Raw genomic sequence first — 144,179 nt, 5'->3', positions numbered from 1 at the left:
TTTGAAAATGTTGTTAAATGATACCAGACAGGCTGGCTGGAAACTCATTTAAAAAATGGATAACAGCACATATTATCAACACAAGCAGAAGGGTGCTGGACTGACACACCATTTGTGTTCAGTTCACAGCAGAAGTATTGCCTAGTTGTACATGAGTACATACTGTACTTACACAAACTTCGTACTTCGTAATTACACAAAGGAAATGTATTAAGTTTTTTTTTCTTCCATTTTTATTCCTTGGTTTAATCACACGTTATTTTCAGTAATTAAGGCAAATCAGCTCAATTCATTAATTTATTTATAGAGACTATAAAACGTGTTTAATTAGAAAAACCACAATCTTTACTTTTTGCTTTTTCATTAGCAAAGACACATGTCAGATAATTCTTTTCTGATACAGTGAATTTATAGCAGACAAATGTAAATAAATGACAAATTCAAATCAATACTCGGTTAGAAGTGCATCTGTTACAAAAAGTACCAGACAGTACACAGCGTGAACACTAATCTACACAGTGAACTATAGACTTTATAGGTACAGAAAACAAACAGAGTTTTCAAGTTCCATTTTCCCCATCTGTTTCAGACCATGGTTTGCAGGCTCCAATATTTTTTTCTCCAGGTTCTTAATTAAAAGAAAAAAAAATCCAGCATTTTATTATTTATCCCTTTTGCTTCCATATGGAAGTGACTCACTACATTTTTTGCACATGAGCAACTGTCCAGATGGCAAACAAAAAGGAACGGTTTTGCTTAATTGGTAGAGAGAAAAAATTCAAAATGTACCAATGTGAATGGGTAAACAATTAATGGGTAAAAATGTATGGCAAAAAGTCTCACTTTCCACTAACACCTCTACAATGAAAATCAACCTATATAACCAGTTCACAGGTTGAACAGGGTGGTTCCTACAATACCTTATTGATGTAAATAAGCTGCACCTCCAAATCCTGTTCATGGATCAGTTTTTGGGACAAACTAACCACTACCTGTAAAAGCCAGGGCATCTCTTCCAAATGATAGCTTTCCTCACCAACCAAGGCAGTCACTCTGACATTTCATTTTTTAATCCAATCACTAGTAACTCTTTTTCGGGAACCAGGAGGTGACTTGAAACTGCACACAGTTAAACTGAATCGGCACATTTTGTACACAATATTCCATCCATCATCATGCCAGAAAAGCTGTCCGATTTTCATGAACCGTTTAACACACATTTGAAACTGAACTTAACGCTACTGGATATACAGAGAAACATACTGTAGCACAAAAACCAAGACCACGATGCTAACATTATTAAACCAGTGAAAGGAAAGCTGTGGATTGGTGTCCCATGCCCAGTCAAGACAGAGGAGAAAGTTCATAATGACCCCAGATCAAAGTGCCCTCAGCCTCAAAATAAATAGACACAGCGTGTTCCTACATACCATAAAGGCATTTTTGGGAGCTGCAACAATGTGCAGGTTCTACTTCTTTATCATTTAGGATGAGTGCCCACTGTGTAAACCAGTCTGGTAACAGTAGACGTGTATATTTATATATTTAGGTATTTTTCACATACACACATCTTGTTTATTTGTGCTGCTCCCTACTCTGGCGGCTCTGCGCCCGGAAGAGCTTCTGCCATCTGGTCTGTCCCCTCTGTGAGAGGGACAGGGGGCCAGGGGCCCCTTGGGGAATGGGGGTGTCGCAGGAGCAGTGGGAACATGGATTCTCCACCCTGGGATGCTGCTCTGAGTAACACGCTAGGAAAACTCAGCTGAGGCCCAGAGCAGTCTGGCACTATGAGCTTTTGGCTGTCACTCAACTCACCCGGCCCGCCTCCAACATGCAACCGCCAATCAGCTGGTGACTGAGGGTCGGTCAGCGAGGACTTGGGAGAAAGCCCACCTGGACCGCCCATCAGCTGTTGTGGCCTAAAGAGGTGACATAATTCCAGTCCCTTTGATTTGTCTTACAGTTAAAACTGAAGGATTTCCCTGATCTTGATCCCAACGGCCACATTTTTTGTTGGTTTGTGTTCATTTTCCAAACCGCAACAAAGCTGAACAAAGTCTGGGTTTTTGGACGTATTGCCGAGCTGCCCCATAAATGGATAATGCATGGAAATGTAAGCCATGTCAGTTTGCCCGGGATAAGAGCCAAGCAAATAAATAGTGATTGTACTGCAGTAATGTGTGGGGTGTCATGTCCCATGGGGCGTCTGCACAGTGCGTCAGAGCAGAGGCCTGGGAGTGCATGGAGCTGAGTGGCAGGAAACTGATGGATATGCTGCGCGCACACACACACACACACACACACACACACACGCACACACACACGCACGCACGCACGCACGCACGCACGCACACACACGCTCACACACACACACGCACGCACGCACGTACACACACATCCAGACATACTTACCACAAACGAGTATGCATGTACAAACATACTCACCCCTCATGCATACACACAAACATAATGTGCAGGGTTTATATACTGTAAACATCCTCCCCCATTGTTTTGCTATGCGTTGCTTTCATAACATACTGTATTAGCTCCTTCCTCCCTGGTCATCCACAAGTTGTGCAGGGTGCACTGTGTGAGTGTTCTTGATTGGGATGCAGAGGGTGCATTCTCAGTTTTCCATTGCTTTATTTTGTTTTGTGTTTTTTTGAGCAGCTAGCTATGTAGACTAGGAACAAACTTCTAAATATAGAACGATTACCAGTATCTTAAAGAAGGCTAACAAGCTGAACCTGAGGTTCAGAAAAAAAGGAAAATATAGGTAAAAATAAGGTGGGTAACAAGGAGGTGAGATGTGGTGACATTCTGCAGATGTGACACAGAGAGACTGGACCTGGTCCAGCTATTGCTTTTGAGACTGATAGAAAGAAGAAAGGGACTGTGGAGGGGTGAAAGGGGGTGCAGGCGTGAATCTGCTGGGGAAAGGGGGGATGTAATAGGGTGTTATAAAGTAACCCTGGGCTGGGGGGTATGGTTATGAAGGTGCAGGGACGGGGGTGGGGAGCATAACCTATTGGGGGGGGGGGGACAGTAGAGGCTGGAGTCCTTGGCCAAGGGAACATGGTGTACAACAGAGGGCATGGAGTAATAATAGCTCTCATACACATTCTGCAGTGGGGCCACTCCATGCCTCTCTTGTCAACAGCAAGCCTTTGAAGTCTAATGTTTCAAGAGAGGGAAAACAGAGTGGGGGCAAGTAGCACAGAATAGCACTGTTCAGGGCTGTGGCAGCACGTCTTCTGTTCACTGCAAAGAAAACACCACTGCTTATCTTTTTTTCCTCAAATACACAAGGGAGGGAAATTGATTGTACTGGACATTCAACTACTTTTAATATTATTGTACTGTACTTAGACAGGCACACTGATTACAGGAAAGACCTAATATTTTATTCACCTGTCCTCAGTATCAGGATGTGCTGTAATAGCACAGAAATTCAGATTTCCCCTCAACAAAGAAGAGCATGTTAGCAATGCGCTGCCACAAGCTTGAGCCAGTAGGCTGTAACGACAGCTCCACTCTGCTGAAAGGTTCATTTTTTGCTTTGATGAATACCTCTGCATGCAGTTGTATACCTTTGACCAGATCAGCTCAGCAGTATCCTTCTACAATAAGAGCTTAAAGAGACAGCGGCTAGAAATCACCAGCAAATGTACAAAACTCCCGGCTCTACATCAGCCTCAAACTCAGTTCTGCTGAGGCTTGGCTTATGAAATCAAGCCTCATTATGTTTGAGGAGGGGCTTCTGGAATAAAAAGTCACCAGAGGTTTCTATTGTGCACTTATCCAAGATGAGTCACAGCGTTTTAAACTAGCAGCATTGTTCAGCCAAATGCATTATCTACCTCAGAGTCAACCTTTGTACTTTTTGTAAAAAGTGGGAAAAGTAAGGTTTTTTATTCTGATACACATTTCATGTACCTCTCTGATGGGATTATTATGACAGTGATAATACGAAAGATAGTAATGATCAATAACAATAACAAAATTCATTGGTCAACTACATGTAAATTCCCTGTCAAAGATTCCCTGTAGATCACAACAGCACATTTGGGTGAGGCTTTTGTAAAAGAAAAATGAACAATTGTTTTTATTACACTATTATTCTCTTACAAATCAAATATGATTACATTGCAGTGCTGTGTTAATTTCGAACTGAAAGCACAAGCTATACAGGAAACAAGCCAAGATAGTGTTAAGATTAAAGACAAACTTCAGTAAAAATAAATATGCAATTTTCCACATTTAATTGTAGTAACAAATCTAAACACAATTTTAACTCAAGTATCAGTGTTTAATTTTTCTAAAACAGTTTAATGTTTATTACGATTTAATGCAACTGCATTGATCAAGCTTTTCCTGACTTCCACACACAGAACCCGGGAACAACTCACAGACACTCACACATGCACACAAACACACACATGTAGACACACACCCTTGGACTAAATCAATGAAATGTCCTGAACATAAACTCATTAATAAAGGCAAGTCAAGTGTAACTCTTTTTAAAATGCAAACACAATTCTTCCCAGACTCATGTTCATCAAGCTAGTTGCGGAAAATCATTTAATTTTAAGTCACAGTGGTATTAATGTTGGAGAAATGCTTAATGATGCCTGGAATGACACAGGATAAATGCTGCATGAATTCGGGGGACAGCACCTCTGAGTGCTGCAGCGGCAGAACAAGCTGCTCAGACTGGGGAGGGCACGCTGTGTGGGGCTCACGAGCGCGGCAGCTCCTGTGAGAAGGGGTGTCGGAACCAGAAGGCGCGACGGGAAACCAGATCAGGTGTTTATGAAGCTCCAAGCAGACGTTCCCCAAAACCCTGCTTAAGTGCAGAAAGCGAAAATGCGATTAGATTGGAGGTGCATTCCCGGACAGGTTTTAGTGGTTGGAGGCGAGGGTTGCTGGCAACGACTGCCACCCGAGACAGCTGTGAGATGTGCCGGCTGGTGCAGCAGCATTGTCAGCGCCTTGTTGTGGGCAGAATCAGGCCCTGGGAGCAGGAGCTGGCCAGAATAAAAAGATGAACACGCTGATGGAAAGGGCTGCACACTCGTAAATACTTACACACATTCCCTGTGGCAAGAGGACCTTGAGTCTGAGTACCACACATGCATCTGACTCTAAATGGTGAAGAAAAAACACATGAGCACAGTGTTCACGTGAGAAGGACCAGGGGGGTGGAGTCACACAATATTGTCTCTGGCCTGGGGTCTAAACGCATGGGTGGAAAACTGTCCCAAAAATAGTGTGACCCTCCCTCTCGTCGTGCGTCCCATAAGGTCACAGCTCTGCCTCTGACATTCCGCAGTGATCCTTCCTAGAAAACTTCCCTCTTGCCACCACATGAGCAAGGATGGGCTGCAGACGAGCTGGAATCTCAACCTGACCCGCGCTGCGGCCAGCGTGCCTCTTCCTGACTGCCACCAGGCCTGTAAGCGGGCATGCGAACACGGCTCACCTCCTGTTACCCGCGGCCGAGGCCAGGATAGCGTCCTCCTTACTTTCACTAACAGACCTGTGTGGGTTCAGATCCTAGACTGAATACCGCAACTTTTTTTTTTTTACAGTATTTCCCTTAGCAGACATCTTTAGCCAGAGCAACATACAGATGACAGATCCATCGATTCGAATAGGTGGACACTTATTTAAGAGTTGTTGGTTAAAACAATTGCTTAACTGTACAACATCAGTGCCCCATCGGAGAATTGAACTGACTACCCTTGGGAAGGCCTGCCCCTGTGACCACAAGGGTAAACCCTGGAACTGACCTGCAGGGTGCTGTGCTCAAACCACCTTCAAATTCAAGGCCCAAACCATCTTCATAACAGTACATCAGAGTCATTAAAGCAGGGATGGGCATCATTTTTACTACTGTTGGTTTTCACATGAACCATCACAGAGATCTGTCGACAACACAGATGGGAGTTATTCATACCAATCAAGCACAGTTGCAACACCAATGTCAAGTGCCTCACAAGCACACACATTAACGCCTCTTCCTATTATTAGCATTCCTAAGCACAGTATCCACCATTATCCAAATCACAAAGGCACTTCTGCTGTCCAAGAGTAGAAGTGGCAGCTCTGCACCATTCTGTGCTGCTGCAGTACTGCGCTGAAACACAGGGTGGCGGTAGCGAGTCAAACCTGTCTTACTAAAGGTGACTGCAGCAGAATATGGCATCAAAAGGCACCACTGCAGTCTGTCTGTGCTGCTGGACCTGAAGGTGAGTTGAAACGCCTTTATGTATCATTAGCACTGCTATCTGGTCTCTTTTTCCACTGGTGGTGAACTTTCTGTATAGACCTTAGGGTGTCATGGAATCTTGCAGTATGGCTCCCTAAATCTATTACAGACCCATGCGGAAAGAGCTGTATGCATGACCCTTGCTTAGCTCCAGATGTACTATCAGGACAGATAGTGACATCAAAAGATGCTCGCAGCATGAATGGCTTATGGTGTTCCATCTACCGATTCAGCGAAAAATATCAGAAATGAGTTTAAAATAATGTAAATGGCGCTTTCAGCACAACGCTGGTGATCAGAATGCTGTGCTTTAAGGCTATTCTGTTATTCAGTGCTGCATTTCTTTTTGCAATTTATCTGCATTTTTTTCTTTCACTTGTAAGTTCAACACTGCCACCTTGTGGGCTCTTCGAACACACCTCACCTCTGTGTGCACAGATAAAACGGCGGATGCCACTGCATGGTCTTCACGTCCATATTATGGGAGGAGCTTTCACTCTGCGTTCAGAAATTACTGACCCAGACCTTTTTCTCTTTTTTAAATCAAATGTATTCACACAGATTCATCCATTGCATCGACTCTATACTAATAATACCTCGTCCCCTAGAGTTTGCATAACGCCCACCTAGGTACCTGACAAATAATCAGCTGAAAAGGACAACGGATGTTCCAAACTCATCCCATCACTCTGCTTTGCTCGCTCTCTGCTCTTTAGGTATTTTGGAAAGACTCCCTTGTAGCCTCTCCTCTATGTGTGACTGTTCTGCCCATAAAACAACAACAGGAGTGGGGGTCGGGGTGGGGGTGGGGGGATGGGAGGGAGAGCTCCCACAGTCACCAGGCAATAGACAGAATATTGATACACTCCACAGAGAGCAATTCAGAACTGGCTCCCTCTGTCTAATGTGTCAACCAAAGGCAGAAGAGTCATTCAGTCCATAAACACAGATTGAGAGAATCAGTCTGTGGAGAATCAATGCCAGTGTACACATGGCAGCCAGCCTTTGTTTGTATTGAGCCTGAGTTTGGGGAAGGATCGAGCCTGCAATACAACATGGGCATTCATAAAAAAAATCTCTCATTCAAAATGATCTGGAAATATGTGACTGTACACTATCTATTTATTTTTCTTTTTCCAACTGTGAGGGACACAGGCTAATTCTTATAAGGGCTCCATTTTTCTCCAGTAAACTTTGTATAATCTGTACTTTTAACATTATGTAAATTACTGATTTACATGTGTTTTTCACAACTGTGTTATTACACACACTGTGAGGTGCTGAATTGCAAAAGAGTTTGACACAGGGATAAATGTACTGTTTGTTAAATGACGTTATGAGCAGAATGTTGGCTGGCATCTGATTGGATGATGCACTGTATCTAGATCATCCTCCATTTACAGTCTTTTGGGTAATCAAGCCTGACTTGAAATTATTATCCATTATTATCCGATCTGAAGATGAGAAGAGAAAGTGGGGACATCTCTGTGACCCTGTGTGTGAGGCCAGCTCTCTCATCCTGAATCAATCGTTCTTTCATCTGGTCATATGGATGGCAGAGACAATTGGAAAAGAGTTCAAACTCATACAAGCATGCTTCCCTTCCAGTACCTTTTCTACAACCTCTTCCTGTCTCCTCTCTCTCTGCCTCGTCCATTCCCTGCCTCAGTTATCTGGCCTCACAGTGAGTGCTCCCTGCCTCAGTTATCCGGCCTCACAGTGAGTGCTCCCCGCCTCAGTTATCCGGCCTCACAGTGAGTGCTCCCCGCCTCAGTTATCTGGCCTCACAGTGAGTGCTCCCTGCCTCAGTTATCTGGCCTCACAGTGAGTGCTCCCTGTCTCAGTTATCTGGCCTCACAGTGAGTGCTCCCTGCCTCAGTTATCTGGCCTCACAGTGAGTGCTCCCTGCCTCAGTTATCTGGCCTCACAGTGAGTGCTCCCTGTCTCAGTTATCTGGCCTCACAGTGAGTGCTCCCTGCCTCAGTTATCTGGCCTCACAGTGAGTGCTCCCTGCCTCAGTTATCCGGCCTCACAGTGAGTGCTCCCTGCCTCAGTTATCTGGCCTCACAGTGAGTGCTCCCTGCCTCAGTTATCTGGCCTCACAGTGAGTGCTCCCTGTCTCAGTTATCTGGCCTCACAGTGAGTGCTCCCTGTCTCAGTTATCCGGCCTCACAGTGAGTGCTCCCTGTCTCAGTTATCCGGCCTCACAGTGAGTGCTCCCTGCCTCAGTTATCTGGCCTCACAGTGAGTGCTCCCTGCCTCAGTTATCTGGCCTCACAGTGAGTGCTCCCTGCCTCAGTTATCCGGCCTCACAGTGAGTGCTCCCCGCCTCAGTTATCTGGCCTCACAGTGAGTGCTCCCTGTCTCAGTTATCCGGCCTCACAGTGAGTGCTCCCTGTCTCAGTTATCTGGCCTCACAGTGAGTGCTCCCTGCCTCAGTTATCTGGCCTCACAGTGAGTGCTCCCTGCCTCAGTTATCCGGCCTCACAGTGAGTGCTCCCTGCCTCAGTTATCTGGCCTCACAGTGAGTGCTCCCTGCCTCAGTTATCTGGCCTCACAGTGAGTGCTCCCTGTCTCAGTTATCTGGCCTCACAGTGAGTGCTCCCTGTCTCAGTTATCCGGCCTCACAGTGAGTGCTCCCTGTCTCAGTTATCTGGCCTCACAGTGAGTGCTCCCTGCCTCAGTTATCTGGCCTCACAGTGAGTGCTCCCTGCCTCAGTTATCTGGCCTCACAGTGAGTGCTCCCTGCCTCAGTTATCTGGCCTCACAGTGAGTGCTCCCTGCCTCAGTTATCTGGCCTCACAGTGAGTGCTCCCTGCCTCAGTTATCCGGCCTCACAGTGAGTGCTCCCTGCCTCAGTTATCTGGCCTCACAGTGAGTGCTCCCTGCCTCAGTTATCTGGCCTCACAGTGAGTGCTCCCTGTCTCAGTTATCTGGCCTCACAGTGAGTGCTCCCTGTCTCAGTTATCCGGCCTCACAGTGAGTGCTCCCTGTCTCAGTTATCTGGCCTCACAGTGAGTGCTCCCTGCCTCAGTTATCTGGCCTCACAGTGAGTGCTCCCTGCCTCAGTTATCTGGCCTCACAGTGAGTGCTCCCTGTCTCAGTTATCTGGCCTCACAGTGAGTGCTCCCTGCCTCAGTTATCTGGCCTCACAGTGAGTGCTCTCTGCCTCAGTTATCTGGCCTCACAGTGAGTGCTCCCTGCCTCAGTTATCTGGCCTCACAGTGAGTGCTCCCTGCCTCCTCTCACATGTTACTGACACATTATACATTGATTACCTCCTTCTTTCTCAGAGAGGAACACACCAGCAATGAATTAATGAGTAATTTAGGGATTTTCAGAGTTGTTAATGAAAAGCACCTTTGCTTGGGCTTGGGACAAGAGGGTATCAGCTTTAAACCCCAGGCAGGACACCAGCATCATGTCCTTGAGCAATGTACTTCACCTAAACAGCTTCAGCAAACAGCCAGCTGTACACCTGAAGTGTGCAAATACAGACTCTAAGTCCTGCCTCATAAGTGCTCAGCAAACAGATGATGTAATGTGATGTCATCAGTGACACGGGGAGCTTTAAATAGATGACGCACGTGACCCAATTGTCCTTGATTTCCCCATTTGCAGTTGCTGTCTCATTTCCTCTGATTACTCTGGCATTAGCTGTCAAGACTTTTTTAACTCAAGTGACTTATCCTCCCTCCCTATCCTTCCCTGACTGAGAGCTCAGAGCATCTTATTTTCCCATGCGCACATTGCAGCGCTCGTCATCCGGTGTGCCTCCTTCAGGTAATGTTACAGGCCTAGTTTGTCAGTAACACAGGACGGTCAACTAACCCCAAGCAGTGTGTGCACTAGATGCTGTTCATAGGAATAAAAAAAGATTATTCCCAGTACTGCAGGGTTTTTTTTAAATATAAAAGTGTGCAAGGAGAAGAATTTGCATGGAAAACACACTGAGCTTGCACTTGGCAAATCAGAATCTCTCTTGACAAATATCAGGTGAAAGGTCACATATGGATATGTGCTCAGTACTGAGAGGCCCATTCACCTTACTTAACATTAACCTCTTGGTGCAGTTTTACTCATCAGTGAAACAAAACTCAATCCCCCACAAGCGCTGCCAGGACTGTGCTGCCCTTTTAGTTCTGAAAGAGAACAAAAACCAATTACAAAATGTGCAGAGTTAACAAAGGAATATACAACACAGGACAGCAGAGAGGAAGATGAATATGCACCCCTGCAACACCCAGCACAGACACAACAGCATAGGCATAACACCAAATCCCACAAAATCTGCAATTGTGCAAAATTTAAATAGACTTCAGCATTTCTCTAACAATTTTGTTCAAAAAATGACCTAAGTGGAAGTTTTTTCCCCCTGGGTATGTAAATGATAAAAGAATGCTAGTCATTATCACTACAGCTGTACACACTTTATTGAACTGAAAGTCAGGATGTTTATTCCCTGAGCCCGAACTGACGAGAAACCATAAATATAGTGTGCGCTTGATGAAGATACACTCTGTCCCAACTTCAGACCCTGGATCACTAAGAGTTTTTCCATTACTGTACAAACTGTAAGTTATAGTGCAAGGGTGGCCAAACCTCTCCTAGAGAGCCACTTCTCCTGCATGTTTTAGATCTCTCCCTGCTCCAACACAGAGGTTTGGCCACCCCTGTTATAGTGGGTCACAACTGGGTATATTGATCCTGGATGAGTTTCTGGAAACAGAAGGCATCTCTAGTGTCTGAGCACTGAGAGATAATGGAGCTGTCTGTAGAAAACTGTGGCATTAAGTGCTGTTATTTAGAGTTCCATCCACAATGCAAAATGTATGATAATCATGCAGGTGCGTTAGAAGCGTTAGAAGCAAAGTATGTTTGTTTTGTATTTTGTGCTGCAGAATGTATTCATTCTTCAAATGAGACTGTGTAGAGGAAGTAAAAAAGGACTGGAAAGGCTGGTCAAAGGCCACTGGGAGGATATGTGACTCCCCAGGACTGGACGTTACATTCCTACCCCCCCCACAGAAGCCGGTCCCAGCAGTGTCTGACCCAACATGTAAATCCCACACTCACAGCCTTACACTTAGTGATTTAAGAGCAGGGTTAAACCAAAACGTTCTCCCACCTGCTACAGTCAAATACTATAATTAGCAAACAGAAGGTAGGTCAAATTTTCAACACTATCTCAGCCAAAATCTTCCTCACAGGGACAACAGTCACCCCATTGCTTGTAGGCAGAATGAATCTGTCCCATGCTGAATGAATCTGTCCCACTATAATCACCATCATTGATATTCGTACCCAGTAGCCTCTTTCTATGGGGGATTTAATACTGACGTCGTGTGTTATGCGCCTGGGCTTTCCTGATACACCTCTGGATTAACAGTGATTCAATAAACAAATGAATACATGGATTATAATATAGAAGGATGACAACATCTGTCAATTGTGAACAGTTCCGTATATATGATATGATATGATATATGTCTTGCAATTTGAAGCAGCTTGGAACAGTGAATTAAGCTCGAATAATGCGCCACATTTCAATGAACAAATATCATCATCACTTTCATGAATCTATTTGGGAAAATAAAGTTTTTCTGAAAAACAGCTCAAAGCAATGATGCATGAGGTATGGGGCATTTGAACTAATATTGGATCAATATCAGTCATTTAACTGTGTAAAAGAGGGGGTCAGTTTCAGTCTCAAGAAAATTTCAAATGAAAGATCAATCTTATCAATGACCTATTAACATCCCTAAGCCGAAAGGTACAGCCTGTGGTTGTGGCAACAGCTGGCATCATTCCACACTATACATCATTGAATCTGCCAGACTCCTAGGCATCTATATGCCTTCAGTGTATCACAACCATTGTTCACCACGTTCATTGTTTATCGCTGGGCCAGAGAGTGAGGATCTGAGCATAGAATTCTTCCACTGTAATTAGGAGGTCTAATTTAAATGTCATCATAATGCCGGTTGTTACTGGTTACCTGTTGTTATGGTAACAGTTTCCTTCTGTGACTGGCAACGGAACTCGAGGCACTGAGCGACCGGCGTCACAGACCAGAGACGGCAGACATTAGCATTCTCACGCTCAGCAGAGCCAGAGTGGCCATGCGCCTCAGCCTGGAGCCTGCACACAGACCAAAAACACCAGCCCTCCTCCATCCCCTGTAACACCACATCACCCTGGTTTGTTTTGCATACTGAAAATTGTGTGAAGAAGACAGGCCTAGCATTACGTACACGATACACGATACATCATTTTCAATCAAGACTATCATGAAAACAGACAAGAGAAAAAAGGAAGGACTTATCTATATGGCTTTTGGACCCCATTTAAACCCCAAGGATGGGATGTTGACTGTTGGCATAATATTTGCGGCATCAAACAAATAAATTGCTAAATAATATTACTCTGAATATAACATAATGTTTAATATTTAGTTTTTTGTGAAGACAAATCACCATGTGTACAGCTAGAAAAGACTTACAATGCTGATATTTAATTGATATTTATATGAGACTCATGAGAAATAAAACATGTATGGCAGTGATAAAAAAAACAAAAATAACAGAGAAAGAGAAAACTAAGCATCTCCTAACATCAAAGCATACAGTCATGGGATTGCCATGGGCCAATTACTCTTAGCAGACAGTGAATGCGTCCTTGTTTAATTCCGATCTGATTATATTCTAATCCAGGGAAAATAAGACACCAATCAGGCCTAAGCATTATGTGACGAAACGGATGAATTTAGCTGCTTTGTTCCTAATCCGGAAGGGCTAAGAAAGTAACCTTTTTAAATAGGTCACGTTTGCGTCTTTTGTAAGAGCCTTTTCTGGATGGTACCCGCTCTGTGCGGGCGGGTTTCTCCTGCACTCGTTTACACGCGACGTCCCTTCACTTCACACTCCAGAGGCAGCGCAAACGGGAGAGGAGCCGGTGCGCCTCCGCAGGGCTTTCCCTCTCGACAACCAGGTGCAGCAGCCAATCACAAACACTGCCGCGGCACCACTGCTCACACCTGTGCACGGCGCACAAACGACACTCGGGGGACACGCTCCTCGGATCTCGTACTCGGCTTCACTGTGAGATGAAAATGTACAGCTCACGAATGCATGTGTGTGTATGTGTGTGTGCAGATGTGTGTGTGTCACAGCAGTCTTCACTCCTGGCACTGGAGATGTACCAACTGTTTGTTTTCCATATCATTATATTTGTTTGGCAGACGCGCTTATCCAGAGAGTTACACAGTTTGGAATTTTGAAGTGCTGTCAACTTGTACAGATGGGTATATACCGAGACAATCAAGGATGAGTAAGGCGCACAAGGGCACAGCAGCAGTGGCCCAGCTGGGAACTGAACCGGCAAATGTTGGGTTCCAAGCCCTGTTGCCACAGTGCCACACAACTGCCTAAACCACCCTTTTCTGCCAGTGGTGCAGTGACATGATAATTTAACAAGCTGCTTGTTTACGGAGTCAGACATACTACGACAATGATGACTAAACTGCTGAACTCACTCTTTATATAAACCTCACTGTAAATGCAGCAGACTCTTCTGGTGCTGTCCAGACAGAATGAACATAGATACTTTCAGGTAGCTGTACTACAAAGACTGTAGCTGACTCGACAAGCCTTGTCTGCCACAAAACAATCAGCACCTACTATTAATTAAACTGGATGATTTGTTAGCAGCTTATTTTGATTTTGAATTCATTTTTCATCTGTCTGTATTATCCATACACAACAACTCCCGGAAACTGGCTTCATCATATTTATCAGCCGATAACTACATGTATCACATTGGATCTGAAGTTAATATAATTCAACATGTGGCAACAATCTGACTTTGTGCAATGTCATTGAGATTACATGTTAAAATATAAAAATAAAATTCAGCCAAAAACAATATGTATATTATATAATGTTTTATTTCTACTTAGCCATGGATATGATTAAATATGCAGAACACTGAAATCTGTATTTTCAAAGCATTTGCGTGCATGCTGTTAATGAAAGACAAATGGTCCCTCTCTACTTCATTTACTTACAGTTAATTTTTTATGAATTTACTTTCATAATTCAGGCTTCTGTTCTTATATAACATAACTTATTTATACACTCATAAACATTTCTGGCATATAGAAGAATAATGCAGTTACCAAAGCAGCATAGTATCTCCTATTATATGGACGCTAAAATCAGCACGTGTGTGTTTGTGTATGTGTGTGCCTGTGAGCATTTATTGTGATTACATAACACATCTATGATCTTTAAAGGGTCAGAGTGCCTGATTCATAGCGCTATGGCACCTCAGGAATCTGGAACGGAACAGATGGTGAAAAACAGATGCCAGTCATCGCCTGGTCATTATTTCACTCAAATAGCTCAGCACAAAAGAACAAAAGCAGAAGTCCCTTGGTTGCTAGGACACAGAGGGTGGCATAGCATCGCAGTGGGTATGGCATCTACAGCAGAAACATCCTCACTCACAGCACCAGGGCATTCGGCTTTTCGTTTAATGGCCTGACTCTTCGTTTTGCTTTTTACCCAGAGATGCTGTGTACCTCTCTGGTCTTTCCTTCTCCTCTTCTTTTCTTAAAAAGCATGCTACTGCTACTTTCAAACTGGTGGAAATTGGGGAGCCCGTGTTAGGGTAACCACAACGAGGAACGAGAGCTCAAAGGCTGTGTGCTACACACCCCATCACTGCCACACCCCCACCCTCCCCATTCACTGATTGGCCGAAATGAACTGATCTGTGTGTTTTGGTGTCTCTCATCCGGAAAGGAGAAGCGTGAGCAGAGAGCAGGGAGGGGGCATCATGTGTGATGCAGAGCTGGGGGGTGAGAGTGTGGGTGAACCCCCGTCTGGGCTGAAGCAGACCTCAGAGGGTTAACCCAGAAAGCTCTCCCGGATATAATCCCTGCACAGCGTGCGAGCCATCTTCTAACGAAAGCAATCAGCAGCACCCGGCCATGCTGCCGACAGCTTGCCACTCTCGGGTAGATGGAGCTGTCTTTGACGCTCTAATTCACTGCTGGGATTAGGGAGGCGTGTCACAGAGGTGTTCATACTGACCCTCACTTACTCCATTCTGGGCAGAAGTAGTGGAGGATCTGGCCTCGCAAGGCTGCACGTTAACTTCCATGGCAGGGCACTACAGTGGAGCCCCTGTGCAAGGTAGCCCAGCTGATTTGCTTCAGTAAATATCCAGCTGTACAAGTGGATAATGTGTAAAATATAGCTTATTTTAACTCTCTCTTGATATCTGTGTTCGCTCATTCAATAAGAAATATAATATAATGGTATTTTACAGCACCTGATCCGTGGTGTAGTGTTTCTGTGAATGGCCATTGGGTACACTGCAAAACCCAAAAAGTCAAAGGTTATGTCTAGTGCTCTGACCTCCCACAGCTAAGAAGCTTAAACACTGGAGCTAAGCACTCACCCCTGCCTTCTTTGACAATTTGACCCATTGTGTCCTAATCAGGGTTTGACCACGAAGCACTGAAGTGGGCCAAACAACTAGAGGACTAAAAGGTCTAGAACTGACTAGCAGCACCCAGCGCTGATCCAGTAGCACTGAGCATCTTTCAGGATCTCAATGGCTCACAATCAACAGATACAACAGGAGATCTGCGCAAATATCTGTCTATCTACCTTTTCTTAACCACTCTTATCCTTAAGGGCATTTGAAGGATGTTGAAGGCTTTCCTGTTGTTTCTTCTGCACAGAATTCAGCAAAGGGATTAAGATTACAACATGAAAAGGCAAATATTTATACTCAATAAGAGTGTATAAAGCCCACGTCTTAGTGTCTTCAAAATACATCCTCTTTCACGTATTTAGTCCTTTGGCCTCTGAGTGCAGGAAAGCTGCTCTTTAATGAAGTCCACTGTGGCTGCATTACTGCTCTGTGTGTGTGTGTGTGTGTGTGTGTTTCTAGGGGCGACAACAACATTTTAAATGGATTTTGCTCTGGTGGATCAGGAAAGAATGGACTATAAACATAGGGAATGAGCCAAGGGCTACCAGGATTCCTGAACTGAGTGACATCTGTGGGGGCATCTAGACATCAGACTCAAAAGCTCAAAACCTTGGTGCTACCATTTATGCAACAATACATTGAAAACGTTCACTGCATTGACCCTGGCTTTCTTATCACGGCAAATATCAATGGTAGAAACGAAGCAACAAGGAGCACTTTTTACACTCTGTCATCACAATGACAATTTATAACGCACTGTACTGCAACGCAAAAATATCGCGATCCTGTCAACTCATAAGTGGTCTTACAAGCAGCGTAGTTTTCATACTATTGCGTGGGTTTCATACTATTGCGTCAGTGCTGAAACACAGCACATAAAACACAATTCCCATCTGCCGTTTCCCGAAATATACGAAACAATTTGCAGAATGGCACTAAAGATAGAGGAACATACGCATTTCTAAGGTAGACTGCATATGCTGGTTTCTTTACCCCTGAAGAAAACAAGCAACAAATTGTCTATCAATCTGGCAAAACACTTCAGACATGCTTTATTGTTAAAAGAAACACAGTAGCCAAGCACATGAAATCTAACATTTCTATCGTCAGTCTTGTGAAAAAAAAACTTCAGAAGCAATTTTTGTTTGCCCATAAATATATTTAAAATATTAGTAAAAAATAATGAAAAAAATTGCAACAGAAACTCTTCCACAGATCTGAATGTGTTTAAAGCCGAGGGTATTTTGAGAGGCGTAAAAACGCACGGACTCGGATCACTTCGCAGCTGAAGCCCTCCTCTTTTTCTCCCACCCCCCTCCCTCTTGGTTCGAAATGACAGATTGCCTGACACCGAGAAACATTTTCAAAGGATTCCCTGACAGCAGTGGCAGAACAGCTCTTTTGACGTCAGGAACAATCATTACTTTCTCATCCGGGTCCCCACCCCCCTCTTATGGTATTATTTACTTTACCAAGACCACGGAGCTCGCGCTGGCTTAGTCGTTTTTATTCATACATATATGTATTATTATTACGGGGGAGGAGGGCGTTTTGGATTATATCCAGTTTAATCTGGAGCTGATCTGTTTAGCTGGGGGAGCGTGTGCACAGCGAGGGAATATTCTGGCCCGACTATCCAAGTCTTTACAGATGAATATTTAATGGATCCGGAATGGAGATAGCCTTGGTAAGTTTTGAGAACGGTGGGGCCAAGGGGAGCGGAGGCAGCGCAAGCGAAGCCTGCTCGAACGCGCTGAATCTCCCCCAAGCGCCTTTCGCGCAAACCGGGCTCAACGAGGGCTACGGTAATGAGCTGAACACCCTCGGCAGCCTGCAGCCGGGATCGTGGAAAATAAACGACATGAACAACACCTTCAGCAGCAGCGAAAACGCCATGGACGCGCTTCTGCGGGCGGATCATAGCCCCCATCTCTTTGACGAAGACATGCTGGACATGGATTTAGAACACGAGAGCAATGAAAGGGTGCTGATCAACATTGCTGGTTTGAGATTCGAGACTCAACTTGGGACCCTAAATCAGTTCCCGGACACTTTACTGGGAGACCCCGACAAAAGGATAAAGTACTTTGATCCACTTCGAAATGAGTACTTTTTCGACCGCAACCGACCAAGTTTTGACGGAATACTTTATTTTTATCAGTCAGGGGGAAAAATCCGGAGACCTGTCAATGTGTCCATCGATGTGTTCGCAGACGAAATTCGGTTTTACCAGCTGGGGGAAGAAGCGATGGAGAGGTTCCGAGAGGATGAAGGTTTCATTAAAGAGGAGGAAAAGCCCTTGCCACAGAATGAATTCCAGAAACAGGTATGGCTCATTTTTGAGTACCCGGAGAGCTCCAGCCCAGCGAGGGGCATCGCTATCGTCTCCGTGCTGGTCATCACCATATCAATCATCACTTTCTGCATGGAGACGCTGCCCGAGTTCCGAGACGAGAGGGAACTGCCAGCCACCAGCAGAGCAGACAACGCCACTGAGACTCGGCCGTCTCACACTTTCTCCGACCCCTTCTTCATCATAGAGACTACATGCGTGATATGGTTCACTTTCGAGTTAATCGTGAGATTCTTCGCGTGCCCAAGTAAGTCCGAGTTCTCCAAAACGATCATGAACATCATAGACATCATGGCTATAATGCCTTACTTCATAACGCTGGGCACAGAACTGGCGGAGCAACAGGGGCAAGGCAACAACAATGGGCAGCAGGCCATGTCCCTGGCCATTCTGAGGGTGATTCGACTGGTTCGAGTGTTCCGAATATTCAAGCTATCCAGACATTCGAAGGGATTGCAGATTCTGGGGCAGACTCTGAAGGCCAGTATGAGAGAGCTCGGACTTTTAATCTTCTTTCTCTTCATTGGGGTCATCCTGTTCTCTAGCGCCGTTTACTTCGCGGAGGCAGATGAGCCCGAGTCCCATTTCTCCAGCATCCCCGATGCCTTCTGGTGGGCTGTGGTAACCATGACAACTGTTGGCTATGGAGATATGAGGCCCGTGACTGTAGGGGGCAAAATTGTCGGCTCGTTGTGTGCCATAGCAGGGGTTTTGACCATCGCTTTGCCGGTGCCTGTAATCGTGTCCAACTTCAATTACTTTTATCACCGGGAAACTGACCAAGATCAATCGTCTCTAAAAGACGAGCCCAACAGTGGCCGCACGAGCCCCTGTGACGAACTGAAACGGAGCCGCAGCAAATCTTCCCTGAAATCCACGGGGGACGTGGAAAACAATGATGAGGCTAATACACCAGTCGAAAAGGCGAACATTAAAGCAAACAGCAACATGGACATCAAAAGATCCCTTTATGCTCTTTGCTTAGACGCAAGAGAAACAGACTTATAGCTTAATGGGAGTGTTCGGTTAGTCAGTGATTCATTTAGACGGAGTTTTCGTTCGGAGAGTTTTTATTGTAGGCTTTCACTTTGGTGTAGAAAATACCCAGAGCGTAAACTCCAACCTTCATGTTTAGTTGTTCCGCAGATGATCAACACGCTGTTGCGACAGGGGCAATTTGAAGAGATGATTGCAATTTTACTACACAAGAATCCGATGATCTGATTATCACGTTTCAAAACGTAAATATTTGGAATTATTTCATCAACACCAGCTACACAAACATACAGTATTTGCACATCTGAGGATCATATCGCATTTGAAAATAATGTTAACTTGAAACGCACGGCCTCTTTGCAGAGGGAAAGTCGAGTGGTGATAGATTACAGCATGACTAGAAATAATTACTTGTGCGCTTAGTTTGTTGTCGAGGGATTAGGGTGTTGGGAGGCAGGAGTCTAATCGATCTGTCGGGTAGGCCTTAACCGAGATGCAATGACTAACGAAAATAACGGCGTGTAGAATAAGTGATTTGTTTGATTTCGAAAAAATCAAATGGGTATTTTCGTCTCAGTGTACTGTCTTTTATTAATCATCTGTTTACTGTCAGATGAGTTGTTGCATTATTGAAGACATGTACATATTTTTCATAAATAATTTATTTAAGGGTTTAACGTACTTACAGTTTGAAAGTGCATCCCATCTGAGATACAATTTATTTCCATATGTAGCTGAATATCCCCATGAAGCAGTTTGTTGTGGTGACATCTACTCTACCCTTGTTTCCTCGCATATTTTTAATATCCGTGGACATATATACGCATATTTTTTACAATCATACAAAAAGTGTCAACTGTTGCTTTTTTGTTGGAAACTTCGTGACTCTTTCTGTGGTTGCCAATAGGACTCCAAGGAGTTTTATTTATCTATTAAAAACATGACGTTAGGACGGACTGCCTCGAAGCCTAGCCTACCGGAGGTCAACAGCAAGATAATATCTATGTCAAAAAGAACACAAGAACGTGAAGGGACAAGGGAATACCAGTAGCATTTAGAGACTTTTATGTCGAAGATCCGGGAGGAGCCACTGGCCCACTCATACGGACAGAAGGTTAGTTCCAAAATAGCTGATTACCTTGAAATTGTTTTCATTAACGTTCTCAAGTTATTGTGTTTGGTGTGCGTTTTATCTAACGGCGGATTCACAAAAGTTGCAATGTTTCCGAAAAGTTTTCATATTCCATGTAATTACGTGCCCACCACTGGGTTATAATAAAAATACACACGATTTCATTCATAAACCATGTTACGCTAACCAGGGAAATCACGATGTGAAACGATGCGAGAGGGTAAACCCGATGACCGCATTGTGGAAGGTTCTGCTTTGCATGCAGGTAAAGGCGTCAGGAGCTGTCCGTTCAGCACCACGCGGAATTCGAGGTGGAATGGCACTGGTAGAAAGTCCAAAAGCTCGTAAAATCGCAACAGCATATACAATATATGAAACACACATTTTTAATGGCTTATATGCAGAGAGACAATGGTTAAAATGCAGAAACCCCAAAATGAATAATAATTTAATTACCTTCGTTTTTTTTACAACTGGTATACAGGCAGGTGTGAAATAACATTAAAACATTGCCACTAAGAATAAAACCATATTTTCCATCTTAGAGGTCAGGAGTCAGTATCCTGTCTCCATTGGTATAAAATTCCAGCTACACAATACATTACTTGCCAATAAGTACTGATCAGACTGATAATAAATTCTTATGATCATAATTCTGGTACACAACAACTACTTAATCACTTTCATTGCAATACGAACAATTACATATAATACTATGATACCTGCACCTAACTACTGACACATAAAATAAGGATATGGCTACTTCCTGGCACATTTTAAAATTCGATGAATAACCCACAACTAGAAACTATGCCGTGCATTAGTAATGCATGGCAGATTTAGATAACAATTAATAATCATTCTACTCATGGCTGGTAAAGGGCACAGAAGTTATGGAAGCGCAAAGAGATGACACAACTTGTGACCATTTGGGAGTAGATTACTGTAAGTTAACAATAAGTGATTACAGTGGACTGTGCTTAATGGCCACATGTAGCAGGCCACAACATCATTATGCCTTAAAAGTACAATGGAAAAAAATGAGAAGCTAAAAAGACATGCTTGGCCTACAGGACAGTGGTAGACACAGGAGTGGTGAGTGATGGCAAAGAGCTACTGAGCTGAGATCAGTCTGGTGGGCTCGGCCCATCACAGCATGGAATGGGAGGCCTTCCCAAGCAGCCACATCCAAAAACGGCTGTCTAGAACTGGTCAGAATGTGACTGTAAAGAACCAGTGTTACACCCAGTCGTCCACCCCCTCCCCCTCCCCCTCCCCCTCTGGGGGCAACAGGGGTGTGATCGCCTCCAAGAGTGTGTGTTCTAAACTGAAATCACAAATGTATTCTCTCTTGCCGTGACAGTCTCCACCTCACGCTTGTCCGACTGCATCCTGTTACTCTTGGAGCGTGTTATTGTACTTGTGTCACTTCAGATTCTGTACCTGAAAAGCTAAGGTTCCCCCTGCTCAGGAAAACATCTGTTTGCAGTATTCCAATATAGCTCTCTCTCACTGAGGGTGGTTACACATTAACGTGAGTGCTGAAGACACCCAGCAAGCCAGCTGACCTTGGATTACAGCTTTCAGAGTGGCAAACATTCTTTATCCATTTCTCACTTTTATAATGATTCACCATGGAAACTACGAGAGAGAAAAAAAAATCAAATTGATTTCAGCTTCTGATTCTGTAGATCATCTTCCCTCTTGTGCAATGTAGAAATTTCCCTGTACAATGACAGGGATACTGTGCTGTAAGAAGTGCCATTTTTATGGGTGGTACGTCTTCTTCAAAAGGGTGCAGTCACCTCATTTGAAAAATTGTTTCCATTAAAATACATAAAATACCACAACAACTGACCTATCTATATTGTAAATATACAGACTGATTAATTTAATCAGTGGCCTTCAATCTAGCTTCAGAATTAATGACAAGTTATGATAATGTTACAATGTATATATTATTGTTTTTAGTGTTCTGCAACATTACACTTGGTCTCTACTTTAATCGATGAAATTAATAATGAATGAAATACATCATGTTACTTTTTTGTTATGTAAACAACATGAGTTTGACGGTGTGTATAAGTACAAATGGCTTAATACTGTTGAGCCACTTTATGGGCAAACCACAGTCACGCCAGCCTGAATTGAGGCAATATTGTTACTGAGGATTCTAAACTTGAGCTGCAGCAATAGCCATCATTGCGAAATCATTGCAGAGCAGCACGTTAATATTGTACCGCAGCCCTTTTTTAAACATGTTCCCAAAATCCTCTGGGAAGGATAAAAAGCGTGTGTTGATATTAAAACATGACAAACTTCTATGACTGTGCTGGGGTTAAAATGAGAGCACAGATTGTCAGGGCGCCTGTCCCCAGTGACAAATCCACTTAGGCTCTCAAGTGCACCTGTTTGTTTTGCGTGTGTGTATCTGTGTGTGTGGTGTAGTTTTTTTTCCCCAGTCAGGCACTCTGTTGGACATGCTTAAATGCACTATGCCCTTAGTTTGTTCTCACGAGGGGGGTCGCTGGGGGTGCGCTGCCTAATATGTAAGGTGTAAGCGAAACCAAGAGGGTGACAAAGGCTTGGAAAAGGTCAGAGGAAAGCACATGCGGAGCAGGGGAGCAGGGAAACAGTCTGTTGGAATGTGGACGGGGCTCTCTAGGAATAAGGCTTGTCATGGGTGTTGTCTTTCACTCGTCCCCGTGCGCGCTGCTCCGGCTGCGACGATGGCGCTGGCTGTCGTGAGCCCCTGGCACCGGGCGCCGTCGCCATGTCTCCCGTTTCGTGGCCACGCCTGCTGTTAGCATCTGAGGATTGGAAACCCACCCCCCACCCCGCATTTTGTACACTTCGCCATGTTAGCGGAAGCTCATTCGGTGGGTGCTCACCTTTCGGTAGAGAATGCAATTTTTAATGAGACAGGGGCATAGACGCAGCAGCACAGCAAACAGTCCCCAGCCGCCCCGGACAGCATGTTATTATGACAGTGACAGGGGAGTCCACTCCAAGGTCAGACAGAGCAAACAGTGTTCTAGCATTACACATGCAGCACAGAGCAGCAGGGTGACTGCCATCAGTTTCACAGAATTATGTATCTGCCATATCATGTCTCCTTTCGCTGTCAAACGGGATGAAGGAATATGAATGGAGAGCAACCTAAATCATGGAAAAACTGTGACTGATTTTAGTGATTTAGGAGAAGCTCTTTTCTCGCCGAAATACCAGAAACAATATTTACCAAGAAACGGCTTTTGGCTACAGTTAGGCTTAGTGTACAGCGTGTATTCCCATTTTCCATATTCAAACAGTTTGCACAACTGTTATTCTATCTGTCTGTGAAGCTGTGTGTAATCTGCTGCTGGGATGTAACTGGCTACCTGCCAGCCCGGTCGGGAGCTGATGTCTGTGAAAACGCGAAGCTGGAGCATTGCTCTGCTGGGGAATATCAGACCCGCACAGACAGACCGCTTTCGCTAAAGAAGTTGTGAGCGCAGCTCAGAGGGAGAGGGCTGAGAGGGGGCTGATCACATGGGAGAGGTCTCAGTTTATGATAATGCTGATGTCTAATAATGCAGAAATGTAGTGATCAGGCATATTCCTCAGATATAAGATCACTGCAGGTTGTACTGGTTGACTGAACCATCTATTGTATTAAACCACTTTTCCTTTCAATTGATTAACAATAGGCAGCCCTGCTTCTACAATTCTTCTGTGGAGGGGCCTTAATGGCTACCTGGCCCCTTCAAGCATTTCAACCCATGGGAATCATTTCTGACTGACCATGCTCCTTAATGGTAATCCACCCTGACACTCCTATCCCCCCAAATATATCAGCTGGCTCCCTCTAATTAAGAGAGCTGGAGCAGGCCCTAATTAGACAGTACATTTCGCAAGGCTTGTCCTTCATTCATGCACCAATACCAGCTAATATTCTGCAGCAAGATCACCGTGGGGTCATACTGAATGTGGTCAGATAGGTTGAAAAGGGGTGAAATATTGTTCTCACCCATCGGTCCCACTCCAGGTGCCGTAACACCGTATTTTGGAAAAGCATCAGCAGGTTACCTTACAGTGGTTATATAACAAGCATATATAACAGGAGCCTGAAATTAGTTCTCACTTTCATGGAAAGAGTGAGCACCAATTTGCGAATGAAAATGAACACGAGGGAATTCTCCCAATCATCTATTTGCACATAGTGTTAACACGGACCTAACAGAGATCTCCAGGGATCGCTGTCCGTGTTGATGCGATGTGCAAATAAAACCACCGGGGAATATTACAGTAATGTGCAGACTCAGTTTCTTAACTCTTGAGGATGCTCAGAAAAACAAACACATCATCTGTTTCTGTCAGGCGCTGGGCAAGAGAGAAAGGCATCAGAAATTGAGCAAAAGCTCAGTCAGTCTCTAGAAAGTCAACAAGGTACATTTTGCACAATAAAGGACCGTTGCAATCAAATGTGGAGGCGTCCTCTCCGCTCAAATCGTGAGCCATCATCTCACCCCAAGGTTAATCATTTCGCTGGCTGCTTTGTTGACTTTACAGTTTAGCTGCAGCTGATCCCTGCTTGGTCTCGTTTACTGCCTGTGCCAAGCTACATTACATAATGCACTATTTTATTGTTCTTTATCAAGAAAACCACCCCCCTCCGCTCCAAGACATACATTTAAACAGCCAGCTAACTATCATTAACCTTGACACGTAAGGAAAGATTCAAAACGACACGTGTCATTTTTCCATACCTCAGCTCTTTGCTTATCACCACCAGAGCAGCTTTTGTTATTATGCTTTCGCTCATAAAATGTTGCCTGAATTGTTAATTATATTTGTATTGTTGCCCATAATTAGTGCTGAAAACTAATAATTAATTAAATGTCCCGGGACTGATTGCTTAGCAGAATCCACAGATCTCCTTATGACTGTGCCCATACCCCACACCTCCCCCCGGGTGTGGAGGAGGGCTCCATGCCCCGGCGGCCTGAGGTTGTCTAGGTCCTCCATCCCTGTCATCAGCAGCCCCCTTTGTGACCTCAGCCATAGCTCTTTCTTCCCTGTGTTTCATGCATGTTTTGACCATTCATACAACCCCCCCACCCCGTTGTTTGCGAGGCTTGCGCACGTTACATTGCGATTATCTGCTGAGCACACTAATTAGGCAGATGAAACAGGATTTCCACTTGCACCGGGATCAGGTCCAACAGTCACAAATTCCCGTCGGTGCTGAGAGGCAGCAGGAAAGAAGGATAGCGAGAGAGCAAGACAGGGAGAGAAGGACAGAGAGAGACGGAGAGAGAGAGAGAGAGAGAGAGAGAGAGAGAGAGAGAGAGAGAGAGAGAGAGAGAGAGAGAGAGAAAGACAGGGAAAGTGAGTGGTGGAGCTGCTGCGCTCAACACCGTTGCTCATCATCTGTTAATTAAGGTACCATCTTTCAGGAAGTTAGCAGCACTTGAAAGGCATTAATATCATTTGTAGGTCTTTAAAGGCCAAAGCGTATGGACGGCTTGTAATGTTTCAAGCACAGCACCACCATAGGGATAATTAAATCCGATTAAAAGGACCCGACATCTGTAGGTCTGGCCCGGTCCAGCTTTTCACAGCTGTGGTGAGTGATTGTAGTTTCCGTACTGAAACCCTGTGCTGGCCTCATTTTCCACTTTTGCACTGACAAATGGGAGGAATGGGAATAGCTCCAGCGCCTGGTGTGGCAGGCGGGTTCAAGCTATGACATCACACAGCTGAGAAGGAGGGGCTTCGCTGATTGGCATCAAGACACCTAAGGTGTCATCTATGGGTCTCACTGACCGCTCCATTCAGGTCAGCAGAACCAGCAAGCCGAACACATCGGAGCCACAACCACACACCAAATAGCATTATGGTACTGTCTTAAAGGCCTTAATTCAGTCATCAACATGTCTTTAAAACTTAAATTAAAAACACTTTCTGTGACAAACACAAGATCTTTTTCATTAGTTTCAGTGACAGTTGAACTTGCCAGAAAAAAGACTCACATTTAGTTGCGAGTCAAAATTAATACTCTTTCAGCCACGGCCATCCTGTGGAATTCAGACTCAACTTCTTCATGAACCCTATAAAGGGTGGAACTCTCATTTGCTGTCAATCACTGACTCACACAAACCATCAACCTATTCAAAGGACTTTGTTGTTCATAGCAAAGCCAACTAGACTGATTCAGTTGGACTGGGGGAGGGTGTCAAAGCGTAAAAACAGAAGCTCTGAAGTACACAGAAGTTCTGAAGACTCAACAATGACAGTATGTTCTACCCAGTGTACTCATCTGCTCATTTTACCTATGAATGAGACGAACCACATCAAACTTTTTTTTTTGCAAAACACATGACTGTTAAACAGCATTCTGGCAAGACAATAAGCAGTTTGGGGGCGTGTTAAAATCAGGGTTGATTCATAATGGCTGGACCTGCGAGGACCTGCGTAGGCCACTGCACCGCAGCAAGATGACCTATGACCTGCTAGAGGTACCTGTGGGCTCTAGGTGCGGCTGCCTGACCCCTGTGCGGCTGATCAGGGTGGATGTGTGGGGAGCGTGGAGGAAGCAGAGCAAGGGCTCTTATGTAAGTGTCCTCAGCTCATCCCACTACTGAGGCCTCAGACAAGCACCCACAGCAGCGCCGCGCGCGCACACGCACGCACGCACACACACACACACACACACACACACACACACACACACACACACACAGCCCTGACTTTTCATCTCTATTCCAAATCTTATTTTCACTCTGATGGAATATTCTCTCTGGTCTAGATTTGTTTGAGATCAGATCTCTTTTTGTTAATCGTGTCATGCGATGTCGCTCCCTTACTTTTTGAAATAGGAAAATGGCACCAGTTGCCAAAGTCATTGTTACATTATAAAAGGATATTTAACAATTTTAAAACATTAGAGAATACTAAAAAATGCAGTGTCTCCTCACTTCAATACCTTCTTGAACCAGCTGACAGGTAAAATGCAGCAAAACAACCTTTTAAATTCTCATCAGAAAGAAATCTGATAAATGTGCCAAGCTGAGAAAAAAATCTTATCCACTCTTCTTAGGCTCGACAAGTGTTTGTGGGCTGCTGAAAATATGGCTATGGTAACAACCACAGAGTCACAGCAATCTTGATGTCTCAACTCCTGTCACAGCAGCTCTTTTCAGGTCATGCTCGTTTGACACTGTAGATGCTGAATGGTCCACTTCTGCCTTTTGGTGGTAGAGTGTGGAGGCATGAGGATGTGGTAGGACATGGAAGCGCACAAATGCTGCAGCATGTCCTAACACATGACCGACTGACCAAAAAACCCTGAAACAACATTAGAGTCTTTGATGGAAACGACTGCAAAACCGTACAGGGCACAACTGAGCACACTGCATCTTTGAACCGAGTGCCATTTCACAGACTCCCCCCACAGCTCTGGCACATCTTGGCTGCGCACCTAGTCACGTGACATTCGCTGAGCATAATGCACTCTGACAACAAGACTTACCAGGGGGATTAATGGTGTTTGTCATATTTATTATTTCCTTTTCTCCTACTATGTTTGAGAGCGTGCTGCGGCCTTTGCCGGTTGAAACCTTTATCTTTCCTTGTGCACTGACAGCATTCAGTCAAGTTTGCCTCCGGTACCTCTAGGACCGCTGCATCAACTAACACTGCCATTCTGAAAATGCATTAGGGTTTTGATGAGTGACTTACATCCATAGGTCTCTCTCTCTCTCACACACACACACACCCCACTCAGCTCGTCTCAGTCACAGTGGGACCAATGGCAGGCCAACGCTTCCCGAGCTGTAGCACCAGAATGGGGACACCCCCACCCTTTTTAAGTCCCGCTGAGACAGTTCCTAAAAAGGCCTGCTTGTTTCCACACATGGGGCGACACCTTACTGTTTACTGTCCCAAATAGCCTGGTGCATGAAAAGAATAAACTGAAAGATTTCAATGATTCATGCTGCAAATATGCAAAAGTAGAGCATGTCAAAGTGGAACAAACGCACAGCTCTGTGATTTGATTTTACTAGGAAGATAAGACTGTAATATTTAAACTTTAAACCAGGTGGTTACAAAGGCAAAGCTACCACAAATGGCAAACAGCTATGAGCAAAAAATAAGATGATTACCTCTAAGGACACAAGGAAGGAGTTAGAAAGGTAGGGCTTTAAGTCATGTTTTAATGTAGCACAGCTTGACACGAAGAGGCTAACCTGCTTACATCCCTAGCTTGTTAAAAGCTCCAAACTCATAAGTAAGCACTGCATGATCCCATCCTGCATGATCTCAAACAACAGTACAGTAGTAGTACTGTTCTGTAGGCATGTATCTTACATTACATCACTACTGTATCATTATTCATTACCATTATCCTACATTAATCTACATTCTGTCACATACTGGTCAAGTCCATTCCCAAAAACTCAGTAAAATATACCCCATGTTTAAAATGCTGCAACAGGAACAATTCCTTTCAACATCTGAAGTCAACAAGATTTACATCTGCTTAATTCCAGGGAAAAACAAACCGTGATGCAATTTATCATGGTCAAATCAAGGTCAACTAAGCACAGAGGAGATTACAGGAGATATAGGATACACTGAAGAATAGAATAGTTAGTTTCCCTGCGGTGAAACAAACTAATCTGGGTATAGTTCACACAAGGATCTTCTTTTCATCCTCTGTGGTCAAAAGGAGTCCCATCTACTTTCAAAACCACCAGCCAATTAAAACAGGTCCTCACAATCACAATGTAATTTCTCAACTTTGGCTTTGAGTCTTTCCATTTCCTTCAATGATGATATTTGACATTTTTAAATTCCTAGGGCTGAACACCATCCCCCTGTCTGGTGTCATGCGATCAGAACCCCTCTTGCCCCATCAGAACTGCTTGTGATGCACCTTCCAGCCACCTGCCTCGAGCCTTCTGCCTCGCAGGTGGTCCACCTGGGTGTTTGAACTGCAGCCTGTGCGGGCTGTAATCTCCCACAGCGGATATGTTCAGCAGCGGGATTTAAGCTGCTGTGCTTGCGTAAGCATCGGTCTAAGGGCTGTAGTACAGTGGCAGGGGAAAGAGCACTGCAGCTGCTCTTTGATTTTCCATTTTTGGTTCTGCGGGAGGCCTCGCCTTCTCTGCGCAAGGCGCCTTGTGCTGAGTAGCTGAAGTTAAGTGGCTCTGTGTGTGGCAAGTCCTCAGGAGGCCAGGCTACTGCTGGAAGTGGTTTTGCTGAGACAGCCGGGGGCGCTCTCCCCTCTGGACCAAGCAGGAAACCAGTGTCCCGCTGCAGTGGCAGGGACACTGTGCAGTAGGTGATGTTGTCACTGGCTAGATCAAGATTCTGATTCACTGCGGTCACTAAACATCCCATGGCAAATATCAAAAGATTAGGGCCCTTAACCTTGTGTGTCCTCATAAATTTTTCTGATCCCCCAAATAAAATGTAATTTGATAATTATATTTTCCTAATGTCTGTATTTTTACAGCTGGGTCTTAAGTGAAGCGATTCCTACAAGTTGCAGCCTCGCTAATCAGTGTTTGCAGATCATGCCAACGGATTAGTGTTGGCTTTGTTTAGTCCCAGCACACTGCTCTACAGCGCAGGGTCAAGAACAGGAAACAGCACGTCATCACCGCTATTACAACTATGCACAAATAATGAATATTAAAAACTCCCCTCCGGCTGTAACGTGAAACAGAGATTAAAAAAAAATGTAGGTCGCATATGCTAGTCTAGCGCAACCTTTTCGCCGGCACCTCCTCTGAATTTCAAACCGTGCATCTGCTTGAGGCAATCCTGCCCAATCCCTAAAACTGGGGCAAATTAGTTGGCATTTGTGAGAAACATATTGGCGTATGTTTCCCCCTGTCCCTCCCCCCTCCCCTCCGTGGCTATTTTAAACCAGCGCTGCACCGTGTCATTAATAGACACATTCGCACGGATTTAAGTTTACTTCCAAACAGAAATGATAGCTCTGTGGATTTGTGCTGTGTGCAGAATAATTAAGGGATTTGAGTGGAGCTACTCAGCTGGCTTGAGTTCTGTGCCATGTTAATGCCTCATACTCTCAGATGTGATTACATAACGTAACTGCTCTTCTCCGAGGCAAAACAATTATCTTAAAACGGCAAGCTTCGCAAAGGCCTAAATTAATCAAATAAATGCAAACTTCTAAGTGTGTTCATTAATCCACCCTGCCCTCTTTCTCCCACTATCTTGTTCTGCATATTGTGTGTTAACATGTTTGGCATTTGTGTTTACTGCCCGTTAATGCAGGGAAGGGATTTTTTTTTTCTTCACTTTGATGCCTTTACTTAAAAGACCAATGAAAAGACAAAATGGAGTCATCTTTGCACATCTGTCACTCCCTAATGCCAGCTCTTATGTGAAGTTTGCACACAGACTCTGTTTCTGTCTTCTGCTCTGCCTTTCTGTTCCTCTCTGTAGTTATGAAAAAGATCTAAAATGACAGAACTGAGTAAACATATGTGACATTATTTCACATTCTGGGAATGCCAGGATATGCGCTTTACAAAAACAGCAGGACATTTTTACATATTCAACACGGCCTATACGGTGGGTTGTCATAGAGACGACATGCAATTTATTCATTTATTTATTTAAACGTAGCTATGGCAGCAACATGACATGCTGCGACTTAAAAGCCCTGAAATTCAAACTCCATTTGATTTAGGGGTCATGCAGTGCCCCACGCTATCAGTCCTGCAGTAAGAATTAAGTGGAGATTAATTGGAGCTGGCCTACCCGTCCCTCAGGATTTATCGTCCTTTTCAGACCTTCCCTAGAGCTCACAGACTCCTGATACAGATCTCGTTGCTATGGGAATACTGAAGGTGTGCGCGAAGTGGGACATTCAAGAGGCACAATGTATAACAGAAAGCTCTGCACAAACACAGCTATGTACAGCCTCACACATACAGTCCATTTAAAACAGTTTGCATTTGTCCTTTTCTAAGCAGATGTGTTACAGGGTCAGAAAACTAAAATTCAGTGTATTTAACAGATGATGTTCCACTGACAACACAGACACAGTACACACCAAAATTAGTCCTGCTGGCAATGAGTATACCTTAATGAGTATACCTAACTGTTCACCCCATTCAAATGATCACACACTTGCATTTAGTATATAAGAATGTGTATTGTTAGGGGTACACAGGTGAATCTGAAAATAAAAAGCTCAATGAAAAATCAGCAAACCTGAAGTATAGAATGCTGAAACAGTCTGATGTGGCTCTCACACATTCATTACCTCCTTCAAACACCTGGGGCTCTTTTGCAGTAGCTCACCTTGCAATTACTCCTTAGTAAGTAATTGGAGCTCAAAATTAAAAAAGGTCTGAAATTATTGACAAAGTCCGTGGGTATTTGAAAAGGCCTTGCATATGTATATTCATACGATCAAAGTATATATCAAATCAAACAAGCAGGCCAAACAAGACAGGTAATAGTTGCTTGGCATGTCCAACTGTGGAAGAATAATGTGAGTGTGAATGTTATTCATGGAAATCTACTGCACACCCTGTGCAGTTTCCCTGGAGTTATATGTTCTTACAGCTCAACCCTTGATTTGTACCTCAAGATCTGCACTCAGCGGAAAGGGCCTGTTCTTCACACAGTGCAATCTGCAGGCCGTGTCTCCTCTGTTCCCTTTTTAATTGAAGATACCTGTGAAATACATATAATCAATGCTACAGATGTTCCTGCGCATTACATGGTAAATTCACATCTGGAATTTCTCTTTTAACACTTTTGTCTCAAAGGTTATTCTTTTCAATTGTGATACCCCCATACCCTGAGATCCCCAACAAAAAAAAAGCCTTGACTGTACTCCATTTTCAATTTAGGATTGTTCTTCCGTGGACTTACATGAAGAAACAGTATAAAACCTTAAACTCTTAATATATTTCTCGTCATCTCAAATTATAGTCAGACAGGCCTTCCTCCAAAGTCATCCAATGCAAAGAGACTTGTAAAACAGAGCCCTCTGGTTGCAAGGGCATTTAACCTAGCCGGCTGTTGTTGGGCTGGGGATTTTTCTGCACCCTGTTGTTAGCCAAGCAAGTGTCAGAGGCTTTGCGTCCAGATACAGTCACATTAGAAACCAATGATTTACCAGCCAGATCTCTGACTCTCCATAGAGGCAGTACTTTACACTAACTTTACACCTCTAATTTTAATGCTAAATTTACACTGCAACCTTTATACTAACTTTACACTGCAGGCTTGATCCTGATTTTATTCATTGCTGGTAGCAGTGGGGCCCACTGTCACCAGCAGCAAGGCCCTTACCTGCACAGTTCAAATTTTATTCGTTTTCAGTAATATTCTAACCTCAATGGTTCTGATTTGAGCTGTTGATATGTTGTATATGTGGTCACCTTAAACCCCATTCATTCAGAACTGAATGAACCAGAACTGGGAACTATGACAGGCCTGGCTCATGAATATTCTGGAGTGCAGTCTTCACTGGTGCACTTTAGTAAGGGACCGGAAGGAATGCAGGGTGCTTGTTCTTGCTGTAGAGTCTTTGATCGTGCCTCAAAGGTTCGGATGTGCTCACGCCAGAGACTCGCATGGAAACAGTCTGTCACAATAATGCCTCAAGCGGCAAAGAAATGAAGGCTCTTATGTAAGCCATCTATCTGTAAATACACTGGATTCAGCGCTGCAAGTAAAGGCCAGGGTTTCTGAAGTCAAGGCGCTCCCACTGAAGCAAGACAGGGCGGGCCAGTGTATGGAGAAGTTTACCAGAAAGACAAAAAGAGTGAAGGGACTGAGAAACAGGCAGAAAAGAGAGAGAGTGAGACAGAGAGAGAATACATTATACAAGTATATATTATGTACTTGATGTATTAAAAATCCCCCCTCATGGATCTTCATTTAGAACTTCAGTTACACTGAAAATTGAAACTGAAAGACAGAGAAAGAGGGGTGCTCTGTTCTTCCAGAAAGGCTTACCATCTCCTTCCAGGCTGGCTGTCAGCTGGTTTGGGCTGGTCATCATTTTAGCCTGCATACTCTGCTTGCAAGTCTGCTCTGTTCTGAGAAAGGAGAAACACAGTGGAATGATGACATGTCTTCAGTTGGCCCTGGGGCTTGTTCTTTGCCCATGAGGGTGTGCAGTCCATGCGCGATCCGTTTTTCAAAGGCTGGAGTTAGACCATACGCCAAGGCTAGGTGACAAATTCACTTCACCCAAGGACAAATCGCTTAGGTCTTTCTCCACTTCAGCTACACCATAGTGGCTAAAGTCACATACTGTCGTCATAACAGTGGTGGTGAATTATGCGCTGTGGAAGGATAATTCAGTATTACACAAATATTAGTATTACACCATGTTCACATTTCATAAGAATAACTAATATCAGCAAGGAATAATTTATTAAGCTTTATTAGTCAAGTTAATGGTGTTTGTATTATGAACAGTGTATATTCATGTGCAAGACACTGGCACCATCACTAAAACAGATAAGCGCTTCAGTTTCCATGTATGCAATAACTAAAAATTCTGATGATGCTGTGAGAATTCTCTCAACACAGAACATTAAAAAGTACTTAGTGGAACAATTATTCTTTCATGCAGCGTGGCATAAATTCTGTAACACATTTCCAAACAGAGCACCAGCTGCTGGTTCACAAGCTACCCCACAGCGGATACCACAGCACGACAGCATCACAGCACAGATTCTACGGCTCTCTGCGTGTCTCTTCATGAGGTATTGAGCTAAGCTATTCTGGCAATCGAGACGTTTTCGGATTTTCCACTACACTGACTCAGGTCATCTGAGAGACGGGCGAGAGCCAAGGCTCGTGGGTAGCGGGGTGGGGAAACGGGAGGTTTGGGGTATTTTTAGGGCTGGGAAGGAAAGTCCTGCTTAGAGCCTCATTATCTCTGGGCGAAGGGGCACTGCTGCGTCACGTAGCCCTCGTCCCCCAGTGAGCAGCATCGGGAGCACGTTTTTATGCATGGCGTTAGTCGCGCATGAGGGGGCTGATTTAATTACAGCCCCATGCGTCTTACCCTCCACGACTTCGTGCACTGAGACCGATTTCGCGTGCGACCTGAAGGAAAACTGGAGCGCTGAAGTCGTGCCTATGGTTTGGGTCAGCTTTCCTTAGCCATCACCCCTGGAGAAGAAGGCTAGTAACACCACTCCTTCAGTGTTGCTTTTTGTGTGGCGCTACAGGCGCATTAAATATTTCACAGTAAACGCAGGGATCCTCATGGACATGAGTGAAAGCACCAGACAGATCAACCGCATGCCACAGTAAATAAAGTCTGGCAGGGTTCACGACCCGATTCCCTTTACTCAGCCGTGCTCATTAATGAGTCCAGGCAAAAATCTATAACATGAGATGCTGTCAAATATGTGTTTAAATATAAAACAGCCATGCACCAACTGTACTTTCTGTTCACTATGCTCACACTCATTACAGGTATACTACAGGTACAGTACAGGCTTATATCTCTCTCCCCCTCACACACACACACACACACACACACACACACACACACACACACATACACACACCAAGGATGAGGACTGGGGTTGCCACTCCACATAGCCACACATCCATGAAGCGGCTGAGCACACCTGTTAGGTCAAGCTGGGAATGAGTGAAGCTGAAGGCCACACAACCCGGTCACCGCTCCCTCCCCATCCCTCCCTCTCTCTCTCACAGACAGTGAACAAACCAGAGCAGTGGTTTGCGCACTGGAGCTGAAATCCTTAATGGGACTCCGTCCTTGTTCCCTGGAGCAAACGGAGCACTTCACCTAAAAAGATTCAGCCATGTGCGGAACAAGCACAAACACTGTGTAAAGCCAGCGCTTAGCCATGTGATCTCTAAGATACGTCACCCTGGATTAGCGCCCAATAGCAAATGATGCAACAGGATGTATAAAAAAAAAAAAAGACGATTCCTGTTCTCATGGAGGTCATTAAGAGTGTTTATAAAACATAGCCCACTTTGTGAAAATTTCCTGTGGGGGGTGCGTCATGCAGGCATGCAGGGTCGGATTCCATTCTGCTGACCAGGTGACATTAGGCGACATGAAGTGAAAAAATACGAAAGGTCGGAAACCGTGTTGTGCCAGGGAGGGAGAGAGGGGGCTTTTAGCAGCTGCCCTTGTTGTGTTGTGGAACGCAGCTGAGCATTACAATGCCCCCCTCCCCGCCAGCGAAAAACTCAAGACCACACCATTCATCTCTGGCATCAGCATGTGGTTGCTTCAGGGCTTGTGCCCCCTCCTGATGCTCTAGAATAAACCTTATACTGTATCATACTGTCAGGCTCTCATTCCACACAATTATTACACTCAGTGCCTGCCTATGAGGATTTACACATTCAGCACCCTTGGATCAAGAACATTCTCTAAGTGAGACTTCAGATACAAAAATCACACATTCATGAGATCACAGCTCCTTCAGTGGAAGTATTTTGTACAAATTATAGCCTGTGCTCGTTTCTGCCCCCTGCAGCCTGCTATTTCGAGCTTGCTTTAAATGCTCACTGGCATTGTTTTACAGGAAGTTTCCACAAGCCGCGGTTGTTTTACTGCCACCGGATGACCTCTGGAACACAAAGGTGTCACATTTTTCCCTGGGTTCAGGTCAGGGTCTGGTTTATATATAGATTTATTTCAGCTTGGGTCGGACTGAGGTAGTGATCATCAGTTACCCGAGGCCAGTTTGATTCATTGGATCTGCAAAGCGCAAGTGATCTCTGCTGCCCCCTACCTTTCTTGTGGCTGTATTGCATCATACTGTGAGGCTCTAGCCCTTTACCCTCTCTCAGAAGACGCTCTGTTCTGTTTGCACTACATGGCTTTGTCACTCAAATCACATTACACCGGCGGAGCATCCTCTCAAGCCAAACAGAAAAGGACTCTGCGCTCGGATGGGAATAACGTCCGCATCATTGCCGCATGTGCAGAAAGGAATCCTCCCTACTTCCATGCAAATACCACAGCAAGCTGGATACACAGCATAAAGAGGAGGCTAAGCTGCTTTGCCTACATTAAATGGATGATACATTAAGGCTAAAAATAGTCCTGAAGAAGTAAGACTGCTTTTACAGAGCATCTAAATGCTGCCGTGTCACCCTCATATAAACCATAGCTGTATCCTTTGCGAAACGCAATACAGCTCCAACAATTCCAATTACTCCACACACAGCGGTGGCTCGGCCCAGCTGATGCGACTATAGTACACCAAAAAAAGTGCGTTGAAAACCTTCCTCTTCCCACTTGGGTGCTCTCTGTACACACAGAGGTCATCATATGTGCCTCCTGCTCCCTGATCCCTATGCCCGGCAGAGAAAACACTGATCAGCTCCATTAAAACCTTAGCCTTCATAATATGTCTGTCTTCTCACAATACTAATGTCTCCATATAATACATTTCTTGCTGTAACAATTGATCATCCACTCCTTAATATCAATATTCAGTTTGGGAAAAGCTGCCTTAGAGTGCATTAATATCTCAGTTTTTTATTCAAAAAACTAAAACAGAAAAAAGATGCATGCAGAATACAATGAATTATCAATTGTTGTTATATTAAAAAAGAATAAATAAATACATCACAAGAAAAACCATTTTTTCAGTGGTTACAAAAGCATGGAGCAAATGTGAACAGTCACAACCTCTGTTGCCATGGGTTGTCATGGAGCACTACAGCCCTCTAGTGGTCCTCAAAATCCTTGCACCATAACACAGGTATTCTGGCATGCTGGGGACCTCGCTGGCAGAAAGTATTTAAATCAATACTAATAGCATTATGAGGATTTCAAATGAATGGAACAAAATGCCAGTTGGTCCGAATTAACTGATCAATACAGTACAAACCTGTGGTTCACATGTAACCAAATCTGTGGAAAATGGCCTGAATCATTCATTTTAATATTGGAAATAAAGAGTCGAACAAAATCCCTCAAAGCCTGCTGTTAAACACATTTCAGAAGCATACAGTCCCATTTAAACACCCTCCACTGTCATTAATTAAATGAGATTTCTTGTGGTTAGCTATTAAAAGCACAGCAGACACTCAGAAAGGCAACTCTGTCAAAAGACATTTTGACAGAGTTGAGGTTCAACCCAGAAGCTCTTATCCAGTGCAACGTAGCGTCCAAGGCTACCATGGTGTAACACATTTAAACCACAAGACAGGGGCAACAAGAATGACAATATCGCAGGTACAATGCAGCCTGAATTAGTCACTGGGCAGCAAGCTGATAAAAAAGTGCTCAAATAAAAGCATGTGGCATTAAAAGACAGTGCCCTGCAGTTATTACTGTACACCAAATACAAATGTAAGCAAGCAAAGGAAGTCAAAACAGAATTCAAGAGTCAAGGTCATACTAATGATTGAAAAGGAAACCATACACAAGCTCCTCTGGCTCGTGTTTGCGTGTACAGTCCATCTGGTCATGTAGCGCACCTTGCATGTGTAGTGACACCTGAACCGCCGACCATCCGTGTTCCAAGATTCCCCGCTCTCCTCGGCAGGGCGTAGTGCTTCCTGTCTCTGAGAGGGACAGCTTGTCTCAGCCGGTGAGGCAGGGCAAACCGGGCCGAGATCTGCTTTCAGCCAGACTCCCAGGCCGGGAGGTCCGCAGAGAGAAAAGCGCAAAAAGCAGGAAAAGCACTGGCTGTGACAACAGGGCGGCTCAGGCACGCGTGGGGCTTTGGGAGATCCTCTGCGTGCCCCGGCATTCAGTTTGAAATGACCCCTACTTTCTCAAGGGGGCCACCCTTCATTTCCGTTTCGTGAGCTACCTCCCTGGCAGGACCAAATATCATTCAGGTTTAATTTAACTGCTCCAGACTACACGCCTGAAGATACATTTTTAGACATGATGGTAGATTCACACGTTATTCTCCAAACCAGGGTGTTTAGGACAGTACCTCCAGTCAGAATTGCAGTCTATCAGGCTCTCGGTGTTTCTTTAAGGCCAGGCTGTGGGCTGCATGTTTTCAGGCAGTCGTCACACCCTGTCTGCAGTGCTAATTACGCCACCCTGCCTGGATAGTGAAGGCTCTGGCCTGAGTGGCATATGGCCGTGGTGGGTTCCTGCGGCTCAGTCTCCAGCATATATGGGTCGGAGCTCCTCCAGTCCCCCTCTTCAGCAGGGTACACCTGGCCCTGCCTCTTCCTGGCTGGGTGCAGGTACGACAGATGGGGGTCCCTTGGGGAAAGGGCACGCGCAGCCATCGCAAGCTGCCATGCTTCACCACTGAGCTTCGTGCAACATGGAGTATTAAAAGAGGGAGCTTACTGCCCCTTGAACAGAAAAGAGAAAGAGAGGCAGAGCAGCAGTGTGGCGTGGCGGTTAAGGGCTTGGACCTTTAACCCCAAAGCTTGCAGGTTCAATGTGGGCCACAGCTGTTGTACCCTGGAGCAAAGGTGCTTAACCTGAATTGCTTCAGAGAGAATGGATAATATGTTAAAGAAGTAAAAGCTATGCAATTAGATAACGGCATCTGTTCTGCATCTGCATGAGCCCTATGCTTCAGGGGGATGCACCTGTGAAGCACCATTCAGACCAAGATCAGTAAGACCATCCTGACTGTTGTCCAGCACTGGCCAATTAAGGCCTCCTTCAGTCATCAGTCAGCTACATCATTCAGCTACTTGGATTAAAGCAAATGAACTGGACGTCTCAATTTAACAGTGATTGACCCAACATTTTTGAGAAGCAACTGGCATTAGCTATTTAGCACAGGTATAGTTTGTTTGACACCATATATAGATGTCTGTGTGTGTGCGTGTGTGCCTGATGGCTTGCTAATGTTGTTTATGCTTTTTTCCCCTCCCTAAAGAGCCTGCACTCGTGTTGAGAGGTTGATTTAGCACACTGCTTACCAAACCCCAGACAGAGTGCTACATTACCCTGTGAGCTTCACTTAATCTCACAGCCCTTTCCGTCCTGCTGCGTCCCCTGGGGACGCTGAGTCCATCAGCTCTGACTCCGCTCACACTGGCTGGGAAGGTACACAGCCACTTGCAGCTGCTCACTGAGGGTTAGTGCAGGAGGCTGGCCCAAATTCTTAAAGCCCCCTGACCACAGTGGAAAGGACAGCCGTTAGCACCACCCTGCCGCTCCACCGCAAAGTTTACTGCAACCCTTCACACCGTGCACCAGCCAGCCTCATAACCACAGCCCCATAGTCTCACACACAGCCACTGACACACCTCTGCTGCCCCAAACACTTCAGTTAGGTAAATAAGGTAAAACTGCTGAGCACAAAGCAATCATTTATAAAACCACAAACACTGCAAAGTGCACTCAAAATGGCATGGATTCTGCATAACTGCTGAAATGGTGAGAAAAAGGATTTAAAAATCCTAAGCAAGAGAGACAATATCTATCTATCTATCTACATGTACTATAACAACATCCCTCCATTTGTTCATCTGTATATTTATGCCTATAGAAACAAATACTTGAGATTACAGCACTTTCGTTTTTTTTATTTCAGTACAAACCTGATCATGTAAAATATGTTTGTGTAACATTATTTTTAAATAAGTGATATAATGTTTCACAAGAAAATCTACCAATTTTTTTCAATCAATCATTTTTGTTGCTGTGGCATTGTTTCTAGTTGCAAATCTAATGCTTTACTTGTAAAAAGTAAATGACAGTCAAAGTATCATTTTCAAGTATCTAGGTTTTTTTTGAAACATTTTTTCCTTATTGAGATTGTCTTAATAAAATTAGTTTAAGACTTTTTGTGCTGATTAAGATGAGTTTCACCCCTGACCATCTACAATAACTCTCTATCCCAAGAGCACACTGTTTTCTGGAATGGACAGACCCTCTTATCTGAAGCTGCTTCCCTATGTTCTTGCATTGGGCAGAGAGGGAAACAGGGAAGGGAGGAGAGGAGGGGAGAGAGGAAAATGACACTGGGGAAGCACTCTCCTCCTGGACGGATTTGGCCTGGGGCCGGTGCATATGTTGCGGTGGATTATGCTGATCCAACTTAATGCCTAAGACGACGCAATCATTCATAACTACCGGAGTCGTGCGATTTCTGGTGCGCTGCGGGCGCCTGGCCTGTCACCATCTGTGCTTGTGGGATGGATTAACTTCTAGGAAGATGACAGGGGGGGATCTCACGTCTCTGATGGATCCAGTGTTGCACCCCAGCCTCACACACTCAGGCCCTGATTTAATTATTCAAACTCCAGCCGGTTGCCTGTTAACTGGGACCCTGACCCCTATGTTGATTCTCTATCGGCTTCAGGGGTAGGAGGTTGAGGAGCTTAGCTGTCTTTTTAAGGAGGAAATGATTCGCTTTTTGGATTGCAGCAGGAGACCTCTATTGAGTGCTGCTCTAGTTACTATGATTGCATTTTCAATACCATTTATACACAGATAGTTAACAAGGGGTAGAAACATAATATTCTTTGTTGCTTGTGATTGGTTGTTTAATTCTCGTGATTGCTGAACTTGCTAAACGGCGTTTCTGAAGAAAAATCAATTAATCAATATCAATTAAATCAATATCAATTGCATTTAATTGTTCATCAATTGTTTCACTTCAGGCCATACTGTCCTTCTACCTATAAATTTAAGAGTTTTAAGTGCTGCTTTCACTAATTTAGTATTAAACCACAGGATCAATGCTAGATGTGGAGAAGCCAATGCATTCGTTCAGTCAACAACTGATCTGGGATCAGTTTACAATTTCCATGCCCAGTCCTGGCTCAAACAATATAAAAGGCTAAAAATCAGTCCATTTTGGAATAAGTGCATAATGGCATAATGTATCTTCCAGCAAAGAGCCAGAGAATCTCTGGTGCGATTAGTACTGCCTGCTGCCCCTTTTGGGATGACATCATAGTGCCGACTGGCCCCAGCTCAGCACCTCCACGCTAAGAGTGCCCCTGGAGGCTACAGCCAATGTCCGGCAGTGCTGGAGCTGCCAGAGAAGACTGATGCTGATGTTGCTCGAAACTACTGCCTCGCTGATGGGAGAGTGAGGCCTCATCAACACTGTAATGGCCTGTAGCTGACACATACCATCAAGAATAGATGGATATGAACCACTCAAAACACTTCTCTTTCAACAGTTGAGGCCTCTGATTGGTTGATATCACAGAGAGCACATGGCAACCCCAGCTGTTACAGGGTGTACTACGGGAGCTCTGTCAGCAAAGCTGTGCTCCTCCATACCCATTCTAACAGCATGTTGACAGGACATAATTTTGCCTCTTCATTTAAAATGTTTTTATAGTTTCCTTGTTGCATTAAAAAAAATTAAATGATTCCTTAGATATGTCTAAATATGTATGTGTGTGTGTATGTGAGAGTACATGTGCATGCATATGCATTGGAGGGATGGGGTCTAATTCGCCTGTGCAGCTCTCTGTCTCAAAACCGTCATAGTGGGAGAGAATGGGCTGCAAAAGAGCTGGCATTATTGTTAAGGTACGCTACAGCATACCACATTCACGAGGGAGCCGCGCTATCGATCGGGCACTTAGAGAGAGCAGGAGAGCACTTTTAATGAAGCCGCCCGTGCTCGGCTCAGCAGTCCTGCCGGCTGCTAAGACGGAAATGCAAAAACTCTTTCTGGGAAACGACTCCTCAGGCGCGGCCTCTGACCAGACCCAGCGCTTAATAACGGCTCTGAATGGGAAATCTACCAATGATGTGCAATAACATTGCATCACGTTCTGTGCAGGAATGATGATGACAGCAAATGCTCAGCCCACAGCAGAGCTACACAGGGCTACAGTGCAAACCTTCCCCAAATGTACAGCACTGAATAAAGCAAGTGGTAAAAGCAAGGGTTCCCACTGCTTTAACAGCTGCAGGCAACAATGACAGCACTGCAAAAACTGCTCAGAAATGATTTTATATTCGAAAATGTTTGCCATCACAAGACAGTTTGAGGTTCATTTTCTTATGTTTTCTCATTCTATGAAAAGCAGGATTCTTCTGTCTCCTGTTTTCTCCTTACAGTAGTCCTAACATTTTGTATTTTTCATATTATACTTCTCAAAAAGTGAAAAATGGAAGATACCTCAACCTAAATTCAACTTAATTACTTTTAAATGATTTATTTGATGTTGTTAAGAATGGTCAGGAAACACAGTCAAGCATATACCATGGTACTCAAAGTTAGCAAATGCTTTCAATGCATCTGTAAGGTTACATGGTATTTGAAAGTGGGTATAGCAATTCTGTATCCTTCTGCCTGCCTGTACCTAGTCTAACCCTTCACAATGTCTCTCTCTCTGCAGATCCCACTGCAGATGCACCAACGTGAATCATCCGCATCAGGAAACAGACCCAGGCGAATACAACCTGCTCCAAACCTGTGCCTTCAACCACTTCACCACTGCTCTGTTTGACTATTCCCTTTTCATCATCTACAGTACAGCATGTACTGACTGCCAAGAAAATGGCTGACAGACTCTGTACATCAGTCAGAGGGGACTGCACCCACTTTCACTGGGCAAAAATGGGTGTCTTCTGTGACATATGACATTCTGGAGTCCTGATTGGAAACAAAACTGTGCTAGTGCTTACTACATACTGGCAGAAATCCATCTCTGTGCAATATCAGTCAATTTTAGTGTGACAATGTCATGTGGAAGTAGACTTTGGATGACTTTAACTCAGTTCAACTATTTTTGTAAAATGTACTGTATCCTTGACTTATATTTTTCTAAACTGATAAAAAAGAATTCCCCAAGAAAGGAAAATGAGCGTGTATGAACAGACAAACTCCCAAACTCCAAACTATTTTGACTCAAAGTGAGAGAATGCACATGTTCTTCTTTCATTAACTACTGTAACAGGCTCCTTTCCTGACCTGGGACAAATCCCCATGCAGCGTGAGCTAGCGGTGAAGGAGTATCAGCTGGTCACCAACACAAAGATGTGGCAGCAGACAGAGGGATTTGCTCATTCTCCATCACACACCTTTGACTTCTTTAGCCCACTGGAGGACATAAGCGGGCAATGTGCAAAGCCTCTTGGCCAAATTGTACCTTTTCCTACCAGGCTAAAGGTTAAATAAAGAGTTTTTAAAAATGGTTTAGTTTATATATGAAATACAAGGAACTACTAAGTCGGTCAGCCATTTTGAATGGCTGAAATCTTCTCTACGTTAATGTGGCCTGTTCTTCTTGCCGAACGGCATGGTTGTTTGTAACTTTTCCTACATATCAAGCATTACTGTGTGCAGGTGAGTGTGAGTGCATGTGAACAGGTTTGTGTTTGAGAGGACATTACCATGCATAGTTCACCACTTCATGTTTTGCTCCCTCGCTTGCAACTGGGAATGAAAGTAAACCATATCCTTTCAGCTGCTGTCCTTACACAGTGACAACACATGACATCCATATCTGGAGAGTTGTGATTTGATTTCCCGCTATGAGTCTCTCAAAAACAGTTATTGAACACCTTCCACACAATGTCATGTTGAGGTTGCTTGTTAATGGTACGGATGAATTGTGGACAGGGTTGTGTTCTTTAGCTGCGGTCTGTCTGACTCTCTGCATTGCTGCTGGTCTGAGTCACATGACGTCCTGCTCTTTGTTCACTGGCCAGATGTGATGTGAAATTTAAGAGGGGGAAGGGAAGAGAGCTCACCTCACAGGTTCCTGTACAACAGTGATGCCCAAACACTACTGTGACCCTCACCATGAAACATCAATATGAAATTAAAACAATGACCTAACTAACCAATGAAACATGTGCAGAGTTTGATGAAGCACTGCACAGCAAGTGCATGCCAGGGTTTCTTTTCATGTATGTGTCTGGCCTCTCATTGGTTACTTTTCCCTCATTCACTAGTTTTCTATTCTTCTTGTCCCAAAATCTCCCATCAGAAAATCAGAGAAGTAAATTACAAAACAAGTTAAGTCTGAATAAAATCGGCCATCGCACATCCAACATACCCATCCCGAGGCATCCTGAGAAGCCCTATATGTCTGGCAGTCAGCAGGCAGTGCAGTACTGAGGACTGAGAGGCGTCACTTCAGGAAATGGGGCATATATCAACAGCTGTGTAATAGGGGGACGTCCTTTGGGGAGCTGTCATTTAACTAATGAGAGTACAGAGCAGAAGAATTATGTCCATCCATTATGTTTTCCTATTTGTCCTCACTCACCCCCCCCTCCCCACCCCAAACCCCCAAGCAAAGTTGCCAAATTGGTCTGACGCCAAACTAATGATGTTCTTTTTCATGTAACTGGTTTAGGTGTTTCAGATGTTAAGCCTCGTCCCTTTAATGTAACATTGTGATTTTTTTAAAAGCGAACAAACAAAAAATAATGTTATTAACTGTTGATATTTGCAGAAATGCATTTAAAATTCTGGAAATTAAAAATAAAAATGAAATTAAAATAAAGCCTGTTTGGTTGTTTCTAACATCATTCTACAGTGCTCATGCATTCATCTATTTCAACACAGTCTTTCTAAGGACGAAAACTCTACGGAAATATTATTGTACTTTTGACGGCAGAAAAGAGGCTATTTTTATTCATCAGCTCATTAAAAAGACAGCTCATAATATTACACCACGGAAAAGGTCGAGTTTGGACAGAATCTACAGATTTTACATTCTACCACTAGATGGCAATATTGAATTGCCTGAAATACTGCATGATATACGGATAAGAGACCATTTCATCAGCCGTTTATTTGTAAAAAGAAACGACAGCATGCGTGCAGCATCAGTCCATCTGCTATTAATTTCAGAGCCATTTCCTTTCTCTGGAAGAAGCAAATCACGTTATCACAAACATTATCACCACGTTATCTCAGTGGTGAAAAACAGCTGCACTCAATTGCCAAGGGTGAACATTAAGAATGATTCGCATGTACTGAATTAATGATTGATGTGCATCAGCTCTCTAGCTGCAATGGGGTACCAATCCATTCCCTGTAGTTCTGTTCCACATTGGAACACCGGCATCTACACGCAATTGCTAAATCACAGTCATTGAATTTTACACCATTTCAGTCACATACAGTAGATGGTACATAGAAACTTGTCAAAAGCAGCTGGACCACACAGATGTTTGGCATCTGGACTGACACACCAGTGCACCATACGACGACCAAGTGCGCAGTTATCACGCAATCCCTGGTACACACAGCAGCAGATTCTGCTCCACAATCCCCAAATCAGTTTCATCTTTTGACTCTTTCTCTGGATTCATATCTAGTTACTTCAGCGGGCGGACAGGTTTTATTTCAGTTATTGTTATCACCAGGTATTACTGTTCCGGGAATGGCTTCAATACGACACCCGTCATGAACAGAAGCGGACCGAAGGGAACAGCAGCTGTCTTTATTGTGACATGTGGATTTTAGGATGCTTTTGTTTTCAGACCATGGGGGCTTGACGCCCTTTAATAAACACTGAAGCGACGAAAGATCGTTGAATTTTGTTCTGCGTTAAGAGATGCACAGAGAACATTAATTTTATAAGCCCTGTTATTTACAAGTACTTACACGGCTAATGCTTCCACAGAGCTCCGCAATAATTGTTGGTTGCATTACATGACTTGCATAAAATGCTACAAAATATTCCATCTTTGACACTACTCACGCAACAGCTTATCTAAGTATCTGACAGCAGTAGAACCATTTTACCCTTGCAGACTAGTAATGTTAGCTATCGTTGGATTCAACATTAAACGTATTAAATATGTTTCTTCATGAGAAACCAGTCAGTCCCTGTGCTGCACATGTGGACACGAGGTGCCCTCTAGTGGCCAATATTGAGACATTAACTGTCGAAAGACTTTTAGCGCCTCAGCGCGTGAAAACTTATTTTACTGCTACTCGCCTGTAACAACTGTATAGTTATATCATGTAACTGCTAGTTAAAACACTAAATACTGAGCTACCTGAGCAAAATGTGAGAACTAAAATGCTGACAATAGCTACTGGTGTAACACTATCTACCGAGCTAGCTAACTGTCATGAGTAATTACCGTTAGCTATAGCTCAGTATAGCCAACTTTACAGTTTACACATTTCATTTACAAATTAGTAAACACAGTGAACGATAACAGGTTAATGCTATAATTTACGTTACTAAATTTACCAAAATAATGTTTTCGCCAGAACAGTTCCTTACCAGAGCAAGGTAAAACGAACGTCGCCGCCAAACTTTCCTTCGAGCCGCCATTTTTTCCTCACTCCTCCAAACAAAACTGCGGAGCCTCAGATGACATTAAGGTGCTAATGAGTTCATGTCACCAAGTGTTATTCAAATTGTAACGTTACTTCTCACGAATGTTCCCTAACATTGCTGTTTCCATATTTCCATAAAACTTTCATGAACGTTGGTTGTCATATCTGCGTTTTCTATGGCTCCTGCTAGCGTCTGGTAATATTCGGTTGAGGTAGAACACCTGGTTCGAATTTTTCGGACTTCGCGCCAGAAGAGGTGCCCTTGACCCCTGTAGCCAATTGGCATTAAAAAGCTGTTTGTTCTGGTATGGCGCTCTGCCATTGGCTGGCGTCTTTCGAGATCTCATGAAAATCGCGTAATTCTCACCCATTACGCCGTCAGTTGGGGAAAAAGAATATTTTGACGAAAGCAATATATTCAGAATTATTCTTAATTATAACACTGACGTAAGTGGCTCACCTAAGTGGCGCTTGCTGTTTACTTCAATGTGTAATTGTTAACGAAAAAGAATGCCACCTTACAGCTTGCTTGTGGCAGGTTTTTGTTAGCTACTGTGGCTAAAGTTATCGGAAATTATTTTGGCCTGGTCTGACACTGTTTCTCATTTAACTTGAATGGATACACTTATGTTGTGTTACACTTGTATTGTTCTGGAAGTCGCTCTGGATAAGAGAGTCTGCTAAATGCATGTGATGTAATGTAATGTAACGGGAAACAGCTAAATTGGCTAGCTCGCTTGTTGAAAATGAATTATACGTTTGGCTAGTAATTGGACCGCTGACTCGCTACATGTCTCTAAAGTGTCTTTTTTGGCTCTGGTTGTTTATGCTATCTGTTTCAGGAATAGAGAGGATGTTACAGGCTGTATCAATGGACATATTACATGTGCGTGTTAGCTTTACATAATTGAATTTATAGATCATGGCGAGCAGGAGTAACGGCAGTGCAAGACGGAAGAAGAACATTGCTGAGCACCAGAAGGAGCGAAGACGGGCCCTTCAGGCACGCCACCGTGCCACTTTGGCAGGCCTCTTTGACAGCTTGAGGAACGTGGTGTGCCCTTCTTCCAAAAAGACTCCCGCCAAGGTAGAGACGTGTCTCCTTGGTGAGAATTAGCATAGTTTGTACAGTAATATTCCTAAATGATCTGTCACGCCGATGTATTAAGTGGCCCAGTCAAAAGTTAAAATAGAACATTACAGCTCGCTGTCTAGCTAATTGGCTGGATTTGATTTGATCTGGAAGTCTAGCACAACGTCGATGCTCTATACCCGTAATATTTTTCAGTCTTTATTCTATCACGACCTTTCATTGTCAGTTCTGCCTCATAATGCAACTTGACTCTTTACATGAATGAAAAAGCTACGTAATATTGTGTTGATTCTCAAATCAAATCAATAGTTTGTTTGTTCTCCAGTGGAAGATCTTGCACCATGCCAAGAGCTATCTTCAAAAACAGGAGGCCCGTTTCGTCAGGCTCCTGCCGTTGAAGGGTGAGGAGCCGTTTAGCTGCACCGACTGACAGTGTTGTCGTATGTTTTCTGTGTTCGTTCGTTCAAGACACAAAGGAAGAGACAGAACTGTTCCATTTGTCAATCAAAGCATCCAATGTGCCACTTAATTACATAATGGCGTAGCTCCTTTGTACTATGCTCGGGCAACCGTGGTAGATACCTTGTTTATCCAAAGTAAACGAATATGGGAAAATTGTATTTTAGAGATGTTCCTGCTGGAAGATGACGGCCCCTGCAGTTTAAAAGAAGTCAGAGAGGAGTATCGGCATCTGTATTGTCAGTGCAGGTATCGGTACATGGAAGGTAGTACTGCTCTGGCAGATAGATGCCACTAGAGGGTGCCATCTATCTGCCAGAGCAGTTGCGACAGCATGAGGTCCAGTGCCGTGAAGTTCAAACAATCATGCAGCTGAAAGCTATGATTCACTGTGCAATCGCGTGTGTGTGTAATGTGTCCTCATCTTATAGCGTCCCTGTGAGCTCAGAGAAAGACAGAGAGGCACTGCTTAGCTTGTCCAAGGTCAATGAGTCTGAAGAATAAAGTACTCCTACCTTCAGCACATCTGCTGAAATAAGTGTTATAACAGTCATTTTGACATGATGCATAACCACCACACACTTTGCTAAATCATTTGAAGTTAACCCAATCATTATTCATGGCATGCACTGTGAAACAGCTTGTAATCAGCAATGACTACTTCATGTGGGCATTCTGTGCATTTATGAATAAGTTATGCACACATTTATAAAGCTGCAGTTCATGTAATGCACTGCCTATCTTTGCAGTGTGTATTTACCTTCCCCAAAAACGTGCTTGTTCATCCTAGCTGGAACCCCCCTGGGAAGCTGGGTCAGAGGGGTTCCGGTCCTGTCATGGGTGATGATTCAGAGAGCAGCAGCGATGAGGACCCCACAGATGACCCAGGCCTGTCCCAGTCCTCCGCCGTCTCCGTGTCCGGCATCCAGGAGTTCGAGGGGTGGGTGTCGGCATTGTTCTCTACACGCTCCTGTGCTGTTGGGCCAGAAGGGCGGGGTGTTTCTGATGTCATTTCAATGCCTAACGCTGAGTCCACCCAGAATGAATGAATTATCGTGGCTACTTTAGGGAGTAATTTAGGGATGCCGTTCCACTGCCTGGGTTAGGCTCAAAACAATAATTCAGAGGAAAAAAAATGCGCCTGAAAATAAGAAATTCATTTTCTTATTTTGAGAAGTGGTAGTGCTCCTCTGAAACTGAGGGAGACTGTGCTAAAGGCTTTTTCAAAGGCTAGCCCATAGAAATGTCAGTCAATGAAGTACCACCCACAAAGGACGCAGAACTCAGATAGTAAGTTGAAAGTGGTTGTGTAGGGGGAGAATGCTTCTCGAGCACCATCCTTCTGAGAGGTTTTTTTTTGGTAGCAGGATTGATTTATTCCGTTGTCGACTGTGGAGAGACCACAAGAAAGCTGTTTGTTTCTGTTGCATTCTCTATGCAAATATGTGTTTGCTTTTTTCTCTCTGCATCAATGTTACCCAGGCGAAGTAATCACGGAGCAGTACAGAATCCGAATGTAATTTAATTCTCTGTATTTCTGCTTATATTTTTCTTAATGGTGTTATTTGTATCTTAGCTGAAAAAATTCCCACCAGGAACAGTAAAGATTTACTGAATTGGCTTTAAAAGGACCATATCAGACTGTTTCCACAGAGGAAGATGCTAAGGACAGCTCATTAGCTAGCTAGCCACTGTGGCAACCCAAAATAAGACCGTCGGTAAATTATGTTATAACTACATTATGACTGCAACAACCATGTGCAGAATGCCAATTATGACATTTTGAACTTAAAAACAGTTATATTTTCTTGTTAATGTCAGCTTGGTCTTATCAGCTCCATAAATAAATTATCCAGTCAACGCTCATTTTGGTTTGGAATTTATCTGTCGTAATGTAATAATAAGACGACCAGATGACCTCTATTCCAAATTCAGTAAAGTATACATCTTACTAATGATCACAGAGCATAAACCACAGAATCATGCTGTCAGAGAGTGATCCTCCCTCCCAAATCCCAGTGTAACCCTGCCACTAACTGCCATGCCGTGACATTGAACTCCAGCAATCTGTTTATGTTGTCTGACACAAATTTAGCATGTGAAAGGCTCAAAAGTGAAATGAAATTTAGATTGTGGTACTTAACTCACCCATTAAAAAGCAATGCATAATTCACAAGAATTAACACAGTTGACTGTGGGAATATTCAGTCCCTAAGAAGACTTTCCTTCCATCATTGTTTGTCATTATCATTAGTGTGCTGTTTTGTTTTGTATTTTTTTCTGTCCCGTGAGTGTTAAGTGGTTTGTTATGCACTTTGTTGTTTTACTTGCTTTGTGTGTGTGTTGCTTTGTTGTAGATCTTGTCTTTGTCTCATACTTGTAATGTTGCACACAGCACACCACAGCCATGGGGAGTCCCTGCCACCGGAGGGCTAAAGGTTCCTATTTTTACACAGCTCTTATTTAATTACAAGGCTGAAGTGCATTCACATTTGAGGTTAAATAATCTCCCATTGGAGGTACTGGAAAGATGTCAGTTGAAAGACATCCATAGCGTGCAGTACTTCAGCCCTCAGTGGTCACACCTGCCTCCACTTGAATACTCTCTCAGACCTCTAAGCTTTAATGGCTGCGTGCTTTGAAGAACAGCCTTCAGCAACTTTAGTAGACCTGTAGACCTCCCTTGTAGAAAAATAGTAGTCTCCAGGCAGGCCATAGCAAAAGGAGTGAAAGGCAAATATGACGCATGTATTTTTATTAACATGTTCTGAATTTACAGTAATCCAATTACATTTACAAGTAGGCGATGGCTTAGGGCAGTGACAAACGATGACAATCCCTGCAGCTCTTACAGGGGATTCACAGCTATCTTGGAGGCATCATTTAATGCCCATTTTGAATAAATACTGAATTGACCTACTATTCAGTTAATTCAATAATTAAATTAGTTAGCATTGAGGAGCCATTGAGGACTGTAAAGCCCAAACTCGGATTGTCCAATCTTGATAGCTAGAAACTCGGTGGCCCTCCAGGACTAGAATTAGCCATGCAGCAGTGTCAGTCATTCTGAAATGACATTCTAGAATGTTTGCAAACAGAGGGCTTCTGCAGAGTGTATGATCGTGAAGTGCATGTTGACAGGCTCTGTTTTACCACATAACCCCCTCCCCCAATCCCCCACTCTCTCCACACAGGTACCTGTTCTTCTATAGGCAGACAGTGGAGCTGTTGCTAGGCAGCGGGGTGCTGTCCCCAGAGCAGACAGGCCTGCCCGTGGTGTCTGAGGCCATCTCAGGTCTGTGGAGGAGCCTGTCGCCTGAGCATCGGGCTGCCATGCAGAGCTGCAGCCAGGGGCAGGGAACCCTCCTCTGGACCGGTCAGGCCGAAGAGCCCCCTCTCCCAGACACGCCCATCTGGTCCTCCCAGACTAACAGCCAGGGAGCGTCCACATCCTCTGGCTCCACCTACGAGGAGGTAACTGTGATGCGCCACACCGGTTACTTCCTCAGCAGTCCTGTGGTGCTGAGCAGAGCACTGCATCACCTGTGTGTATGGCCACATCATCACTGGAGCAGCTGAGGTCAAGTGCTCTGGCCAAAGCCACAACAACAGAGTCGGCCCACAGCCATTAGTCACTGCAGCACCTGCAGCACTCATCTATGGGGAACCGCAGATACAAGATAATGCTCTTTCACTTTAAATGTTTAAAGGTAACTGACTGGCAGCACACCTACACAGTGACTAGCAGCAGGTAACTCAGAGGTGGGAACTAGCCAATCCAAACTCATTAAGCAGGAGCATTCACAATTGTGTTAAGAAAGATATTCAATTAGGCTCACCCGATGTGACGACTGTGTGTCTACCTACAGTATACACCAGTAGGCCATGGCAGCACTTCTGCGACAGGTTAATTACTGACTGTCCGGAAAGCGTGGATAAAACTTTGACTGATGCCCATCAGTGGCCATGTTTTGGCACCAGATGTTTGCCGCTTTTTTTGTGCGATGCCCCCTGATGCAGGGACATTGGGAAGTCTGTGCAACAGCTGAGACCCGTTCGCCATGCCAGACTCTTTCGTCCCAAGCCAATCGGAGCGCCGATTATCTTTTGTCTTCGGGCGGGTTTTATCTTCCAGCAGCAGAAGGGTTGAGCCGGTGGACAAGTGTTTTTCAGTGCGAGCCATCTGTCCCAAGGACAGACTTCATCACTTAATCCAACTCTTGAGAAGGGGAGAAATATGTGCCCTAAAACATCTCTGAATTACTCTGTGGGGAAAAAAAAACAGTTTTTATGCAAGAGATTGGCAGTGGCACCAGCTTTAGTTTAAACAACTTTTAAGAATCAAGTCAAGTCATACTCCAATTCTTGTGTGTGGAATGGAACAGATTAATACAAAGGATTTTATTTAGGGGGGTCGTTTTGACCTAACAGTAAATGACATAATCTTGAAGCTAAGGAGATTACCCATGGCCTTACTGCCATTCATCAAGTTGGCTAACACTCTTAACTCAAGTGATTGGTTATTTCCGATCTGCAGTTTGCCACAGCCTCCTAGATACGACTACATGGGATCTGAATTCGGTGCCACCTGGTTCAAAGCCCTCACCTTACATCCCTCTTCCATTTCAATGCAGAAGTGCCGCCAATGCAAAAGCACCTCCTCCCTCACACTTGAAATTTTTCTTGGTCGTTAAACAAAGTAGGATGGAAAAACGACACAGTGTACCTCACTCAAGTGACAAACGCTTGAGAAAGAGTTGCGTCTTTCAGCGCCAGAGCCAAGAAGTCAAATCATGAGCAGCAGCATGTTAGATATGAGTAGGAGGAGCCGGTCTTCAAAGGCAGCTCCGGGACGTGGCATCTGTCACTCAAGGAGTGTGCGGTGGCATCTGGGGTCTTTCCACAGGAACAAGGGCTCAGGCCCCCTGTTGCAGAACACTGGACTGACAGGTCTCTGGCAGTTGTCAGGTGACGGGGGACAGATGTCAGGTGGCAAGGACCTACCGCTACTGGGAGCCTCGTCTTCCTGTCAGTCTGTGGAGTTGGGACCCCGCCATTCCCCACCCCCAACCCGCAAGCTGCTTGCATGTGTGCAGAGAAAAATGCATAGCTAATAGAAATATGTCTGTCACTGGCCTTTCCCCAGCCCTTGCAGCTGCCTGTTTATGACACTTCATCTGCAAAGCAGTTGTGGGAATTAGAAAAAAAGGACCGGCGGCGGCAGTGTGCTGCCGAGCTGAGAAACGCCTGACAAAAACTCCCGCCTGCACCATTTCACTGATGAAGGCAGCCCGCGTAAAAACGCCTGTGAATGTCCCGGCCTCATCTTTATGAAAAGAGCTCTTTTTACGGATGCAGTTACTGATATCCTTTTGATCGGTGCGTCCTTTAGGCTGAAATCAGAGCTCAATCCACTTCTATTAAAACTTTTACAAAATAATTGAAAAAGTGAGTGTGACAGTGCGTCTGTGAGTGAAAGGCTGGCTGTGTGAAAAAGGCTGGTGGAACGCAGCGAAAGGCGCGACAGCGATGGAGAGGCTGGCGTCACTGTGTGAGGTGTGAATGAAGCTGAGGATGGCTGTTTGCTCTCTGCTGCTTGCAGGACCTCCAGGATGCTTATGACGTGGTTCAGAAGGAACTGGACTTGACTGCAGCTGACAGGTGCTCTCATATTACCTCCCGTCTGTTGCACTGACAGAAAAGAAAACAGGCAAAAAAGTGGAGCGTTAGGCTCATGGACAGCAGTTGGGGTGAAAACAGAACACTGACCTTTTCAAGGTCAGCAACAACTGCCAATTAGTCAGTATTACTTTCTTTCTCGTTGTACACAGTTTCCTTTGCCAAATCAACAGTGACCACTTTCAAACTGCCACTTGTGTTCATTTTTTTTTTCTCCCAAGACATCACACTATGAAATCGGGGAAAATATATACATAATAAGGCTCTTACAATACACTGAGCATCACGGATTTGTTAGACTCTTTCAGAACTTAGATGACATAACAAGATTTGTCTCGGCAGCTTTGCTTTCTGAGAGGAATAGAAGGTGTAGTGACAGAAGACATTTGGTTAAAATGACAAAAAAAAAACTACAGCCCAATCAGTATCTCTGATTTCCTGAGGCAAGAACAGTCTCCTGTTGTAACCCCCTCTCGCTGGAGTGTCTGGAACATCCCAACCAAAGCAATCAATCACAGAACACGCCATTCCGCTGCAGGACAGGGGAGCCCAGGGTCTGATCACAGCTCCAGAAAAAAAACCTGACACTCCTGCACAGATCTATATTGCCAGCCAGCAAAGGACAACATATCCTCTTCCTTTGTAAACTTCATTCACCCTCTGGTCAAGACTCAAAACTCACTTTAAAGTTGCCTTCAGTTTTTTGTGGCATTATTTCATACTTAGTAGTGTAATTCCCACTCCCTTAATTGTTCTTTTACAGTCACTTAAACGTATTACCTGCAATCACACTCCCTAATGCAATACATAACATAGTGTATATAATATATACAATTCATACCCATCCTCACTCCCTCTGCTGTAAAGAGCTTTGAGATGCATGTTATCTTTTAAAGAACAGAATTATGTAAACCTATTTAGCAGTGCTTAGAAAAAATTGTACTGTATTTATGTGAAACAGTCACTGAAATCTTTTTAAACTGATTGTGTCAAAGATAAATTAGAATTTAGGTAATGCTCTAATTGTGAAGTCACAAACATTCAAAATTGATTGTAGCACTTGAGAGGACAAATCAACCTGTATTTTTTGAGTAAAACACAGCACTGACATTCACCTGTAAATTCAGGATTAGCTATATATCACATATTGTAATATTTCTTCTTAGTTCCAGGTATGTCCGTAGATGACTGGCTGCCCTATTAGAGGCATATTTTAGATATATCATCATTCAAAAGTCTAAGCCATATCTGCACATGTAAGTTATTGCAGTGACAAGGTTGAGAAAAGTGAGAGGGGGGAAAGGTCCTTTCATTACAGCCGAACTATGTCTCATTTATAATTAATTCCATTTTAATTGGCCCTCTCAAAGAACAGCTAGGGACCTTCAGCAAGATCCAACTCAGGCATTCATTTGCCCCCGGCTATGTATATTAACATGCCACAAGGCGATCGATAAGTTTGTTTGCAGTCCATGCTCGTGCAGCGCACCGAATCTCGCGCCCCAAACCCACAGCGCTATATGGTAATGAGGAACTACTCGTATCCCACGTGTGCTAGGATTGCTAACCCACAGCCCTACTGATCCCCCCCCCACCCACCGAATCCCACCCCTCAAACACTGCTTCTTCTCGCCGTCAATCAGGAGACCCGCGGCAGGTGCAGCCTGTAACCTGAAGAGCCTGCGTAGCAAATCGAACATCCGGAATAATCCTGCAGTCGCACACAGTTCCGCAGAGAGACAGGGATATTTCACTATGCAGGAGAAAAAACTCCTTAAGATAAGGAAATGAACACTGGGGGCCAAGCACGCCAAGCTGCATTTATAATCACCCCCCCCTCCCCCCAAACCCCAACACTTTTGCTGCACATAGGATGCAAGGGGACTGCTTTCACACAGTAAATGTATCACTGCGGCCAGCTCCGCAAAGAGCCCCCGAGTACAGAAGCATCATACCCACGCTGTCCCCCTCCTTCCCCTGCCTGCCTGCAGCTCGACGCCAGATTCCGTAGACGTGGAGAAGATGCGGGAGATCTACAGGAACATCATGTGCTTTGTGAGGACCCAGATGTCAGAGGAGCCTGAGCCCACACAGGTAGGAGGAACGGGGTCTTTGTCACCGTGATCCAGCGTTGGTGTTACATTGTCAGGGCGGGGAAACTGTTTTTGACAGCTGTGAAACACCATCATCTGACACAAAAGTTGCAGATGTCATTCCTGTCAAGACAAGGCATAGCTTAGTGCCCCCGTGGGTGTCCAGGTCTGGGAAAGCCCTTTGGCCACTGCCGACTTGGCTGAGTTCCAGCAAAGCGCTAACTGACTTCATTGGAAATGTAGTTACAGCATGTTATAGCCAAATGAGACCTCTTTAACCCCTGTCTGCTGCTAAATGATTGAGGAGGATTTACTCAGATGAGTATGTTTAGGTGTCTTTCAAGACTGTGGCTGACACCGTGTCAATTTACTCCACAGTCCAGAGCAGTCCATCTTTTTCACAGTACTGAAATATTCTGCGGTAAACTTAACCACTGTTTTAAAAAGCGCACACAGTTGACTGAAGCTGTAATCTATAAAGTACTCCCTGGAGCTTCTATAACCGGTAACTAATGTAATTCATGGCTTCTGCATGTCCACCAAACATTACACAGGATTCACAGTACATGAAATAATGCACCCCCTAATTCTTGTGCTCCTCCAGGACCTGTGTCCAGACTACGAGGCGGATTTCCTGAGGTGCACCGAAACATTTGATGAAGACTTGTAAAATGCACCCCCCTGCCCTGACGCCAGCTGTTTGTTTGTATTTTTTTGGTTAGCATTCATGTTGTGTTACAATCAGCAAACGACAAGCACAAACGGAACAGGTTTAAAATCATTCAAATCATTCCAAGGTTCGGAACCTCTGAACACATTATGAACACCTCGAAGATGATTGGTCAACAGTGTGCCATGAGAAATTTGTATAAATAAAGACCCTGTTGAAACTGCCTGTCGGCCTGCTGCGCGTGTGTCTTCAGTGTTCATTATAGGCCCTGACAGGATAACTAATGCGGCACGGCCGATGACTAAAGATGGCCGTCACCCCCACACTGATACATCAAGGCCTGATGAACTTTGCACATTTATTATGCAGCAGGACTGCATTAATACATTAAATTTTAATTGAATTAATTATCTTCCCTTTAAAACTTTTAATAACCTCTCTGATATGCGAAACGCTGGCCTGGGACCAGATTTTATAAAAACTATTATTTATGGCATGTCCAAAGACAGGTTTAAGGCAACAGATAAAATGTCGGGGAGGCAATAATGCAAACCGGCACCTCTGCTTTTTATAGACCAATAGTCATTATTCACTGTACAGTTTTTTATACATCAGGATACAATACCTGTTGTACTGCATTGAATGTGTATGCGTGATCAAGTTCCATGACCAGAGTATGGGAAGACAGGCATGCGCTGGGCAGGTTGTCCGTCCACATGCCCGGGTCTGCTGGCAGAGAAATAACTGGGCTTCATGATTTCACTCATTTTTGCTTTAATTTAGGTAGCAGCACAGCCATCATCACTGACCTAAGCACAGACACGCCTGGGCCACCACCCTGCCCGCTCTCACACAGCCACACACACTGGGGTACGCGTGCGCCCATGTTCACTAAGGCAATCACACCCTTACCACACGCAGAGTTGGCAGTACCAGCCTGTTTCAGTCACCACACCCCCCCCCACCCCCTCCAAGTCCCCCTCCTTTTTCAACTGACGGTAACTACCAGTCATTTACGACCTGCAGGAGACGAGGGCAGCACAGGAGGCGCGAGTCAGTCGAGCTGAAAATTGTCCGCTAATCAGTTATTAACACAGCCGGAAGCATTAGTGACTGCTTTCCATTTTAACGGCTGCCCCGGTCTTCGTTAAGTGTGTTTGCGGGCACAACAGCTGCAGAGATCCCACTGATGTTCACATTCCTGAGCATGCCCTGTGCTTGCTTCCTGCTCATCACCACGTCCACACAACACGAGGACCAGTGCACCACATCAGCCGTATTCCCACTGGACACGCCCTGTCCGCTGCAGACCCTCCCCTCCCCTCCATCACAGCATGTGGGTAGTGTATTTTATGTTTGCTCGCTTGTTTTAGACACTGAAATTGTAAAACACATACAGATACATAATACTGACAAATAATAATTAACAAAAAAACATTGATGTCCTCCTTTCATTCCATGGGAAGTCCTTCTCAACATGAAGCACTGTGCAGTCTCTGGTATGGTAGGTCTGTAAGACAGGGAGGGTGTGGCACTGTGTGGACAAAGGGGCAGTTGGGGCAGTCAGTCTGCTTGTGGCCACGTGGCGAGCTTCAGCATCCGGCCATGACGTTCTGATTTTTCGAACGCTCCCTTGGAGTTCACCCTGTGGACCCACCCACATCAGCAACCAATCACATGACTTGCCACACTGGCTCCAACCAATTGTCTTGATTGGGGCATATAAAGGCTCAGCCCATACATCTTCTACACAGGTCACAGTCTTGGCGACCAGGGCCCAAACTGTCTTATAGTGTCTCTTCCGACTACACAGAATGACCCTTTATTTTAAATGTGTGGAGCTGCTGTACAAATACCCTGAAAACAAGTTTCTCCGAATAAGCGCAAAGCAAAGACGTTGTCATTGTAGTTCCCTTTTTAATCTGAGTCAGGAGATTCATTCTGATCAATACCAACCCTTGATTGTGAAGTAAATTCAGTGTTAGGGGTCAAAATATTGAAGATTGCTATCAGTGTGTTGATTCTTTTTGTACAGATGAATTCTATAGGGGACTTTTTATTGGAATCCTATGATGCTGTCAATCAAAATGGCAGACTAAGGCTGCTATTGACTGGTGTACGCATAGCGTTCAGACTTCTCCCACTACATGGAAAACACACTGATGTACATTCTGTAGCTTTGCAGTGTGCAGTAAATATACTGGCAAGTGTACCTGGAAGATGGAGCCTTGTAGTGTGCAAGACTCCAAGGCCACATGTTCATTCCACTGAAGGCGGATCTCTGTCCAGCCATTTTTCTGATTGGCACCCTCAGCATACAGCCACGACATTAAATGAAAACAAAAAAGGCTGGGCAGAGAGGAGCGCTTGCCCTTCTGTTGTGACAAAAAGGGTACTAAGGATAACAGTGCAACACTGTGTCACTTATTAAGTGCATGTTGTACTGTTGGGGCACCAGGCTGGATGAAAAACATATAGGCTATATTTTTTAATTGGTGTGTGTGTGTGTGTGTGCGTGTGTGTGTGCGTGTGTTGTGTGTTACTTTTGAAAATTGAATAAAATTGGAGCAGTAGGATGTGGAGACTCTCTCCTGGGACCCATAAGGCTGATAAATCCGACAAGCCACCCAGGCCAGAGTCCCCACGGTTTCTGTCAGTGACTGTTCCCTCCATTATGACGCAGAGACACCTATAGCTGTATGTCCTCAGTTCTCGCAGCAATGCAGACTCCCCCTCATCCCCAGACAGCCTCTTCAGCCCATACACAGTAAGTTCAAATACAGAGAAGAGGTCCGGGGGAAACTCTTGAGATGTGGCGAAAGTTTCCCCGAGAGGCCCGGCAGCTTTGCGGAGGAGCTGCGGCCTTCTCTCTCCGTCCTCTCCACCGAGGGTGAAACGGGCGATCCCTGAAGAGGGGCGAGGCCTAGCTGTTGTTTTCGGCGGTCATGTACTTGAGTGCGGCGAAGCCGTAGCGGCGGGACATGTTCTGCTGGAACTCCTCCTTCAGGGTCTTGAGGCAGACGCGGTACTGCTTGTTGGAGCGGAACTTGGTGATGTCGAAGCTGGGAGCATGTGGCATATGGATCATGTAGGCGTTTGGCAGGACCACAAACTCATACTCCTGCAGGAGAAGAAACAAGTTAGGAGGTAAAAAACCACCACTACCAAGAGCCTAATTGTGCTAATGAGACAGAGCATCCGTTAATGACACCATCCCCAAACCTCTGAACACATTATCATACCTAACAAAACAAAGAACTTCAGGAACATCAAGGAAATTAATTAATTTAACTCTTACTACTTCACTAATTGAATAAAGGAACTTTGTTTTAATTGTACCATTCCAGGCTATAACTGGGATGGACTTGTCCGTAACAAGCAATATTGTTTTTTATCACCTCCCAGTATTTACTGAGCTGCAGTTTGCTTCATATTATAGTAAATAAATTTACCAAACTCAAAATAAATTTAATGGTCAGTCTATTACTATTACCATGTTACCTTTAAAATCAAACATTCAAAAATCAGATCAAACTGTTTGTAAGCTGACCTTGGGAATTTGTGCAAGTCAGCAGTGCTTATTCTGGTCCAAGGGAACTAACTGTTGCAGGAAGCCATGTGGATTGTATATGTAGAGGCAGGGCAGTACCTGTGCATCCAGCTCCATGACGTGAGCCACTTTGTTCCAGCCGAAGCCCACGAACCTGCGGTCGTACTCTGGGCTGTCCCTCCGCACCATCACATAGGGCTCAAAGTCCGCCTCCCACTGCACCCGGTAGGGCGTGGTCGCAGTCCTCCACTTGGCGAAATTGGTGGGGGCGTGGCCTTTCGTCCACACATGGTACCTGTGGGAGATTGAGGACCAATGACTGGAGAGTGCTCGTATTATATCAAATTTATAGGGTGGGGTAAAGGTACACTGTAGAGCTGAACGTAGTCGTATGACTTAACTCTTGCAGAGTGGTGTCAGACAGTCCACCATGCATTTGCTGTGGCCCTAAGGCCACCTGTCGTCTCTCACCTTCACTGCATTTCATAAGAGATACTCAGCAGTGACGAGTCTTTACCATTAGTTATCAATCAGATTGTTTGAACCAATGCGGTCACTTTGCTCTCCACTGTAGAAATAACATGAATTGATAAAATCAATGAGCCACTAATGATATATGATTTCAGCCTATTTCAGGGGTCATGAACCCTCAATTCTCCACGCTTTATCACTCAGTGAAGGCCAGTCTGTGACAGCTGTCTGATATACAGTATTCTATAGCCGTTGCCCACAAGAAATAATTGTTCACTTGACAGAGAAATGTATCATCATAGAAAATGCTATTATAATATCGTACATGGTCCCATACATACAATTCATTAATCATCTGATAATTTCCCTTTTGCTGAATTGTGTTTTTCTGTGAACTGCAGAATTTGTCACTGAAAGAGCCCATGATAGTGATCCCCAGCCTGGGGTTCACTGAGATACTGCAAGGATTCCATAGCAACAGGAAAATAATTTATATGTGATAGCCCGTAAAGTACAAGATCACACATCCAATCATCAAAATGGAGTTGGCAGCTGATATTTCTGATAGCACCATGTCTGCAGTTTAATTTTCAAAGAGACATGTGACCTGGTTTCAGTATTTTCTCCATATATTTTTTTCTCCTAGTTTCTGCAATTCTTAATTTACTGGATGGAGGATCTGAATATTTGTTTCGATAATCCAAAAATGTTATTTCATTCACATAAGAAAAGCAGAAGTAAAATGCCTGCAGACAAACTTCAAAGAATGCTCGATTTCAAGTGCTGTATTTGAGTAAGATGCTTTTGGTGGGTCACTCAAAATACAGCCAGATAATCAATTCCAGCCATTCAGGATCTACAATAACACTGAGAATTCTCCGGATTTCAGCTTGAACAAGAGAACTGCTCAGTGATCTTCCATATTACACTGCGCCAGATGAAAGACAAAAGGGAATCATTCTGGTGTTTTACAATTTATTGAGCTGTTGAAAGTCAATCAGAAGATTAATCATAACTAATTTATATGCTCCTTCTATCTCGATTGATATAAAATATATTTGTGAATTAATTAGCAAATCCAAGGAGAACAGAGAATAATTATTGCATGAAATCTCAATAAACTGATTTAACATTAGGCATTACAGATTTGCACATTAATTTTAAACTTCATCATTCATCCAAACCACTGATCTGGAAGCCAGGGGGAAGGACTGAGGGTTCAAACAAAGTTTTCAGCATGAAAAGGAGTCTACATACTCTGAGAGGCTTGTACCTCAATGTATGATATATGGCATGACTGTACAACATGACAGCCGTGCTGTCAAAAACAGGTTACCAATTCAATTCTGATAATTGAACCTGTGATCTTACATGTTATTGGTTTCATGGATTTTTCTAAGTCATATAGAAATTATTTTCCTGTTGCCACAGATCTCCTTCGGTGCCTTATTTAACCCCAGGCTGGGAACCACTATCATAGGCTGTTTCAACGACGAAGTTTTCAGTTTAGAGATGCATAAAACAATTAAGCAGAAACAAAATTACAAGATGCATGCAATAGTAAAATGCAACTGTGACAGCTCCGTGAAACAAGCTGAGCATTCATTCAATTTTCTTCCCTGGTTCATTTCTGTCTTGTGCTGAGCCAGCTGACGTAGGATGAAGCGCCCCTCCTACCGTACCACTCAGCACACTGCACCATCGGTTTTTGCTGTAGATTCACTGTTGGGATGCTGTCACGCTGAGGTTTCTGTCAGTTTCCATTCCGGCCAGGCTGCTGGTGGACAGCAGGCGGCCCGTGTTTACCTGAAGGTGAAGAGTGTGCCCATGTCCAGCTGGGACAGCAGCTCGGCCTTGGACTTGGGGTAGGACAGGCGGTAGCGCAGTGTCTCAAATGCAGGCACCACCAGGGCCTTCTTGGTGTTGGCCATGTCGAGCTGCACCACGGACTTCCTGTGTGAGAGGAACACGAGCGCACCACGGTAACCACAGCCACACACAGCAGTGCTTAAGCCCTTACAATACGAACAGCAGGAGTATCGGCCGTGACCGCAGTTACTGTCTGACTGGCAGGGAGAATACAGCAGCTAAAGTCTGTTGCGATCAATCAGCTAAAGCAATTCACTAAAGTGTGAAGTGAATCCACTAGTGTGGAGCACATCAGAGCGAAAAACTAAATGCATACTCCCAGACTTCCAGAGAAGATTTGCTTTTTCTCAAATAACATTTGCTATGGTTACATCTATGAAAGGGTGAAGTACAGGTCATTTTAACATGCTGATAAAAGAGTTGGAACTATCACCTTTCGTATTTAGTATCAAGGTTAAGCTCTGGTCAAGGGCAGAGATCTGCCTCCAGGCTGCTATGAGAACTGCATTCGGGTTTACTCCTTGAGAATCCCGCCACCCCTTCTTCAGACATCACAGTGTGACACAGATGATCCTGATGTACTTTAACAGCAGGGCATTCCCGCGCCTCCCTCACCTGAGGTACTCGTAGAGGCCGTACATGGGCAGGAAGTCGATGTCGGACAGGAACATGTAGGGCGTGTTGACCTGCTTCATGGCCACGTTGCGCAGCAGGTTGACGGGGTAGAACTGGCCCTCCTTGTAGACGATGTGGTAGCCCACGTTGCCACGGCCCATCAGCACCTCGGAGCCCTGGGCATAGCGCAGGAACTGCTGGGCCTCGGCGTCCGACAGGTACAAGGCCAGGCTGATGGGGCCCTCCCAGTGCTTACAGATGGCCTCCAGCATCTGCAGCCTGAAACACACAGTTTGTGTGGCAATCTCACCCTGCTTTTATTTGTATCATCTTTCTTTAAACAGGAAATCCACTCTTGTCTGCTGTGACACTGTGGGTAATAAAGGCGGAGTAGGGAGTGCAAAAGGGGAGTGATGAGGTGGCCAGATACAAAGATTACATTACATTACATTATTGTCATTTAGCAGACACTCTTATCCAGAGCAACTTACATAAGCTACAATTTTTACATGTTCTCATTTATACAGCTAGATATTTACTGAGCCAATTCAGGGTGAAATACCTTGCCCAACGAACCAGCAGCAGTGCCCCAGCGGGGAATCGAACCAGCAGCCTTTTTAGGCTAGGATCCCTGCTTCTTACCACTATGCCACACTGCCGGACGATGCAGAGAGCCAGTTTGGAAATTCGACTGCAACACCCTAACACTCTTACTCTTTTACATCAGTGCCACAGAATCCCTAATGACCAATTAACATCGCACTCTTTCCCTAAGAGCCATGAAATCTTTGAAGAGCAGCAAGTCAGAATTGGTTGTCATGTCTCATCCAAATGACATCCACAGTATCTCCTACAGCACAGTGCTCCCATCACTCCACTGGGGCACTGGAATTGCTTGGCTCGGCATTGGTAGCAGTTCTGTTGCGACTTGAAGCAGCATGACCAAATGCAGTTGTGCGAGTATTTGCGTATGCTTACTACTCGCACATCTAGGCTCACATGTTTGTGTGCCAGAGTGCCTGTGTTCAAGGTTTGCTAAAGCAGCGCAGGAGTCAAAATGAGCAGTCTCAAGTAACCTTTTGAGCAATCAAACATAACATGAACTTGTGGCCTGTGGCAAATATTAATTCCTTTTCCCCAATTTACCAATTAGCACAAGCTTCTGATATGGTGGCACTTAGCTGCAGATAACAGAGTGCAGTCAGGGCCAAAGGAGAGGACACTCCAGCAAAGACAAGGTCTTTCACCGCTTTTAGTTACGATGAAAGCAGCGGAAGATATGACTGCTGCACTGAATTAACAGTTCTCTTATGCGCTAACTTTGACCATTTCAAAAATTCCTCCAATTAAAAATGTCGCCGAGGCTTGTTTTCCAAGTCAAACTTGTTTGCAGAACAGCCACAGTTATTCTATTTACCGACCAAATGTTCAGCCTGGTGTGCATAACATTAAAAATTATGTCACTGCCACTGTTGAAATGAAAGATTAGCAGGTTCCTCATGAATATTCATGACAGGGTGTGGATACGGGTAGGACATCCATACCGAGCATAGTAATACCACCTGCACCAGAACATCCTGTTACCAGCTAAAACCTCCTAGAACATCACGCACGGACAACAAAAGGAATGCACGTGATGAATATCTGATCAGTGCGCAGAACATCTGTGGAGCAGCCTTGACTCACACAGGGGCTGTAAGTGAAGGCAAGCTATCCAGAACGCATGCCACTGTTGATGTTTTCACTAAACCACCTTTGAGATTATTCCCCCTTCCAACTCCACTCAAGAGTAGAGTATACGTAACCCCCGATATCTTGCAGTTTGTGAACCTGCTTCACATTTCACCAAAGAGCGGCTGTTTGTGCTCTTGAATTTGATATATATATATATAAAAAAAGTGAACAGGATTAGCATGCAAAGCACAGCGGAGCGCATTACAAAGCGGCCTCTCGTTTATCTCAGCGGCGTACTCCGCCCATGCGCTCTTATGATCGTGGGTAAATCTGATCAAGGGGGAACAATACTGTAATCCCCAAAAAACATAATTTAATATGCCTTATCGAATGAGTATCAAGGTGGATATCTCTGGATAAGCAACTATCTCCCACAGAATGATGTGTTTTTTAACCCACGGGACAATGTGGTACCGAGGCACAGAGAGGCTTGTCCTAGCTTTGAAGCCCTGCTCGGACACTTCAAGCTCTCTGAAAGCAGGGGAGGCTATGCACTTCAGGGTTACTGGATTCCCAGCACTACAGCTAGATTTCCTGAGTGCCGGTTCACTGAATAACAGCGCTCAGCTGAGTGTTCGGCCTGTACCAGGCAGACTTCGGGGCAGCCATCGATCACGCTGTCCTCGGCTGAACTATCAAAGCCTCGGAAATGTAATGAGAGCAATCCATGACTACAGTATAATGACAAATGCGCTACTAATGCTCCATTAGAATCAGGAACCACAGAGTTCACTCGACAAACAGAGGCAGTCACAACGGTGGTTTGCTATGCATCGTGTTTTTGGACGTTTTGCACTAAAACAATCTTTTTTTAGGTGGAGAAGGGAGGTTATGTATAAATTGATCCCAAAGGCAAACTATGCTGTTTTCTGTCATTAGGAATCCAAAGACTGTCACGACTGATTAGCAGGTTGTCTCATTTTTAATTGAATCTGGTGTTCCAAAATTTGCATATCATTGCATTTCACTGAGTTAAGATCATTACTTTCCCAAGTAACTGTCTGAGTGGCTTAATCACCACTATAATTACTAATACTGCCAACTGAAAAGCACTAAGTACCAAATTAGATTAAAAAAAATGTTTACCCATCAGCTAAACTTTAATTGACCAGAGCTGAACAGGCCCTGCAACTACTCCTCTGGCGACAAAAGGCAGAATTCACTCCTTCAGTGAATCCATCATTCAGTGAGTCTGTCAGTCTGCAAAGAGCTGACACTACTCTTTCTACGGCTGCTGCTTCCAGTTGCAGCTAAAAATTTGATACTGTATTAATGCTAGCTTTCCTGTAGGATACCTACAATACAAGCCATTTCAGAGATGGATCCCTCAATCTTGTCAGTTGTTCCATGAAATAATCATCTGGATTTACTTTCTTCGATCAGACGGAGGGGTTTTGAGTTTGTCTATTACAGGGGCATCGAATTTCCTGGAGGGCTTTGGATTTCATTCCAGCCCATTTCTAAAGAAGATGACTTTGTCAAATTATTCAATTAAAGATGCATTTAAATACCTAATCAGGCTGCAGACTGGGAGGACAAACTACTTCTTGAGTGTCTTTTGGAGTTTGTTTTTTGTGTCATTAATGCATAAATCTTACATTAGACTTTGGCCCAACGGCTAATCACTAAAAACAATTTTAAGGGGGGGAGGGGCGATTTCTGATTTGATCCCAGAGGCATATTTCCATGTTATATCATTAGGATCTCAGGAAACATCATTTGTGATTACCAGGTTGTCTCAGTTTTAATAGAGTTTGTCTATCACTGCATTTTATTGAGTTAAGATCATTATTTTTCAAAGTAACTGTCTCAGTGCCTTATTCCCACACTAATTACTAATGCTGCCAGCTGACAAACAGTATAATAGTAAAGAAAATTAAAAACACTTCATGGTGTATTTCATATCACAGTTTAGTTTTTTAGTATACATGTAAACAGCTCTGTGGTGTTAGTGTGGTTGAGTCTTAGGAGATGAATTTGAGTCGTCGTTATGGAAAACAGTCACACAGAAGGTGAAGAGCCTCATCAGAAAAAAAGGGAACACATCAGAGAACTAGGTCACCAAATCATCAAACCGCACCAACCAAACAGGAGAAATACGATGATGCCTGTGCCGCGATCCGCCTCTGTGGGGGTTCTGGGGCCCATCAGTGATATCAAAGCAAAAATTCCCCATCCTCACAGCTACAGTCATTCAGATTTAACTCCTGAGGTCACAGAGACACACATACACACACACACACACACACACAAACACACTCCCACTCACACACAAACTCACACACACACACACACACACACAAACTCACACACACACACACAAACTCACACACACACACACACACACACACACACACACTCGTACTCACACTCACACGTACGCACCCACACAGACACACTCACACACATACTCACACACGCACACACACAAACTCACTTGCACACACACATATGAGCACACCCAGACACACAGATATACATACAGACACACACACACATACAGCAATCACCCACAAAGGTGTCTCCAGCAGAAATGGGGGGAGAATGTCAGCCATCACTTCAAACCAGGGAACGTGCTTTTTGTCGCTCGTCTTGCCTGTCTGCCTGGGAGTGACGAGCATCAGAGACAAATGGAGTAATAAATAAACATAACTCTGGGGGCGTTCTCTTCCCCCCGTTTGCTCTGGAATCTCTTTTTAAGGATAACATAGAAAAGAAATACTTTACCATTGAAATGGGGCAAATAAAAAATGTATTTTCCCACATCTTGCATTGACAGCTTTGCATTGTAAGAGAGAGAAACATGCCTACTTCAAATCCATACAAATGCAAAACCTGTCTTCATGCTTGCAGTGATGAGATAAACTACAAAAAAAATTCAAATTCCTTTGTGTAGAAAGAATGCCATGAGTCTTTATAAACTGGTGCTGTCTCAGGAACATTGGAAACCTTCCAGACGATTGGGACAGTGCTGGGAGCTTCTACTGTGGTTTATTGCAACTGTACCACCTGCCGGTGAGGAAAGGCTGCGCTTTACCTGTCCATGGAGAGCTGCGCCACAAGCGTGACATCGGTGTGGTCGTCCGCGGGCTCGTACTCGTAGTGCAGGAAGTACAGGTGCGTCCGGTGAACGGTGAAGCGCTCCCGCCGGAACTCGTAGCAGGGGTCGTCCTCGTCCAGCTCCGATAGTGTTTTCTGGAGCTGCGCATAAGGCATGAGACCACCCATCACAAACTGCTTCATTCACAAAAACACTGGCTCACACAAGTGGTGTTTTAAATGGATTGATTCCAGTATGGTATTATAAGTCAGTCTCCAGTTGCGGATTCAATCCTGCAAACCCCTGATCCGGTGCTAATGCAGTATCCACCATATCTAATCCTGACTGTGATCAGATTGAAATGCGGGCACAGCTTCACAGAACTGGGGAACTGCTGAAGGTTTACAAAGTAGGAGCTGCTGGTTTGGCTTTACTCCTATTGACAGAGAATGAAAGTGAAGTGAGGACACATTCCTTATAAACAACTCTGCCTGATATTTTAACAATCAGTGAATAATTAGATCAATGGAGTAACTGAGAGCTGAATTTGGAGCAAAGCCAGTTAGCGATCCCATTGCGAGATGGAGCAAAGAAGCTCGTTGAGCTTGTGCTCCAAAACATAAATAAGACACCAATGGGAACATGAATTAATCCATGACTAATTAAGCTGGTTTTTGCTTCCCACGGGCTACTGAAAATAAGTACCAGATTAGAGAAAGTGTTGACCTATCAGCTAAACTTTAATTAACCAGAATTGAACAGGCAAAGCTGAATGACTGCGACATTTTCACGCTTCACTCGTGCTGAAAATGCCAATGGGCTCCCAAGTTGCTCAGTGGCTAAGGTGCAAGCTGAGCTCTATGGCCCGGGTTCGATCCCAGCCGTGTCATCAGCCAGAAATGACCAGGAGCAAACCGCAGTGGAACAAATTGGTCTTGTTGCCCACGGAGAGTGGTGGCTGGTTGGCTGGCCAGGGTCCCCTCATCTCACCGCACCCAGACCCTGAGTGTGAGCCACTCAGACTCAGTGGAGTGACATAGCAGAGTAGCACCTACACTATATGGACGAAAGTATTTGGACACCTGACCATTACATTGTAATGACATTGTATTCAAATACATATACTTTAATATGGAGTTGGTCCCCCTTTTGCAGCTATAACAGCTTCCACTCTTCTTGGAAGGCTTTCCACAAGATTTTGGAGTGTTTCTGTGGGAATTTGTGCCCATTCATTCTGTAGAGCATTTATGAGGTCAGGCACTGATGTTGGATGAGAAGGCCTGGCTCGCAATCTCCGTTCCAATTCATCCCAAAGGTGCTCAATGGGGTTGAGGTCAGGGCTCTGTGCGGGCCAGTCAAGTGCTTCCACACCGAACTCATCAAACCATGTCTTTATAGTCCTTGCTTTGTGCACTGGGGCACAGTCATGTTGGAATAGAAAAGGGCCTTCCTCAAACTGTTTTGTCAAAAAGTTGGAAGCATAGCATTGTCCAAAATGTCTTAGTATGCTGAAGCATTAAGACTGCCCTTCACTGAAGATAAGGGGCCTAGCCCAAACCATGAAAAACAGGTGTGGCCAAATACTTTTGTCCATATAGTGTATTTTCCAATAAGCATCAGCTCCACTGTGGCGCAGTATGCGGAGAAACCACTCTAGCAACACACTGCATCAGAGGATTGCTTCTGTCTCGCCTCAGCGCTGACAGCAGATGTTGTCGTGGTGGGACAAGCCTAACACACAACTGGCAATTCCAAAATAAAAAATGCAATCCAGGAGCCACTCAGTCAGGCAGTCAGTCAGTAGGTGATTCTGTAGTTGAGTGATTGGGTGAGAGATATCACAGATTTCAAGGCTCCTTCCGGTTGCCGCCAATAACCTGATATTAACGCTTGGTTCCCTCCAAAGAGCAACCAGACTTATCCAAGAAGGATGTTTGTGAATGAAGATTCAGCCTATGTGTTTCAGTCTATTGATCACGCGGATTTCATTTCCCTGATCAGAGAGATTAGTTTCGAGCATCACTGTACTGCAGTGGCATCGTGTTTACAGGAGGCATGCAGACTGCATTGGTATGCCTCTCAGCCCATACCTAGGTGGCTCGATGAATGTAATGCATTCAAATACCTAATCAGACTCCAAAATTAGGACAAAATAAGACAAAAGATTTCTGAAGGACATGTTTAAAATGATCAGTTTCAAAAGGTTTTTTTTTTTTCCAACAAGTAATTTGGTGCCAGCTTGAGTGGACATTTAGATAAAAATAAAACAGACATCACTGAGTTTGCCATGGTTCCTGTAACAGATGCCATTGGTGATGTCACAGCTATGATATCTGGAGAGTAACAGCTGTAATGTTCACTCATGCAAAGAGAGCTGCAGTACCCAAAGGGACAGTGTTGCTCGATAGGGCAACATCACTTTGGAGAGATGACACCGCAAAGCACACACAGTGATGTCCACTTCTCAGCCAGCTACAGCCATGTAACACTTTCCTCTCCTGAAGTCATTTTCTCTATAATGTTCACTCATGCAGAGAAAGCTGCAGTACCCAAAGGGACAGCCTTGCTCAACAGGGGGCCGCCACTTTGGAGAGATGACACCACAAAGGACATACAGTCGTGTCCGTTTCTCAGCCAGCTGATGCCATGTAAGGGTTTCCTCTCCTCACGGCATCTACTCCATTTTCACATCAGCTAACATGTTACTTTTTACTCTGTCAAAAGGTCCCTTTACTCAGGGCAGCTGTGACTGCACAGAAAATGCATCTGTCCACATGCATTGTGGGTTGCATCTGGACACATTTACGCTTTTTTAATGAAGTGATCCAGCTTTAAGCTGTGAGACCTGTTGAATGCATTTGCATATGCTCATTTTTTTTCCATGCAGTGAAAAAATCTGAGAGTCCTGTTTAGCAGCCCCAGGGATCTGACCCTGTGACCCTCTCTCGGTGGATCTTTGTTCCCTGTCACCACTAACCCATGGCGCGGCTCCACGCTCGGAGCTCTCGCTGCATCTGCTGGGCACGGCCTCCTCGTTTCTGAGCCAGGCCGGATCCGACCCGCCGAATCGCTTCTGCGGCTCCCGCGCGGCACAGACAGAACGCCTCCTGATCTGTGGCTGCGTGGCGCAGACGGCACAGGCCGGCCGCCTGCTCACTCAGGAAGAGACCGGCTCATTACGCAGCCCCCCCGCGGCTCGCGGTAATTGCCCGCGTTTCTGAGGAGCGTTGGGAAGGAATCCGCCGACTTGAAAGCGACCTGACACTGCTGCTTTCACACTTTCATCAAGATAATGGGGGGTGGGGGGAGAGAAACTTCTTGCAAGTTGGTTTGCTTTAACAAACTTCGGCAAAGTCCCCCCCGCCACCCCCCTACTTAGCCCAACCCCTGAGGCAAGCAGCTACTCACAAGCAGTGAGAAGTTGTCTTACTGCGCTAATTACTGCACAATCGAACCACACCTGGATACCTGTCACCTCTAAATTTACTCTCGTTTACTCCCATGACATGTGCCGTGACAAAAAACCTTACTGTGTGGAAGATCATTAAAATAATGACAGAGACTGCCTGCTGAATTAATTGCACTACAATAATAGTATCATGATTAAAGTACAGTTAACCAGCAGTATGACTTGTAGAAGCCGAGAGCACTATTGCAAACAAAATGAGAATGGTGTTGCAGCCAGATTATGCTCACTAAAGGCTATATTTCCTGGGCAGTCTATTGATCACTGGAGCTAACTGGCAGTATGTGTACGGTGGCATTAAGACAGTGGGTAGAACATATGTAGGCTAGAAGCTAGAATTTTTTTTTCTAGCTTTCTTTTTCCCAAATCTGACAATGTCACTGGAGTTGTGACAAACTAGCAGCTATTCAGTGTCCTGGATGCTTCTTGCCATTCACTAGGAGTCTTTTCTTTCTGCTTTTTATTTTCTTAACAGGTTAATAAACTAAAGATATTCTTGACCTTGCAACTTGCATTTGTTATAGTCTTATTTTAGGTATTATTATTACTCTACAACTTTTCCCACCTTTTCTCTACCTTTTCCCTCTGGTTTAGTGTTTTCAGTATAATAAAACTAACTGATTTATGCTTGATTGATTGGTGCAGGAAAAATACACAACAGAAGAGGTAATATCACAGTGCAAGGCTACAACCCCTACATGGTATGCTTCAGTACTCCCCTGAATTATTGATTTGAGCCAATTTAGCAGCCCAACCCAATCATAAGACAAAGATTTAAAGTTAGCTTCAAAGCCTGCTGCAATGTGCCCATTTAAGACCAGAAATTGCACCCTGATCATACACATACATCCATGTTTCAACATGGACTGTGTGTTCTTAAAATGCCCTTTGCCAGCTCTCCCTTAAAAACAAAAGAAATGTCCAAACATAGAAAGGGTTCATGTAACAGTAAAACCCTTCTACTAGAGTGTGGCATTGTTTCAACAGTACAGCCAATGAGAAGAAGACAAGAGAGGTACTGAAGTGGGCCAATAATGGACAAAATGGTGCTAACAAGCTCCGCCCACCGAACATTTAGGAAGCACTGCACTTTGCTCTCATAGACACTACATCTTGGGCCAGGAGCGAGCCTGGACACAGATCTGCAAACAGAACCTCCAAACAGAAGCTCCAAGTCTGGGCAAACCCACAGGAGACTTCATTTGTGGATGAGTACGAAAGCTGACTGCCTACCCCAAGGCCCTCCTCCAATTAGAAACAAGTAATGTCAAAATGTTGACCTACCCGCTGCACAGATGACCATGGGCACTTGTGACGTGCAAAACATTGCCTCGTCCCATATTCATAAAAGGCCCATTAAGTACAAGGAACACGTTTCAGCTTAAATTCACTCTAAAACAAACAGTAATGCTGTATTTCTTTTATTTATTTTACTACTGGGAAAGCCAACAGTATAGCTGACAGGCCAGAAGGTGTAGCAATGGAGAAGAATGTGTCCACATTTCGACATGTTGTCCATACCAGATAGGGCCTTGTGTGTGTGTTTCTGAAACAGTTCAGCTTAAAGCAAAGAGTACAGAAGCCAAAGGATGCTGGGATCATTAGTAGTATTATGTGACCCCTGTTTCACCCGGCAGTGGTGTCTAGTGTAGCCCCTGGTCTTGCTGTTATTCTGGGTTTCATGAGATGCTCTGCAGAGCAGCTTACAGCAATAACAAGTGAGTTAAAACCGCCCTACACCCTGGTGCCATTCAAGGACAGCGTAACCCCTCCTTAACCCCAACCCAACTATCTACCATTGGTCCAACTGCCATGACTCCCTGCCCAATGGCAAGCCGGCAAAATAATTACACAGACTGGCAACCCCTGAACGCTGTTGGATGTGACCTCATTTTACCCAGCACGCCCTTGGCCAGGATACCTACGTTTTCGCTGTTGTGGTCGGTCTCGCTGGGGCAGCCAAACAGCTCCCGGCGCAGCAGGTTACCATCGTACTCCAGGAAGGTCAGGTAGAGGTTCCGGAAGAACTCCACGTGCTTGTTCTTCACACGCAGCTTCTTAGGGGAGTTCCAGTGGATAACCTGAGGGAGAAAAAGAGGAAGAGGGAGGAAGAGAGGAGAGAAAGGGAGGAAAGAAACATAAACGGAAAAGAGAAAAAGAGCAGAAGGGAGGGAGGGAAAGAGGAGTAGACAGAGGGAGACGGAACAGACAGGGAGAGGGAGAGAGAAAGAGACAGAGAGACACAGTGGGAGAGGGATCCATTAACATGCACGTGAAGATAATTCCAGAATCATGGGCCAGGTTCTAAAAGCCAGCTCACAGATGGAACAATCTCCATGATCTAAAACCAACTCTGGCAAAAATGACCAGCAGGGAATGCAAGGGAACACCATGTGCCAGCTGGCCTGCCTTCAGCCAGCACCACCCGAGCCTCCATCTTTTCAGGGGAGACTCGGGGTTTAGGAAGGCTCTGGAAGCAGCTGTTCAGAGCACCTGGGGGCTTGGGGCAGGTGCAAGAGAGGATGTCGAGTCACAGGGTGAGCCGGGTTTCAGCCCAGGGAGACCGCCCACCTTTAGGTCGGACACGTCCTTGTAGCACTTCTCGGAGCGGGTATGGTCAGAGAGCTGCACATTCCAGAAGCAGGGCAGCTGGTACACCAGGAAGGGGTTCTGCTTGATGACCGCGTTGAAGATGTCCTGCAAAAACACATCAGATGCCCTTGTGTTACAGACTACAATGTGTTATCTATGTCCTCAGCCAGAGTCTGTGTGATTTATTGTACAGAGTCGAAATTTATACACCTTTGCACTTCCAGTATTCTATTTTTATGACCATGTTTTTCCTGGTGGCCTTAAGACACTGTAAGGTGCTTTCTACAAGGGATCACACAAGAGCAGAATCTAAACTCATGTCCTAACGCCCAAAGCTCTTAGCACACTTCTTCACTCCTAATTCCAGTATTTTATCATTAAAATCTCTGTGGACGGACCCGTATCCCCTTAGGTGGGTGTCGCATTTGGACTTCACAGTCATCACTGTTCTTCATTAGGCTCGCTGAGCATTCAAAACGTAAGCAAGGTATTCTGAAAAACATCAACCTTCCTCCGCTTTATCAGCACTCATCCTGAATTAGGGCAGAAAAGTCTGCGCTGGGTCTGCTATTGCATTACATTACATTCATTATACACTTACATTCACTGTAATGTTATGAAAGGTAATGTGATATAATGCTGTTGAGATTTCGGCAACTATTCTGCCTTTCTGTTAAACATACTGCTCAACACCAAAGTCTCTGCAGCTTTCAGAAGACATAATTTCTCATCAAATCTAATGCCAGGCTTCCAAACAAGTTTGAAAGCACAAATTGAGTATTAGATGTGTGAAACAGTGCAATATTTCAGTCCATATAAAGAACGCCTCTGCTGAAAGGGGCAGGCATCCAACCGCGGGACTATAATGCTCCTCGCCAGCAGGAGTGAGGGCTGCACAGCTTGAGGCAGACGGCTCTCTGCAAAATGCTTCTGGAAGGGCCTTTAATTTCTCATCCGCATACATTACGGCACTTAATTACATGTGCGCTAAACGGAAATCACACGAAACGCGCCACACATTCGTACTCTGCCTGGCGCGGGAGCTGAGCTTCATTTGCTCGCTCCGACCACTCATAGCCAAACAATGCTGAGGCAGGGTGAAACTAAACAAAAAACATGAAATAAAAAAATGCAAGACGGATGCGACTGTGAAGGTTATCCTCCAAGAGAGGAGGAATTTTTCAGAGGGGGGGGAGTGGGCACCACCTGGACAGTGAGACGTTACCATGGCAGCCTGGTGTCACTATGGTTACGATGGGGACAGCGTTTCCTGCTGTGGCTATCTGGCAGCGAGATGTGGGTTTTAAATGCACGGCTTTAAATGTCACTCCTGGGTGTCCTGGATGGCGTCGCGTGTGTTACCTGGTCGGCCAGCGAGGTGGACAGCATGCTCATGAGCTCCCGCTCCGCTGTCAGTCTCCACATCTGCTCCCACCTCAGCTTCCTCAGCCTGTCCAGCAGCAGCAGGATCACACCTGCAGGTCATACACACACAGCATCACTGTAGCAGGTCATACACACACAGCATCACTGTAGCAGGTCGTATACACACAGCATCACTGTAGCAGGTCATACACACACAGCATCACTGTAGCAGGTCATACACACACAGCATCACTGTAGCAGGTCATTACCACACAGCATCATTTTAACTGGTCATACACACACAGCATCACTGTAGCAGGTCATACACACACAGCATCACTGTAGCAGGTCATTACCACACAGCATCATTTTAACTGGTCATACACACACAGCATCACTGTAGCAGGTCATACACACACAGCATCACTGTAGCAGGTCATACACACACAGCATCACTGTAGCAGGTCATTACCACACAGCATCATTTTAACTGGTCATACACACACAGCATCACTGTAGCAGGTCATACACACACAGCATCACTGTAGCAGGTCATACACACACAGCATCACTGTAGCAGGTCATTACCACACAGCATCATTTTAACTGGTCATACACACACAGCATCACTGTAGCAGGTCATACACACACAGCATCACTGTAGCAGGTCATTACCACACAGCATCATTTTAACTGGTCATACACACACAGCATCACTGTAGCAGGTCATACACACACAGCATCACTGTAGCAGGTCATACACACACAGCATCACTGTAGCAGGTCATTACCACACAGCATCATTTTAACTGGTCATACACACACAGCATCACTGTAGCAGGTCATACACACACAGCATCACTGTAGCAGGTCATACACACACAGCATCACTGTAGCAGGTCATTACCACACAGCATCATTTTAACTGGTCATACACACACAGCATCACTGTAGCAGGTCATATACACACAGCATCACTGTAGCAGGTCATACACACACAGTATCACTGTAGCAGGTCATATACACACAGCATCACTGTAGCAGGTCATACACACACAGTATCACTGTAGCAGGTCATATACACACAGCATCACTGTAGCAGGTCATACACACACAGCATCACTGTAGCAGGTCATACACACACAGCATCACTGTAGCAGGTCATACACACACAGCATCACTGTAGCAGGTCATACACACACAGCATCACTGTAGCAGGTCATTACCACACAGCATCATTTTAACTGGTCATACACACACAGCATCACTGTAGCAGGTCATATACACACAGCATCACTGTAGCAGGTCATACACACACAGTATCACTGTAGCAGGTCATATACACACAGCATCACTGTAGCAGGTCATACACACACAGCATCACTGTAGCAGGTCATATACACACAGCATCACTGTAGCAGGTCATACACACACAGCATCACCTTGACAGAACATATACACAGAGCATCATTTAAGCATGTCACATACAAAGAGCATCACGTTAGAGGGTCACATACACAGTGCATCACTTCACATAGTACACTACAGTAATTCCACTGCAGGCCTATCTCTCTCAGATACACACACACACACACACACAAACACGCACACACTCAAACAGACGAACAGATACACACACCTAAAAGTCACACCCAGACTCACACACATACCTCTGCACCCTGTACCAAAGTGAAAATGTTTGGATATTTGTAACAGGCCCCGTGTAAAAAGTAAAGGATATGGCAGCATATGGGTTTTTTAGGAGGATTTTATCACAACAAGCCATCTGCTGTATGACAGCTGTTTCGCCATGGGGATTGCCCCACAAATGCACACAGAGGGAGCTTTCAAATGGCAAGGGAAGCACACTGATGGAGTCACCAGAGGGTAACTCAGTGAAACACAAACTGGAGAGGAGGCGAAAGGGAGCAGTGAACTGACTGGCAAAGACGAAGTGGTCGCACCCAGCCCAAAAAGCACGGCCTACAGTAACTGTACAAACGCTCGCTTCACTCCTGGATTGCATTGCTATGCAAGACTCGCGCTAAGTGCGCTACAGGGATGCCCTCTCGCTAATAAAGGGGCCCTTTCAGAACGGCACACGCCTCAATCAGCCTGTCCTTACCGCCACTGGAAGCCATCCCTCCTCTCGACAAATACCACCGGCCAAATCAATCACGGGCGGCGGGGAGGGGAGCCGGGCCGCTAATATTCGCCGCTGTGGGCACGCGTGATGAAATTGGCATTTGGAGAAGGACGACGGATGGCGTGACTAATGCGCGGTGACAGCGCGGCGGCGGATCGGCGGGGCCCCGCACGTCCCATTAGCGCTCGTTTGTCATCCTTCACGTGGCCCGGGGCGCACCCGAGGCCCGTCCTTGGCGCGACCGCCTCGCGCACGTGGTCAGTTGACACCTTCGGCCAGACTGAGTCCTGCCAGTGCGGTCAAGGTTTGCGGTCACAGTTGTGTGAGCTGGGGTGGGGAGGGAGGGGGAAGTGTAACACATTTTTTTGCAATCCTGAGATGTTCCTTGATCCCTGTAGAGGGTGACAGTTCTGTCCTTGACCTGGTTCTGAGAGTCACGCTGACCCTGTTTTTCCATAGGACCAAGGCCTCTGCTCCCAGGCAGCCATTTGTTCTTGTCTTGAAACACCTAGCGTCAGTTAAAAAACGGGGAGCCCACGTGGGTGTGCGAGCACTGTGTTCAGCCTGGGTGTTTCTGAAATCCACTGCGACACAGAGTAAGGAGAGCTGGCCGCAGCGCAGGGAAAAACACTGATTAAGTGAAAATTCCGGAAGATTAAGAACACACGCACTGTGGTGCGTCCCATTCTTCATAACCTTAATGTGGATAAACCTAATGGGCTCTGCTGCTCTGAGGACACTACAGGTACATTTGAAGTCAAACACTTTAGATATAAGGCGATGTGAGGGTTATAAATTCCCACAGAATCACAGGCTGCCAAAGTTCTGGAAAAGGCCTGGGCTGCAAAGGACTGACAAATCCATACTCAGCCACTGCATGCACTCTCTGCCAAGAAACTAACAAAAGTGAAAACTCAGTCTGACGATTCTTCAAATTCCATCAAGGTCCTTCAAGATTTTATACCAGGGATGTCATCAAAAGGAAAATTGTAACACTCACTGATTACTGTTATGGTTGTTTTTACTGCTACTATTAATCATTATGATCAATATTGCCTTTTAAAGATGACCTTATCCTGGACCACTTACAGCACATTGATATCAACATGAATGCAAACACGAACGCGTCGATATCAAACACCGGAATAATTACCTCATAGGTAAAACAACTCATGCATGACCAATTCAATCACAAAGCAGAACATACATCAAACACAATTCCCTCTTTGTGAAGAATCGGTCAATACTTTGTTAAAATGGAATGAATAATTTTCTTTTTATACTGAACTGTACTGCTCACCATCTGCTAGTGCCAGAGCCACAGAACAGAATGTCTCTAAATGAAGCTGGAAACACAGCGGATTCTGAGACTGAATTATTTGCAATAAAGGTTTTCCACAGATGTCTACAGCATAAGGGCACTTCAATAATCTATGCTGTCTGTTGTCACTGGCAAGTCAAGTTTTACAGAATGTCATTGGGGGGGGCGGGGGGGGGGTTGGCCTTCAATTTTCCTTTGTCTGCAAGACTTCTACTGTGCTCCTTCCAGACTTTTCAGATTGCTTATTGTTTCCACACAATGCATCAAAATTTCATATACTGTGAAATGCTGTTAGGTTCCTCCCGATTCTGGCCATAAAGACAGCTAACCTGTGTTTGTTTTGAGTTATAGTCAATACAAAGATTAACATCATACTTCACAGCTCCAGTAAGGGGCTGTGCTGTGAGAGGCCCACAAGTCTCTCAGCAGTAAAGACTCACTGAATTACATGAGAAAAAAATGCAAGAAATGTGCAAGAGACTGTAATGGAACACAATCTACTGCTCTATCAGTCTTCCGTGGCTTTCATCGAAAAAGTAAGAAAAAAAATCTTTTTTCCCCTTGGTTTAATGCAAAAAATTCCCCCTACTGGTTCAAAGGAGACAGCAAATGTTTGCTTCAACTCCAGTTACAGCAAAGCAACCTTGCATAAAATATATTCACTGTTGCCTGTATGCCTCGGTTTAAAATGACTGCTAGAAATGGAAAAGCAATGTGCTGAAGACAATCAGGGCTGGACCTGCTGAATTAAACACAGCTCTGAGTGTGCAGAAAACAGCTGAAATGCCTGCAGGGCTATTCCATTAGCGAGCTATGCTGAACATGCTATTTGTGCACTGCATCAATTCTCACCTGTATTGAAGCCTCTTCCCAGGGCAGGCCATGGGCGATGGTTCTTCCATAGGTTTCCCAGGTACCAGTCACTTTGGTTCTCCACCAGCCCCAACACCTGTTGTCCTGAACAACAGAGAAAAAGAGAAGAAGGGATGTCACATCTGCTACTGTGACATGACGATAGGTTGCACTCTCTCGTTATACTGTTTGGTCAGGAGAGGTTGCTGAAGAGTCAGTTGGCCTACATAAAGGCTACATACGGGGTTTATCTTTTATTGTTGTCTAATAATCCCCCAGTTTAACTCCCTTCACACCTCAGCCAATGTGTGGTGAACGTTCTGGTGTGAAATGGCAAGCATTCTAGTGTGAAATGGTGAGCATTCTGCTGTGAAATGGAGAGCACTCTGGTGCGAACCCCAAAGTGTATTACACATTGGTGGAGGCTGAGATGCCCACCCCCAACCCCTTCAGTGCAAAAGCTGTGACGTCCTGGAAAAGTGCTCTTTAAAAGCAATCCTTTGTCATTAAAAAAGCATAATCATAATTAAACAGCCTTTTATTTTCACCCCAGTTTTCATCCCATTCCTTTAGCACACATCTTTAGCACACTTAGCAGACTTTGGACACAGCTGAATCCAGTTATGTAGCTATATGACAGTTGAACATCAGTAGCTTAAAAGCGACTGGAATGTGGCTGCTTAGCGTGGACAGGAGAGGCCTCACCAGTAGACTGTGGCAGAGTCCAACACTCCTGATAGGGCAAGGGTACCTAGGGGAGTATCCAACCTGGGAATGGTAGACAGAAATGGGGGCTCTGTGGCAACAGTGTTGTGGACACAGACAGACCGAGCGAGACAAAGCCGAACCGAGAAAAGTGAGGAGAAACGGGGATGGGGGGGGCGTGCGATGGAGGATGGGCACAAGCGATGGGTTTAATGAAGGCTGTAAGGAAGATTAATGTGGGCCTAGTGGACCAGGCAGAGCTCGGCAGACAGCCCTTTAAATAATTTAACAACAGCTCCGCAGCACCACTCTCAAGGTGACAGCCGAGTGTGACAATTAGGCACGCCGAAACGGAGCAAGGCGTCTTCCGGCGGCAATGCGAGTTTAAAGGTGGTCCTCGGCGATTAGTTTTGACTGACGCGCGTTTCCGGAGACCGTCGGACACGCCTCAAAGACAGAGGCTGGCATTTACTCTCGGCTCATTCCTTTAATTATTCATTGGTTGGAAATGAGGGGTAAAAGGCGCAACAGTAAAAACAACATTTTCAGCAGGAGTCTTTCATGCTGCGTGAAGTCTTTCCTCAGGCTCTGAGGGGGGAAAAAACACAGTTTGGAAAGTCTGATGGCGAATGCTGAGCTTGCGCTCTAAATTTCATAAGCCAATATACTGCCAAGTGCAAAGTCTGGACAAAGGAGGTATATTCCAATGGGGCTGAATCAAAAATACTGCATCGGAGGGATGTGGGACCAAGCTAATGGATGGGAGTTCAGGCCAGCTGCATTTATGCCTGAGTGGTTTGGACCCAGATCCTGGCTGACACTGGATCCCAGAACTAGATCCTGGAACTAGATTTGATGGAGGTTTTGGAACTTTCTGTCAGGGCCAGCTGGATATTTCCCCTTTAAATGGTGAAACAGGGATAATTTACATCCAATACAGTGGGGTGAAGCAAAGAAATCAATGTAGTCCTTTGTTTTGTTTTTTATGTTTTTTTTTGTCCAGAGAGGTGTGATGAGAGAAATCCCCATTGGTGTAAAACCAATTCTTAATTATGCACAGTATAATTCGCTTGTTTGAATTAAAGTACTGGCGGCTCACAGGGCCATGAAAAAGATGGACCTGAAGGCACCAAATGTGCCACAAACCCCTGCTATCAAATCAATAGACAGATTTGTACTTCAGCATCCTCATACTGTAACTTTTCTCAGCTTTGCATGCTCGATAATGTTGCTTTTGTGAGTATCAGTGCTCACATCAGATGTTGTGTTTCATTGGAAGTCAATAGCAGCTATCTGGAGATTTAGAAAAACGGCTTAGAGAGCATTAGGAATTCAAACGGTGCAGTTTCCTCCTTTTCTTTTTAGAGGCCCTTTTAAAATGCCTCCATTTGCAGGTAATCCATCCACTGTCTTTTGGAAATGGCCACAGTTAAGACAGGTGAATGGGAAACTTATCACATCTTAATTTAATTAAATCTGAGGAAGCGGAGGGAGATCCGTATCGGCGCGGGAGTTTTCTGCTGAAACACCGGTGCTGATATAGATGAAGGATGCTCCAAGGTCGCCAATGACAGAGCCACTGAATTACTCCTGTCCCCCTCAAAGCCAGCGCATCCGCTGCCACGGCGCCCGCACCATCACTCTCACCAGGCCCCGTCTGACGCCCGCTTTTAATTGACTGCCCTATCTTTCCCTCCGCCAGTTTCAGCCGCGCGCACCCGCGCAGCTCTGGAGAAATCAATGAGGTGACCACAGAGGAATAACAAGAAAACAGGAGCGAACAGGTGAGGACAAAAACAAAACACAGACAAAAAAGCAATAGAACAAAGACGGATAACGAGTCAATCTCTGCTGAACGGCAAAAGGTGAAAGGAGCAACGGAGCATGGAAACAGCCCAGCACTTGTACTTTACTGTTGAAGATGACAGTGCAATAATACAGGGTAAAATGGGGCTGAAATGGTGGCTACCTCACAAAAGAGATGGTGGACAATAAATTATGAGTAATGTTCATTCTTAAAGCTCCAGAACTTGATCAAAAAAACAGCTAAAATCTAGCAAAAGTTTCCATCTGCATGCGCACATGCTGTGGGGCTGATGCCAATTAAGTTTCAAATGTTACTGGCACATTGGCTCAGTGCCAGATTCTCTGTATTGTCAAACCCTGCTTGTTAAGCTGTGGTTACTTTGACTTCCTCTGGAGTGTGTAACTCGTTACACAGACACAGAGAACAAAGTAACAACTCCGAAATGAGGTGGTGTCAAAGCTGTAAATTAAAGTGCTACCGACATTCATTTATTGCCTAAAATTAGAGAGGAGCCCTGTAAATTATTTCAATTTTTTGACAGCATGAAATCAGGGATGATATTCAGGCGATATTTACAGGGTTCGTTTGACAAAGTTACTCTTTCAAGAAAGACTGCAATGAAAATAGGACAGAAGGTGGGCTGGGATATGAGTACGGGAAATGAGCCATTTTGTCAATGACTCACTGCTTTTAACCAATCACAGTATATTTCTACAAAATAAAAGTCTTCTCACTGGATCATACTAGTGACTGACAGCAGATGGTAGCTCCACACACTCAGGGTTAATGAAGCCTCAATATCTAATCCCTGTACGCATGAATTCATGAGAGCTCCTCTGGCCCAGGAGAAAGAGCTTAAATTCATGCAAGTACCGGATATTATGAGACTACATCTATGCGTGTGTTAAGACGTACAAAAGAAAACAGCGGGGCTCTTTAAGACAGGCAGACACAATCTTTATTGCTGCCTCCACAGCTTTTGTTTTGACTGCAACCTTGATAGCTGCCCACGCGACAGTTGCCACACTCTAGCCAGGAGGATTCAGCAGGAGTCTAATGATCTGAGGCATCCCCACAGGTGAATCTGACACTGCAGCACAATCCTGTCCCTGGGTCAGAAATCAGAGCCCCAACTGCCAATTACACCTTCAAAACAAAGAGAGATGACTGCTCTACGCCAGAGCAGGAAACCCGGCCACTCCGGCTGAAATCAGCATCAATCAGGGTTAGGTTTTTACTGAACTGTGTAAATGTGCATTTCGGTGTCAGCTGGCTTTTTAGAAATGATTTTGTGTAAGGATTTTTAAAAAAATGCATTGTCTGTTTAAATTTGCTTTGTAATATAAAGGGCAAAGTACCATAGCGGTTAGATTGAATTCCCTCCTTAAATATGCATTTGAGTGACTTTATGTCAGGTTTTTGAACTGCCCATTAAATGAGGAAGAGATCCGTGGTAATGGGTTCTCTTCTCACCGGCCTCTGCTAACCTGCAAACGCTGGCACAGCTGAACTGCCTGGCCCGACTTCCTTTATGCAACTTCCTCTTGGCCCAGCCAATGTGTTCTGCAAGCATGAGTTCTAGCATCATGTCTTTTGAGTAAGCACCATGCAACTGTTACGCCTCTCTGTCTGGCAGTGTGCAACTGTTACGCCTTACCATCAGGGACTGTTCTTCAATTCATTTGTCTTGGGCCTTTGTTTACAGAAATCTGTGCTGCGCTGCACTTTAACGCTGATTTTGTTTTTTGCAGGAGCAGCAGACAGGGGCAAACCAGCGCACCGGTCGTTAATGGCCATCCCGCAGAGCTCTGCGCTCACAACATCAAGCCTTAAATCAACAGTTCATTTCCATGGCATCGGTGTCACCGCGAGCGAGAGCGCGCCGCCGATCTAAGCGCTCAATGTCATTCGCGCCGGCGGCGCTCTGAAATCAGAGGGCAGCCGTGTCAGTCCCGGTAATCAAAGTGATTGACAGGAAAACGTGGGACACCCTGCTCGTGGAGGGAGGACATCAGCTGCCTCTGAGAGGTCTCTAAATATTCATGCACCAGAGGCCTTGGGTGAAGGGGAGCAGCTCATTAAAAAAGCCAGCAGCGCATGCCACCACGTACATGGCAGTGGCCAAGGCCGCGTATTTTCAAGCACAGAGTGCTGAAAGTCAAGCCTGATGATAAAGGCTGCCTTCAGAGAGAGGAAGCCTTCCAGGGCCCTTGCTCTCTCCCTCCGTCTCTACCTCTCTCACTCTCTCTCTCATCACATGTTACAGCTCATCCTGAAGTCTTTTTGGCCCGTTGTGACCCCATTCGCAGTGAAAATGTTAACAATGCGAGCATGATTAATCTCCCCGCTCTGAGGGCCGGGGCTGGGCGGAGAGGGAATGGAATCCACGTCCTCTTATTAATCACGTTTGCGGAGGAGCGAAAGGTCCGGCCGCACGTTATCCGGCACCGCCAGCGACTCCCACCACCCGATTCCGCCGCGCGCCGGGCGCTTGAAGGGGATTGATGGTTTTTCTGTCGGCGCTGCGCAAGTGTGACGTCTCTCTAACGTTTCTCCTTTGTCAACGGTTTTTCCCTGATAAAGTGGAGGAGATGTGCAGACAGTCAATTCATTAAGGTGGGAGAGAAAGGTGGAATTGCCCTACAGCTCACTAACTTGCAGTTCTGTCCACGCCCTAAAACGCCAAACCAAAGCTATCAAAACCTAGCAGAACACAATAAATCCATCTAATTTTACAGAACAAACTCTACAGCACTTCCTCTGAGGTGTTCATCTGGCCCTGTGAGGAGTTCAGACTGCCGCATTGTTTGGGTGGAGAAGATCAGTGTCAGAATTTACACACAGCATAAATTAAAGACACTTTTGTAATCATGTCATAAAAACTATATTTACCGTACAAAATCCCATGGTTTGTGACATTGTTTAGGCTCATATGTACACAGTTCATTGGCATCTGCTTATATCCATTTACTAAAAATGGCCCTGTATGACCTCTGGTTTACTCCTTCATTACAGTGCCTTTTGCAGGGCTGTCCATTTCTTGCTTGGTGGGGCATCTCCTTGATTATAAAGCAGGGCAGTACTGAGAAGAAGCGTCACGCTGGGCCAACAGGAACAGCCAGAGCTGGAAGAAACAGTCCATCCTGTTTAATCCAGTTTCCTCCCATGCCCCTGCAAGGTCTCAATGTACCCCACACTCTCTAAATCCCGTTCTCACAGAGCAGAGATGGACCCATCCCCATTCAATTTCAATCCAATGCTGTTGCGTGTTAAATCCTAGCCACCGAGCAGTGAAGTCACGAAGCCCAATAACGTGTGGCTCTGACCTGTACAAACCGATCAAAAGATGTCGATTTCTGCGGCAAAACACTATGATTGGTGCAAATCACTAAGCCATCGATTGTATATGATAGCGTCACCCATTTCAGGGTTTACTACCCTCCACTGTCCGATTTCAAGGAAACCTGACAGGCTCAGCTGCAACGGGATTGGATAGGAGGTGTAAATTTAGGACAAAGGGGAAAACAGACCCTGTATCGCTCTTAGCAGATATAATGGCCCCACTTCCCCTTCTGCCCTCCCATCCGCACTTGTCTTATACTCCAGTTCTACATTTAGCAGCTTGTTGCATCTGTTTGATGGAATGGACGGCCTAACAACAGTACAGCCTAACAACAAGCCCTCTAACTTGGGCAAAGTCATGTTCCCAGCATCCCTTGTTTTCTGCCCTCCATGTTGCAGCCCCCGCCCCGATGGTGGTGGCTGGAGACCAGACAGCGGTGGAGAGCACCAAGTAGGATAAAGCATCGCAAGAAGATCGATGATCCCCGCCACTCAGACTTAGCTGTGAATAATGAACTGATAATCTAAGATCTAAATTTCAAGGTGATTTGCCCCGACAAATGGTACTTAATCAACCTGGCTCCACGCCCCCCATCCACCCACCTCCTGCGGTGACTGCGGTGCTTTTTTGCCCTTTCTTGAGGGAAGCGACTTATCGAAAGCAGACGCACTCCATCTCCTTAACGGGGCTGAGATTGATACTCCCCGGGCCACATTTACCCCTGCGTTTTTCCTCAGTCTCTCACACGGCAAAACCGTCCGTCAGAAGGTGGGAGAGAACGCGGACCGCAGCGTGCCCGTCCATAAATCCGCGCGCATTCAAACAGCCTGCCTTAAGCCGCGCTGCCGTTTTACCTCCACGACTTTAACAGGGAGCAAGCATTCCCCTGAGTGATCCGAAAGAGGGGCGGAAATAGCCCTGCTAATGCACAGCAGTTTGAGGGCATTCTGGGTTTTACTAAAAGCAGGTTAGCGTACGGCGTGGAGGCTGCCTGCAGGTGGCTTCCCCTCAGTGCAGTAATCTGCTGCTACTAAGACCTGGAGTGGTTCAAAGTGCCACGCACCGGGAGTGGTAAACCCACCCCTGCACAATCTCGCTTTGAAACATGTTTTTCCATTAGCAGGCCTGCACTCTGGCCAACTCACCTCTCTCACGAATGCTTGACTTAAAAAAAAAAAAAAAAATGACACAGATGGGTTTTCACGGTAGCAATTATGGTGCCGTATGAACTTATTACTCTTTATCAGATGGAGGAGCTGTCAGGTACGCCAAATGTGATGACGCCTCACAAAGTGGGCATGAATTATTGTATTACCGTCTGTCAGCGCTTTGATTGAACTCAGAGAGGTTCTGTGTAGACGGCTTTTGATCTTAATGAATAAATAACCAGCCTGTGTGAAACAACTGAAAATGTAATCTGACCCGAACGCTTTGTATAATTGTAAATGCGACAGTCTTTGCCTTTTCATCCAGCGTGCAGCTTTCCTGGATACATTTTCAAATAACTGGGTAATGAGAAAATAAGCCCTTCCAAATGACTTTGCACACATTTTAATTTATTTGAATGTGGTGGTTTGGAGAGGGGGGGCTGGCGGGGGTTCTGTATAGTTCATTCTGTAACACACTGATCAATCTATCCATCTGTGACAAGCGAGAAATGGTGTCAGAGTCAGCAGATTTGCATCATTAAAATGCACTGTCACTGAGCGCTGCTGTATGCGGAAGGTGCAGCCGAGATAGAGGCAGCCAGATAAAGTAAGCAGAAAAAAGCATACAGACACACTCCCGCGCACGCACACACACACACACACACACACACACACAAACGCACAGATACACACACACACGCACATGCACAGATACACACACACGCGCACACGCACACACAAACGCTAAATGACACAGAGGTGACTTTTGGTTATATAAGCCTAATTGCAATCTTTGTAGCAAAATGTGTGACACACACATCTTTCACACCCTCATGGCATTTTATGTAAGAGCTGTGTCTGGTTTAGAGTGGTGCACCGCCTGAGACTCAAAGCACAGGCATTCAGGACCCCATAGTCATTTGCTGTAACTGCCACTCCATAACTGCAGACTGCTGCCCTAATATTGTAACATTTTCTTGTTTTGTTTTGACAAAAGGAGAAGAGTGGATTTTGGGGGAGTTTTGTGGATCTACATGCAAATGTGTGTGTTTGTGTGTGTGTGTGTGTGAGAGAGAGAGAGAGAGAGAGAAAGAAAATGTGCTTGCTTGCTTCTTATAATAACAGTAAAAAATAAAAAGCACATTCACTCTGCCACCAAACGCATTATATGGAGACTCCTCAGCAGAGTGTCTAAGCGGTGAGCTATAAATACGCTGTGAAGGCTGGAGAATGCAGGCCCACCCCCCCCCCAACCCCACCCCCCCAATCCCCCCCGATCCCTTCATCTGCTCCAGCGCTCACACACCTGCCCAACTGTTCCCACGCAGCAGCCGGCGTGGGGAGCGAGGGGTGGGCGGCACAACCACGTTAGGGGCACAGGCAGGCCACAGCGAGGGCCACTGTAGATCTACAGCCTGGGTGGAGCCAGCACATCCTCAGATACTGGCACTGAAACCACAGTCACCCTGACCGCAATACCCATGTCCAGTACAGTAACGGCATGCAGATTCCTGCCAGATGCTTTTGGTTATTCAGAGGCAGGTGAAAGATGATTTGGGGGGGGGATGCTGCGCATGGGTATTCCTATCTGGCATTGGATAATCAACCCCCCCCCCCCACTGAATGAAGGGGGGGTTGGGGGAGTTGGCTACAAATTATAGAATTTCAGCAGGTTGCCTGCTACTCCCAAAGCCTTGTGCTTGTAGAGAAGGCAATTTCACTGTCACTTTTTTGCCTTTTTTTGTCAGCTTGTGAATAAAACACACGCATAAACCAGGCTTTTGGATCAGAGCATATCCTCCTGTTTGCCAACCTCATCACGTCACTAATTAAACACATGGTCTCCAAACTTTCTTTTTTTTTGGGCCATTCTCTAATTGGCAGTAAGATTGATGATAGTGAATCTCACAGGCACTGATTGGTCAGTTGCCCAAGGCTGGCGGTGTCCTGTTCCCTGCTTTCCCCTGAGATTAACGGTACGCCGCTCCTTGGCAGCGGGTGCAGCCTGATTTGCGCACGGCGGTCGGTGAACGAGGTCACCACTCCACACGCAGCTAAAGACCCACAGGTGACGACGACATCCCTCTGACGTGCCACCGTGACCAACAGACGGGTTCGCCAGGGACGACACGAATCTAGGGCAGGCTGTGAGTGCAGGCGGGTTGGGGGGAGATCAAAACACCAGCAAATGCCATGAGGTGCCACCCGCAACAATTGACATCCAGCTAAACTCCCTGAGCGTGCTGGTCTTCCAAGGCATGGGCTAATTTAGCGCTGCATTTACATTTTAATGGAAACAGGCTAAGCGAGCCAGCCGCCCTACATAGAGGGGCGAATCACTCGGGGGCCTCAGAGTATTCAGGCACAGGTCAGGGCACCCCTCCTGGGTCCTGATCACCAGCCATGTGAGCTTACTGAGCCTAACCTACACGCTAGGGGAGTGCTGTCATTCTGGGTCAGTGCACAGCATTCATGTACAGCTGCTTGGTGTCACATTCCCACTGCCGGATCACCAAAACATACATATAAATACATATTACTAAATCCTTTTTAAACACACCGCACACGTCATAATATACATATTTTAGTACCATCACAAGTGCCAAAAAATTTTCAGAAAAAAAGTTCCCTTTGAAGGAGATACAAAGTATGAAAAGCAGCTTGTATATCTGTACAAGCACTAATCCCTGCTTTAAATTTTCAGATATTAATTAGCTTATTTCATATGACTCAACACATAACCCAAGCATCAATTTGATACAGACCTACATTTTCACCTGAATACTTTACCATACTTTTTCTACATTAATATATCAACATATATGTATACAGTAAAAATGTACTTATGTACTTGTATATGGGAGATTTACTCTTACTCTTTATAGAAACAGTAAACTATCCAGCAATGTGATTATTAACACTAGCGCTAGCCATCACTCTAATGGCTACTCATAAAAATGACAATAATGACAATACTAAAGACTTCAGCAGCACTGGGTGATCGCTGAATGGCCATCATCCTCTGTCTCCCACACACGCCAGCAGTGCAGTACGTGGCGCGGGATCGACACCCCGCCCTGACAGGCGGTGCGTTCTTCAGCGGCACACCAGATGAAACGCAGCTACACGCTCACCCGCGCCGCCAAATCAAAAGCAGCTGCCGCTCCGCTCCTGAAGTGACGCGCTCCTTGATCTGCAACAGCTGTCATCTCTTCCCCGCTACAGTCGCAGTAGCGGTGCATCGTGGGAGGGAACGGGGGGCCTTGAGGGGGACGTTTGGAGACTCTCGTGTCAGAGCCGTCCTCAGAGCGGCAGTCGGAGAGGCGGCGTCGCGGTGGGAGGGACCCCGTGTCAGGTGACTCAGCCGCCATGGCAGGCGCTTCAGTTTGGGGAAGTGACACGCCGGGGATTCGGAATCTGAATGGGAGGCGCGACCCAAATCATCCTCAAAACTTCCACTGCAAAGAATGCCTGTCTTTGATCGCTGGCTTTGAAAGAAAACTTTTGTTTTGGTGCACTGAGATTTAAAAGAAAAAAAAGCCCTGCCTCTATCCTACGCATACTTACGTTTACCATATTAGGATTCTCATTCAGACATAACTTCCATTTTTGACTTATTACTGTAAATATCACTATACTATTCCCAAACAGGTGGCCTGTAATCCACATTCATCCCTGTGAAAATATCTATCTACATACAACCTGTGTAAGAGATGTGTAAGGAGACAGTTTCTATGTGCAAGGTACAAAGCCAATAGATTTCAAGCAAAATGACATCACCGGGACCTAATATAAGATACTACTACTTGCCATAGACTGCTTCCAGTTTGAGTATAGCTAAAGTCAAGTATGCTGCTGAAGATTACATTACCTCATACATGACAAGTCATACGCAGTCACATTGCGAAGAGTCCCCACACACAGAACTCAACAGCTCATGCCTATGGAGTGATGTAGAAGAATAGATGACACAGATGGCTGGGACAGAGACACAAAACATTTTTCTGACCCAACCAACCAATCAGTGGCTGCCCACATCCATGGAGGCCTAGGGCAACTGGATGCCATTGGATTCCGACAGCCCGTGAGGGCTTCCACCAAGCTCAGGCTGGCCATGAGTGGGAAAACTCTCGGCTGGCCCATTATTTCACACTTTACGATTTACTTGAAAATGGCCAATAGTGGAAAATAATAATGAACCCCTGCAACATTTACAGTATACACCTAATTCATACTATAGCTTTTCCAGTAAAACACCTTGGGTAACTGTACACAACCCAAGCTTTAAACCCATGGCCTTTTGGTCCAGAACACCAGTTCACACTGTTTCCCAAGATGAGTTCTTTATTGCACTGCCATCCAAACTCGTCCTGATAGTTTCCTGGGGAAAAAATGTGCTGCTGTCACTTGATTTACCATTAATGAAAGGGAACTGCACCATGCTCCCCTTGACCCACGAGCCCTGTCAGAAGTCTTACAAAACCGTCCAGATTTACACCGCCATTCATCAAGCCCAGTCCCACAGACAGAAAGAAGTACTGAAGAGGAGTTTGCCTTGGAGGATGACTGAATAAATCACTGCAGGTATAATAAAAAAAAAAAAAAACCAGCGTGGATGATGGGAGTCCCTGATTGGTGTATAGCAGGGGGCGGGGCAAGAACTGGGGGCATCATCTATGAACTGGGTTCCCTCCCACAATGGTTTTTGGCATTGAGGAATGAGGCGAAGCGCCAGAGTAATGACTGTGGGGGCGCGAGGCAGACAGGGCTCGGCCAGCCATCAATAAGACCCCCTCCGGGCCCCGTAAACTAGAGGCCTGCCCACTGCCCACCGGGGCGTACTCCTAAATCAGCACCTGCAGTTCTGCAGGGGAGCGGGGGTGGCTGAGTAGCTGTGGAGCTGTGGTACTCTTTGTTCTCTCAGGACTTAACTGTTTTGTAATTGGCTGTGATTTTCGAGCCATATGTGAGACTATTTTTCACTGCGGTGCTAAGCGTGCCATTTGGGGGTTCACTGCTGTAGGCCACAATAACACACCGGGGGTGACAGCAGGCCCTAAAGCGGACCGAGGGCGGCCCGCGTGTGGAATACTCCTGTGGGCACTGACGGCACGCCACTGGCGTATACGTTGGCAGTCTGAGAATGGAGAGCCTGAGTGGGTGGCAAGACAGAGGAGTGAGGCGGCCCTGAGGAATTCGGTCTTAATTAAGATTGCGCCCAGCCCCCCGACTTGCTGCACTGCACTGTGGGATAGCAGGGCTCATAAATCTCTCTAGGGCCCCCCCAATCCCCCCCCCCCCCACCTCCTCTGATCACTACCCCTGTCTCTTTACAGCCTAGGCAATCTGCTCATTTCCGCACAAGCGACAACGCGGCTATCCCAGAATCCCCTGCTGCAGGGAGCAGAACGAGCCCTCTTGTGGCACTCCTTCCTGCGTCACTGCTTCAAGGCAGCTGCGCAGACGGCCGCTTGGGGCTGCGAACTCAAAGCCGAGGGGCTGCCTGTTCAAACCCCAAAGGGAGACCAGGCTGCAAATGAATGGGCACTAAACCCTGACCACCTGGGACAAAATCTCCAGCCAAATCATGGAATAATAACAATAATGCTGTGCGTGGCACAGTAAAAATAGACTGCACCTTTAGGGTGAGTCAGATTCTTCAGAAATAGGCTTAATAAAACCCAGCGCGCACACCCATTCGTCACAGAAGACAATGCCTTTATGGGTTTTATAGGCCTTCCCCAGCTGAGTCCAAGCTGAAATATGTTTAAAGACATCAGGACGATTCTCTGGCACTTTACACTTCACGATTTTATGAAGCACTTAAAGGCCTTGGCAAAAAGCACCGCCGCGCAGAGAGGGCAGGGAAGGAGGTGACCTAAAAGCTGGGAATGATGGCAAAGCCAGAGAGCTGCTTCCAATCCACTTACAGCTACAGGCTCAGCTCTGATCCAGTGCTACTCCTAACACACACATGTGCCCGAGTTTCAGAATCCAAAGCACTGTTCAGCACGGCCAGCCACCAAAGGGTTAAGAGGCAGCTCAATCAGCCTCAAAGCCCCAACTGTAATCAGCAGAACGTCATGAAGCATGATGGTGAGTGAAATTGCGAGGCTGGGGGCGCCGCAGGAGGACGAGGTACCTTTGAACTTGTGGAAGACGGCCCACAGCTCGGCGATGTCGGTGGCAAAGGTGATGTCAGTGTCGAGGACGATGACACGCTGCAGGTCGGGGGGCAGGGTCTTTGTCAGCACCAGCTTCATGAGTCCGTAGATCCCAGAGTAGTGCTTGTTGGGGATCCATGACACTTCCGACTGTAACACACATAGTAACAAGAAGAGTCCATTCAGCCCAGCAAGGCATGTAAGAATGACAACAGTATAGAGTGCACCCTGTTTCAAACCTAGTCCTGAACACTCCAAGGGTGTCTGTTACCATGATGAATACTGGTAAGCCACTCCAAAAAAAAACATCTCAATATCAGAGTTCAATTTGTACCTTTAAATGATTTCCACCCCTGTCCTCTTATTCTGCTGACCAAACTCATCCGGAAATAGCTTTTGTAGTCCCCTCTATTAATCCCTTTTAAATATTTAAAAACCTAACGATCCCCCGAGTCTCCTTTAGCTGAGACTGAAGAGATTAAAGACTTTGAGTCTCTCCTCATAACTTATACGGCTGATACCTGGAACCAGTCCTACTGCTCTTCTCCCTACTTTTTCAAGAGCCCTTCTTAGAAGATAAAGCACCCATTACCAATATTGGATGTAATGTTGCTGTTACAGATCATCACCAGGTTCCACCATTTAATATGATGTAATCTTCATCACAGTTTTGGTACGAGGTGTGTTGCTCTTAGGGATAATTGCTAGTGCACTATGGTTATATGTCTTTACATTAGCACTGTTTCCTGCTTGCTACCCGTTCACTCTAAGTACGGCAGCTCTGTAAAAGCTATGTTGTTTCAGTTCTTGTCACTCTTGTGATATTTATTTAATTTATCGTGCGCTGCAGCCCCGAGAGTTGCTTGGGATAAGAGGGGCCTGCTAAATCAATTTATTATCCTCTATTAATCAGCGCGTAAGCCCGATCCCGGCGTGTGTAGGCTTCCATTCCATTCCACCCATGTGACTCAACAATCAGACAGCATTTACATTTACCAACAATTATCCCTCATTCAACTACATTTGTAGCTTTTATGGGTGGGAAAAAAACCATAATCTGTCATTATGAGAGATGAGAAAATGCCTGCTGATCTGCCTCGTGGCTACTGCACAACAACTGCCTCTGCACTGCATATCACCCGTACTGAGACACCCCTGGCTGTCAGCGCTTGCCTTCGCCTCTCCAACCGTTAATTAAATCCGTGAATGAATCAAAACGTCTTATTCCGACTCCTATTTCTTCCATCTCAAGCCATTTTACTGCAAAAAAAAAAAAAAAAAAAATGGAAAGGGAGGCGATGGCTTTCCATTATTCAGACGCACCGCTGTTTCTTGGACACGTAGCCTGACACACATTTAATGAGAAATTCAAATCATATTTAAATAGAAATGATACTGATTATTAACAGTACATTTTTAGTCACAAAAGGCATACAAAAGGGTTATTTGTGGATTGGTCAATGTTAGCTAACCACGTGGGTTCTTCTGAAATATCAAACATTAATTTGCCACCTTCAAAAAAATAAAGATTAGAAAAAAGAAAATTTGATAATACGGGAACAATTTGCCTGATGACGATCTTGGTGACAGAGTAATATCTGCAAGATGAGTAATATCTGCAAATGGAAATGCTAGCCATCTTCACTGAACTTAATCTCTCCTTCAAAGCCCATTCGAGATTCCAGGGCAAGCAGGACACCAGCCAGGCTGAGTCACCCTACCCCTGGGGAACCACTGATTTGGGGTGTTAAGTATTAGCTCCGCAACAGTAATTTCACAGCCACTGAACCACAAGGGGACCATGGTGACCATATCACTGTACATCCTCAGACATGCAAATCCTTTAAAAATAAAACCTTCACTTGGCTTGATTTTATTGTCAGCAAAGACAAATCAGAGAGAGAAAAAGGTGATGTGCTGAAAAATGTATGAAACCTGTGTTTTAGATTTTAGAAATGTTGGAAAGGGATGGGTGGGGCCCACCTTGAGCTCGTCGGCATCGTAGAAGTCCACGCGGACGGCCGGGACCATCCAGGTGTGGAAGAGGGAGGCCAGGATCTGCTGGGCGATGGAGTCTGTGATGAAGTGGAAGTGGAGGGGATTCCGCCTGCGAAGCACAAATCAGGAGAAAAGCAATAAGGCTCCAGCAGAGCTGCACTTCCAAGCCCTGCAGCAATTCCAGGTACTACCAGCAGCATCCGTAAAACTACCTCACTTAGGCACTGAAAATCTGTGCTTAAAATGAACAAGGTAACACTGGATACCCGGAGAGAGGCCAATAGAACAGGGTCCCTGTCCTGCAGTAGACAGCTGTAGGCGTGTCATTGTGGGTCTGGGGGGGGGGGGGGGGGGGGGCATCGGGGTGGGGGTGGTTGTTATGGATGCTGTTATTCACATCTTTTCAAACATGTTCAATACAACAAACAAACAAATAGCTGACCCCTGAAAAACATCGCTGACCCCCAGCCTGTTTTTCTGCACCCGTGAGCACAGACACAGACCATAGTCAATCGTCCAGCTACGTGTAAGATCCATTTCAAATCCCAGTTCTGAGCGCAGCACAAAGCGCTGGAAATAAACAAACACCTGGAAGATCCCCTGGCTGAGCCGGGTAAACAAGAGAGGCCTCAACAGGTGCGTTTTTTGTTGTTGTTTTTATAACGTCTTTTTTTTTTTCCTCTGTGCCAATTAATTTGTGAGCCAAGGCAAAGGATTGTGGGAGATTGGCTGTTATCTCTCGGAAGCTGCACTGCGGGGAATTCTCTGACAGCCCCCCGGGGACCTTCTCAAAAGCTCAGACTGTCTGGGATGTGTCCGTCCGACCACAGCCGACAGGCATTACACAGCCGGGAGGAGGACCGAATTACACACAAAGAATAAAAAACAACTGATGAGACAGGGACGCCCCCTCCCCCCTTCCTCCACCCCCCCCTTCCTCCGTGTCCAATCAGGCTCTCAAACACCGCGGCCTTGGCGCTACCAAAAAAACACAAGAAACCCAGATGCGAGCCGATCGGTGGGCCAGTGATGACAGAGGCTGACGGTTATCGACGTCGGGCAGCGGGCGCAAGGCTCTGCAGCCGCCCGGGTTCGACATCGCGAGCGAGAGAAGTGACTCATCGCGAGCGGCGAGCCAACTCATCCCCCCATTCGTGCCGGAGCCCGGGAGCGACGGGACGTCACCTCTAATTGATTTTTGCCAGTCTGAAGACAAGCATGAAGTAGACTAATTTAGCGCGCTCTCAACTGCGGATGGAAATATCGGGAGAGCTAAATAAGGTCGCGGTTTTTAAATTACGACGTTATTCCTCAAGTTGTTTCTTGAGTTCTTGTTTTGTTGTTTGAAGCAGTTGGGACCGGTACTGGAGTTTCACTACTCCTGTCTGGAGTGAAAAAGAATCCCAATAACTCCATAATGAAACATACATTTTTAATCATCTGAACGTTACAGACACGACACTCACTGAACTGGGACGTCTTAGCAATTTTAGCTGTCAAACAAGGAAAGACGACGCATGTAACCTCCAATAAACTAATCTTAGCTGTCACATAGAGCGGCAGACATCAGAGGATTTCTGAGCCAGTGCTGACAGTCAGTACTTTGCTCAATCAGCTTCAGTGCTGTCGGAGAGAGGCCTTAGCATTTTCAGCAGAGCAACTTTTGCAGCATAACAGCAGTGACTAAGAACCAGAAAAGCTACCACCTCAGCCGTCCACAGGGGCACCCAGCACTGAGCTAAGCCTGTCTCTCCCATTCATCTGTCCCACACAGTGCACATTTAGGAAGCAACGCCATGTTAAAATAGCATCTGAATGCAACAGATGTAGAGGCACACATTAGACCAGACCCTGATTTTTCACTCTGTGTCGACACACAGAGACCTCCATTCGTGCACCTCCGACACAGAACACACGCCCACAGCCAACAAAGTACTGTCATTTTTCATCCATCCTCCATGTCTCGAGGTTATACCACCTGTATTGGTCCATCTGTCTGTCAGGCTATTTGTCTGTCCATACAAAACAATATTCAATATTCACTCTACCTCAACTCTCCCTTGATTTAAGCCAATGTTTAAACAGGCAACAAACCCACCTGTCATACACTTATTGACACATGAAAATTGGATTGAGCAGCTAAGCAATGTTGCACAAAAATGAACTTTTAACACAGCATGGCTGCCGAGAGGCATAGTTTTTATTCCTTTTGATGCACACTGCATGCCCCCAATGGGCCAAGCTGACCCTTCCCTGTCTCATATTCTCATATGCTCTCCACCTCTGAATTACGCTTAAGGCAACTTCCATCAAAGCATCTGTTGTGTAGTGTGATGCTGTATCTGTTCAGACACAGAAAAAAAATTAGACTGTATTGTAATTAGCTGGTGATTTCCACGTTGAACAGAAAGACACACTGGGCTTAACCCAGCTATCACTGCCAGCTCTGACGTGCTTTCAAACACCTGACCTTTGCTGCACATTTAAAAAGCTGTTTTTTTTTTTTTACAATTTCAACTTGCATTAATCTTCCCCTTCACCATGGCAACTGCTGGCGCACTCAAAAGCGATCAAAGAAAAAAAAGATGATGCATCTGACAGCAGTTTAGATCTGCTGCATTATCATAATGATAATAATTGTTTTACCAGATGAAGACTTAGCAGCTTCAACAGGAGGCGCTTCCAGTGGTGCATATTCAATGATTCTGGGCTGGTGTGTAAGACAGGTGCCACAAAAAAAGGTCTTTCATTGCTGAACATCAACAGAGCCTTGCATGCTTCAAAGTTGGAAGGACTGTTCATAAGGTAACCTGAGCATGCTGGCTTTTCATCTGAGAATGCTTGCAACAAAGTCATGCCGTCATTGCGATTTGTTGAAGTGGCCAAATAACACGTTAACAAAAAGGCGCTGTTTTAAAGCGGGGAGTCCATTCACTTCAACCTTAAAGCCTGTTTATCAGGTGTTATGGCATTGTGATGAACCTGTTACATCTGTATCCTCTTAATTCTCACCACACTGTATGTAGCACTGCAGACAAGTGGCTCATGGTTCTAGGAGAATGACATCACAGTAAATAAAGGTGTGAAATGGTCACTAAAATAATACAATTGTTACTGAGGAAGATTTCCATGAAATCATTAATTACTCTGCAATTTCCTGGTGGTGCTGAAGACATTCATAATGGTGGGTAACCTATTTTTACATGAGAGAAGACATCCTCATTTGAGGAATGCATTACAAAAACATGAGGGGGAAAAATTAGTTTTCCGCAGGTGCTGTATTTGGCAACCTTTAAAGTTTTAATACAGCTTCCCTTTCTCATTAAATAAACACTTATGAATTCCTCTTGATGAATTTCATGCCTGCATCATAAACAGCCATACAATATCTGCTTCTGGAAATAGGCGTCCTTAAATAAATCATTTTCTGCAGAGTCCAATGTGGCGAAATTGGAATAAACACACAGAAAAACACATTCCACAGGCATCTAGAGTGGAGGGCGACAAATTACCCACGTTGCCCTGGTGCAGAAGCCATTTGTGATGGAAAAGGTCACCCATTTGTGAGTCATCCACCTGGATTTCACGATGGATATAAAAGCAGTCAATGTGAGCCTCCAGCCCCCTCCGTGATTGGCCAGTAATGACATCGCCTGCACGCCCACTGGAGTACCATTCCCTGGCTGAGCTGTTTTTATTGGGCGATGCAGCCCATGGTTTCAGCCCATGAGCCCTAGTCAGCGTTAACTGAATCCTCCTGCACTTCAAGCAGAGCAAAGAAATGGGTCTTTTTGTATGGAGCTTTTAAACATTAAAAAGCGACATAACCAAATTTGCATTCTGAAAGAGGAGCAAATAAAATCCAAGGTCGTGTTCCACAGTTCTTCTGCCTCAATCTTTAACAGTTTAGAGAAGTCAAACATACGAAACAAACCCACCTGTTCACAGGGGTAAAACGCAGCTGCTTACTGACAGCTATGGCTGCTCAAAAAGCTGTGAACTCTAGGCCTGGTTCACCGGGGTTGCCCATTCCTCAGCAACAATAATTGCTCATTTCCATCATTCTCTAACCCAGGCTGAAACTCTGCCTTCACATCCCTTACTTGCTTTAACCACGACAGTTTACACAATTCACATTTATACCTGAGGCCCGTTCACACAGCTGGCTATTTACAGGTGCCGTAAGTAGCCAGCCGCATGGCATCATCTCTCCACCCGGGAATCAAACTGGCAGCCGAAAGCTGAGCTCTTTAACCGCTACATCACAGCGCCTCTCCCTTTAAGCGTGTGGCCGATACCAGATCTCACCATGGCATCTGTTTCCACACGCTGCTTTTCATTCTCCCCAGCCAGGAAAAATGCTGGAGAGACTGCCCCCCCACCCCCAGCCACTCTTACAGAAGGGCAGGGTGCAGAACAGGTGGCTTGAGGACGTCACCCGGACCGCACTACCAGGCCGAAGTGCCACTGTCACTGCTGCACCGCTCGGGGCGAGGCGGGACCTCTGATAATCGATAGCTGCACTCCCTGTGCTGGGGGGCTTTGGCTCCCGCTCCAAACAGAGACTCCCTCGCACTCCTCCAAACGTGTCCTCACGCGACACCGCCAGACACCGGGACGGGGACCAAATATGATTGGCGGAGAAGAGGACTACTGTAGGACTCCATCTCCCCCAGAGTTCATAGAGGTGCTGTTGCCTGGCAACCGAATGCAGACGGCGGCGTATTCAGATTGGTGAAAGGAAGGTAGCAACGAGACCCAGGAGTGTGCACTTGGAGAGGCTGTTAATCTGGTACAAATAAAGACACAGGGAGGCCTCGACAGCCCACCTGTACCTCTCTATTAACAAGACAAAACGCGAGGGGTGTGGAACCGGGGCGAGGCGAGGGCCTTACCGGTGAAAGAGGACCGACTTGACCAGCGTCACCACGTCTCGGCTGGCGTTGTACCCGGCGCAGACAATGGCCACGTGAATGGTCTAAGAGAAAGGAGGGGACAGAAGGACAAGCACAGGGCCATCAGGTCAGAAAGGGGAGAAAATACAAACAGAAGCACTTACAGTCGGTCTCCCAACACTGAGCACCATTTTGTGGCTAAATTACACTTTATGTGTTCTCTAAAAACTCTGTGGGGGTGTTTTATAAGACTCAGGCTTGCTTGACAGGACCAAATCACCCATTCGAACAAGCTTACCAGCCAAATGCGTGATTTGGTCTTGGATAAAAGCTATCCAGGGCTTGTGAAATACCCCTATTGTGTATTTAAAATATGAAACCTAGGAATACTCTTTTGAAGGGTCGCAAGAGTCCTAATCACCAATGTATTGTGTCTGAATAGCAAATATGAACATGTTCCAAACAATCTAGTCACTCACCTGTAAAAACACGCCAATTTTTATTCTGCCAGAAACTATTACTGCGGCAGAAGTCATGGTGAGTTTTCACACAAACCCTTCATTTCTTTCATAACCTTCCAGCCAAATGCTGCAGGGTTGGACTAGCACATAAAAAAAGGGCAGTAGCGTGTACTCCATTGGATCAAAGTTTCACCTCTGAAACCGTTGATTGATCTTCTCTGACATGTCAGGCCTCCTCACCATTTGTGGCTTTCGTTTAAAAAAGCGCCCGGCCTGGGAGTCGGAGAAACCTGGCTTTGTTCAATTAGGACAGTTCTGATGCCGAAGGGAATGAGCTGGAACAGACAGCAGCCCGGGGCGCCCTGCAGACCAAAAGAAGCCTCGGCGGTTTGGCTCCCAGTGCTTCTCTACAGCAGCCCGGGGCGCCCTGCAGACCAAAAGAAGCCTCGGCGGTTTGGCTCCCAGTGCTTCTCTACAGCAGGGCGGTGCATCTGTTCCATGGCCCTCTGCCCCTCGCTGGCTTTAAAAAAAAAACCCAGTCGCATTCCATTAGTCACTGCTGTCGTCCACCCTGCCCCGACTGTCACTGAATGAGACTCTCCCTTCTGCACCATTGGCCGGCGCGGTTCCTCTCCTGTCGTGCCACTTGGCAATCACGGTCTCCGTCCTACCAGGCCGGGAATTCTTCTGCAGACGCGCGCGCCACAGACAGGGGCCAGGTGTGGAGGCACACACTGTAACAACCACAGCAGCCAGGACAGAACGGCCACAGGCGAACCGCTGCATCCTAGTATCTAACTCCCAGCATCGCTGTCTGCGCCTCTGCACAGCTGTGATGGGCAGTGATACAGCCACGTCAGGGAGACGCTGAGGTGCAACATTCCCACAACACTGCCACAACGCTGCGGCACTCTTTGTCCTTATGTGCGGATGACAAATGGGCTTTCCTGTCCGATAAGAAAGTGACACTCCAGAGCAGGGAAGCAGGCGAGATAACAACCGCTCCTGACCCTGAGGAGTTAAGACCAAGGGCATCCAATCAGAAGCCACGGGTCATTTGTTTCCACATAACAGACTCTCCTAATTGGCCAAATGAGTTTGATTGGAGAACAATAGCGTTAATTAGGCAGCCAGGTGATACAGTGGAATGAAATCCTGTAGACGTTGCCTCAGGAATGTTGTTACCCAGTGACACTGAGACAATTAAAAAACGCCATAGCAACAGTGACTTCAGACAATGGTTAAGTGCATTTGAGGTGAGCATGCATATTGTATGTCCCCTTTTTTGAACCAAGTGCTCTCATCAAATACACCATTGATAGCAAAGCCACTTTAATTCATGGTTGAAAATCCATGCTCCATTTTTACACTGTCCCACAAGAGTGTGGTGCAAAAACGACTATGACATCAGCGCATGCAAGTTTGGCCAGACTCCCCAAGGAATGTGACTTTTTCTGCTTGCTTTTATTGAGAGGGTCCTAAACCCCCTGTCCCCTGCCAAAAACCCACCGTCACCCGCCCCCTGCCCTTACTCTGCATGTGTGTCATGTTACAGAGCCAGGTCACGTCAGATGAAAATAGTCTTTATTTTCCCCTCACTGGAGCTCTGACAGACGCCCGGCCTTCCGAGACACCGACTCCATGGGACCGATCTGTGAGGATGGCTCAGTGGAGACACCCAATCAAACCCCCTATTGATTTTAATAACGGGCCTGCGCTGGGACTCCAGCGGCCGCCTTTTAGGATTTAATCCGGCGAGAGAGAGGGGATTTCTGCCTGTTTTAGCATTCTGTGTGAGTGAGGCGCACATATGGTGACTGAAGGGCATTTCTATTACACGGCTAATATCAAGGCAGTGTCGCACTTACCTGGTGTTACTGTGGCGGTATCATACTGTAGCTTTGCAAAGGTTACGTTGCCAGTAATGGAAATGAATTCGGAGACTCTTTGAGTCCTGGAAGCTGTTTTATGCCACAGTAATCACGAGACAGGATTACTGTTGAGTGTGCTACTGTATTGCCATGGAAATATCAATGCTGTCAACAACATTGAAACTGATGTAGCGTGGCATTATCTGGTAATGTGAGTGTTTGCGTCAGAATTACGGTACGTTATGTTCCACGGATCCACGGGCGCAATTTTCACGGGTCACCTGGGTAACACAGCCTTTCATGTTCCCTGTCCGTTGCCGTGACGCCGGAGCGTTGCTGTGACACTGATAGAATGTTACAGAGAGGTTGGCGTAAACGTTCTGCCCAGGCCCACTCACCTCGCATTTGTCTACTGGCGGCTGCTGCGCGCAGTCAGAGCTGTTGCCAGCGGCAACCGCCCGCTGGCCCTCGCTGTCCCCCGTGCCCTCCTCCGTGGAGTAGGTGCGGGACTGGTTGCCGTGGCGCCCGTGGTGGTGGTGGGCCGCCCTGGGGGGCTGGCTGAGCTCCCGCCGCAGGGCCCGGTTCTCCTCCTCCACCTCTCGGACCCGCATCTCCAGCGCCAGCCTGTCCCGGGACCCGCCCGGCAGCGTGGCTGACTGGGGCTCCAGGGGCGACAGGGGGAGGGACTTCACTGCAGGGGCGGAGACACGGGGTAGGGGGGAGGAGGAGACAGAGACACCCCTTAAACATTAGGAGCCAATAACATGAGAGCTTCATAAAATATGGCTGCAAGACAGAGTGTTTGCCCTGTTGGGAGGGAATCCAATTTTCAATCTAATGAGTTCTTAATTCTGATAAAGTTTAAAATTAATAATATCCAAGCTGCAAACGCACTTGTTTCATTAGACAACAAGACATGATGTTTGTTCAGACAGCTTCTTAGGGCCTCAAAGTTACATTCACCAAGCACAAAATCGAAGCAAAACTTTTAACGTGAGATCAGTCGCTTATGAGTAAACGCGTTTTCCCAGTTTTGATTTCATCTGCCCCCTTTATCCGAGGAGCTTTCGACGTTTTCAGACAATCCGACAAGCAGCAAAGCAGCAAATAGCAGGCCTGTACTGTAATTTTCAATTAGCAGTTAGGCCGGGGTGTTGAAACAGCCCAGACCTCGGCAGCCCTGCATCGGCGTAATTCAATATCCTGGTGCTTTAACAACAAGCAATTCTCCAATTTGAGCCGAGGCAATTTCCCCTGCCACTCCAGGCACTCTTCATGGAGGAGGAAACAGACTCTGGTCTTTGTGTGGGGTCCGCGGGAGAATTAAGCAGTGGTAGTTCCAGCCCTCCTGGTGAGTATATCTGAGCGACAACACCGGGCCCCCGCGGGGTTAGGCAGGGATGGAGGGAGGACGGGAGGGGTGCTCATGATGGAGGTGAGGGTAATTACAGAACATAATGGCGCCCCGTGGGGCAGGGAATTGCCCCGGGAGTCAGGCTGCGCGGGCCCCTGAGCCCTCCACCTGAAGCGGGAAGCCGCCGGCATTATTATTATTCTTATTATACATATCGATCCGGCTGCCGGGGATCGATAGGTTTCTATACAATATCGTCACTCATTCTGCAGCAAACAAACACAGGAGCTTCCCAGAGGGGCGAGCGCCTCTTTCCCCTCAGCCGTGTGTTTGACAGGAGAGGGATGTGCACTGTCACGGTAACGGAGAGGGTGGAGGTGGGTTTTTTTGCACGCAGTAAAGTAATGAGACCTGTCTGTATTTGTTCAGCGGGGTTTTCTGCGCCGTAGATTCTCAGGTGGGGGAGAGATGGGTTGGACCATCGGGGGCGAGCAGTCACTGAGAGTGGTGAAATGGAGAGCCTGTTCATTGACTGCCTTTGTTCCATAACCTACAGTACATCATAACAGCATGTATGCCGTTCGCCTCTCTGTTTTCCTAAGACCTCTGCTCCTAAGTACATTCTTGGCCTAATTTCTTTTTCTATTTTTATGAACAACACATCAAAGCTTATGTTTGCACATTAACTGTACAAGCAAGACATATTTTGCTACAGTGTACTTTAAGGGAATGCACATGTGTAAAGGTACCTGACTAAATTGGACTAAGAACAGCAAAATGGCTGACAAAATGGCTGACAAAACCAGCCTACATGCAGCCTTTCAGGAACAGCATTTGATATTCTTGCTTCTTTGGGTTATAAACAGATCACGGCTTTTCTATTTTTGGCCCAGCATTTTCTGTTCAAATGATCAGGGGCTAAAGGCCACAAGTTATTACGGGTGACAGTTATTTCGGCAGTGACCTCCTGTGTGGTCTCTTTGGTTTGGTTAAAAATCATCTTGCTGAGTGAATCCTTCGGCGTGTGCGCGTTGCGGTTCGATTCCAGCAAGCAGGTCAGGGCTGACGCACATCGTGAGCTCTGAAGCCGGGGGACTGTGCTGTGAGCCACCAGAATCTCAGTACCAAACGGCTAGACCTACTGGTCACTGATGCTGCCCTTCAAGGTGGCGAGGCGCTTACCATGACTGCAGAACCAGCTGCCACGAGCTGTTTCTATCAAGCCCAGCTCTGTGCTGCCCGTTATCACGCTCCCATTGTTCACAGCGGCAGCCGTTCATGGACGGATTAAATAAACCATCATTGTCTTCCTACAGCTAAGTAAATTCCTCTTCTTCCACTTCCATCCAGCATGTATTTTTGGCTTGGTGCTTTTGTCATTTTTACTGTCCCTTTCTTTTTTTCACAACTTCCTCTCCCTGCTTTTTGCTTTGTTTCTACAGGAACCACTGACGGCTCAGAGAAAACAGCTATTTCTGTTGGAACATTGTGCTGTGAGACGGTTATTTTTTTCACTGGCCATCGGCGCTCCCTCACGACTCATGAAAACCCACCCCGACCATGAATCTGCGAAATTCTCAGAAGTGCTCGGTCCAGATTTGCAACTCACAGGGTGCTCGCAGAAGAAACGACTGTCGTTTGTAACGCTTGACACACTGCACGACCTGAGGTGTTAAGCCAGAGCGGCTTCAGCGGGAATCACAGCCTCTCTCCAATTACTCATCTCCGAGTTTCCCATCAGGCCCTGCAATTAGGCCCTTTTCCATCCCACCCCCTCTGCAACAAAAAAAAAACAGGAGGAGGTGGGGAAGAGGGCTGTCTGAAACAAACAAACAAGCGATCAGGCGCGGCCGTGCCCGGCACTCAGCCTTAATCTGCATTACCCTCTCTTACATCCGCCATCCCGGCTGCCGCTCGCCTGCCCCGATGCCACCTCTTCAAAAACAAATTTAATTACAGCGCGCGGCCCAGAGGCAGGCTGAGGGGGAGAATTAACCGGCTGTTAACAGCGCAGAGAGGATGCGGAGGGAAGGGGCTCTCCGGAGGCCCCTGATCGATCCCCGTTAACGGTGGCGGCGGCAACAGCTCGCGGGGTCACCCCTGCGGGAATTCGGGAGGCGGAGGCAGAAGGGGAGGGTGCGGTCTGAGTAAATCACACCCTGCCAAACCGTAAATCCCGGATCAGGAACATCGCTGGGCGTTCAGCCCGGAAGGGTTTTGGGGCGAGATGATTTCACTCAAGCACTGGTTATAAAGGGCACTACAACCAAATAAAAGTCTGGCTGATTGGTCAACTGACTGACTGACTGACTGACTGAGTGCAGCGCACTGAATAACCATGAATTCATTGGGCAGTGTACTTGGATTCAGTGTGAAATAAATTCCAATAGAACGGCTGCCATTCATTAAGAAATGCTAATGCATAGCTCTTTCAACCTCGCTTTCTAAAGGGTGACGCTTGAATTAATGGCCATGACCCAGCTCTGAATGAATTAAAACACAAACAATAGAATAATACACTGAAAAAATGGAGCGACTACTTTAGCATGTTCTCTTATTCAGTATTGACAGTGGCGACGCACAGAGGCCAGTAACTAATGATGAATGAGGAAGACAAAGACGACAATCACTATAGCTGAATGGAACCAGCATCTCGAGGCGAGGGCGCACCCTTTGAACTGTAGACTACAGAAACACATCATTCATAATTGAGCAGCGTGAATGCACCCTGCCGGCTCGGCTCGGCAGGGGAGCAAACTACCCAGCTGTTAGATCGGCGGGTCGATTACGAATTTTGAGTGGGTCTGCCCGATCTGATGGGGGTGGCGCATTGCTTGTTTTGGTGCGCCTCCTCTCCCTCCTTTTTGCGTTCTGCGGCTCGTCTCGAGGTTCCTCGAGGTTCCCGAGTCGATGCTCAGACATACGCGGAGCCACACGGAAACACGCCTCACGGGACAGCATCTGCGCCCACAACAAGCAGCATCAATCACCTGCTCTCACGCAGGCCGAGCGCGCAGGAGGGCTGGCCCGTCCCATGATGCACAGGGGCTCGCTGGTGCCGGCCCACGGCAGCACCTTCACGGCCACCCGCAGCCCCCGTGTGGGCGGTGCTGCTTCTGAGAGATCCTTCCGGCTGAGTCAGGCCGAATGTGAAAGCAGTGGCCTCCTCTGCAGGCGGAGGCGCTCTGGGAGTGTGGAGATGACAGGCAATGATGGGGGGGGTGGGGCGTAGGCGACATATGTCCGTCCCCGGCTTAGGCCGTGCTGCCCTCGCGGTTTGTCACAGCCATTTGCGTCAGACACGCACTGCATGCAAACTGAAACATCTCTGCCACATGCTTCATCAGACAATAAACATTCCCCACACACAGGTACACGCACACATGGACTCATACATGCACACACACAGACACACACACACACACACGCTCACACACACACGCTCATACACACACACACACACCCATACACACACACACCCATACACACACACGCTCATACACACACACACACACACACACACACACACACACACACACACACACACGCACACACGCTCACACACACACGCTCATACACACACACGCTCACACACACACACACACGCTCATACACACACACACACACACCCATACACACACCCATACACACACACGCTCATACACACACACACACACACACACACACACACACACACACACACACGCTCATACACACACACGCTCATACACACACACACACACACACACATACACACACACGCTCATAAACACACACACACACACACACACACACACACACACACACACACGCTCATACACACACGCGTGCTCACACACACACACACCCATACACACACACACACACCCATACACACACACACACACGCTCACACACGCACACACGCACACACACACACACACACACCCACACACACACACACACACGATCAGATGCACAGCCTTAAGGGGGGTTTGTACCAGAGAGACTGATTCACACGGGATTGTCCTCGTATGCCCATAGACACAGTTACGTTAGTGTGATAACCCTGTCCTGCTCAGTTGGTCTGCTGTGATTCTGCTGAAGAGAGAACTGCAGACTGAAAGCATCGAGAAATTCTCCAGTCGTACCATTCCAAGGTGGGAATCGCCACCTGGATGAAATCTAAGTTCATTGCTGAAATGATGTACCCATTAAACTGGATCTAATAAAATTCATTCAGTCCGGGCACCTCATGAGTCATTCTTCAACTGACCAGTCCTATCTAATTTTAATCAGTCTCTCCACTGTGAATCCTCCATAACATTTATAGTAACGGAAAACCTGATGACAACCAAAGTCCCTCTCCCAGTCCCATAGGACATACATTATTTACACAGCATTATATTATATTCCATGCATAATTAATTGACTTTGCGATCACAAGGCATTATCCAGGGAGACTGGCATTGCTTGCGTGAGACTCATACATACAGTATGAGGTGTGTGTTATGAGAGGTGCTGCCTTCATGGGTACAACAGAAGTCTGGTGCCCAGAAGTTGAAAGCATGAACAGGCCTAAACATTAGCAGGTGTGTTACTCCAGTACCCCGAGTGTTATTAGACTGACCAGTGCTTGACAACACATATTGATCTGAGTTTGGGAGATCATTTAAATACAGTAACAAGATCACTGATTGTGGCTATGTGAGAGTGAGATGACAATGTGAAAATGGCCTACTGTTACTGGCCACAAAAACTTGTTTTTTTTTTTTTGGGGGGGGGGGGGGGGGGGGGTCATAGTGACAACACGGTCATTGCCCCCGTGGTGCCTCAGCTGGCTGACTGGCTGATTGAGAACCAGGAATCTCACCAGGACTGCAGAGCACTCCGCAGCACATCTCATCCCTCCAGTCACCCGCGTTTCCACACCTGTCTTTATGGAGCGCGTCGTCAAAAAGCTAATGATCTGAGGCGTGTGGCAGCGGTGCTGGCGAGGTCCGCCCTCGCGGCCCAGCTGTGCCAACTGCTCCGTCTCGCAGGTTAGTTTTAGCTTTAGTGGAGAGCGGATCCCTGGGCGTTCTGACTTTGTTCCAGATGACATTTCAGAAAGCACGCTCCCTGTTGCGTACACGTGAAAGCAGAGAGTGAAAGCAAGCGGGAGACGCGCCGACCGAACAAGGAATAAATTAATAAATGCGCCAGGTTCCGCATGGAGAGAAGGGTTTCATTGTTTACTTATTTTTTTAATTGAGCGTCGGTAAAGATGAGAACTTGCTTTGATTGCAGTGATTCCCTGGCAGCGGCCGTGTCTGAGCAGATCCAACAGTATGAAATCTTTCATTTCAATTAATTGTGTTCCACTGATAATTCAGCGCCTTGTCTGGTGTGGAGGTACCTTTGCAGGATTTGCATAGTGTTGTGCCGGCTGGGCGTGGTGGAGGAGACAAAATGAAATGTGGACGTACATGGATGTCCCAATTATGTGGACGGAAAAGCGCTTTGTTGGGCCGCCAGCGCAAACACATGGTTTATTTATGAGGGGGGGGGGGTGTAAATAAGAGATGGGGAGCCGGCAGTGGCCGTGGCCGCGGCGCGCGAGTCAGCAGTTTCAGCCCGACGCCGGACAGCGTGATAAACATCCCGCTGACACCCGCCACAAAACGCGCCTTCAGAGGCGCTGAACAGAGCCGCCAGGGAGCGGACTTCTGACGGGAGATCACAAACACGCAGGGGGTTTTAGCTCTGCCCTCAGTGAGCGTCCCTTCACAGACAAACCCTGCGGTCACACAACACCATTTGGATTTCACCCCACTGATCCAAAAACAGGTTCATGACATAAAATACACCGAGTTCAGTTTACACAGAGCTATTTTTAATGCTACTTGGTCTACCTTCGTATTTTCAGTTTGAAAGTGGACCCAATTACTGCGAGTGCTATTTACAATTCTAAATGTGTAGTGACACAGTGTTTACCCTTTTTCTTCTATTTTGGTGGCAGAAAGTGTTTCTGGTGTCAGAATGGAACCATGCTAAGAGACAGGGTGAGAAAGGCTAACCGTGACAGACAGTGGAGCTGCGGTGTTATTTAAATGCCCATGGAGGGCTCGCTGAAGAGAGAGGAAATAAACTTTCCGGCGGCTCTGAGCCAGCTCTGAAAGCCACAGGGAGGCTGGCGAACTCAGCCCGGGGATAAGCCGGCTGCCAGCAGTTTGGGGACACTGAAAACTGGAAAAAAAAAACAAAAACTGTAAATAAATCAAGGTATCTGTCAAAAAATGAAGAATGCGTAAGCTGATTCACAGTGCCCTTCCCTGGGCGTTGCACCAAATTTAATTGTCCAGATAATTTATTTTCTATTTCTGGTTGTGACATTTACTGTTTTAATTGCTGTTAATGCATGACGAGCGCTAAAAACATAAGCGTTGTTGCTATTTTAGGCAATCGTGAGCCAAGATTGACCGAATGGCTTGTTTTTGGCCACACTCTTACTGTATGTATAGGATTGCTTTCCTCAGCTTTCACAGCTAGAGAGAATTAGAATTTGACAGATTTTTCTCATTTTTCTTACTGCAGGGTAGACAACACCCATGTAATGCCAGACACGGAGAAGTTTAAGGTCAGAGGCAGAGGTGGAGGCACTTTTTTAAGCACGGAAAAAATAAATCGCTCTAGTGCCATTGAGGTGACCCTGAGAAATCCAATAAACCCAAGGCTTATAATTAAGTGGCTTCATGGCAGGTTTTCATTTTACATTCACAAACAATCCCGACGCAGGAGCTTTGCCTCTCTAAAACCCCGGCTCCTGTGCCTGGTGGAGCTCCTTAAATCTCCGCCCATCTCCGGCGGGGCGGCGGGCATGCGGCGGGCTGCATGACGGTCACACCCAAACCCACACACACGCCCCCGTGTTCCGACAGTTTCCTCCACAGTGTCACCGAGCCGGAGCTGCGGACAGCAGCGCTGCGTCCCTCCCACGCGCTGGGCCGGCCGCGGGGGCGGCCATCTCGCAAGGTAAGGCCTTTCAGAGACAAACAGCTGTCAGGCTACCAGCCGAGTCTCTCACCATCAACGCAAAGGTTGTGACCCAAACAGCATCCGAGGTTCGTGTCACGTCTCAGGGAGCTCAAAGGGGTCCCGTGGGACTTGCTCGAGAAGCACAGCCTTTTACATTTGCGCACCATCACGTGTCACGTTGTTGCCATGGCGAGATGCCAGGAACGATCACAGGAGAAGTGATCATACCTTTTTTGGAGATCTGCTGATCTCTGCCTACACACACGTTTCCACAGAACACAGGCAATATAGGGAGTACTGGACTCTCCCTCTTACCCAGTACTGAATGCCATCTCTGTGGTCTGACTCCCATTCCAGCATCCTGCACCAGAGGATAAAAATGGCCGCGTGACTCCTGGCAGGCGTCAGCTACTAGAGGAGATCACCCTCAGCCACCCACGGATATCAGGTAACAGAGTAAATAACTCCCACCAATATGGAGGGCAAACCTCCATTTACAGCCCAGAATGAATTTGGTCTGCTCTGCTCCGCTCCACCGTCCCCAGCAAAGACCGAAGTGGACTCCTCCACCTGCTCCCGTGAGTCACAGGAGTCAGTTTCATCTGCATTTCGCAGGGGCGGGGCACAGGGCGCCATTGAGCACCCACAGTGGGACCCCAACCCCTTCTCCTGTGTCACAGGCGCGCGCTGGCCTGTGCTTCCGAATGCAGCGGGAGGCAGAGAGAAGAGAGGGGGCGAGGAATGTATGAAAGCTACACCTCAGCCATCTGCATCCCAGCCAGCGCGTCCGTACCGTTAACACCCAGCACAGCGGCGCTGTGCACAGACAGACAGGCTGCAAATATGCAAAGCTCCATCAGCTGCGGACGGCCTGTCTTTCTGCGTCGCACAAAGATCTTCTCCCGTTACCCACGAATCCAAGCTGGTCATTCAAAGGCTTTCTGTCCCCGAACTTGCTTTCCTTCTCCTAAATATCAATAATCCATAATTAGCCCCATAGTTAAATGCCTGTACAGTTTCATTATCTTATTAGCCGCTAATACACAACGGAGACAGGCAATTACATCGCTCTTTTACATGTTAATAAGCCCCGCTCTCACTCAATTTGAAGGCTGCAAACCATCTTGAGGGCCCAAATACATGGTGTTCTCCCCCTCTCCATTTCAGCACTGATCCAACACTCTCTCTCTCTCTTTTTCCCGGAGAGGCGCAACAACGAGAGCATATCTACAGCATATATGTGAACAGCGCGCGTGGGTGTGTGTGCGCGTACGGCGTGCGGGCAGTGTGCGGAACTCAGGCATGGCACCGTGTAAGGTTAATTTCACCCGCTGTTATTTCCTACAATCTCAATATCGAGCGCATCTGCATTTTCTCCGCCCCTCCGGAAAATGACATGTGGCCAATCGCTTTTATGAGTCGCAAGCGGCGCTGGCCACGGAGCCTGGGTTTAATGATGATTGTGCTGCTGATGCGCGGCGCACACACTCAGCACGGGCGCAGCGCATATTGTGCAAGGGTCATTTACCCGGGAGCGCGCCGCCCGCCAAAGACGTTTGCGTTACGCGGCGCATCAAATCAAACATAAGAACCGTCACACACCATAAAAAATAAAGGCCCGGTGAGCCGCGTCGGGTCCGTGTTTGTTTAACGTTACCCAAACGCAAGATGTTTGCAAATAACATACAAGGCATGCTGGAGCCAGGCAAACGTGTGCAGGAAACACACAGGCGAACAGCTTTCTGAGAGCGGCACCAGCACACAGAGCAGCCCAGATTAATCCACTTAGAAGACCCATTTTCTGCCTCGCACAACGACCCACTTAATGCTGTTTACACTGAATGAGAAAGTGACATCGAATCCCTTTAATTGCTTCAGATAGGGAAAGATATTGAGGCGTGCTCAATTCCGGTACACAGGTACTACAGGGAATCGCTGCCCGAGATTAATTTCCCATTAATATGTCACTTTTACTGTTCCGGCGGCCCGGCTCCTGTTTTTCGCCTCCCAGATCACAGGGTTGAGACGACTGTGTTTCCTCTGACACATTAACGTGATGAAACGGTGAGAAATCACCTACCGGGGAGGGGAACTTGACATTCCGGAAAACACACAGAATTTAAGGAGGGGAAGAATATCTAAGCAACACATAAATCCCCCCTAAAATGTACCCTTCGATGGCAAGTGAGAGCGTACTGTATATTCAAGGTGCGGATGTGACCAAGGTCGGTGCTTCAGTAGAAAATCTGAGGAAATATTGTACCAATGTGTAGATTTGCAAATGAAACTGTCAGTGTGATGCAGTGTTTTTTCTCTTTAGGTCACTGCCTATAGAGGCAAAGTTAAGAAAATTACTTTCTTGTTTCCTGAGTTTGAAGTTTTCCTCCTCTGTATTACTTTTTTTGGTTCCGTTTGATAACAATATGCTGCAAACTGCCACTAGATACAGCCTCTGAAGAGCTTACTGTGTAGGATGCTGAAACTATTTTAGAGAGACTTGGCTGTGTGAGAGGAGTGGAAATGGAGTGGGAACTTTGAGCAGTGCATTATTCTTACTTTACCGCAATTAACCGCCGAGGCCAGCCAGCTTCTGAGTCGGCTGTCCCTGTGCGTTTCTCCTGAAGTCAACACAGAGCAGTCTTTTTCGGATCTATTTTTAATGTGGCAGTCCAATTCTCTCCGAGACCTTTCTCCCATCAGGGTCGTCGAGGCTCCGACCGGTAAAAACAGGTTGTCATGGCTGTGTCAAAGATCATCTCATTTGGATCCTCCCGGAAAAAAAACGCTCGAATATAAGGAGAAGGCTTCAGAGGACATGGCGACGGCGCACGTGCCAGCCCTCATCTCGAAACGGCCGCCGAGCCGACGTGCAAAAGCGAGCCGCTCTCGCACCTAATCACACTCCCCGACGCCTGGCAATGTCCTGTCAAGAATTTCATTTTACGACAAAAGGATGCAAACTACTGAGTCAAATAATTGCTTTGCATCCTTCAGTGGGAGGGGGCAGGGAAGGCTTATTATGGGTTCCCTTCAAATGCACCGTTTCCGTGGTGACCGCGACCTCCAAGCCAAAATTGCAGCCTTAATCATAATTAACATTGTGATAGCTGCAGAATTTCAATCTTCGGCGCGCAGTCATTAAAATACCACTGAAAACTCCTGGACTAAATCATCTTGCGGCTGTAATCAAGTTCAGACAGGCTACAGTAACTCATTAATACATTATTACAGGAAAAAAAAGGGGACAGAAACGGGGAAATGGCTGAGACCTTGAGCGCTGAACCTCCTTTGTGTGATCGTCATTCCTTTTATGACTTTGTCAATCTTCCTAAAGGGCAACTGAATGGCCCTGCTAGCCCGTGTTAGCAAGGCTCTACAGACGACACCGACATAAAAGAACACGAACTTGATCATTTCCAAAATGCCACTCGTATTTATTGTACATCTTTTCAGAGATAATTGTTCATTGATTTATCCGAGAGAGAGAGAGAGCTGGCAAAAAGTCCAGTTGATTGAGCTGTGTTAGGGAAATGCCATTAGCTCTTTTAAAGAGGCAGGCTGCAAAATACAAAGAGCTTCAATGCCATAGCTCAGTCGTTATTCACTAACAGTCTTATAAAAATGATTGCATAAATGGTTCATTAATTCAGAAACCTTGTGAGGAATGATGAGTACAAAATGTGCTTCTGTTTAAGACCTTAGATTTTACTGAACACAGCAGCAGAAATTACAGGTCTCTGGTAATAATTTGGGGGTGTGCTTTAATTTTTTTACAGACAAAATATAGTATGATTAATGTTTAACTACAACAATAAATGTATATAAACATATATATTCTCAGACTGTGTGCAACACAAGTTTTTAGAAGAAAGACAATTTTCATTCAGTTTCAGAGAAACAAAATGAGACACATAATTCTACCCCTGCTCCACCCAAATGACCTCAGCAAGATTATACTCCTTCACTCGCTGTCCCTTTATTTTTTATTTGATAGCATGAAACCCAATTGAAAAAATACACAGATATATATGGGAATATTTTTTAAATCAAACGAACCATTTTACTTTTTACAGAAAAAGAAAGCTTAAATAAGTGAATATAAAACTAAACTAACATAAAAAGGCTGTACCAATTCTTACCATCCTGAGTCACTTGTAACCAAGAGATTGCTGCTGTTCATGTCCAGTAACTGCCATAATTAATCAATTAAGCCATTAATACAGCCAAGGTGTCCATCACTCAGGAAACAGGCTTTCACTATAAAAATAACAGGCCACCCTTATTCCCCACTACTGCCAGTGCAGACCTTTCCCTTCATTTAAGTTCCTGTATGTGTGGATGGTATATGCACTGTCTGAGCCAACCAGCACAAAGGCTCCATCAAATCAAATGACAATTACATGACAAGAAATGCACGGCTTCCGCAACTAGGTGAGCTAATAAGCACACCCGGTGTGCGTGTGGTGTCACAGGTGTGTCATACCTTGGAAGTTGCCGGCGGACAGGTAGAGCCAGGTGAGCGCCGGTATGAAGAGCAGGGCGAGGGAGGCGACGAGGAACTTCCTGCGCCCGCGGCACATTCCCAGCATCCTCTGCGGTGCAGACGGAAGTCTCAGGGTTCGGCTCAGCCTCTATGTGGGCAGCATCTGGACGCCAGGGAGGCACATGGCACAGTCTGCAGGTGGCAGGCAGGAGAGAAACAGGTGGGTAACCTGCACTCACCATCAACAACGACACGCACATTACCGTTTAGCTGGAGAGGAGCATACTGGCTGTGCATGTAAGATAAAAGGCTCGTGCACCATTTCAGCTGCAAAGTTTCCATTCATTACTGTCAGACGAAGACGAGAAAACGTTTCAGCGCACCCAGCCTGACCTCTCGGCGGTCCAAGTGGATCAAAATGTGGTCTTCATCTCACATTAAAAGCCAGACTTTGGAGCTATAGAGCTATAGCAGATTAGAAAGACTTTCATGTGCTCTACGCAAAGCGGCAGCTGCGATAGCAACGGCGACGTCAAGCCAGCCAAAATCAAACACCCCAGCACTGTAAGCTTCAGAGGTCTATCAAATTTCCCACATTACCCTGTTAAACAAATCAAACAAACCTTTTTTTTTTTTTCAAGAAACCACATTTTCAAGAGTTTTTCAATTACGATAAGCCGTTGTGTATTACAAGCCACGCCGGCATGAAAATGGAGAATTCTGTCACAGTCATTTCAATTGGGCTGCCTCTCTTAAAAACACCGCTGATTGAAACAAGCGTTTCATTTCTCCAAGGCCACAGGGGGCGACGCGATGCTCCAACAACAAAGAAAATTTGAAAAAAACGAAACATGGAAAAATAAAAATTAAACTCCGTTCTGTTTTTTTTTTTTTGCAGAGATTTTTTTGAGGTTGTCAGAAATTAACACAAGTGTGGATGGAATTCAAGATGAGGTGGGGGGGTGGGATTTATTTCATGTGCATCTTTATTAATTTTTTATTTCTGATTCAAGCATGTTAATGCACTTTTGCATGCGTCTTACAGTCCAGGCACTGTGTGATTTGTTGGTTCACTTGTGCTTCAAAAGGGAGGCTTGAGCGAGTCTGGAACTGGCAGCTTTACCGTGGGGGATCAGCCTGCTCCTGCAGCCTGCTGCCGGTCAGCCTGACCCTCTGCTTTAACAAAGGCTATTTCTGATCCCTCAGCACAGAGCTGTGGCGCAGGCAGCACCAAAGCCTCATTATGTGGGACATTAATAAATCCCTCTCCATTACGGCCACATTTGCTCAATTAGCCAGCTGACCCCAGTCGATTTTTAATCCGCCAAAAAGCCTCGGCGGGATAGCGCAGGGAGGGGTGGGGGGGGGAGTTCGTCGTCTCCCTGGCACCGGGACGCCTCTCAGGTGTCCGACGGGGTGAGTTTAACGACGTTTCCAGCCGATGGCGAACAGCCCCGCGAGGCGAGAACAGGAAACGAAACGCAGGAAATATCCACCAAGGCCGAGGCGCTCGTTTCTGTCTGTGCTCTGAATACAAATTCAATTTAGGACCCCCTCCCCCCATCTCCTGCCTCCCCCCCGCCCCTCTCACACCACCCTTGCTTTCTGAAAGGCTGAACATTGAGGACCTTGGCTGATTTAACAAGGCCATCTGAGATTAGAGTCTCCTCTGAAGAACACAAACTGTGTTTTGATGCCGAGGGCAGAAAATAATTCCAGCGATTCATTAACCTTTCGCCTTTTGCCGCGCACGGTCTCAGATTAATACTGTGATCCTCATTAATAACGTGCCACTTCGGAATCCATTACCCTCTGTGATGGTGCGAGGAGGGCAGCCTCGCAGCTTAACTCTCACGCACCATGAAAGCCGATGGAGGGCAGGGGGCTGCTGGCGGGGTAATAGGCGTGACTCGCAAAGGGTCAGGGCCGGGAACGGGGGGCGTTCTGAAGGATGCTTAGGCCGCGCTGATGAAAGTCGCGTGCTGTGACCACGCGCTGAAACGGAAGGCAAAGTGAGTATCGCCGTCCTCCTGAAGCCTCTCCGCTCCTGGCCTTGGTTCAGAATCAGGCTACAGAGCTGAAATAACACCCTCCCTCCCGCCGCAGTGGTGAGACACAGCAGGTTCACACCAACAGCCAGACACAACAAGCCCATGTCACAGCCGTCTTTAAGCTTGTGTTTCTCCATCTACCATACAGCACCACCAAGGCAAACCCACAGTAGTACACCCCCCACCGCACCTGACCCCACTCATCAAATATACAACATGCTTCCCTGAATGAACAGATATGGCCAGTATCTCTTCCTCAACCCATCAGCCAAAGCCAGGATCCCAAGGGAGCGCGATATCCGCCCCTGACTGTAAGCTCCAGTGTGCAGGCGCTAAAACAATGAAGGGTGATTACTGATAAAGCGTGTGTAAGAGCCCAGTGGGAGACGCGCTGGAGAGTTTAAGAGGATTGATCTCTCCCCAATGCCAGCCGCTCAGTCGTCAAAAGAGGTGGCTGCACCCTGGCTGGGAGCGACACAGCGCTGATCACAGGACAGCTCATTTGCTGCCCAGGGTGACTTGCATACCTGCAGGGGTACATCTGTACCCATGATGCATTTGTGCAGCTGGATATTTACTGAGGTGGTTCAGATAATGTGCAGCAGCAGGAGAGGCGTGCTCGTTGCTCGATGCCGGAACCCTTTGGCCACCAGCTCATCTGCTTAACCGTTAGGCCACATCATAACAAAACGAACGTTTAATCAGCCATTTTGAAATTCAGATCTGGTCGCTGTGATTAGTTTCAGAGCACAGATGAAAATCTGCAGTCCCTCAGCACTATGAGATCTTTAGAGATATCAGAACTCTGATATCCGGGGGGGATTATCAAGGACTAAGAGCCATCCAATGAAATGCCAGGAAAAGCCTGTCTTTATTTTTCCACGTACAGCAATCATAGCACAGAAGGTCAGAGGTATAGAAGCTGAGATTCAGACACAGAGCCCGTTTCAGACAAGAGAAGCGTCTCCCGTGTGAGGCGCGGCTCACATGGCCCGCCGTGTTTCGTTGTTTGCGGAGAGAAGCCTTCAGCTGGGGTCAGAGGTGTGTGTTCACAGCGTGCCGGATATTGGAAAAGCACGGGTGACTGACAGGGGTGGCCCACCTCTGCCTCCGCCTGCGTTTACAGCTCCTTGCATTCGCCAGCCTCCGTCTTGGCACCGCGTCCGCGGGCTTCCTTTGCGTGAACTCTGGCTTTGCCAAGGCTAAAAATCTCCCAAAATAGATTATCAAACGGAAGCATGTTATCAAAAACTTCTCCTTCCCGAGCCAAGATAAAAGCCACTCCAGAGAAATCTGAAGGCTCTGAAGCTCTCAGAATTTCTGCCCACGGCTGTAAGGAAACAGTATTGCTATTTATTGACTAATAAGGCTTGGATTCAATCAACATTTGTCTACAACTTTGACTCACAATTAAATTCAAGTGTCGCTCTTTTCAATAGAACACAGTTTATTTAATTAACTTTGGCAATGGCTGAACTCCGCGAACTGTGTCTGTGAGTCTGTGGAAGAAGGAATTGCATTTAACTCTGAGCTGTGGACAAAATTTTGATTGAATCCTGCCCTGAGTCTTGAAGGATAAACCCACCCAACACTGAACACATAAGCACACTATGGTTAGCAGAGATTTTTATCCCTGGGTTTCAGCCAGAACCTCCCCATGTGTAGCTACATTGGTTTTGCGGAGTGGGGGATTTGGGGGGGGGGTGTTGTGGGATGGAACACCAGCAAAGATGCGCGTGCTCACCACCACCCTCCATCGGCATTGTGGGTACTCGGCCTCGTCTTTCCGGAGAAGTCTTATTAGTATTATTTCTCCAGAGGAAGCGGCTGCTATCTCAACCCGCTTTAACACCCATAATCCTCTGGGAGACTCACATCTGCCTGCCTCTGTCTGAACCTCTTATTCATTCCCTCAAGAAGCCTGCGCTAAGCGGTTTCCCTCTCCCTGAGCCCTGTGTCGGATTTTAAACACTACCTGGGGTAGTGGTGAAAGGGAGCCCCAGCTGTAACCGGGAGGGAGTGAGTAATTATCTCTGGGGGAGCTTGGCCTATTTTCACCCAAAGCTTCCACAAACAGCAGCGAGCAGCGAGCGTACCGCGCTCTGACTGCGTCCTCTCCGACAAACTAACTGACACATTTACTTACCTCCCTGCTCACCTGTTCGTTTCGGTAAACCGTGATAACGTGAAGTGGAGTGAAAATTTCGCTCGTTTCACAGTTTGACTCGTTTCGCTGTTCTGCTCCTCCAGTCACCGCGGGGATGAAAACAAACTAACAGCCAATGCATTACAGCATACAGGTATCGACTGAGCTCAGCCCAGCGGGCATCTCTTTAGCCCAATGCATCTCAGTATCATATAAAATGAATTCATTACGTGAACAATATGACTTTGTTCTGTGCAATGTGCAATTTTTAAGCAAAAATAAACATCTAAAACAGGTTTTGTTTCAGTTGCACCCTGCTTTTTGTTGCTGTTTAATGAGGGGCATGAATAAATAAGGAGGGCACAGAGATTCGAAAAGATCTGAAAACTTAACTTTCTACACGTCAAAAGCAGTGCATCTGACAGGAGCGGCGGCCCCCGGTCAGGCCGCTCTGTGAGTGCCAGGCGGATGGCAGCTCCACCCAGACAGAGTGTCCCCGGGTCTGTGTGGCTCCCCAGGGCCCCCGGGTAACGAGGACGGCAGGCACCCGAGGCAGACGGCCTGACACATTTCCCCAGGACGCATCGGCCCCCACTGACACTGCGCTCCTCTGCCTCTGCCAGCGGAGCTCCCATCAAACAGCCCCTACACTGCGCACACACACACACACACACACACACACACACACTCGCACACACACTCACACACACTCCCACACACACACACGCACTCACACACACACTGAACACACACACACACTCACACAGTCATACTCACAGACACACACACACACACATTCACACACTCTCTCTCTCTCACACACACACACACACACACACACACACACACACACACACAAATACACACATACACACACATACTTAAATGCACACACACTCACACACACATACACAAACAGCCACATGCGCTTACACTCACACTCATGCACACACACATACACATACACACTGAGTCTGTGTATGTCAGTCAGGGGAATAGCCCCCCTCATCACAGACAAACAGTCCCTGTGATGCTTGGTCTGTTGCTGCTGAGCTCCCTTCCCAATCTCGAGTGCGGAAATATAACTTTTCACACTTAATAAACACCCCACCCGCATGCCCTACAGCACTGCCTGAAAGGAAATTAACCGCTAGCCTTTGCACAAGATTTACTTGGTTGCAAATGACGGCTCGCTGACACGGGCGGAGGTCGCTAACAAGATCGCCGATACCGCGCTCAAGGGCTGGAGGGGAAAGCGTGCCCCCCTCCTTCGCTCCCGAGTTGGGAGGGATGTCTGTATGTCCCTCGTTGACGCCATACTTGGCCCGTGAAAACCGCCAACACAACACTCTGCGGCGATAGGATGAAAAATTAAAAAGGACAAAGGCTGTGTATTATTTATGACAGCGGCTGCTTGGCAGGAGAAAGGCCTGGCTCTGATAGGTGGCAGGTAATTCTGTAACAATTACGCCTGATTTATGTAACACACGCACTACGCCGGCGCAGATAAGAGCGTCGGAAATTGCACCTTTGCATTTAAATGTTAATTTGTTTAAGAGGTGGGGCCAAGCAAACACTGGTTATTAATTCATGTTGGCTTAGCAGGACTGAAGGCAGAACAAGGAAATCGTTCCTTTCTAAACGTGCTGATTGAATTATTGAAAAGAGAACACAAAAAATGGGTTAATTTTTTTTTTAAAAAAGGCAGGATAAATTCATGAAAGATGTACTAAAATACACAGAGAAAGACAGCTGTGTCTGGCGCCAGGTTCTGCCCTGGAGGTGGGATTGTTAAGAAGACTTCAGACCTGCTACAGTATGCCCGCGTCCAGCAGGCAGGGTGAGTGCGCAGTTCCGAGAGACGAAGCCCCGCGGAGGCAGAGTGGGCGTCTTTCATACCCGCAGGGCCACGGCGCGCGCGTGCCTGACGGACACGGGGCTCAATGGGCGCATACAGGGAGGAGGACAAACGAGAGACCGCCACCACCGCCACGGACGCAGGCGGAGGAAGGGGAGGGGCTCTGTGCGCTCTCTTTGGTCTGCGGGAACGGGATGGAAATGAAAAAATAAAGATGACAGACAGAACTATGAAGATACTTCAGAGAACTGCTTACCAGTTCCTTTTAGTGCAGAGTTATTACCGGGGCAAAGCCCCCCGCCGATACAAGTGAAACCAAGTATGAATAAACAGTATTTATAATATTTGCCATCTTAAATGAACAGCTGGTTTGGTCTCTTCTGCTGTCATGCTTTTATAGATTCCATGCTCGCTGAGGACTTGCAGGTGAACTTTAGATGTAAATGTGACTATGATCATTTCCCCAGAACTATGGCTCACAGCACTGAGAGATGCGTGAAATATTTTATCTACCATTCTGAAAACAGTGTGATATTGATAGTGATGTAGAGCTCAGGTTCTTATCTCATTAAAAGCAAAACTAGGGTTTCATTTGAATGGTGCTTTAGCAAGACATCAGCATGCACACACACACACACACACACACACACACACACACGCACGCGCACACACACATACACACATACACACACACACACACACACACACACACAAACAAAAACACACACACACGCGCGCGCACACACACACACACAAACACACACACAAACAAAAACACACACGCACACACACACACACACACAAACACAAGCACAAAAGCACAGAAGATGGAAACCCGAGCTTGACTGGCTCTTGATTTCCAGTTTTACTTCGGTGAAAAATGGCTTTAACAGGAGGTGAGAGTGAACGTAGCGTTCATCCGTCTTGGGAGTGATGGCCTTTTGTTTTTGAAAGTCGTCTAGAGCAGAGGTCGTTAATAAAAATGAAGGAGCGAGGGCGGCAGGCCGCTGATGGCTCAATAGAGCAGCCGCAGAGGGGTGTGACATGCCCGGTCTGTTCATAACCTCCAGCACCATCTGGACCCAAAAGGGCTGCCACTCAGGACCCAGTCGGCCTGAGACCAGAACAAAAGCCACCTGAGACAGGAGACGGAAAGCCTGCAGGCAGCAGCTGCTGGTGGCAGGTAACGAATGGGCTCATCACCTACAGGTGGCGAGCTCGGCTCCCGGGCCTGACACTTTAAAGGTACAGCAGCATTGTAAAAACAGCAGCATTACACCTGCCACCACACCATTATACCTGTCAGGGGCAACACAAAGGAAGGGGACATAACCACAAATCGGAACCTGAGTGTGAGCAGAAAAAGGCTGGATCTTATAAAGCTCACGTCTGCATTACAGCTGCTTAGCAGATGCTCTTATCCAGAGGGACTTACGTAGCTTCCAATTTCCTGTTCCATTTATCCATTTATACACTTGGATATTTACTGAGGCAATTCAGGCTAAGTACTCTGCAAAAGAGTTCAACATCAGTGCCCAACCGGGGTTACAAGCCTTGCTCTTTACCACTACACCACACTGCTGCCCTGCTCCTTACCCCTACACCACACTGCTGCCCTGCTCCTTACCGCTACACCACACTGCTGCTCTGCTCTTTACCACTACACCACACTGCTGCTCCTTACCGCTACACCACACTGCTGCCCTGCTCCTTACCCCTACACCACACTGCTGCCCTGCTCCTTACCGCTACACCACACTGCTGCTCTGCTCTTTACCACTACACCACACTGCTGCTCCTTACCGCTACACCACACTGCTGCCCTGCTCCTTACCCCTACACCACACTGCTGCTCCTTACCCTGCTCCTTACCCCTACACCACACTGCTGCCCTGCTCTTTGCCGCTACAACCACAATGCTGCCCCCTGATGCATTGTGGAGTATATCACTTCATCAGTGTTTGTACTGAGCACTATGGCTGAAAGTCTCCGTGGAACACAGGACAGCGTCACGTCTTAAGTAAGTCCATGATGGACTTTGTATGAGAAAGATCTATCCCCATGTTAATGTCAATCACCAATCCTGTTTGCTGGGTGAATGCACAGGGCAATGAGGCTGCTCTGGAGCCAGTCGTAGGCCAGCACTGTGATGGGGGTGTGGGTGGCAAAAGTTATGGATTGACATTAAGATGTGACATATGGCTTTACTCACAGTCTGTGCAATAACACTATGTTTATTGTATCAGGACCAGATCAATGGAGGTCAGCAGCCAGGTTCCTCAACAGAGAGAATACAGATGACCCTGCGGCTGGACAGGGCAAATTCATACAGCAAGACCCAAATCAAGCACACTGCATTGGACTCTACAACTCTACACTGAGAAACAGGCCCTTAAATCAATAACTAATTAAAAGCTATTTGGTACGGAACAAAAAATGTCATTGGTTTATTGGTTGCTAGAATTCACATAAGTATTCCAAATGGCAACTCCATCCAAGGTAGCTTCAATGAATATTCAGTAAATGTAATAGTGCCAGGCAAGATTACGTAATTCCACACCTGTCAGCTTGCTCCGGAGTTGCACAACAATTTTTTTAAATTATAAAGGCATTTTTTCTACAGATAGGTGACCATCTTGTGTATCCAGACCACTGCAGCTGGTTCCCACCTGAGACACACATTTTTTGTACTCAAATGTCTGTGACATCATAATACTAACCTACAGTTAGCAACGCAAAAAAGATAAGGTCCCAGTTACCACTCCAAAGGATAAGGTTTTCAGCGGGATACTCAACTTAAAAGATGACCATATAAATTCTATCAGTCATAACATGTCCTGATTCAACCTTGAGCCCACCAAAACGCTGTCTGATGCCCAGTCACGGCTGAAGTCGGCATTAAGTCTCTTCAGACGTTACTTCTGAGACAGTTTGCTTAAACTTGACAGCCTCTGAGGGCAATTCATTTTGACAGCTGGGAGTGCGGTGGACGTCGTTGGTGGGGCTCGGTGATATCTCTCATAATGCATGCAGCCAGATGGAATAAAGAGGCGCGGGCCGCCGTGGCGGAGAGCGGGCTCGCCGGAGATAACTCCCGCCCCAGCCGCGCACTCCACCGTCCTGTAATGGCATATCGCATCTGTCACTTCTCGTTAGCCGCGGCGCCGTCCCATCGCCCCGGCGACCGGAGCCGTCCCGTAATGCCCTTTCAAAGGCCCTTTGAAGCCCCCTTTCAAGGCCTCCCCCTCAGCTGCTTCCCTCTGAGTCTGTGACGGAGCAGAGAGTGACCCCCTTGGTGGGCCGGGAAAGGGCAGGGGCACGGGTGGGGGGCCGTGGGGTGGGGTACCACGGAGAGGGGGGACATGGCCGATTTGGTGAGCGGGGAACACACAGATGCGCCTAAACCGCGGCGGAGGACTGAAAGCATTTCCACTGAGCAGCCTGAGGAGCGACATCAAGGTGAAGTGGCATCCTTTTCAACACCCCGAAGAGCGCCTCCCGCTCGCTACATGCTAATCAAGTGTAGCCACAGGTTACAGCAGCAGGCAATTACAATGACAAGTGACATCAAGAGAGCAGAGCGCCGGCGAACGGAACCCCCTGCTCCACCGGAAAATACACAGTGATCTGGGGGGGGGCGCTGTCCTACATTTCCACACACTCAGCCCCGGTGCTCATTACCATGCGGGAGGGATAATGCCAGATTTTGGATGGAAATGTGGAGGAATGGAGGGAGGGGCAGGTGTGGGAGTCACAGAGACACACAGCACTGTAGGGCAGCGTAGGTGAAACCTTCTCACATCCTGCAGCACGCTAACAACAACCCCGGCTAATTATGATAAAATATGTCAGAGGAGAGATAGCCTGCTTTCAGGACGGAATTAGCATCTTTCAACAGGCACGTCACTGCCGCGCTTCAAAGCGTAATTTTAGCTCTGCAATTATGACAGCGGGCACGATGGCCCTAATATCACAACTGCGTTTCCCAAAGCTTTTAAAAACTAATAATCAGCAGCAGAAAACACCCACAAACTGCCAGGGGTCGTCACACACTGTGAATTTCATTTTCTTCTTCTGGTGTGAAAAAAGACGATTTTTTACGCCTGAAACGACGGTAATTTAGTTGAGGTTACCGTCAGACTTACCAACAGCTTGGCAAGGCCAGCTCCTCAAATTCAGGAGGATGACCCCATGCTGGCAGGGAGATGAAGAGTGACTTCTGGTCACCACGGAGACCATTAACAGCTAGTCACAGGGTGGACATAAAAAGAATCCAAGCGTTGATGCTCTTCGTCTGTGATAAACTCAGCATCCATCCTCCAGCACAGCCAACTCAGCCCCCGCTGGTTTGCCTCAAACTCAAAGCATTTTAACACCTTTTTAATTTATTCTGAAAACCTCTTTATTCACCCCCTCCACCCCTCTCGTAAAAAAACACACACATATACGAACAAATGAACCACTCCAGGTTGTGACAGGCAATTCCAGATCTCAGCTGACAAAGGACTGGTCTCCTCACCTGAACAATAAGTCATATTGAGGGCATATTTCCAATTCATACATACCTTGCCCTCAGTTTTTTTTAAAAAATAGCATTAAGATGAACTACCGCTTACAGTCACAAGAGTTCTGAGCCTTTACTGTTTTTGAAAGGCCAATTAATCAACCATGCTCAGTGCAGGAAACTGGGGGCGGGGTGAGAGGGGTTGAAAAACTCCTCCTGTCTGGCAAAGTATTTATCTCACCGTTGTTCAGAGGATTCTGTATATTTAAGAGGCTCTGCATTACTGCATTACTTTGCTTTCAGATAACAGCCTCCTTCCCGTTCTCAGCGTTGCCTTGGACCAACCCCTGTACATTATTCAAAAGCAGAGAGCTCCAGCCCATGTAGCTCGACACGGGCACCATCTCCGCTTTGCAATGGAGCGCCAATTACCATATCTAATTTAAATTTTATGACACTTTCAAAGAATTGTGGATGTTTATTTATGGATTTACGGAGAAGGGTCCCGCAAGAGTGTAAATTTATTTTTGAAGGGCGTCTCACCCAAAAGAGCAGTGTCATAAATCATACTTTTAAATCACTTCACTCCTCATCATCGGCAGGACCGCCACGCTCTCTCTCTCTCTCTCTCCTTCTCTTTCTCTCGCTCGCTCTCTCTCTCTGTCTCGCACGCTCGTTTTGCTACACCCCATCTGGTGATTTTCAGGTTAGTCGGCTCTCTCTAGGGTGTGAGAATGGAATTATCACCTCTCCTGCTTCCAGCGCAGATATCCAGGCAGCCAAGACCTCCTCGCCCTGGCTATGAGCCTGGACAACACCTCAGTTCATGGCATTTTCTAACCATGAACTCAGTGAACCCAGGGGCTGGGCGGGCTGTATGACAGGTCTGCCCCTGTTGGCGGAAGGCATTATTATTTCTACCTTATTACTCAACTTCTCTGCATTCCTCACTTCACGGTGGTTATTATACTTTTCATAAATATGTATTTTAGATAATGTCAGTCTTTGTTGGAGGGGGTTGTGGAGAAGGAAATAAATGCAGATTGTGCAATTCTGTGGAAGACCTGCTGGATTTAATGTGCTGACTGACTTAGAATGAGGTAAACCAGTATGATGCGAAGCCTAAAAACAAAACTGTGAGGCAAACAAAAGTACCAAAACAATATAATGATTGGTCAAGGAGCTCTGACAGTAAGTGACTCACAAAGTAACTTTTAAAAGTGAAGGCCAACTCACGTGCTGCTGTCCCTACGAGAGGCGATCATAAGGCAAAATGTGTAAAATAGCAGCCAGGTGCTGACGTGAGGTGAAGTCCGAAGCACGGACACAATCCACACACTTCATCGAAACACTGCCTGTCCATCAGCTCCTTGTAAAACCACTGTGAGGCACAGAAAGATGGGTCTGCTTTTTAAACTTATCCAAGACTCCCTTAGCATTCACCCAGAACAGATCCAACGCTCTGCAATTCGAAGATTCTTACACATCAACACATTCACCAACAAAATACCCCTGGATAGCTTTGTTTTGACACAGCCCATAAATAATGCTCTTTTTTTCGCTGATCCGAAGCATCACCATCTAATCCAATTGTTCCGAGCCAAACTCAATAAGATACATTTACATTCAAAGTGGTGTTTATTCTCCCACTGCACTAATATGATTGGACAATGGCGCACAGGCACACAAGAACACTGGATGATTTTTCAGAATTTTTTTTTTCTTAGACAATAATTCACAGCTTTGATTATCAGTAACTATCACATTAGCTGTCGCAGCAGGGAGGCGAGGCAAGAATAAACTTGTTTTGATGGGTTCCCTGGGAAAGGGGAGAATTCCTAATGCAGCCACCTAATCCTCTCACCTCACCGTTATCTCCAAAACGGTCTCATCTGAATCCAGCTGCCATTCACACTGTGTTATAATTGCGTTTTTTTTTTTACTTTGTTGTGGAAACGTGACCCCGTTTGCTGAAAAGACAGACCCTCTAGGTCTATGTGGGCATTGACGGTGGCTGCATTATCTGCACTGACTGAGGTTTATTCTTGTGACAGAAAGGGTTAATGTGGCCTCTTAATGGCCTGTCTCAATGCATACCCATCTCTGCTGCGGTAACGAGTAGTTAAACTAACTATATCTGACCCACATCTGGGTATTATACACAAAAAAACACCAAAGTAACAACGGTGAAAGCTCAATTCCCCCCCACTGCCTCTAATCCCCACAACCTCCCCAGGATGAGTCTTCCCTTCCCGGTTCGCAGAGCAAAAATCACTTTGGAGAGGGAGGTAAAGCGAAAGCTGGTGCCGCGCCGCCCTTTACATAACAATAACGGACATGGAGCCGGCTCTCGGAATACGGGGCGGCTCTCGTTCCTCTGTGTCCATTCTGACACAAGTCAAAGGAAATGAAAAGCGGCGCGCGGGCGAGCGTGAGAACAGGGCTGACACGTTCATACATATTCCAAACCCCTATCTCCCGAGTATCTTAAGGTGTCAGGGGATGACAGGGATACTTTCTTTGTCATGGGTGTCAGGCCGGCGCTGTCATCCATCGTATGGAACTCTATTAATAAACCGCCCGCTTTAAGAGGCCTGTCAATCACTCTCAGTCCTCCAAAGGGCTACCCCCCCCCTTCTCCCTTGATCCTGAGCAACCACTGCTGTGTCACCGAGCTGCCAATCAACAGCGGGAGAAAATCCACCATGCCGACTGCGTTTGTTGATCGTCCGCAGCCATTCAAGCGTGACTGCGCACAACTCCTTGTAGCAGCAACAAGGCTTTAGGTGTTTTTCATTTTTTCAACCGGTTCTGTTTGCAGGCCCCCTTCTGGGAAAATGTGAGGACAGCTGAAAAGCAGGAAGGTAATAATGCAAAATAAAAGAGACATCAACTGAGTGTCTGATGGGAGTGATGGATGGGGCCAAGGCTGCATCGACACCTTCCTCTCACAGTGATTAATGCGCCTGGCCCCCACAGTTTAGCATTAGGCAGCGGCGCTTTCCACTTATTTTAATTGCGGGCCCCAAAATGACACCTCCACCCGGGCCAAATCTCAAACAAAACAGGCGTTTAGAGGCCCCCTCTCTCTCTCAGGCTGCGTGCAGTGAAACTATCACGCTCCCTGGGAGGCATTCCCACGCATCGTCGCGGTGCCCATGGGTGCCATTTCAGATTCACCTCAGCATTGTGCTTCCAGTGTCAACACATTATTCCCCCCGGCAGCGTGAGAAAAAAAAAAAAAATCCCCAACAACTGTGATGGAGGCAGCGGGAGAGAGCAAACAAACAGACAAACAAACACCCCTGAAAAAAAAGTAGCTCACAGTTTTGGACACTCCCAGCACATCTGCCAGCCAGCTCCCCGCGTGTGATCCATCAGACAAACATTATCGGTCCATCTTAATTTGCCCCCATTTCACGCGAGCGCACGCGTCATCTCCATAAAGAGGCTGTCAGAGGCAAAGCCGCGCGCGACCAAATTTATAATCAGACGCATAATGCGTGGAGACAGCGGGGGTGGGATCACGGCTCATTACCAGGCAGCCCGAGAGCTCTGTGGGTCAGACACAGCTAGCCACGACCCGCTCCTGGCGCCTCCCGTTCCTACCCACACCACTCCCCTGCAGAGGGGATCAATAGCAAAGGCCAGGAGCAGAGAGAACGCTTTGCACCTTTTTAACACAAAAGGAGTGAAATGGAGAGAGAGGGAACGCGAGAGAGGGAGAGACAGAGAGGTCAGGAGTCCCCTGGAAAACCTGGTTTTGTTTTCAGCCCTGGCAGACAGTGTTGCAATGACAAAACGATTTCTCACGTTTGCGGGCACGGCTACAGTTAATGTTACTGTTCCAAACGCTGTGTTTGCATTGCTCTTCCCAGCTCTGCTGGCCTGGCGCGCTGCTTGTGCGGTCGGATCTCAATGTATACGTTTGGCTTAAGTGCAGCCAAGAAAAGCCAGAATGCATAAAATCAATGGGAATGAGTCACGCGCCCGAAGCAGGCAGTGTGGTTTACCTTGATGCTTCACCGGTGAGTCATAGCTTTTTGTGAAAAGTCACCTATTGTGATTGCAGCGCAGAGCCTTTGAGTATAGCCTATTTTCGCCAAGCAGCGTCTTATTTTCCTCCCACTTCTGGTGTTAAGAGTCAAGGCTCCCTGCGCGCGGCACATGTGAACCACAGAACGATGCGCTTGTCATGAGGCAAGACAGGAGCCTTAACTCTCGGAACAAAGTAACTTTTAAAAGCGAAGGCCAGCTGAAACTCTGAGCATTTTGTCGCTAGCTTTGAGCAACGAAACGAAACAAATGTTCCTATTTTTCCAATTTCGTGCAGAAAATGATGAGGTCAGTGATCGCTGGAATTAACAAAAAAAAAAAAAAAAAATGTACTGGGCATAACAAAAAAAATGTACCACTGCTCAAATTTGTTGTTCTAAATTTAGGATGAACACACTGCGGCTAAGCTGAATATGGACGTATCTGTAGCGCTGAATCTTAGCCAGAAGAACACACTCACAGCGCACAGCCAGTTCCCACATTCAATGCACCATTCCTCCCTCAGTCTGACAGAGATTATAATCACTGTCTGCCTCTCTGTTGTGCTTGTGTGTGTTATCTGGCAGATAGAGAAATGGTGATTGCGGCTTGCTCCTTATAAAGGAAAGCTGTGATTCGCACTTGACTGGCTCGAGGCGGCCCGTCCACAACCCCTTCCACTCCGAGAGGTTGACAGACAGGGGCTACTCCCCGCCTCTTGCCTGACCCCAGCCCGCAGTTACCACAGATCACTAAGCCCCCGGTCTCTTCCTAACCCTCCTCCCAACCCCCTGTACTGCAATGCAGATCCATCCAAAATTCCAATTTCCACATTCCAGTTTCCAAAGGAGAATTCCTTTTTTGTTTGGCTTTATTTTTTGGCTGCTCTGGAATTTGGCAGGCTAATTTTCAAGGTCGAAACAGGCACGGATTTTGTGTACCTGAGAGGGGCCCTGAGGAAAAAATGTGCAATGCCAAATTCCTCACGTCGTCGCCTCATGCCAAGGACACCTTGTTTGCTCCCTTTGACGGTCTGCTGACATCAGCCAAGTTCAACTCAATCATCTGAGCCACAACTGGCTTATGTTAAGGCCTATGACACACAGATTGGAAGCGTGTGATGAGTTAAACTGGGGGTCAAAAACACACGGGATGACAAAACTGTAGGCTCAGAGGGTTCTCCATATATGTAAAAGCTTACATAGAAGGCCCTCTGTTACTCCTCTTCGATACCTCCCTTTACCTGAAAACATGGTTAGTGCTCAACAGGTGTTCTACAATTACAATGAGAAGCACTTACTACTATGTTACCAACAACTGTATCACTGCAACATAGAACACTCTGATAGGGTACATACTCTTGTAGTTCACATAGAAAAGTACAATAATTTTTTAATACACTTTGATTCCTTTCTAAATATTTCTCTAACACACACACAGGTATACATACAAAGGTATGCTTGACAAAGTGTGAACAGGTGGATACAGAATATAATTATCCAAGACGCTGAGTTGCAGTTTGGGAACCCTTTGTGAAAGATAGACTGTCAAGACAAAGATAACAACATTGAACACATTCCATGATCACATAATTTGATTACGTATTCATTTGTTAATGAGTGCCTCTGTATTTGTAACCGTCTGTGCTGCCAACACTAAGCAAGCTGACGTTCACCCACACCACAGAGGGTACGGATCAGCACCAAACGGGTGCGCTTTCAAGTCGGGAGCTGGGAGGCCATGACAGTTAGCGGCGGGCGGGAGGCGTTGCCTTCGATTAATGAGTTATTGAGCCGCTTCCGCCAGGAAAGGGAGACTCAGAGCACCGCGGCCGAGCGCAGGTGACAGTTCTGGGTCTGTGTTGCTGAGAATTGGAGCCTGCGCTGGAAATGAGCGGTAATTGCTGTCTGTGAAGGAAACGTATCTGGGGAGTCTGATACGGAGCCGGCGCGTTCCTGCTGGTTAACCAGAGCAAAGGTAAAGACACTGAGGGCGCAGAATGGGGTAAACAGAGCATGTCACAAAGATACAGCGGCAAAAACAACATTATCAGGTGCGCCAGCAGAGTCCCCGAGCGCCTCTGCGTCTGTGCGGCTGCACGCGGGCGTGGGCGGCAGCGTCTGCGTGCACCCGTTTCACTGGATCTGGGGGGGTAATTCAGAACAAAACCTGAAAATGTCAAAAATCCCAGTGGGAACCTTTTTTTTTTTTTGCTCTGCTTGCATTTGCGTCCACACAGTCTATGAAAACAAGGAATACATAATGTTTTTTTGTAAGTATACATTCCAATCCAAACACAAAATCTTTGCTTCCCTCAGATGATATGGTCTTTCTCTATATGCCTGATGCAGACTGCAAGGATATAGTTATAAGACAGATATAATATTATACCACCATTCCATATGACAGAATGTGCTTTTCTGTCCCCCTCTCTGGGTGATTGCTTTTGCCTGGCTAATGTTTTGCATTAACAGCAAGGACGCTTCATTCTGTCAACAGAGGCCATTTAGGAGATGTTTCAGAGCACAATGGCTGTGATAATCACCACCCATAGCAATAACACCGCCATTCAACGGTGTGGAAACTGCATGCTTCCTCTGCTCCATATTTCAAAAGAACCTCTGGCCACCCAGCCCAGAGATTAACAGACTAACCATCTCCTCCTTAATGGTGCTCCAGGTAGGTTTCAGTCTCAGTAACTATCAAAGTGTCTGAATTTGTTAGCGAAAAGCCCGATTTATTACTACTATACCTCATGTATTCTTAAACAAGTGTGCTAGACTTTCCCTTCTGCAAAGCAGTCTTTAAGGGTATGAAGGATTGTTCAGGGCACCTTCTAAAGAGGTACGCTCCCAATGAGCAGAACGCCATGAGTAAATTCTGTCTTTCCAGTTTTAAGGTAAAAGATAAAATCCAAAATAAATTAAAATAAATAAAGTGGAAACCGCGCGAAGCAGATATTGGCCATTTTCTGATTTTATCACTTTGGGCGTTACCTTGGGCAGAAGCCAGCTGAGTATGTTTTGTCTTCATGTTCAAAAATGCTCCACAGCAATCTCATTAGAGACAAAAGGATGCTGTATTGTACACAAAATGCCCAAGTTCGTTTAACAAAGCCAAGCTCGTCTGGTTCTGCTGAAAGGCTAGGGCATTTCTCTGAGAAAATAACACCCAAAGAAAGTGGTTGGTTCAAAGTACTAAGCCTTTATAAAACAGCTTTGTTGGATCCACTAACTTGGCATGCGACTGGTAGCGCACATCCTAAAACCATTCAATTGGATTTTTAATGGAAAGCCTGAAATTAATATCCCTTTACATTTGCTCGGGAGACATTCTTATCCAGAGAAACTTGCACAGCTTGCACTTTTTCTCCCACCTTATCCATACATACAGCTGGGTATTTACCGAAACAACTCAGATTCACTAACCCGCCCAGGGTATAATGCAGCTCACCTGGGGATTAAACCAACCCATCATTTTTCAAAGAAGAGCTAGTGATGCCCCTTTGGGTATTAAGTGCTTCGGTTTCATTGCAGAAACCTAAACCTAAATGTGGTTATTTTCTTGGATAATGAACCAAAAAAGACAGAAAATCTACCGGGCTGAATTTCAATAACGTTATTTTTTTTAGAATTAATATCCGTAGTCCTGCTTCATTTAATGCTTTTCCCTCTTTTAATTAAGCTGGATGCTATCACACTGCAGGGTGTCTCCTCGCCCCCTTCAAGCTTTCCAAGGAGCGGTGGGGGTTTTAAAAGAGTCAGCCAACGGTTAGGGAGCTGGACCTGCAACCAATCAGTTCAAGGTTCAAATCCCTGACAGGAGACCGTTACAGCCTGGAGCAAAGTGCTTGATACCAGAATTGCTTCGATGAATATCATGCTGTATAAGGGAAGCACGCCACATATTAGACACGTAATTCACCCTGGGGATGGACATCTGTTGAGCAAATAAATGATAACACACTTGCATTCAAGACTGTACAGGTATAGAAACGCTGAGTTGCACACCAGCGATGAACACATCCCCTGTTTAGCTGTACATTTAGATCACGCTAATGGGCTATTTAAAGGTTTTCTCCATCTCCCACTGACTTGAAATCCCATACGCCTTCAGCACGGAGTGAACATAATAACAAAAATGAATGAGCGCAATTTGCGGTATCGACTGAGCCGCAGTAAGTTGAGAATCTCGTGTTTGCGACGTATATTAATATTCATGTTCTAACGCGTCGAGAGAGTATCCAGTGAGGAACTGTCTGAAGAATGACTCCTATAACTTTGATGCCAGGGAATTATTCGTTCTGCCCCGTTAACTCTTAACCTAAGCCAGCGAAGTACCACAGTCCAAGCAAATATCTCAAATACAATTTAATGCGACTGCATTAGTGAGAGAGTTGATTGTAATGTGGTTATTTCAAGGCGTGCGACTGTAACGAGAAATCAATGGTGCACTTACCCGGAACCGTCCAATGGACTTTTTGTTGCACATTTGTGACAAAAAATGATGTGTGAACGGTTAGCAAGAAAGTTATTTTGCTTCATAAACACATAGGTAGAAACACAGTAACGTATTTCTATTTCAGTATCACATGTTCATAGAGGTTTGAAAAGGAATGATTTGCCTCAAACGCGATGCGTAACATGAGACTATTTCTGGACTTGGTCTAAGCAACTCAATTACCATGGTGTCTATTTATTTGTGCAGGCCTGACTGTATTAATTGGTCATTATTTCCTCTGTGCCTGGCGTCAATGCACATTTTGCGCGCATATTATAACTGCACGCCTGACGGTCTCAAAGTTTATGAATAAGCGTCTTCAGAGCCCTGTTTTTAAAGTGAACATGCAGCTGAACTGACAGCCACAGTGACTTCGACATTTCAACCTATTTAATTTTAATTCAATAAATCTTTATGATCTCTGAGGTGCAACTGGTTTTGCACCCTAGTGACTGTACACATGACAAAAGAAAGAATACAGAACGCAGTAACACCAAGTAGTGTTCTCCCCATCGACGTGTTAGCTATTAATGGTAATTAATACATCAAAGATAATTAACACATCGCTACTGACCCCGCAAAATATCTACTGAAGATCAATGCAGACAACAAAGAGAAAGGATTCTGTTGAAATAACCGAAAAATCAAAACGCATCTGCATTTCAGATATATTTTAGGTTACCTGTAACAAATACACAACAAAAGCAAAGCTGTACTTGTAACTCAGTGCATTTAAATAAGCTCATGAGTATCTTATTAAATGCATGAACAAATAAGCATTTGTATAACCATCGGAAACGTGATTCAGATGTGGTCCTATGCGATATTGACCGAGTTGGAAAACTACGGAGGAAGAAGCCTACCTTCGAAGCAAGCGGGATGAAGTCCTGTCCGCTACGTGCCCTCCGAGGACCGGGAGATGTAGGCTTTGTGGTTTCGGTCATCCAGCGAAGTATCGGCCCATTCGACGGCGTCAGGACCCGACCAGTCTGAACAGCTCCCGGCGCGCGCGCGACTCAGTCCCAGGGCCAAGCGCAAAGCCGTTAATTAGCAGGATTCGTTAACAGTTCTTTGAAAGTGTTATGCATCAGGTGGAGCCGTTTGGTTTGACTTCATCCATCTCCCGATACCTCTCGCCGGCTGTAAGTTATTGTGAGTCGCCTCCCCTGCTGACATAGGCGCCTTTTGTAATTTTGGTAATAATAGAGGGGCAAGTGTTTTCTTCCAGCTAATGTTATATGGCTTCCGAGTCACCGCAAGCAAGGGGCTGTTTACAACCCCCTGCTTCCTGTTATCAACAGCTCAGCATCGGGCAAATTATGCAGTCATTTTTTAACCAACTTCTCCGTTTTGCTCATTAAGAAGTCCGGTTAACCGTGTCAACTTTAATCGAGCTTGATTGGACCCCAAATAAAAGTAGCTAACGTAACTAGTTTTGATGGCATAGGACAAAACAACGCTGTGGCTTGTCCAACTTACCAAAAGGCTTCAAAATGAAAAGTCAATTCATCCTAAATTAATGACATCTTCATCCTATTGATAACACAAGGAACGCTTTGTCAGTTCTCAAGTTGCACAAATACCACCAGTAGCTAAGTGACCACAAGCACAGGTGAGTAATTTTTCCTAAAAAGCAGCCGATAAATAAAACGACAGAGAACACTTTCGGTCAGCCTTATTTTCCGTTATATATTGCCCTGGTTCAAAACAGCAGCTTCGCTATGTTCAAGATTAAAATAAACATGCCTCGGATTTTCTTCAGTAAAAGAGAAAGAAATCTTCCAAGACGATAGTCCAGAATTGCTCTGTGATATCTTGTTTTCAAAGCCTGTAAAATTGCACTGTTGGAACCGGTCCTTGTAAGTGGCTTTCAGTTAGCTTGCCAGCGGAGTGCGCGAAAAGCGACAATTTCCTTGTATTAAGGCGCACAGGCCTTGTGTATGAAAGAAGAAAAACTGTTTATTTCACAGATCTGTAAGGGGATACGGCATTTAGATTCTTTCCTCGTGCCCTGCTTGTCATCACATTCCGCTCTCTTCAAGTGCAGCGCACGTTTCTGTTGTTATGACTGGTTACATGCGAAACTGAAAAGTAACAGGAGATGCCGTTGCCCAAACTTAAAGAAAAATCGAGCAAGAAAGAGATCTATTGAGGACAGCAATCCATTTTCACTTCTTAATTTTTCCAGAACCCTCCCACAGTCAGCGATGTTTCATACGACGGGCCGCTGGTTTCGGCTGCAGTGATTGTGTATCCCTGCTCGTAGGCGGCCTCGTATACAAGGCTATCCCTTCTTCCCAGCCTCCTCCAGTCCTGACAAGCAGGAAACGTCCAATCCGCGCTCGCCCCGCGGACCCCCTCCACTCTGTCGCTATCGTGTTTGCAGCAAAACACGGGCACGAGCTCAGGTGGATTGGATTCGCGATATGAAACGCTTGAGAACCGAAGCATAGTCTGGGAAATATATATATATTTTTTTGTTGCACCTTCATTGAAGCACGTGCATCACCAGATCAACTGCACTTTCAAAATACACAACCATAAATTTAACAGAGATGACAACTATCGTCAGATATATTTGGCAGCTTACCAATTTTAGATGTGTGTTTCTCAGACTCTCCCCGGTGCATAACCGTTTTCCAAACAAAGAGACACACGTAACCCCAAACATAAAAAAGCCTATGGAACATTTGTAGCGTGTGTAAAGAATAAGCCTATTTTGTTTATCATTAAAATGTTGCACATGACAACGCTAGTATCTAAAATGCTGCATTTCAGCTGAGTGCATGGGTAAAAAAAAAATATTTTTGAGTTACGTAAAATTCAGTTCAACCCCTGGTTGCTTTAAAATGTACACAAATGTACACACAATGGTATTTCACTGTAAGAGGTAGTGTAGGATGCCAGCCGTGGTTATGCCAGTCGTATATGCCCGGCACTTTCAGAAGTGAATCTATCTCCATAGTCAGAGAGGGTGGATCCACAGGATCTAAGCACAGTCTCTGCAGTCTGACAGCAGACATGCCCTTGAATGCATCCAGACACTGTCGTCTGACTTCGAGGGAGGCGGGAAGACCACCTGGCTGTGGCTTCTGTTCTCACAGAGACGCGTCGGGGGAATTTGAATATTCCATCGCTCATTCTGTGTGCTTTGTGGAAAAAAAAAAAAATCAGGTCTGCCATTTCCATGCCTCGTTTCAGCGTGCTTTTATCTGAAAGGGGGGAAGGAAGAAACAGTATCTTGACTCAATGTATTTTTTCCTCCCCTGTTCTCTTCCTCCTGCCTCACCATCAGCTTGACAGAGCAATTTACCCACACCTGCCTCCCCAGTCATTGACACTGATAACAACAGGAACATTGATAGACCCAAGCAGCTCAAAACCCAATGAAGAGGCACTGGGGGGAGAAATGCTAAAGAGAAAACTTTTCCGTTCACAAGCTGTGCTCATCTCCGGAGACAACGGACCTTTGCCGGCTTGTCACGATTGCCTCCCATTAACTGATGAAGCGCAGTGTAATGCTTTTAATAAGAGTCCATCAAGGTTGTGCAGGCCTGCATCAGCATGTCTTTTATTAGCATTAGTGACTCACTGTAAAGGACTACCTAGAGTGCATATGGAATACATTTAAGACATACTGTAGGTCCATGCTTTTATGTGGCTCCTATGGTTTCCTTCCTGGAAAGCGTACATTAGTATACAAATATTAATCCTTCATACTCTTGGTTGTATGTCTGAGAGAAAACCACAGCTGCAAAAGAAATGCAAAGGCTTGTTCTCCCTCTGCTGCCCCCTAAGCAGAGTTTGTTATATTCACTAAGTAAATACGCCTGTTACGATTGTTAAGCATGCTATACGTATTACACCTTTAGCCCTCTTGTGATAACGGGCTGGGTTTCCACAGAGCATAATGTATCACTTCTGGAGGTACAGGGAGCATGTTATTATCATCAGCGTTTATGTGCTTAACTCACCCAAGGCCACGTACTGCATATATAATAAAAGACATGTGGGCTGCTCGCGCTGCCTGATTCTTGCGGAAACCAAATCCAGTTAAACAGTCTCACTCAGTTGCACAACGACAGCGCTGTACTCATAAAAGGCCCAGTTAATATCAGCCATAAGTAGTCCAGGTAGTCACTGCCTCCCTCGCAGCTACGCACATATTCAAAGGCCCCATTGTGACACCCAGAGGCTGACAGCCGGGGATAGTTCTAGAACCCTGCTCATTCTGGAAGGGTCTGCAGGATTCCACCCCTGTCATCTCCCTTCTTTGTCTCCTGTTTTCAGCAGGAGCCGGCTTGCCTTCACCTGCCATTTCTCTCACTGCAACGAAGAGATTCATGTGCAGATAACAGCCTCCTCCTAATTAACGCTAATTTCCCCCACTCAATAAGCCATCTGCTGTTGTGCTTCTAAAATTGTCCAGGAATGTTGGCATCTTTTTTTTTGTTCTCTCCCAAATCATCTAGATGCACATAATAAAAAGGCTTTTTACAGAATTACGTAGCTTCATCCCAGTCTTATTGGTACACCCTTGACTAAACTGTCTTTAAGTCATGACAGTGGTTACATTTTGTTTTTCAACGAGGCTGGAGTTTTCCAGACGATTCAAACACAGCTGCGAAGCATCTCCAGCTCCAGCACGCTTTCAGTTACCTTACGGCAAACCTCAAAGTCATTCGGAGGCTCTTAAGACAGTCTGGGATCAGAGAGAAAGCGGAGTGCTCAAAAATCCTCTCTCCGTGCCACTCTGCTTTAAGTCTCCCGGCTGCGGGTGTCCTGGGAGCAGCGGCTGATGGCGCTCGGCACGGCACGCTTCCCACAGCTAAACAAAGCGCTCGCGAAACATGGCGCCCGGGGACACTCGCTGACGGCGGCGGAAACAGCGGGTGTGGCAGGCCTACGCCGGCGCAGCGCATCTGTCCTGTACAGAGCCCAGTGCGCTGCATCTGAGGTCACTTAAGGTAGGGGTGTGATGGGACGAAAACCCAGGGAGAGTGTTTGGTTGTGCGTACCAACCCGAGCATTTGCGAGTCTTCATTTTATTTTTTATATTCACAGGCTATTTGCAGTGTTTCTACTTGATTTTCCATAAACACTTTCTATAAGATTGATTTTTTTAAAAACATTTACTTGCTTTGATACATAAATGCTAAAGGAGAATTTCACCTTAAAAATCAAAATGTGTACTCTGTTGCTTAATTCACAACTGTCATTAAATCATAACTGTACAGGTGATCTAACGCTGACTTTTTTCCAGGGGGACAGTCCAAAGTGCATTCTAAAGGGTAATGTCAGCTGTCTTCCAAAGTGCCACGCGGATCTCAACATGATCTCTGAATTGCGTGCAGTACTTTTTTGAACTCTAGGTGGCCTTTTGTACTTCCAAGACAAACCCCTTTGTGTTCAGATCAGCTCACATTTGCTTTCGGCCTGAGCAGAATCCTCCATGACAGGCCCAGAGGCTTTGTGTCCGAGAAGTCTGAAGGACTAATTTACTCTTTAGTGTTTAAGTCAGCCTACTGTCTGTAATGTTCCCCTTTGAATACCAGAACAGGACTGAAACAGCAGTGCTCCCTTTCCACATGTACTTAGCAGTCCTATACAGCCCATTAAGAGAGATGAGAAACTAAATCATGCACAACCACTCTGGAACATGTCCAGGCTCATTTGAGGAGGCCTAACTTGTTTTAAACTCTAATAGCCCCATTTGTGCTTGTCAAAAAATGCCTCCCTGCAAACAAAAGTAAGTGTAAACACTGATCTCGGAAGAGAGGGAAGAAAATTTTGCAGACTCATTCAAAACTTCAATTTGCATGCGCCGTGAAATATAACTAATGGCTCATTTTGCGCTTCAAGCCCTGGGTGTATAGCTGAAATCCAATATATCCATCGCGTCTTACTGTGGTGAGGTAATAATTGCTCCAAGACACTGCAAATACGATATGTAAAACAGAGGTTGCCATGGTAATATCAGAACTGTCTATCACAATTCCGAAGTCGGGAACATACAGGCACCATTAATAACTGGCTCGTGTGGCGGTACACTTGCTAATCACTGATTCCAAACTTTTTGCATCAGTGGCTCCTCAGGTTCAAAAGACTGAAACTGTGAGCAAACTGTGTAAAGGTTTTACAGTAATTACACCAAGCTGCGGCCTTCATCCACGGATCTCAAAGACGGGAGGCGGGGGAGGAGGAAGGGGGAGGTAACCCACCTCTTCTACAACCCAACACAGTCACCCAACCGAGTGCAGCGAAGCAGCCGTGTCTTCACAGAGCGCGTGCCGTATTTTGTGCCAGGATCTGCACGTCGGGAGCAGCAGAGAGGCAAGGAGCGGCCTCACTCCCTCAAACAGTCCTTGCGAGAAGAGCCCCTCAAGGACCCTTAATGAAGCCCTTGACCTGAAGAGCACACCTTTTGCGATTACTGGATAACGCACTTCAGCTGCTCTGCTCAGCCACCTCCCCCGTCTCTGTGTGCCCTCCGCACTTGAAAGGAATTACTGGCACTCACCAAATTATAAGACAGGCCCTCCTAATTTTCTGAGCTGCCTACAATCTAACATGACCTCACCAGAGACAGTACGCTTGACCGTAATCCACCGCGCCGGACACAAGAGAGTATTTTTGGCACGAGGAGCTGAGAAGACAATGAATCCCTAGCAGCACACGTCATTAAGGCTTTGGACCTAAGAGATCAAAGTGTAAAACGGATGGCAAAAAATACCCTGTTACTAGGTGTCTGGCAGGAGACAGAGGTGATCTCTCTTTCTCTCTCTCTCTCTTCCTCTGTGCCTCTTGCTTTCTCTCTCTGTCTGCTAAAGCCTTCTGCCAACCCAGGGGGCAATAATTGGAAAACCTTCTGACTAGTAATGGAGGTCAGGAATGCCAGAGCGACTGAAACCTGTCTCAGCTGATCCAAACTACCTTCCAGCTGTTTCTTCCCCGTGGCTGTTTCCAAGGATGCGAGAACAAACGTTTTGATCAGTGGCTCCCGAGAACGGGTGCCTACGGAGAAGCATGACTGAAGAACAAGGGATTCTGAATCAACACGGGCAAATTAAAGGATGCAAATGGCAACAGGCACGGTTGCACAGAGGGGAATCTGTGGAGAGCTGTGGGTGGACCGCATGAGACCAGCCCAGAGGGGGGGGCTTTACAAAGAGTTTCCCACTGGCTTTCTGCAGGACACCACAAGCTTTTAATCTCATTATGCCTGGGAACCGATACTCGGCATCACACCAGCGTTATCCCTGCAAACCCATCTCACATCAGTCATGTCACATCATGTCTGTTCCTATACAGAAGCTAATTTAAGAAAATTTAACACCAATATGTGGGTGCTCTAATAGCAAGGCACTTGTTGAGCTAGACCCCATTTGCATCACCTGAACCAGAATATTAAAGCTTTACTCATTACTTTACATTACATGCATTTAGCACACACTCTTATCCAGAGCGACTTCAGTACAACAGAACATACGTGTATCCATTCAAGTTAGATGAGCAACAGTGTCTGTGACCAGACCAGTGAGTGTGAGCCTAATAACATCCAAGCCCTACCACAAGTTAACTAGTGCAACGTGACTAGGCAACACAAGCTAAGTACACTAGGACCCAGAATCCAAAATACATCACAATACTACACATAGAATAAACATCAATCCTAGAGGTAGCAGGTGTTAGGGGGTGGGGTTTGAGGTGGAACCGAGATGCTGTCTGAAGAGGTCTGTGACGGAAGACGGCCAGAGATTCCGCTGTCCCGACCTCCATGGGGAGTTCACTCCACTCATCATGTCTGGGCTCATGGCATAAGTATGCACATGTGCGCTGTCACCATGTTATGCAATTTCCCAGCATGCCTCATGTGTGAGAAATCTGATACAGTTACGTGTTTACAACCGGCGAATCAAAGTTGTAAATAAATTAAGTTCTTTATCTGGCAAATTTGCTCTGGCTCCTGAGGGGTGGAACTCCTCCCCGTCATGCTCTTTTCTTTGCTAATTCGATCAATCGCAAATTGAGATCTATAATGGAAACTGCCTGAGGACTCTCGCATTGTCTCATGAAAATGCATATCGGTTGCTCCTAATTTTGTTGGTGTCAATAATCGAGGAACACAGTGAAGGCAAGAGCCTCAGCTCGAACAGCTGTTTCTGACAACATCCTCAGCTGGTGGCGGTGGAGTCTGGAGGGGGTGAGACACACCAGAGAAAAGGCCCAACACATGTCACCGAAACACATGGACACCGGCTTAAATAAACAGATTGCAAGTATCATATTAATCATCTTATTAGCATCTTATAGCATTATAGCTTATTAGCATATTACACATCTTATAACAGTAACAGTAGCAGTAACAGTGGTAAAAGTATAAATGTTATATATATATGTATGTATATACGTATGTAGGTGAGTTATATCCAGGGCAACTTGTTCAAGGATGCACAGATGCAGAAAAGCAGCTGAATACAAAGAGAAAATAAGTAAGGGCAAAGCATGTGCATAAATAATTATGAATGGAAGGGAATGGAGGTGGCACCATTCATACAGAAAGGAGGTGGGGCTTTAAGAGAACCAGAACCAGTGATTACTGTCCAAAGGTCTCGGCCTGTTTCTGCCACAAACTGCAGGCTGCCAGAATTACCTAAACACTGTACATTAAGCAGAGGGTTTATGACATTATATTTGCATAATGTTTGCAAAGCAGACACTCTTATCCAGAGCAGCTCAGATAGCTTGTGATTTTAACATGTTATCCATTCATGAAGCTGGACATTTACTGAGGCAATTTGGGTTAAGTACCTTGCCCAGGGGAACAATATTAGTGGCTTAACTGGGAAATGAACGCAGAACCTTTGAATCACATGCCCTGCTCCTTACCATTAAGCCACACAAGTAGTAAAATCTATACATAGCTGTCACCAGTGTAATGTCTTAGTGTATTGCAATAGGTAAGTTAATGCCTTACCTTTTTAGAACAATGTAATACTATCAAAGCTGTGTCAGTGCATCTTTCTCAAATTATGTTGTATTACAAAATTTAGAAGCATTTCTTACTGGTTGCATGATGTTTTTTTTTTAATTCTTCCCTTGATGTGAGCTGTCCATGGTGCTAACCTTTTTACACTATTTATCAGTGTCTTTCTGTGTGCAATAACACAAGGGATTAAAGACCATAATGTGACCATCTGACCCATGTTTGAATCTTCCAGGCCATCAGTTCTATTTCAGCAATTTCACTGCTTAGATATTTGTGCATATTTGAATGTCTTTGCTTTGTCAATGTGCTATTATATTAGGCTGATTCAATGAGTGAGAGAAGAGTTGAAATCCCATTAATTTTGACAAGCAAATTCTAATGTTTCTTAGGCTAAAGAATGCAAGAATGGAGAAAGATGCAGTTCTTGGTGCGATATCACAATAGCAGAATATTGCACCAAATGAGATGATAGCCTGTCAGAATTCTTTTACAGCATTCAATATGAATTTGAAAGTAAAGGTTTCTCTTGAAATGTCAGTGTGCAAGAGGGATATTGTGGCTTACTATACATTTGAAAGTAAAGTGCTCATAGTTGCATATAATTAAATCTAATTATGCTAAATTAAGTTGTAAACTGTCACTTTCCTGTCTTTCTGTTACAGTGCAAAATGGCATAAAATAAAGGGCAGGCAGAGCATTGGACAGCGGGAATTGTGTCACTGACATTTTGTCAGAAAAAAGGAACAAATGTGATACCGGTGCACAGAGAAACTTTAGCATATCGATAAAACTGTCATTGCCAATCTTGCCATCGGCATTTTGGTGTGGATATTTTGACATGTAGCTGTCAAAGCTGACAAGAAGTCAAGTCTGGAGGAAGTTTGTTTTGCTGAAGCCTCTTAGATTAGGGAGGAAGAGCAGCACTTAAAAGAAGACTGGGAGGATTGGTGGTTATCATTTCCTAAGAACATATGTGGTAACAAGACTAGCACTCACATGCGCTTCACACTGAATGTGTTCCAAACAGCTACACATATCAGGTATAGACTCAGGTAGGTTTTAGATCCAATCATTCTTTTATAACACCTCTCAATGGGAGATTATGTTCAGCACAGCCTCGGTAAACTCACCAGTCCCTGTTTTTCTGTCAAGTCTTCTTTTCAGAAAGATTTTGCCATTGGAAGAAAGCCACATTGTGCACAGTGGTGTTAAAATATAGATGATTTGTATCATGAGTACTTCAATACATTCTGCACAAGTCTGAGCATCAGAATGGCTGCTGGGGAAAAAAAAACATTTTTCCACTCACATCATATGCAATCAACGGCATGATTTTGCTCCAGATTACTGGTAACAAGTTAGGCTCTGTTGTGAAAGAAAATGC

At 46.0% G+C, this 144,179-nt stretch overlaps 3 protein-coding genes across 3 annotated transcripts; 2 read left to right on the top strand and 1 right to left on the bottom strand.

Annotated features, from left to right (window-relative positions):
* The first annotated feature begins 17,161 nt into the window (after positions 1–17,161).
* On the top strand, positions 17,162–19,639 carry LOC118772142 (potassium voltage-gated channel subfamily A member 1). The gene has a single exon (XM_036520415.1). The coding sequence runs from the start codon at positions 17,451–17,453 to the stop codon at positions 19,137–19,139; it is 1,689 nt and encodes a 562-aa protein (XP_036376308.1). The 5' UTR covers positions 17,162–17,450; the 3' UTR covers positions 19,140–19,639.
* A 27,755-nt stretch (positions 19,640–47,394) lies between these two features.
* Positions 47,395–56,466, top strand: LOC118772060 (stimulated by retinoic acid gene 8 protein homolog). Its single transcript, XM_036520303.1, has 8 exons — positions 47,395–47,559; positions 47,891–47,966; positions 48,192–48,273; positions 48,845–48,964; positions 51,219–51,498; positions 53,627–53,687; positions 55,706–55,797; positions 56,401–56,466. Exons 1-8 carry the CDS (start codon positions 47,395–47,397, stop codon positions 56,464–56,466), a joined length of 942 nt encoding a protein of 313 aa, XP_036376196.1.
* Positions 56,467–57,494: 1,028 nt separating this feature from the next.
* On the bottom strand, positions 57,495–135,300 carry large1 (LARGE xylosyl- and glucuronyltransferase 1). The gene is made up of 15 exons (XM_036520454.1): positions 134,670–135,300; positions 114,713–114,904; positions 102,278–102,570; positions 99,548–99,630; positions 94,638–94,761; positions 92,633–92,804; positions 79,488–79,592; positions 75,166–75,278; positions 73,783–73,908; positions 73,137–73,292; positions 67,743–67,906; positions 62,972–63,250; positions 62,294–62,440; positions 60,116–60,311; positions 57,495–59,587 (listed from the first exon to the last, which is right to left on the bottom strand). The coding sequence occupies exons 2-15, from the start codon at positions 114,816–114,818 to the stop codon at positions 59,390–59,392; spliced, it is 2,262 nt and encodes a 753-aa protein (XP_036376347.1). The 5' UTR covers positions 114,819–114,904; positions 134,670–135,300; the 3' UTR covers positions 57,495–59,389.
* Positions 135,301–144,179: the final 8,879 nt, after the last annotated feature.

Source organism: Megalops cyprinoides, chromosome 25 (genome assembly GCF_013368585.1).
Source record: "Megalops cyprinoides isolate fMegCyp1 chromosome 25, fMegCyp1.pri, whole genome shotgun sequence".
NCBI lineage: Eukaryota > Metazoa > Chordata > Actinopteri > Elopiformes > Megalopidae > Megalops > Megalops cyprinoides.
Note: the sequence above shows the minus strand (reverse complement) of the source record. Positions and strands in the feature narration are given on the sequence as shown.

What these genes read in the sequence shown, in the direction of transcription:
- LOC118772060 (XM_036520303.1), top strand. Translation starts at nt 47,395, where the DNA reads ATGGCGAGCAGGAGTAACGGCAGTGCAAGACGGAAGAAGAACATTGCT. An exon ending in CCAAAAAGACTCCCGCCAAG is followed by an intron (nt 47,560 to 47,890) that starts GTAGAGACGTGT and finishes TTTGTTCTCCAG; the next exon opens with TGGAAGATCTTGCACCATGC. An exon ending in CAGGCTCCTGCCGTTGAAGG is followed by an intron (nt 47,967 to 48,191) that starts GTGAGGAGCCGT and finishes ATTGTATTTTAG; the next exon opens with AGATGTTCCTGCTGGAAGAT.
- LOC118772142 (XM_036520415.1), top strand. Translation starts at nt 17,451, where the DNA reads ATGGAGATAGCCTTGGTAAGTTTTGAGAACGGTGGGGCCAAGGGGAGC.
- large1 (XM_036520454.1), bottom strand. Translation starts at nt 114,818, where the DNA reads ATGCTGGGAATGTGCCGCGGGCGCAGGAAGTTCCTCGTCGCCTCCCTC. An exon ending in GGCACACTCTTCACCTTCAG is followed by an intron (nt 60,312 to 62,293) that starts GTAAACACGGGC and finishes AATCTCCCACAG; the next exon opens with GTACCATGTGTGGACGAAAG. An exon ending in TCATGGAGCTGGATGCACAG is followed by an intron (nt 59,588 to 60,115) that starts GTACTGCCCTGC and finishes CTTCTCCTGCAG; the next exon opens with GAGTATGAGTTTGTGGTCCT.